The 144,179-nt window shown below is 39.0% G+C and overlaps 3 protein-coding genes across 3 annotated transcripts; 2 read left to right on the forward strand and 1 right to left on the reverse strand.

Annotated features, from left to right (window-relative positions):
• Positions 1-10,693: 10,693 nt before the first annotated feature.
• Positions 10,694-40,705, reverse strand: LOC125116385 (zinc finger protein 33B-like). The gene is given in 7 exon segments (XM_047761574.1): positions 10,694-13,494; positions 26,315-26,410; positions 26,671-26,797; positions 37,452-37,510; positions 37,613-37,723; positions 39,046-39,217; positions 40,614-40,705. Coding segments are annotated over 5 exon segments (2,577 nt in total). The 5' UTR covers positions 37,692-37,723; positions 39,046-39,217; positions 40,614-40,705; the 3' UTR covers positions 10,694-11,278.
• A 17,407-nt stretch (positions 40,706-58,112) lies between these two features.
• Positions 58,113-78,248, forward strand: ZNF248 (zinc finger protein 248). The gene is given in 8 exon segments (XM_047761576.1): positions 58,113-58,202; positions 59,048-59,111; positions 59,843-59,944; positions 60,041-60,082; positions 68,722-68,848; positions 69,124-69,219; positions 75,121-76,514; positions 76,516-78,248. Coding segments are annotated over 5 exon segments (1,860 nt in total). The 5' UTR covers positions 58,113-58,202; positions 59,048-59,111; positions 59,843-59,944; positions 60,041-60,067; the 3' UTR covers positions 76,744-78,248.
• Positions 78,249-97,930: 19,682 nt separating this feature from the next.
• On the forward strand, positions 97,931-136,292 carry BMS1 (BMS1 ribosome biogenesis factor). The gene is made up of 23 exons (XM_047760600.1): positions 97,931-98,079; positions 99,946-100,154; positions 100,890-101,080; positions 102,417-102,496; positions 105,063-105,251; positions 106,165-106,307; positions 107,037-107,158; positions 107,463-107,656; positions 108,687-108,826; positions 110,762-111,516; positions 111,723-111,824; positions 112,713-112,870; positions 118,213-118,294; positions 124,891-124,964; positions 125,829-126,005; positions 128,878-129,066; positions 129,155-129,335; positions 129,774-129,832; positions 130,584-130,706; positions 131,607-131,754; positions 132,363-132,538; positions 135,084-135,245; positions 135,767-136,292. Exons 2-23 carry the CDS (start codon positions 99,979-99,981, stop codon positions 135,995-135,997), a joined length of 3,852 nt encoding a protein of 1,283 aa, XP_047616556.1. The 5' UTR covers positions 97,931-98,079; positions 99,946-99,978; the 3' UTR covers positions 135,998-136,292.
• The last annotated feature ends 7,887 nt before the right edge of the window (positions 136,293-144,179 follow it).

Here is a 144,179-nt window from a genome sequence, read left to right on the forward strand (position 1 = left end):
GCAGACGCGGCTCGGATCCCGCGTTGCTGTGGTTCTGGCGTAGGCTGGCAGCTACAGCTCCGATTAGACCCCTAGCCTGGGAACCTCCATATGCCGCAGGAGCGGCCCAAGAAATAGCAAAAAGACAAAAAAATAAATAAATAAATAAATTTTTAAAAATAAAATAAAATAAAATAATGAGCTGAAAAGGAAAAAATATGCAACCTAGAATACTCTATCCAGCAAGAATATCATTTAAAATAGAAGGGGAAATAAAAATTTTTTCCAACAAACAAAAACTTAAAGAAGACAGCAACACAAAACCCAGGTTAAAGGAAATATTGAAAGGGCTTCTCTAAACCAAAAAGAAAGGAAGGAAAGGGAAGAAAAAAGAAAAGAAAAAAAAAAAGAAGAAGAAGAGGAAGAACTAGGACTGAGGAAACCGCAATCAGAGGGCAGTCACTCAAATAAGCCAGCACACAGATTTAATCATGAACATGCTGCAAACAAAATAAAATTAAAAAGAAAAAAAATAAAAAAGAGTCATCAAAACCATAAAATGTGGGCAAGGGATGTTAGGAAATAAATAACCCTTTTTGTTTGTTTCTCTGTATGTTTCTCTTCTTAATTTTAATATAGTAATGAAGTGTTTGAACTTACAGGACCATCACGCTAAAACACACAATTATGGGAAGGGGTTAGCATACTTAAAAAACAGGGCAACCACAAGCCAAAACCAAATATTGCATTTGCAAAAAATGAAAAAAAAAATACACTCAAGCAGATAATAACAGGAGACCATCCAACCAAAAAAAAAAAAAGAAAGGAAGAATGGAGAACCATAGAATCAACTGGAACACGAGGTTCAAAATGGCAATAAATAATCATTTATCAATTATCACCTTACATGTCAATGGACTGAATGCCCCAATCAAAAGACACAGACTGGCTGAGTGGATAAAAAGGCAAAAACCTTCAATATGCTGCCTACAAGAAACTCACCTTAGGACAAATGATACATATAGATTGAAAGTGAAAGGGTGGGGGAAAATATTTCACGCCAATAGACATGACAGAAAAGCAGGAGTCGCAACGCTCATATCAGACAAAATAGACTTTAAAATAAAAGACATAAAGAAAGACAAAGAAGGACACTACTTAATGATTAAGGGATCCATCCAAGGAGAGGATGTTACTATCGTCAACATATATGCCCCAAATACAGGAGCACCCAGATACATACATCAAATATTAACAGACATAAAGGGAGATATTGATGAGAATACAATCATAGTAGGAGACCTTAATACCCCCCTCACATCAATGGACAGATCCTCTAGACAGAAAACCAATAAAGCAACAGAGATCCTAAAGCAAACAATAGAAAAGTTAGACTTCACTGATATCTTCAGGACCCTACATCCAAAAAAAGCAGAATACACATTCTTCTCAAATGCTCATGGAACATTCTCAAGAATCGACCACATATTGGGACACAAAGCTAATCTCAATAAATTTAGGAGCATAGAAATTATCTCAAGTATCTTCTCTGACCACAATGCCATGAAATTAGAAACCAACCATGGGAAAAGGAAAGAGAAAAAACCTACTGCATGGAGACTAAACAACATGCTACTAAAAAACCAATGGGTCAATGAGGAAATCAAGAAGGAAATTAAAAACTACCTTGAAACAAATGATAATGAAGACACAACCGCTCAAAATCTATGGGATGCTGCGAAAGCAGTGCTCAGAGGGAAATTTATAGCAATACAGGCCTTTCTCAAAAAAGAAGAAAGATCCCAAATTGACAACTTAACCCTCCACCTAAATGAATTAGAAAAAGAGGAACAAAAAGTCCTAAAGTCAGCAGAAGGAAGGAAATTATAAAGATCAAAGAAGAAATCAATAAAATAGAGACACAAAAAACAATAGAGAAAATTAATAAAACCAAGAGCTGGTTCTTTGAAAAGGTAAACAAAATTGACAAACCCCTGGCCAGACTCACTAAAAAGAGGAGAGAAAGAACCCAAATAACCAAAATTATAAATGAAAGGAGAAATCACAACAGATACAGCAGAAATACAAAAAACCATAAGAGAATACTATGAACAACTATATGGCAACGAGTTTGACAATCTGGAAGAAATGGACAATTTTCTAGAATCGTACAGCCTGCCAAAACTGAATCAAGTAGAAACAGACCAACTGAACAGACCGATCACTAGAAATGAAATTGAAGAGGTCATAAAATCACTCCCTACAAATAAAAGTCCAGGACCAGATGGCTTCACAGGTGAATTCTATCAAACATATAAAGAGGAATTGGTGCCCATCCTCCTTAAACTCTTTCCAAAGGTTAAAGAAGAAGGAATACTCCCAAAGACATTCTATGATGCCACCATCACCCTCATTCCAAAACCAGACAGAGATACCACCAAAAAAGAAAACTATCGCCCAATATCATTGATGAATATAGATGCAAAAATTCTCAACAAAATCTTAGCCAACCGAATCCAACAACATATCAAAAAAATTACACACCATGACCAGGTTGGGTTCATCCCAGGTTCACAAGGATGGTTCAACATACGCAAATCAATCAGCATCATACACCACATTAACAAAAAAAAAGTCAAAAATCATATGATCATCTCAATAGACGCAGAAAAAGCATTTGACAAAGTCCAACATCCATTCTTGATCAAGACCCTCGCCAAAGTGGGTATAGAGGGAACATTCCTGAATATAATCAAAGCCATTTATGATAAACCCACAGCAAATATAATCCTCAATGGGGAAAAACTGAAAGCCTTCTCACTCCAATCTGGAACAAGACAGGGATGCCCACTCTCACCACTGCTCTTCAACATAGTTTTGGAAGTCCTAGCCACAGCAGTTAGACAAACAAAAGAAATAAAAGGCATCCATATAGGAAGAGAAGAGATAAAACTGTCACTGTATGCAGATGACATGATACTATACATAGAAAACCCTAAGGACTCAACCCAAAAACTCCTTGAACTGATTAATCAATTCAGCAAAGTAGCAGGATATAAGATTAACATTCAGAAGTCAGTTGCATTTCTGTATACCAGCAATGAAATATTAGAAAAGGAATACAAAAATACAATACCTTTTAAAATTGCACCTCACAAAATCAAATACCTCGGAATACACCTGACCAAGGAGGTAAAGGACCTATATGCCGAGAACTATAAAACTTTAATCAAAGAAATCAAAGAAGATGTAAAGAAATGGAAAGATATTCCATGTTCCTGGATTGGGAAAATCAATATTGTAAAAATGGCCATACTACCCAAAGCAATCTACAGAGTCAATGCAATCCCTATCAAATGACCCATGACATTTTTCACAGAACTAGAACAAACAATCCAAACATTTATATGGAACATCAAAAGACCCAGAATCGCCAAAGCAATCCTGAGAAACAAAAACCAAGCAGGAGGCATCACTCTCCCAGACTTCAAGAAATACTACAAAGCCACAGTCATCAAAACAGTGTGGTACTGGTATCAAAACAGACAGACAGACCGATGGAACAGAATAGAGAACCCGGAAATAAACCCTGACACCTATGGTCAATTAATCTTTGACAAGGGAGGCAAGAACATCAAATGGGAACAAGAAAGTCTATTCAGCAAGCATTGCTGGGAAACCTGGACAGCTGCATGCAAAGCAATGAAACTAGAACACACCCTCACACCATGCACAAAAATAAACTCAAAATGGCTGAAAGACTTAAATATACGACAGGACACCATCAAACTCCTAGAAGAAAACATAGGCAAAACACTCTCTGACATCAACATCATGAATATTTTCTCAGGTCAGTCTCCCAAAGCAGTAGAAATTAGAGCAAAAATAAACCCATGGGACCTAATCAAACTGAAAAGCTTTTGCACAGCAAAGGAAACCCAAAAGAAAACAAAAAGACAACTTACAGAATGGGAGAAAATAGTTTCAAACGATGAAACGGACAAGGGCTTAATCTCTAGAATATATAAACAACTTATACAACCCAACAGCAAAAAAAGCCAATCAATCAATGGAAAAATGGGCAAAAGACCTGAATAGACATTTCTCCAAAGAAGATATACAGATGGCCAAAAAACACATGAACAAATGCTCAACATCGCTGATTATAAGAGAAATGCAAATCAAAACTACCATGAGATACCACCTCACACCAGTCAGAATGGCCATCATTAATAAATCCACAAATAACAAGTGCTGGAGGGGCTGTGGAGAAAAGGGAACCCTCCTGCACTGTTGGTGGGAATGTAAACTGGTACAGCCACTATGGAGAACAGTTTGGAGATACCTTAGAAATCTATACATAGAACTTCCATATGACCCCGCAATCCCACTCTTGGGCATCTATCCGGACAAAACTCTACTTAAAAGAGACACGTGCACCCGCATGTTCATTACAGCACTATTCACAATAGCCAGGACATGGAAACAACCCAAATGTCCATCAACAGATGATTGGATTCGGAAGATGTGGTATATATATACAATGGAATACTACTCAGCTGTAAAAAAGAATGACATAATGCCATTTGCAGCAATATGGATGGAACTAGAGAATCTCATCCTGAGTGAAATGAGCCAGAAAGACAAAGACAAATACCATATGATATCACTTATAACTGGAATCTAATATCCAGCACAAATGAACATCTCCTCAGAAAAGAAAATCATGGACTTGGAGAAGAGACTTGTGGCTGCCTGATGGGAGGGGGAGGGAGGGGGAGGGAGGGGGAGGGATCGGGAGCTTGGGCTTATCAGACACAACTTAGAATAGGTTTACAAGGAGATCCTGCTGAATAGCATTGAGAACTTTGTCTAGATACTCATGTTGCAACAGAAGAAAGGGTGGGGGAAAAAAATGTAATTCTAATGTATACATGTAAGGATAACCTGATCCCCTTGCTGTACAGTGGGAAAATTAAAAAATTTTTAAAAAAATCAGCTGGAGTTCTCCGTCCAGACCCCTAGCCTGGGAACTAACAAAGGACAAATACAAAAAAATAAAAATAAAATAAATTAAAATAAAATAAAATAATCAGCCAGTGGGTTCCAATATTGACAAAATGTACATTCAAAAAAGTTTAAAGACCCCCCCAAGCATGATGAATGCAAAGAAAAGACACACCAAGGCACATCATAATCAATTTCCTGAAAAAGTTATGAACAAAAAAATGTTTAAAGGAGTCTGAGGAAAAGAACATAACGTGCAGAGGACTAAAGATAAAAATTTCCTCAGACTTCTCATCACAAACTATCCAATACAAAAGGCAATAGAATGACATCTTTACATTCTTAGAAGAAAACGAACAACATATAATTCCCATCCAGATAAAATAACCTTCACAAAGAGGACAAATAACTCCTCCCCAAAAGAACAAACAAAAATCTGTGAAAAATTCATCAACAGAGGTACAACATTTCAAGAATTTCTAAGTGACATTCTCTTAGACTAGAGGAAAATGATACCAGATGAAAATCTGAATACACACAAAGTAATAAAGAATATCAAAAACAGTAAAATGAGGAGACAAAATACTTTTTATTTTTAAATTTCTTTACAAAGTTTAAAGTAAACACGACAGATTGATAATGAAGAAAGAAATGGAGGAGTTCCCGGCATGGCTCAGCGGAAATGAATCTGACTAGCATCCATAAGGATGCAGGTTCCATCCCTGGCCTCGCTCAGTGAGTTAAGTCTCCAGCGTTGTTGTGAGCTGTGGTGTATGTCGTAGACAAGGCTTGGATCATAAGTTGCTGTGGCTGTGGTGTAGGCTGGCGGGTACAGCTCTGATTCAACCCCTTGCCAGGGAACTTCCATATGCCGTGATGCGGCCATAAAAAAAAAAACAAAAAAAAGAAAAAAGAAAAAAAAGAAATGGAAAGTGTGACAAAACAGTTTGTAATAGGAAAAATTTGAGTAAACATTTGTGTACTTTAAATGCTAAATGGTCTATTACTTAAAAGTAGATGACAAATTAAAGCATATTACAAATTTAAAAGAAAATTTATATAGTTTAAAAAGAGGTACAGTTAATTAATAATGCTGATAAAATGGAAAATAAACACTTCAAATTCAAAAAGGTGGCAGGTAGAGGACAAAATAAATGAGATAAAAAACAAAAGCAAACCACTGGTGTAGAGCCATTTCTCCCTGCTCTTCCCTGCAAAACTCTTCCTCTGAAATAACATGAAACAATCAGGAGAGAACTGTGAAAAGTGTTAAGAAAAAGGCAAACTAGTTTATGACCCCAAGAGTGGGGAACAACACTTTAGCATGTCATATGTCCCCAAAACAAGAAGGCTGTCCATCTCCCCAATACTCAACCTAGCAACCGAAAGCAGCCCTGGTAGGCTTATTCCTGTCTCCAGATTAAAAGGGAGTCCTTCAGAAAACTTCAGGTAAGCCTGAAACCACTGGCAAAGGGGACTGATCTAGAGGATACCATCCAAAAATAGGCAGCCTGGAGAGGCAGTCCCCTCCCTGACCAAGAAACAGAGGTAGGTGGGGCCAAACCCAGACAGCACAAGCACCCCACACAGGAAGCCTCTTTGCCCCTGCAGGGTAGGACTTCCGCCTTCACCAAGAGACACCAATTGAAAAGAGAGATACATCATATTCATGGGTCAGGAGAGTCAATATTATTAAGATGCGAACTTTCACTAACCTGACTTACAGAGTCAATGAAATCCAAAAACATTAAAGCAGTGTCTGTTTTTTTTGTTTTGTTTTGTTTTTAGACATTGACAAGTTCATTCTAAAATGTATGTGGAAATACGAAGGACTTAGAATAGCCAAAACAAGTTTGAAAAAGAACAAAGTTGGAGAACTTATAATATCTCATAAAAGATTTACTATAAAGATAAGGGAATACAGATAGCATAAAGAAGATATAAAGGTCAGAGGAACAAAATAAAGAGTATACATGTAGCACCCCCCCCAAACACACACTCACAAACACAAGTAATCACTTTTTTAAAACATGCCAGGGTAATTCAATGGGGAATTGCAGTCTTTTCAACAAACAGAGCTGAAAACAACTGAATATTCAAATTAGATAATGTAAATCTTGACCTTTAACATATAAATACACAAAATGTACTCAAAATAGATCATACACCCAAAAGCATATAGAAAACATAGGAAATAAATCTTTGATACTACTGGATCTGCAAAAATGTCTTAGAAAAGGAAAAAATGATGAGCTGAACTTCACCAAAATGAAAAACTTTTTTTGAAAAGCCAGACTGAGGAAAATATTCACAATAAAGAATTCTTGTAATTCAATAAGAAGACAAACAACCTAAACTAAAAAGTGGCATATACTTGAACATATGCTTCACAAAGTAAGATACACAAATGGCCAAAAGTGAAAGATGACTAATAACATTATTCATCCAGGATATGCAAATAAAAACCACAATGAAATACCTATACACTCATTAGAATGGCTATATCAAAAAGTGACAATACCAAGTACTGAAATTTTTGCATACTGCTGACAGAAATGTAAAATGAAAACAACCACTTCAGAAAAGTTCAACACTGCAGATAACCCTACAAACCCAGAAATTTTATTCTTTAGAACTTGACCAGGAGATATAAAAACATGCAGTTCCCTTCTAATGCAGCAGGCTGGGGATCCATTGTCACTGCAGCAGCTCAGGTCACTGCTATAAAGCAGGTTCTATCCCTGGTCTGGGAACTTCCACATGCCACAGGCATGGCCAAAAAAAAAAAAAAAGAGAGAGAGAGAGATAAAAACACATGACTACACAAAAATACACATTAAGTTCATAATAGCTATGTCCTTAACAATCAAAAACTCTAAACAACAGGTGACTGAATAAACAAATTGTAATATATGCATAGAACGGAATAACCACTCAGCAATTAAAAATGAAGGTGTTTACTGATACATGCTAAAATATGGATGAATCCCAAAATCACGTTGAATGAAAGAAGACAAACAAGAGGACACCTTGTATAACTCCATTTATATGAAATGCAATAAAAACATTCAATCTAACTTACTGCTAGAAAGCAGATCATTGGTTTGTAGGTGCCAGGAGACGGAAGGACGTTTCAGGAGGGACTGGGAAAGGGAATAAGAAATCCTTCTGTGTAATGAATATGTTGTCTTTGTTTTTTTGTTTTGTTTTGTCTTTTTATCTTTTTAGGGCTGCACCCTCGGCATATGGAGGTTCCCAGGCTAGGGGTCTAATCAGAGATATAGCCACCGGCCTACACCAGAGCCACAGCAATGCCAGCTCTGAGCCACATTTGCGACCTACACCACAGGTCATGGCAACTCCAGTTCCTTAACCCACTGAGCGAGGATAGGAATCAAACCCGCAACCTCATGGTTTCTAGTAGGATTCATTTCCACTGCGCCACAACAGGAACTCCAGTTGTGTTAATTGCAGGAGTGATTACAAGTGGTTGTACTTACTAAAATTCATTATGCTTGCTACTTAAATAGGGTATATATATTACCATGTTCAAATAATACCTAAAAGCTAAGTTTTAAAAAATATTCAAACCTTATTGTTTTAATATTGAAACTGAAATTTTTAAAAATAATAAACAGAAAAATAAACAATATTATTACAGGTAAACAGTCATACATTATGCTTTATTAAAATGAATAGGCGGAGTTCCCGTCGTGGCACAGTGGTCAACGAATCCAACTAGGAACCATGAAATTGCGGGTTTGATCCCTGGCCTTGCTCAGTGGGTTAAGGATCCGGCGTTGCCGTGAGCTGTGGTATAGGTTACAGACATGGCTCGGATCCCACGTTGCTGTGGCTCTGGTGTAGGCCAGGGGTTATGGCTCTGATTCAACCCCTAGCTCCTCCATATGCTGTGGGAGCGGCCCAAGAAATGGCAAAAAGACAAAAAATAAATAAATAAATAAAAAATAAAAATAAAAAAAATGAATCAGCTAAAGCGAAATATATTAACATGTATAAATATCAAAACCATACATCTGAAGACCAAATCAAGTTGCAGAAATCATGTTCCCAATGATGTACTTGTAAAACAATGTTCTTAGAAATACATAAACACAATACTGTATGTGCATTACTGTAAAAGTAATGAAACATGTGGGATCAATATTAACCAAAAAAAATTTTTTTCGATCTTTTTAGAGCCGCACCCAAGGCATGTGGAGATTCCAAGGCTAGGGGTGGAATCGGAGCTACAGCTGCCAGCCAGCACCACAGCCACAGCAATGCAGGACTCTTAACCCACTGAGCAAGGCCAGGGATCAAACCCACAACCTCATGGTTCCTAGTCAGATTCGTTTTCACTGCACCACAATTGGAACTCCAACATTAACCAAATTTAGAATACTACTGAAGATGGTAAAAGTTATAGGACATGAAATGGGCTTGAAGTTAAGAGTAGGCAGATACTTCTACAAATCTTGTAATACTTTACTACCAATTTGCAATACGTATGCTGAAAGTTGTTTTCCTCAAAATTTGACACATATATACTATTTTATTAAAACTAGATCAAGTTGCTATATTGGGGTCAATAGCCTTAGCTTCAAGACAGAAAGCTATGAGAAATTTCCTGTAAATTTTAACTGGAGTACTGAGGTCATATGTCTTAAGAGTATTCTAACAACAACAACAACAAAAAAGACAAAAAAAAAAAAGGGAGTTCCCGTCGTGGCGCAGTGGTTAACGAATCCGACTAGGAACCATGAGGTTGCGGAATCTGACTGGGAACCATGAGGTTGCAGGTTCGGTCCCTGCCCTTGCTCAGTGGGTTAACTATCCGGCGTTGCCGTGAGCTGTGGTGTAGGTTGCAGACGCAGCTCGGATCCCGCGTTGCTGTGGCTCTGGCGTAGGCCGGTGGCTACAGCTCCGATTCAACCCCTAGCCTGGGAACCTCCATATGCCACGGGAGCGGCCCAAGAAATAGCAACAACAACAACAAAAAAGACAAAAAAAAATAAAAGAGTATTCTAGCCAGTGCTCTAGCTTCATTCACATACTCAATGTTTCTGGTTATGGAACCTAAGAAGAGGAGGCAGATGCAGCCTCAAAGCTGACCCTGGCTGACCCTGGCGGATTACGGCATTTGTTCTAATGTGGATCTAGTTCACCCTGAGATCCCCCAAAGTTAGGCCCCAGAATGAACCATACCATCAGGCACTACAGTCATCCCTCAGTATCCTAGAGATTGATGATACTCCCCCAACCCCACCCTGGCCAGCGACCAATATGATACTAAGTCCCTTCTAGTATGCCCTCGCTATTCTCAAGTTTTGCATCCACAGATTCAACCAACCACAGAACAGTAGACAGGAAAACACAGAAACGAAGACTGTATTTGTTTGCAAAAGCTGGAGTGCAGACTCATCAAAAATATGTGATGACACAGAATGGGGAAAGCCATGGGCTGGTACATGTTTCTCCAAAATTGGAATCAGAGACTGAGAAGATTATTCAATTTATTTGTGCTTTCAAAAAGCTTCATATTCCACAGTTAATATTTTTATAAATGTCTATTTTGTTTCATTTCTACTTAAAAATTTGAAATCAGTACAAAACATAACTTTTAGAATAACATCATATCTAAAGGAAAATTTCTGTCCATAATTCCTAAATTGACAGATTTCCTTCAATACAATCTTCAGTTATAATAGTCTGAATTCTGTTAAAACCTTCACATTCAAAACATCTTTAAGACTTCATCGCAATATCAATATCTTGTTCAGTAAAATGGCATTTCCTGATATAGGCTGAACTATATTTGCTGTATTGACTATCTTCCCTATTATTTCTCTGACATACAATGAGTACAACCTGTGTATGAAGGTCTCAAAAAACTCAAGATGTTGACAGTTTTTCCCAGCTTTGGTTCATCTGGTTGTCAGTAATGGCCAAATTCTGGAAGAACACTTTCCTACATCCATTTGATTCACAGGATTATCACCAATATAAGTCATTGTTTAATAAGCTCTAGTTTATCACATTTCCCCCACATTTCCAACTCTGTTGTTAGCAAGGTTTCTTCTGTATGTATTCATTCAAATAATAGATTTTTCAAACAGTCATCACATTCATAGTAATTTCTCCTATGTGTACTCTCTTATTTACCTTGGAATGTGAGCAGGGTAAAAAAAAAAAAAAATTGCCACTTTTCATTCACAGGGTTCATGTCCTGTATGAATTCTCCACAGTATTTCAAGGTATGAATCGCTAAAGATTTCTCTCATTGCTCTATTTATAAGATTTTTTCTCCTGTGTGTAATTTTGAATGTACTGTGAGAACTGATTTCTTAGAGGTTTTCCTACAATGACTACATTCATAGGGTTTCTCCCTTATGTGTCTTCTCTGATGTACTTTGAGACCTGAGTTGCAACTAAAGGTTTTCCCACAATGACTACATTCATAGGGTTTCTCCCCTGTGTGTGTTCTCTGATGTTTAGTGAGATCTGACTTAGGATAGTAGGGCTTCCCACACTCATTACACTTATAAGGTTTCTCCCCTGTGTGTGTTCTCTGATGTACAGTGAGGACGGACTTCTCAGAGAAAGACTTCCCACACTCATTACATTCATAGGGCTTCTCCCCTGTGTGAGTTCTCTGATGTGATCTGAGGACTGAACTGCAAGTGCAAGTTTTCCCACACTGATCACAGTGATAAGACTTCTCCCCTCTGTGTGTTCTCTTATGCATTGTATAGTCTGAATTATGGTAGAAGGTATTCTCACACTTTTTACACATGAAAGCTTTCTCCCCTGTGTGAGTTCTCTGGTGAATAGTAAGGTATGAATTTCTAGAAAAGAATTTCCCACATTCCTTACATTCATAGGGTTTCTCTCCTGTGTGAGTTCTCTGGTGTTTAGTGAGATCTGACTTATTATAGAAGGTTTTTCCACATTCATTACATTTATAAGGTTTTTCCCCCATGTGTATTCTCTGATGCACCATGAGGACTGATTTCTCAGAGAAGGATTTTCCACACTCATCACATTCATAGGGTTTCTCCTTTATGTGTGTTCTCTGATGTACTTTTAAGCCTGAGTTGCGACTGAAAGCTTTCCCACACTGATTACATTTATAGGGTTTCCCCCCTATGTGAGTTTTCTGATGTTTAGTGACATCTGACTTATGACAGAAGGTTTTCCCACATACCTTACAATCATAAGGTTTTTCACCTGTGTGAGTTCTCTGATGTATTTTAAGGTATGAATTTCTGGAGAAGAATTTCCCACATTGATTACACCCATAGGGTTTCTCACCTGGGTGTGTTTTCTGATGTACTGTGAGAACTGAGTTGCTTATGAAGGTTTTTCCACATTCATAGGGTTTCTCTCCTGTATGAATTCTCTGATGTACTGTGAGATATTACTTATGGTAGAAGTTTTTTCTACATTCTTTACATTCATAGGGTTTCTCTCCTGTGTGAGTTCTCTGATGAATTATGAGACGTGAATTCCTAGAGAAGGATTTCCCACATTCATTGCATTTATAAGGTTTCTCGCCTGTGTGGATTCTCTGATGTAAAGTGAGAAGGGATTTCCTAGAGAAACATTTCCCACATTCTTTACATTCATAGGGTTTCTCTCCTGTATGTACTCTCTGATGTTTGGTAAGTTTAGATTTTTCACAGAATACTCTTCCACATTCATTACATTCATAAGCTTCATCTTGTATGCATTCTCTCTTAGTTACATTCAGAACTGACCTCTCACGGAAAAGTTCCCCCAAATTTCTAGACTCAAATGATCTCTCTCCTATGTCAGGAAAGTTTGATCTGCTGAAATTATCCACTTTTTCAACATTTTTATAATATTTCACCTTCATATGAACTCTATGTTTCAAGAGAGATGATTTCCCAAAAGTTTTACCATATTTACTACATTCATTAAGATTTTCTCGTCTTTGTGCCATCTTATGGACCATGAGTGATGAATAATTACAGAATATTTTATCACATTCATTATGTTCACAAGGTCTCTGTCCTATGTGAGTTTGTTTGTATGCGATGAAAACTGTCTTCTCATGGAAATCTTCCCCACATTCTTTGTACTCAAAAGACTGCTCTATATTTTGAATCTTCTGATATGGAATAAAGTGTTCATTATATCTGAGGTATTTTCCATTTTGAATAAATTCATAAGGTTCCTCTCCCAAATGAGTTTTTTCATGGTTAATATGAAGGAACAATTTTCCGTATGCACTGAGATCATTAGACATCTTTCTTAAATAGTTTTTCTCATTAATTAATTCTGAAATATATTTCAAACTCATACCATTTGTGTCACAGGGTATTTTTATGGAAGGAACTGGACCTGTGCTGAAATTAAACATTTTTCCTAATACATTACCTCTCTCTATAGTCAATGCGTTGTTGTTGATAAATGGAGCTTGCCAGAATTGTCTGCTCTGGATTTCCTGACTCTGCTCTAGTTGGTTATCAACTCTGCAGATGCCTAGAAATGAGGAAAAAAAAAAAACTGTAAGTTATAAGAATTATTGCAATTATGATGAACTTACATAAAAATGTCCTTCTATATGACTGACTCAGGGTTTCCTGAAATAAGAGTAATACAAGATGCTTGTGTCCCCTATCTTTTTGGCTTAGAAAAAACAAACAAAACCTAAAAGAGTGGAAATGAAGGATAGAAACTTATAATGTGCACATCTTTATCTGGCAATTTATAAATATGTACTTCAAGACTTAACAAAGAGGTCAGAAATAAACACCAAGCACAGTGAATAAAGGAAATAGACTTTGGGAAAAATGACTGATCCAGGGAAATGCAGAGAACCAGAGAGGCAATGAAGATTAGTAGCTAAGAGTTCCCTGGAAACATATCAGAGGAATGACTTGATCTTTTGAAGATTAGGTATCCACCCTATCACTCCACAAGTCCATAATTAATGTCTTCTCTCTAGAAATGCCAGACTATTAATTTGCCAGGAATGTTCAAGTTCAACCAAGACGCTCACTAAGCTGGCTTATATTCTTTATTTTGATTTTGCTCAGAACTTAAAACATTAAACATCAGGGAAATGACACTGTCTCATATATTTCCAACTAGGTCTTTACAAGCATCTCTACAATTTCAAGTTCTAATTACATTGAAATTTAAAATTAATTACAGGAGTTCCCGTCGTGGCGCAGTGGTTAACGAATCCGACTAGGAACCATGAGGTTGCAGGTTCGGTCCCTGCCCTTGCTCAGTGGGTTAACGATCCGGCGTTGCCGTGAGCTGTGGTGTAGGTTGCAGACGTGGCTCGGATCCCGCGTTGCTGTGGCTCTGGCATAGGCCAGTGGCTACAGCTCTGATTCAACCCCTAGCCTGGGAACCTCCATATGCCGCGGGAGCGGCCCAAGAAATAGCAACAACAACAACAATAACAACAACAACAACAACAAAAATTAATTACAAAAAATAAAAATAAAAAACAAAATTAATTACATTCTCTACATCTCATTCTATTACTACACTGGACAATACAACTTCGTAACACAAACATCCTCTATTAACTGCTAAAATTTAAAATAAAATTTAAAATACTTAGTGAGGAGTTCCTGATGTGTCTCGGTGGTTGGTGAATCCAATTAGGAACCATGAGGTTGCAGGTTCAATCCCTAGCCTTGCTCAGTGGGTTAAGGATCCGGCGTTGCCATGAGCTGTGGTGTAGATTGCAGATGCGGCTCGGATCCCACATTGCTGTAGCTCTGGCGTAGGCCAGCGGCTACAGCTCTGTTTAGACCCCTAGCCTGGGAACCTCCATGTGCCATGGGAGTGGCCCTAGAAATGACAAATAAAATAAAATAGTGATTTTTTTTTTCATCTTTCTATGGTCTACAAGTGTTTACCTCTGATTGCATTTGAATACCCTGAGTGGAAGTTTAATTAATAGTCCTTAACAAGTGGTGTGCTTTTCAAAACACAAGTCTCAAGTTTTATTCAAACCTGTAATTTCTGAACAAGAATCTAGACGTCTATAACTAAATATGTTCATTTCGAAGTTAATTCTTTGTAGTGTTTTCTGAATAAATCAATATAAAGGCCATCTCACTCATCAAGAATCATAGTTAAGTAATGATCCAATATCCATTACGAGTTACATAAGGAATTAAGATGCACTCTCTTTGGAGAAAGCATAATACAAATAAGAAAATAGTGTCATTCAATATGTATACACTATAAAATAATCAGAATCTACAGCAGATAATGTAAATCAAAACAGGCAAGAAAATTTCATAAAATTTGTGCAACTTGAGCCTGAATTTTAAAATATATCTAAAATAGTTTTACTTCAAAAGATAAAAATTAAAAATAAAAATAAAATAAAATGGATACGTGTTGCAACATGTATATACATGTATAAGCTAATGGGCATACCAAGACTTGTTGAGACTATCTCTTTAATAATTGCTCATTAAATCTGTAATTTTTATTATAAAAATGATGAACGAATATTTCATTGATGGGTATCTTACCAATATCTAAACAAGTTATTTTAAGCCACTTTTTAAAAGCAAATACAGAGACTTTAAAGCTTTCTCTTTTATAAATTCTAAATTGATTTTTATTTTTCTTTTTGGCCACCTGCAGCATGTGGAGTTCCCAGGCCAGGGATTAGATCCAAGCCACAGTTGCAACCTACACTGCACTTGTGACCTACGCTGCAGCTGTGGCACTACCTAATCCTTAACCCACTGTGCCGGACATCAAACCTATGTCCCTGTGCTCCAGAGACACTGCTGATTCCATTGCAGAGGAATTTCTAAATTGATTTTTAATGACACAGCCTGACAAAGACTCTCTCTTGACAAGGCCTCGACCTTGGCCTTCCATGTTCAACCTTGCTGGACAGTTTTAGCAAGAATCCTTGTCAGTCAAGCAAGAATTTCCTCCCCTTTGATATCTGATCAAGTTCCTCATGCCCCAACCTTGATGCATAAACCTTTGGCCTGTATTTAGCAAGAATTTTGTTAAGCCAGTTTAGAAAGAATTTCTCTACCCTTGATGTTTTCTCTTAGTAATCTTCTATTCACCTACCCTTTCACTCTGTTTGTTGACAACAAATCTCCAGCTATCTTTGGAGATGAGCTCAGGCTTAACAAAATTTTATACACGAATCACAGTAGTTACTGGGTAAAATCAAGAGAGCAAGAGAGGCTACAACCCTATTGTCTGCAAAAAGGAGACCACACTAAAAATCTATACAAAATGAATAGGACGAGAACTATGATTCAGATAAAGGAAGAGGAAAAAAAAACCCAGAAAAACAGCCAAGTGATCTGAAGATTACCAACCTCCATGAGAAAGACTTTAGACTAATGAGAGTAAAGATAATTCAAGATCTTGGAAATAAACTGGAGGAAAAGAGTGATAAATTATAAGAGACCATGAACAAAAAAAAGAAGATTTAAAGATTAAGCAAGCAGAAATGTAAAATACAATAATTGAAATAAAAAATTCACTAGAAGGATCCAACAGTAGAATATCAGAGGTAGAAGAACAAATAAAGGAGGTGGAAGACAGACTGGTGGAAATCACTGACACAGAAAACAAAAGAGAAAAAGCTTGGAAAGAAATGAAGACAAGAACTCTGGGACAATGTTAAACCATTTACCATTGCATCAAAAATAATAAAATAATACAATACCTGGGAATAAACCTACCTATTATATTACCAATGGCATTTTTCACAGAACTAGAACAAAATATTTTAAAGTTTGTGTGGAAGCACAAAAGATCCAGAATATCCAAAGGCATCCTGAGAAAGAAAAACGGAACTGGAGGAATCAGGCTCCCTGACTTTAGACTATACTACAAAGCTACAGTCATCAAAACAGTATGGTACCAGCACAAAAACAGAAATATAGATCAATGGAACAGGAATGCTCAGAATTAAACCCATGCACCTACACACAACTAATCCTTTTTTTTTTTTTTTTGGTCTTTTGTCTTTTTGCCCTTTCTAGAGCTGCTCCCACAGCATATGGAGGTTCCCAGGCTAGGGGATGAATTAGAGCTGTAGCTGCTGGCCTATGCCAGAGTCACAGCAATGCCATATCGGAGCTGTGTCTGTGACCTACACCACAGCTCATGGTGATGCTGGATCCTTAACCCACTGAGCAAGGCCAGGGATCAAAACCACAACCTCATGGTTCCTAGTTGGATTCATTAACCACTGAGCCATGGCAGGAACTCCACCTATAATCGACTAATCTATGACAAAGGAGGCAAGAATATAAATGGAGAAAAGACGGACCCTTCAACAAGTGAGGCTGGGAACACTGGACAACTACATGTAAAAGAATGGAATTTGAACACTCTCTAACACTATACACAAAAATAAACTCAAAATGGATTAAAGACCTAAATATAAGACTGGATACCCTAAAACTCTTTGAGGAAAATACAGGCTAAAGACTCTCAATATAAACCACAGCACCATCTTCTCAGACTCACCTCCTACAGTAATGACAATAAAAACAAAAATAAACAAATGGGACCTAATTAAACTTAAGTTTTGGCACAGCAAAGGAAACCCTAAACAAAACAAAAAGACAACCCACAGAATGGGAGAAAATATCTGCAAATGAGGCAACTGACAAGGGATTAATCCCCAAAATATTAACACATCAACTACAGTTCAATAACAACAAAAAAAAAAAGAACAACACGATCAAAAAAATGGGCAGAAGATCTAAACAGACAATTCTCCAAAGACATACAGATGTTCAAAAAACACTTGAAAAGATGCTCAACATCACTAGTTATTAAAGAAATACAAATCAAAACTACTATGAGGTACCACCTTACCCCAGCCAGAAATGGCCATCATCAAAAATAATAAATGCTGGAGAGGGTGTTGAGAAAAGGGAACACTCTTACACTGTTGGTGGGAATGTAAATTAGTGCAATCCCTATGAAAAACAGTATGGAGATTCCTCAAAAAACTAAAAATAGAATTACCATATGATCCAGCAATCCCACTCCTGGGTGTCTATCCAGAGAAAACCATGACTAGAAAAGATATATGTACCCCAATGTTCATTGCGGCACTATATACAATAGCCAAGACATGGAAATAACCTAAATGTCCATTGATAGAGGAGTGGATAAAAATGTGGTACATATATATATATATATATATATATACACAATGGAATATTACTCAGCCATAAAAAGGAATGAAACAATAGCATTTGCAGCAACATGGATGGACCTAGAAATTATGCTAAGTTAGTCAGACAGAGAGACACGACTATCATACGCTACCACTTACATGTGGAATCCAAAAAAAGGATACAATGAACTTATTTGCAGAACAGAAACTGAACTCACAGACTTTGAAAAACTTATGGTTACCAAAGGAGAGAGGTAGGTAGGGTGAGGGATGGGCTGGGGGTTTGGGATGGAAATGTAAAATTAGATTGCAATGGTGGTTTTACAACTATAAATATAATAAAATTCATTGAATTTTTTAAAAAAACAAATAAAAAATAAAAACCTCTATCAGTATCTCATTCCTTAGGAGGTAACCTGTTTTTTTCTCTAGCTACTATTAAGATTCAACGTTATCCATTTATACTAATAGTATTTAAGAATATATTTATTTGTACTTACCCTGTTTGGTATGTGTTTTTTTTCCACATATGTGGTCTTACTGTATAACTTTTGGAAAATTCTAAGCTATTATTGCTTCAAATATAGATTATCTATTCTTCTTTCCCCTTCTTGTGTTCAATTATTCATGTTCTGTCTTCCCATTCCTATCTTATACATCTCTGAATTTTTACCTATTTCCCTCCTCTGATCACCTTGTACTTCAGCAGTATCATTTATTTAGCAACATTTTCTAGTAAAGTCTCTTCAGCTGCATTTAAGTTGCTACTTAATCCATTTTTTAGAGTTTTAATAACTTAGTTTTAAAATTTTTAAACCATTTAATTCTAAAAATTCTAATGGGTTTCAACAATCTGCTTAGCAATTTAGACATCTGTCTTCCTTACTGATTTTATTTCATCTTTTCTTTTCTTTGAATGATTGTTTAACACTTAGCTATCTAAAAGAGCCATTATTTTAACTAACAGGTGCTGGGAAATAGATTCGTGCTTAATCTCATGAATAATTTATTTCCTTTAGGTTTTTTTAAGCTTATATTTTGTTGAACTTAGTGAGAATCCCAATGTCCTGAATTGTGGGTACTTTTCCTTAAGGGAGGACTTGTTTTCTCTTGCTTAGAGAAAACTACCAATTAGAGATGAATTTAGCCAACAATCTGGATCCCCAAGTAAGGGAATATAGGGGAATAGGAGTAGAAGATAAACACTCTTCCTAGAGGAGGAGCAGAAAACCATCTTGGACCCCAAATCCTTAACTGATACAAATAGAAGTCTCTTACTATTGAATAAAAGAGGGGTACGCTAAGGAAGTCCCACTGCTGAGGCCCAGGCTCATACCTAAGATTGAAGCTGTATCAGAAGGACAAAGAATACCGCTGCTTCCACCACAAGTGTAGCATGGAGTAATAAGTAGCAGCAGCCTACTGCTGGAGGGGGGCAAGAGCAGGAAGATAAACCTTTGTAATAAAGTTTATGAGGACAGTTAAAAGCTGAAAATGGAGCACAAACACTAAGAAATTCTCCCAAAACAAAAGATCCAAGAACTGTGGAATAATATCAAACATGACCACATACAAGTAAATGGAGTTCCAGAAGATGAAAGGCATCAAGTCACATATTTGAGAAGCTGAGAAAACAACAAAAATACAAACAAAACAAAAAAAAAGCTAAGCCTAGAAACACGACAGCCAAGCAGCTGAAAAACAAAGATCAAAAAAAAATCTTGAAGGTAGCTAGAATAAATAGAACATTAAATATAGAGGAATAAAGAAGGAAGTGTGTAAGCCAGAAGATAATGGAATGACTCTTTAAAATAAGAACAGGAGTTCCTGTTGTGGTTCAGCAGGTTAAGAATCTGACTAGTATCCATGAGGATGGAGGTTCAATCTCTGGCCTCGCTCAGTGGGTTAAGGATCCAGCATTGCTGAAAGCTGTGGCACAAGTCACAGAAGTGGCTTGGATCTGGCATTGCTGTGGCTCTGGTGTAGACTGGCAGCTGCAGCTCTGATTCGACCTGTGGCCTGGGAACTTCCAAATACTGCAGGTGCAGCCATTAAAAATTTTTTTTAATTAAAAAAAAATAAGGACCGAAAACAGTGCCAATCCAGAATTCTATACTTGAGAGAAATTCTTAACTTCACAAATGAAGATGAAATAAAAGACTTTTTTAGACAAATAAAATCTGAAAAAATTAACTGCCAAGAGACCTGTGTTACAAGAAATATTAAAGGAAGTATTAGAGAGACTAAGCCATGAAAAAAAAAAGAGTGCTGAACATGGTTTTTAAAAAAGGTAAATAAAAGATTTTAATCACTTTAAAAGATGACTATCTAAAGCAAAAATATTAATTATTCATTGTGTGGTTTCTAAGCAGGAATGTATGCCTACATCACATAGTGTGGGAGGATATGATAGAACTATATTGTTATAAGACTGTAAGACTACATGTAAAATAGTACAATTAGACTATGATAAATTGAAGATGTAACTGTGTGCCATGGGGTACACACAATGTACTTGATACATAAATTAAGACAGAGGTATTACTAATAATAGTAGAGATAAAAAATCTCAAGGGGGGAGGGGAGAACAGATGAGACAAATATGAAACAAGCAGCAAAATAATAAATTTGAATCCAAACACATAAAAATTACATTAAATTTAGGTGGCCAAAATATTCCAATTAAAAGAGGTTTTGTAGTTCCCCCTGTGGCACAGTGGGTTAAAGATCTGGCTCATCCCTATGGTGTTGCCAGTTTGATCCCCAGCCTGGCACAGTAGGTTAAGGATCTGCACTATGGCAGGAACTTCCAGCTTTGGTGACGCTGTGGTGTAGGTCAGATTCAATCCCTGGCTGAGGAACTTCCATACGCCATGATTACAGCCAAAAGAAGGAAATAAATTGATTATTTTTAAAAAGTATAGGTTTTCACATTAGATAAAAAAAGACCCAACCTGGAGTTCCCGTCGTGGTGCAGTGGTTAACAAATCTGACTAAGAACCATGAGGTTGCAGGTTCAATCCCTGGCCTTGCTCAGTGGATTAAGGATCCTGCATTGCCGTGAGCTGTAGTATAGGTTGCAGACGCAGCTCAGATCCCGTGTTGCTGTGGCTCTGGCGTAGGCCGGTCGCTATAGCTCCGATTTGACCCCCAGCCTGGGAACCTCCATATGCCATGGGAGCGGCCCAAGAAATAGCAAAAAGACAAAAAAAAAAAAAAAAAGACCCAACCAGATGCCATCTGTAAGAAATCTGTAAACATAAAAGGATGGGAAAAGATATGCCATGGAAACATTCATTAAAAGAAAGCTGGAAGTTCCTGCCATAATACAGTCAGTTAAAAATCTGACTGCAGAGGCTCAGGTCACTGTGGAGGTGTGGATTTGATCCTAATCAAAACAGTAGGTTAAAGGATCCAGCACTGCTGTGCCTCAGATTCAATCTCTGGCCTGGGAACTTCTATATGCTGTGGGTGTGGCCATAAAAAATAAAATAAAATAAAAAAGCTGGAGTAGCTATTAATAATATGAAAGTAAACTTCAGAACAGAGAGTACTATCAGGGATAGAGGGACATTACAAAATCATAAAGGGATCAATCCATCAAGAGTACCAAAAGATCCTAATATGTATGCACTTAATAATTCTTCAAAATTCATAAAGCAGAACCCAACAGAACTGAAAGAAGAAATACCCAAATGCAAAACTATAGCTGGATCATTGAGTTGAAAAAGCAAAAAAAAAAAAAATATATATATATATATATATATATACATGCATTTATAGCTGGAGACTGCAATACTGCTCTCACAATGTGTCACTATCAGAATTTTTGAATGATATAACCCCAATCCCATTTTTTGCATTAGCCACGTGATTTTTAATATACTATTTTGTATAAAGCAGTGATTTTTTTTAAGGAATGCATATGTTCCGTCTTAACAGAATTCACTGTATTAGTATATTCCTTTCCACGTTTTTAGCTTCCACTTATTAAGAAACATGGCCTTACAAATGAACCTATCTACAGAAAAGAAACAGACTCATGGACTTGGAAAACAGAGTTGCGGTTGCTGAGGAGGAAGGGGAGGAGGAGGGAGTGGGATGCACTGGGAGTTTGGGGTTAGTAGATGCAAACTACTCCATTCAGAGTGGATAAGCAATTAGATCTTGCTGTATAGCACAGGAAACTATATCTACTCACTTGTGATAGAACATGATGGAGGATAATGTGAGAAAAAGAATGTCTGTGTGTGTGTGTGTGTGTGTGTGTGTATGAGACTGGGTTGCCTTGCTGTACAGCAGAAGTTGACACAACATTGTAAATCAACTGTAATAGAAAAACCAAAAATCTTAAAAAAAAAAAAAGAGAGAGAGAGAGAGATGGCCTTTCTGTGTTGCTCAGATTTGTAACTGTTACTCTCTTCTGTCATCTAATTCCTGTATTTCTTTAAAATTAGTTCTTCAATTACATTCAGAGAAAACCAACAATCTTTTTAATGACACTTACTGGTTACCTAAATTTCATCCTCCAATAGAGGTTTCTGGCATCAAAGGTCCCAGAATTCCTGCCTATTCAAAAAAGATTTGCTTTTTTTTGTTAAAGAGTATCTTTTTAACTGGGTAGAAAATTCTTAATTTGATTCCATAAGGATTTTGTAGAAATTGCTCCACTGACTTTTAGCAGCAAATTTTGCTATGGAAAATCCTGAAGCTAGCTGGCCTCTTCCTTGTATTGACTGGCTGTCAAACTGACAGTCTTTGAAATCTATTACCTTATTACGATACACCATAATGTTGACTATTTTAGGTCCATATCCCAGATAGAGGGTTTGCTCTTTTATGCAGATTCAACTGTATCTTTTTCCCCAAAAAATGTTGTTGGAATATTTTAAATACTTGTTCTATTTCTTTGATTTTCTATTTTGGGGAATGAATTATTTTTATGGAATGTATATGAAGTCTTATTTATTTCAAATTTTATTTATTTCAGTTTCTTCTTGCTCATTTTTCCCATTTCTTTCTGAATATAATTTCAGCAGTACCTATTCTTCCTTAAGATTGCCCCAATTTGTTTACTTTACTATGATTTTATTTTCTGTTCCAAACATTTTGAGTTTGACAACTGACTATTCATTTTCTACTTTATTAACATCTTCCTTGAACTCTTCTATCACAGAAGTAATTGATTCAATTAGTTCTCTTTTTTAAAATTCATGGTTTAATATTTGGTCCCATTACTTATGAACTTTATTCTGATCAGATAACAACTCAATCACCTACATTTTTTCTGATCTTTTTCATCCCTTTTTTTCTTGCGATTGTTTTGTATACATTTGTGCTGACTGCTTTTTGATTGGTCAGCTTCAAAGAACATGAGCCTTGGAGTTCCTGTTGTGGCGCAGTGGTTAAGGAATCCAACTAGGAATCATGAGGTTGAGGGTCCGATCCCTGGCCTTGCTCAGTGGGTTAAGGATCAGGCGTTGCTGTGAGTTGTGGTGTGGGTCGCAGACACGGCTCGGATCCCATGTTGCTGTGGCTCTGGCATAGGCTGGCAGCTGTAGCTCCAATTAGACCCCTAGCCTGGGAACCTCCATATGCTGGGGGAGCAGCTTAAGAAAAAAAAAGGCAAAAAGACAAAAACAAAAACCAACCAAACAAACAAAAACAAAGAACATGAGCCTTTAAAGAAACAGTTCACTGCATGAGGTTTACTTGGGAGAAGGAACAGAATCATGTCTTAGGCTAATAGGATAATTCCTTCTGACATGTGTTTTGCACAGGTACCAGACTCAGTTTATAGATAAAACCATTTCTGCCTTCCTTTCTTGACAGTGGCCTCAGCAATGGCCTGGAGTCAGGTAGCTGAGGTTGCACCACTGCAGCTACCAATTGAAGAACACGAAGTGTTGTGCTGATTTCACAAAGACTACAATGCCCAAGGAGCTGAGCCAGAGCCATGAAGGCTTTGCTTCCCCAGAGCTACCTATAGAGGCTATCTAATGCAATCCAGAAACGAGAAGGAATTAAAACTCTACAGACCAGTCTTATCTAGTGAGAGAGCAGAACAAGAAGACAGCAGATACATCAATTTCCCTCCCACCTTTCAGACAGGCTATTTGGGGACACAGTGGTTCACATGAAGACTACGAAAATATCTTGCTGACTGAGAAATCAGAGGTACAGAGCAGTAGCTAACCACGTAATGGCTCCTTTGAACTTTCCATTCCTCCCAACCAGCCTTGCTCCCCATTTTCTCGTTTTTGGAGGAGGTCTATATCTCCTAATGTTATCATGTAAGTTTCTGCTTTTAATTCTGTTCTAGGATTATTCACTAAAATAACATGTAAGTTTGTTTCCCCACATGTAGGGGTCTGTGAGGGTTTTTGTTTTTCACAATGGAAAGTCTCTCTTTTCTTACATTGTCAGAAAAACAGAGTGCTACTGAAAAATATGGCTTGTCTGTTTTCACACTTAACCTACTATGTCTACTTTACAGAACCAAATTTTTGCCAAAGAAGCTGCAGCTATTCTGTGCCCAGCATTCTGGTTAATCTAAAGATTTACGTTTCACAACTCAGCGTATATACTTTACTTTGTCCCTGAGATATACTTTGTCAATTCCTCTGAGCATCAGAAATGCTTTTATTTTCTATCCATCTGATGATACATACATTCCTGCTTGACTTTTTCAGTGATTTTGCAGCTTTTAAACTTGTACTGATTTGGAATTTTAGATATTCTCTAATTTTACAAACTAGTTTGTATTGCTCATTTACCTCAATGTTCTGGATGATCTGCAGGCTTGGATAAAGAAAATGATTTACTTCACATACCCTTCTTCAAAGAAATTCACGCTGTCCTTTAAACACTGTCTTCACTTAACACAGGATACTACATTCTGTTTCCCCCAATCTCCAAACTACTGCTTATCTTCTGCTGTTGTTGTTATCTCATTTTCATGGCTTCTGAAAGGTACAGACTTCAGACCTCTCGAATCTGTGCTTTCCTACTCCTAAGGAGAGATCTTATCTAATCCTTCAGCTTTAAATTACTACATTTATTTATTTATTTATTTTGTCTTTTTAGGGCTGCACCTGCGGCATATGGAGGTTCCCAGGCTAGGGGTCAAATCAGAGTTGCAGCTGCTGGTCCACACCACAGCCACAGAAACATGGGATCTGAGCCACGTCTGTGACCTACACCACTGCTCATGGCAACGCCGGATCCTTAACCCACTGAACAAGGCCGGGGATCGAACCCAAAACCTCATGGTTCCTGGTCAGATTCGTTAACAACTGTGCCACGACGGGAACTCCCAGAGAGGTCAATTTAAAAGACCTATCGGCATGGTTGTTTACTGGGTAAAATCACACCAATGGCTTCTCATCTCACTCAGAATAAAACTGAAGTCCTCATACAGTATTGTACATAAAATAACTAACAAGGGCCTACTGTACAGCACAGGGAAATCCCAAAAATTTGTAATAACCTATATGGGAAAAAAGAATAAATATATGTATAATTGAACCATTTTGCTGTACACTTTAAACTAATACAATTTTAAGTCAACTACACTCAAAATAAGATTAAAAAAATCAAAGTCCTTATCATGACCTAAATGGCCCTACATAACTGGAGTCCCCATTACCTCTACAATGCCAGCTCTTACTACTCTTTGCTCACTCATTTCCCTCAATCCACACTGATGTTTGTGTGTCCTCCAAAACACCAAGTACATCCCTGCCTGAACTGACATATGTTACCTCTGCGATCCAGACTTCTCATGGTTCTCACCCTCATTTTACTCTAGCTGATATCATCAGAAAGGCCTTCCAGACCTCCTTTCTAAGGTATAACACTTCATCACTCTTAACCTTCTTTAATTTCCTTGCTATTTATTGGCATATTACGTGTGTATATATGTGGTTTTGTTCACTTCTTACCTTTCTCTCCCTATTAGAATGTAAGCTCCATAAGGTCAGGGACATAATTGAGTTTGCTGATATATTTCCAGCACCTAAAACCTGAGTGATGCACATAGGTACTTGACATTTGTTGAATGAAAAAATGAATGTATGAGCAACAATTAAGAATAAGAAGTATTCATATCTGTCATCAAACAGAAGTCCCTCTGATTAATACACCCTAACTCACCTGGGTAGCTCTGGCTTGGGGACTCTTCCTCTAATATCCATGGTTGCTCTCCCTGTTCCAACCTGAAGATCAGTTCTGGTTTAGGGATGCAATACCCTGTGAAAGGGAAATGACATGGGAATTGGGCTAGGCTCATGAGATTTAGAGCTTCTGAATAAAACAGAAAATCAATCATCAGAGACCAATTTCAATCTTTTATTGGAAAAAAATCTATTCTTCCTGGTGTCTCAACAATCCTTCTGCTAATCACCCTGAATCTCAGGCCTAAATATCATTAAACTCAATAGAGCTTCCACAACTATGAGCACCAAGAAAGGACGTGCATACCATGAGTCTACATGGAAAACAATCCCTACCCACTGAGATGAGGTGACTATAGTTCTCCAGCATCACGTCCCTATACAGGGTCCTCTGAACAGGGTCCAGTTGCTGCCACTCCTCCTGGGTGAAGCCCACAGTCACATCCTCAAATGATAAGGATCCCTGAAATAGCATATTTGAGCTCAAATTTAAGTAATCAGAATTGGAAGACATGGAAAAGCTGCATTAGACTAGTTTTGTGTTCACTATTCAGAGTTCATCAAAATACGTTTGGGGGCATACACTTCTGTACTATACTGGGTTTGAGAGGGAGAAATCGTAATAGATATTCCCTACTACTGATAAATTATTGGAATCCTACCATGTGCCTGTATGCCATAAAGAACTCCCCTACTCTGGAGGAATATGAAGATAAAGTAATGTTACTGTTATCAAGGAGCACTTAATCTGTAAAACAAACAAGCATATAAGTACAATAAGATGTTATTATAGTGAAAAGATGTACAAAACTAATTTGCGTCACAAAGGGGACAAAAGTTCTATTCCTGCTTATTAGGGTAGGATTTATTGAGGTAAAATTCTGAGTTGTTAGAATAACATTGATGATCCTGGGGCAACAGCATAACCATGGATACATCTAAAATATGTAGTTAAAGGGAAAAAAATTAGCACATAAGAGAGTACCATTTAGGACTATGATAATATAAGGAACAATAGAGGTATTTGGGGAAATGAGTCTTGAATAATTTTGGACATAACTCCTGTAGAAAAGGGGTGTCCAAAATATTGGGTTACTCTTCCATCTGGGAAACATTTTTTTTAATTTACAAACTGTGAACTTACATTGCCAATGTACATGTAAAATTTCATTATTTTTTTAGATTAAAAAGAATGTAGGAAAGCATCTGAATATTTTCTTCCCATAACTGAACAGCCCGTTCAGTCTTCACCAAGAGTAGAATCCATTGCCAAGAAACCACTTGTTTCGTTCATCTATAAGAAGCAAGTCTTAATTCATTAAAGTTTTATCAAGAAATTGGAATAATTCCGTGACATCCTCAGGCTCCACTTTATTGTAGTTCTCTTGCTATTTCTACCACATCTGCAGTTACTTCCTCCACTGAAATCTTAAACTCCTGAAATTCATCCATGAGGACTGAAATAACTTCTTCCAAATTCCTGTTAATATTCACATGCCAACTTCTTCCCATGACACAAACACTCCTAATGGCTTCTAGAATGGTGAATCCTTTCCAGGTTTTAATTTACTTTGCCCAAATCTATCAGAGGAACCACTATCTACGGAAGCTATAGCCTTAGGTAATAAGACTTCAAATTACTCCTTGATCCATGTGATACAGAATGGATGTGTTAGCAGGCATGAAAACAACAGTAATCTTGATGTACATCTCCATCAGAACACTTGGGTGACCAGGTGCACTGTCAATGAGCAGTAATATTTTGAAAGGAACCTTTTTTCCTAAGCAGTAGGTCTCAACAGTGGGCTTAGCCGTGTTGCTAACAGATGTGTCATTAACCAGGCTTTGTTGGTCCATTTATAAAGCACAGGCAGAATAGATTTAGCATAATTTTTAAGGGTCCTGGGGCTTTAAGGATGATAAATGAGTTTCAGCTTCAATTTTTTAACAATGAGTTGACTAATTAATGCAGTCAACAGCTGCATCAGTCCCTAACAAGTGAGTCAGCCTGTCCTTTGAAGCTCTGAAACCAGGGGTTGACATCTCTTTAGCCGTGCAAGTCCTACTAGATAGCATCTTCCTCCAATTTAAGGCTCTTTGTCTACATTGAAAAATCTGTGGTTTAGTGTAGCCACCTTCATTAATTACGTTAGCTAGATCTTCTGCACAACTTGCTGCAGCTTCTACACCAGTACTTGCTGCTTCTCTGTGCACTGCGACATTATAGAGATAGCTTCTTTCCTTAAACCTCATGAATCATCCTCTGCTAACATCAAACATTTCTTCTGCAGCCTTCCTCATCTTGTTCAGTCTTCATAGAATTGAAGAAAAGATAATGAGGGCCTTGCTTTGGATCAGGCTTTGGTTTAAGGGAATGTTACATCTGCTTTCATCTTCTATCCAAACCACTAAACTTTCTCCAGATCTGTTGTTTGGAGACAAGGCTGTTTCAGTGTCCTATCACTTGTTCATTTACTGGAATAGCACTTTTAATTTCTTTCAAGAACTTTTTCTTTGCATTCACAACTTGACTGGTGAGAGAGGCCTAGCTTTTGGTCTGCCTAGGCTTTCAACATGCTTTCCTCACTAAGTTTAATAATTTCTAGTTTTTGATTAAAGTGACAGACATGAGACTCTCAGTTGAACACTTAGAGGCCACTCCAGGGTTATTAATTGGTCTAATTTCAATACTGTTGTGTCTCAAGGAATATGGAGGCCCAAGGAGAGAGAAAGAGACTGGGAACAGTTGGTCAGTGGAGCAGTCAGAACACACATGACATTTAAGTTCACTGTCTTATGTGGGTGTGGTTTGTGATGCCCCCAAAACAATTACAATAGTAACATCAAAGACCACTGGTCACATATCACCATAACAAATAGAAAAAAAGAGAGTTCCTGTTGTGGAGCAGCAGAAACAAATCTGACTAGTATCCATGAGGATGCAGGTTCGATCCTTGGCCTCGGCTCAGTGGGTTAAGGATCTGGCATTGCCATGAGCTGTGGTGTAGGTCACAGATGCAGCTTGGATCCCATACTGCTGTGGCTGCGATGTGGGCCGAAAGCTGAAGTTCTGATTCAACCGCTAGCCTAGGAACTTCCATATGCCATTGTATGGCCCTAAAAAACAAAAACAAAACACCCAAGTGGAATAATAATGAAAAGTCTGAAATATTGCTAAAATTACCAAAATATGACACAGAGACATGAAGGGAGCAAATGCTTTTGGAAAAATAGTGGCAATAGACTCAATGCAGGATTGCCACAAACCTTCAACATGTAAAAAATGCAGCATCTGTGAAGTGTAATAAAGCAAAGCACAATAAAACAAGGTATGCTTGTATTAATATACTATAATGAAAAATGGAAAATAACATGTCTTTCAGTAAAGAAACAGAAAACAAAAATGTGGTCTCATAATAAAATATACGGCATTAAAAAGAATAAACTATTAATCAACTTGGACCAATCTCAAGTGCAATATTGAATTTTTTAAAAGGTACTGCAGTAACCTATATATCAAATGAGATAACTGACATGATTTTAAGAAGTACACAAAATATAAACTCTTCCATGATACATACATATATTTCTGTCTACTTATACAAAGAGAATTAGAAGTCCAAACATATATATTGGATGTGTATATGAACAATGAGTCGAGAATGAAAACCGAGGTGTAACAGGCTAAATATATTCATGTCCTAATCGCTGGAACATGTGAATATTACTGTATATGGCAAAAGAGACTTTAAGCTAAGAATTCTAAAAAGAGGGTATCCTGGATTATCCAGGTAACCCTAACCACAATGACAAGCACCCTAATAAATAAGAAGCCAGAGTGAGAGAAAGAGATCTGACTACAGAAGAGGAGAAAGCAATGTAGAGACAGAGCAGAGACTGAAGCGATATGCCTTGAAAATATAGAAAGGTGCCACAAGAGCTGAAAAAAGCAAGGAAATGGATTCTCTCCTCAGAGCCCAGAAGGTACCAGTCCTGTCATCACCTTGATTTTAGCCTTGTAAGACTAAATTCATCTTCTGACTTCCAAAATTACAGAGGATAAATTTGTGTCAGTTTAAACCACTATCTGTGGTAATTTGTTACAGCTTTAATAGGAAACTAATATACAAGACATACTATTTGCCAAGAGTCAAAAAGAATCCATGAAGGCAACATCACTAGAAGGGTAGGAAGAGAGCTGTATGGAATCACAGGAGTCACTAGTAGAGGCTTTGCAGAAGAGCACAGGCAGTGGGGTAATATGCTGCAGAGAGATCAAGTAACTCAAAAACTGCAAAATATCATTGTTAAGACTTTAATTAGAAAAAACAGCAGAGCAGGGAACTGCTAGGGCTGCATCAACCCATAGGAACACCCAAAAACCTGGCAAAAACTGTAAGAATCAACTTTAGCAGAACTCTGGAAAATAGACAAAAGTTACAAGAAATGACTAATCAAGAAAAATGCAACCAAAACCTGGTAGGAGAGCTCTTATGTTGTTTTAACTTACCCTTGCTCCATTTCACCTTCTCAGGTTGCATTAATTTGCTATGGCTGCCATAACGAAGTATACAGACTGAGTGGCTTGAACAACATAAATTTATCATTTCACAGTTCTAGAGGCTAGAAGTCCAAGATTAAGGTATTAGCAGATTAGGTCCTTCTGAGGGCTGTGAGATAAGACTCTATTCAAGGCCTTCCTCTTTGGCTTTCAGATGGCTGTCTTCTCCCCATGTCTCAATAATGTCTTCCGGCTGTATGCAGCTCTGTGTCCAAATTTCCCTTTTTTTTTTTGGTCTTTTTGCCTTTTCTTGAGCCACTTCCCACAGCACATGGAGGGTCCCAGGCTAGGGGTCTAATGAGAGCTATAGCCACCGGCCAGACCCAGAGCCACAGCAACGCAGGATCAGAGCCACATCTACGACCCGCACCACAGCTCACGGCAATGCCGGATCCTTAACCCACTGAGCAAGGCCAGGGATCGGACCCTCAACCTCATGGTTCCTAGTTGGATTCGTTAACCACTGTGCCACGATAGGAACTCCAAAATTTCCCTTTGATAAGGACACCAGTACTGGATCACACTTTAACTTGATTAATTCTGTAAAGGCCTACAAAAACCTTTTCTCCAAATAAAGTCATATTCTGAGTTATGGGGGCGTGGTTTAGACTTCAATGTATAAATTTTCAGGAGATAGTACAACCCTTAATAATGGCTCAGTGGTGGTCTTGAAGATGTAATCCAACATTCTCGGTATAGATTCCTAGTGCCAGAGAGAACAAAACGGAGCTGTTTCTTAAACAATTGGGGTTGTTTTGACCTGTCTGGTAGAGACCTGAAAAGACTACAGCAAAATGCTCATAACTCTCACGGTAGAGAAATGACTTATGTGAAAGACATCTGCTGAAAACATTTACAGGCAAATGAACCAGCTGCTGCCACTAGGGCAAAAGAGGTCAGCTGGAGCAAACAACAGATAAGTCAAAAAAGCCTGTGAAGAAAAGCTGGCACATGAAATGCTTTGGGGCTTTGAAAAGTTTCCATATATTCCTGGAAATCTAGAAGACACATACATATCTAGGATGAAGCACATATTCAAAAAAATTCTGACAAGGTCCTAAGTTCTCACCTCTAGATGACCATCAAGCTCTGCACAAATAGAAAGTGAGGGTGAGGGAAGAATTGTGAACTTCCTTGTGTGGTGCTGAAAGTGTTCCCCAATACACACACATCCCATAGAAAGGATGGGGAGATTTTTGGTTTTGTTGGCTCCAGGCATTTAAGGAAACCACTCCTTTTTTTTTTTTGTCTTTTTCTAGGGCCACACCCATGGCATGCGGGGAGGTTCCCAGGCTAGGGGTCTAATTGGAGCTGTAGCCGCTGGCCTACACCATAGCCACAGCAACACCAGATCCGAGCCACATCTTCGACCTACACCACAGCTCACAGCAATGCCGGATCCTTAACCCACTGAGCAAGGCCAGGGATGGAACCCAAAACCTCATGGCTCCTAGTCAGATTTGTTAACCACTGAGCCACAACGGGAACTCCCGGAAGTCACTCTTAAATCACTAGTTGAGCACTACACAAATGGGATAGAGGAGTTCCCATCGTGGCGCAGTGGTTAACGAATCCAACTAGGAACCATGAGGTTGTAGGTTCAAGCCCTGGCCTTGCCAGTGGGTTAAGGATCTGGCGTTGCCATGAGCTGTGGTCTAGGCTGCAGACGTGGCTTGGATCCTGTGTTACAGTGGCTCTGGCTCTGGCCTGTGGTTACAGCTCCAATTAGACCCCTAGCCTGGGAACCTCCATATGCGGCGGGAGTGGCCCAAGAAAAGGCAAAAAGACAAAAAAAAATGGGATAGAGATTTCAGTAATGACATGCAACAAAGAATACAGTCTTTATTAAAATTCACTAAACAAGCAAAAAACGACTCCTCACACAACAGTATCAATTGTGGGGGTTGGAGAGGAGGTCTGATTTCTGGACTTACGTATTATAATAGTCAAAATGGCCAGTTTTCACAAAAAATTATAAGGCATTTTAATGAGAAAGTAGAGCCCATTCACAAGAGAAAAAAAATTCAGACACTTTCCCTGTGGAGGCCTAGTCTTTGGAAATATTAGACAAAGATTATAAATCGATTGCCTCAAATAAGTTTAAAGAGGTAAAGAAACCACAGAGGAAAAATAAAAGGCATTTATGAAAAACCCACAGCTAACATATTTAATGGTAAAAGACTGAAAGCTTTCCCCCTAAGAGGAGGAACAAGACAAATATCCACCTTGGTCATTTCTATTCAACACTGTAAAAGAAGTTCCAGCCAGAGCAATTAGGCATCCAAAGTAGAGTGAAATAAAATTCTATCTATAGATGAAAGGATCTTACAAACCGAAAATTCTAAAGAATCTGCCAGACAATCCAAAGAATGGGAGAAAATATTTGCAAATGAAGCAATTGACAAGACATTAATCTCCAAAATTTATAAATACCTGCTACTGCTCAATACCAAAAAAATGAACAACCCCATCAAAAAATGGGCAGAAGATCTAAACAGACAGTTCTCCAAAGAAGACATACAGATGGCTGAGAAACACAGGAAAAGATGTTCAACATCACTCATTATTAGAGAAATGCAAATCAAAAACACCTTACACCAGCCAGAATGGCCATCATCCAAAAGTCTACAAACAATAAGGGCTGGAGAGGATGTGGAGAAAAAGGAACCCTATTACACTGTTGGTGGGAATGTAAACTGGTACAACCATTGTGGAAAACAGTATGGAGATTCCTCAAAGAACTAAAAATAGAACTACCATTTGATCCAGCAATCCCACTCCTGGGTGTCTATCCAGAGAAAACCATGACTCAAAAGACACATGTACTCCAATGTTCACTGCAGCACTATATACAATAGCAAGACATGGAAACAACCTAAATGTCCATTGACAGAGGAGTGGATAAAGAAAATGTGGTACATATATACAACGGAATATTGCTTAGCCATTAAAAGGAAATAACAGCATTTTTAGCAATATGGATGGACCTAGAAATTATCATGCTAAGTGAAGTCAGTCAATGAGACACCAACATCAAATGCTATCACTTACATGTGCAATCTAAAAAAAGGATACAATGGGAACTTCTTTGCAAAACAGATACTGACTCACAGCCTTTGAAAAACTTACAGTTTCCAAACGAGACATGTTGGGGGGTGAGGGAGGCACTGAGGGTTTGGGATGGAAATGCTATAAAATTTGGTTGTGATGATTGTTGTACATCTATAAATGTAATAAAATTCATTAAGTAATTAAAAAAATAAAGAATCTGCCAAAAAACTATTAGAGCTAATAAACAAATTCAATAAAATTGTAGCATACAAGATTAACACGCAAAAACTCAGTTGTTTTACCATACATTAACAATGAACAATCCAAAAGTAAATTAAGAAAACAGCTTTATTTAAAATAGCATCAAAAAGAATAAAGTAGTCAGGAAGAGAATTAACCAAGGAGGTCTAAGACTTGTACACTAAAAACTATAAAACTTTCCTGAAAGAGATTAACATCTAAATAAATGGAAGGACATTCCTTGTTCATGGAATAGAATATTTAATGTAGTTAAGATAGGAATACCTCCCCCTACCCGTTTCACAGATTTGATGAAAAATCCAAAAGCCTTTTTTACAGACATGGACATGATTTTTAAATTAATACGGAATTGCAAGGAACCTCAAATAGTCAAAACAATCTTGACAAAAAATAACAAATTGGAGGACTCACATGTCCTGACTTTAAAATTTGCCACAAAACTGGAGAACCAAAATGGTATGGAACTGGTGTAAGGATACACATATACATCGACTGAACAGAACTGAGAGTCTAGAAATAAACCTATACATCTCTGGTCAACTAATTCTCAACAAGGGTACAAAGCATATTCAATAGGAGAAAAAAAAAGTCCCTTCAACAAATAGTGTTGGGATAACTGGATAGCCACATACTAATAAATGAAACTGGATCTTATCCTCCTGTTATATGTGCAAAAAATTAACTCAAAATAGATCAAACACCTAAATGTAAGAGCTAAAACTGAAGCATTTTAGAGGAAAACATGGTAAATCTTCATGATCTTGATCTGGCAATGAGTTCTTAGATAAGACATCGAAAGCATACACAATAAAAGAAAAACAGGTAAGCCAAAATTTTATCAAATTTTATTAGAATTAAAATCGTTTTTGATTCAAAGAATATACTATTAAGAGAATGAAAATACAACTCAAAGATGGGAGGAAATATTTGAAAATCACCTATCTAATAAAAGCCTAGTACCCAAAATACTCTTAAAATAAACAACCCAATTTAAAAATGGACAAAGGAGATGAATAGACATGTCTGCAAAGTAGATATAGAAATGTTCAACAAGCACACAAAAAGGTGCTCATTTGTCATTAGAGAAAAGCAAATCAAAACCACAATGAAATACAACTTCACACCCACCAGGATGGCTATAATAAAAAAAAATAGACAAAAACACTGCTGAAGAATGAGAAAAAATGGAACTCTGATACACTGCTGGTTAATGTGCAGTCATTGTGAAAAAGTTTGGTGGGTCCTCGTTAAGTTAAATATAATTAATATAGGGCCCAGCATTTCAACCTCTAGGTAAATACCCAGCATTGAAAACAAATATTTAAACAAAAATGTCCACAAATGTTGACAGCAGCACAGTAGTGTTAGCGTGGAAACAACACAAACATCAATCAATTGATAAACGTATAAATAAAATGCGGTACACATCCATACAATGGGATATGATTCAGCCGTAAAAAAGAAATGAAATCTTGGTAAAAGGGTACAAACTTTCACTATAAAATGAATAAGGTCTGAGGATCTAATGTATAACATGATAACTAACATTGATAACACCATAATGTATAACTGAAATTTGCTAAGATAATGTAAATGTTCTTGCCACCCCCCAAAAAAGATAAATAACTGAGGTGATTGACATGTTAATTTACTACATGGGAAGAATCCTTTTACAATGTACATGTATATCAAATTGTCATGATAAATACTTTAAATATCTTACAATTTTGTTAATTATACATTAATAAAGGTGGAGTGGGGGAAGAAATGAAGTCTGATACATGCGACAATATGGGCAGACCTTGAAAACAGTATTAACTGAAAAATGCAAAAAAAACATATCTTATGATGACATTTATATAAAATATCCAGAAGAGGCATAAAAGTCAGAAAGTAGATGAGGGACTGGGGTAAAAGGGGAATGGAGAATGATTTTTAAAGGGTATTAGGTTTTGGGACGATGGAAATGTTCTTGAACTAGATAGTGATGATGGCCGCACAACACTGTGAATGTACTAAATGCCACTGAATTGTACACTTTAAAATGTCTAATGTTTCTGTGTATTTAACCACAATGAACAAATATATATTATTGATGACTTTTATTGACCAAATTCCAGCAAATGATGAGAAAGAAACCATTCTGCATAAAGCAGATTGCAATTTAAGTACAGGAGTTCCCATTGTGGTTCAGTGCTTAACGAATCTGACTAGGAACCATGGGGTTGCGGGTTTGATCTCTGGCCTGGCTCAATGGGTTGGGGATCTGGCATTGCCGCAGGCTGTGGTGTGTGGGCGCAGATGCGGCTTGGAAGCCACGTTGCTGTGGCTCTGGCGTAGGCTAGCGGCTACAGTTCTGATTAGACCCCTAGCGGGAAAACCTCCATGTGCCACAGATTCGGCCCTAGAATTAAAACTAAAAAAAAAAAAAAAAAAAAAAGAAAGAAAGAAAGAAAGAAATTTAAGTACAGAAACATCTGCCATAAAATCATCTCTTAACTGACCATTCTACATATTGAGCAAGAATAAGAATTTTGGAAATTTAAGGACACGAGGTCAATTTACTCTGTAGATATGCTAGTTTTATCTGGGGGAAAAATACAAGAAGACCATCGGAAAGCTGTCTACATGAGCATCAGTAATATGGTCTCCTGAAAACCTCATTAACTGGATTCTGTTTGGTACTGTCCTTTGCTTCCACTGAAGAATAACTGCAGTCATTTATTTCATCACTGCCACCAGAAAGCTGTTCATCATTTACATGAAAAGAAACAAAAGGGTTTTTTTCAGCTTTCAATGCCAGAAAGTCCTTAGGTTCCAAAAGGTAGCTTTAGTCACATATCACATGATCAATGAAAGCTATGTAACACAGAGTCCTTTTTTTGGCCATGACTACAATGATAGAAATATTTTCAGCTCAAATCTGATAATCACATAACTTCTTATGATCTGTGTGTCTCTTTGCCAACTCTACCCTAGAGATCTACTATTCCTGTAGTACCTATAAACCTCAATATCAGCAACATCTGCAATCTTGTTTGAGTTTGAAATTCTCAAGCCCCACTCCAAGTTGAACAAGCTTTCCAGGTGATTTTAATGCACATTAAAGTTTGAGAACCACTATGTTATGCTGTTTCCCTCAGGTTCATTTTATCTATTTCTACTTCCCATCTGAAATACAGGAGTCATTAACCTCAATAAAAGACATTGTAAAACAAAGTATAGAATGACTTCAACAACTCACATAGAATTTCTTCATATTTTGCTGGTCTTGGAAAAATGCTGAAATCTCTGAAGGTATAGCTGAGATAGAAACAGAGGAGTAAGGTCATTAGAGATACAGATTACCTGCAACTCTTGGAATTGCCTATTTAAAAAACTACCAAATTCATCTGAGTAACACACCTCTCTGTGGAAGAATATCTTTTTCCTCCAGGAGAAGGGGCAGGAAAGATACACGATAAAAATACCCACATGTCTTCATGCAACTGTGATATAGTCATGGAGAGTTTGGATCTGCAATTTTTCATTGGGTGAATGTAATTACTTTCTTTTTTTAACAATATACGCACCTCTATTTCAAAGAAATTAAAAAATTACAAAAAAAATGGTCAATTATGATACACTAAATGAAAACAGTCAGCCTTCATCAAAAGTTATACCACAAATGTTGTACATGTATATTTTCTTGTTTACTATTTGAGGTAGAGAATTCACCTAAAACTATGAAAAAAAGGGAAGGAAGCACTTTAAGGTGAAGTTACTTTTTAAGTGTTTTCTAAGTATATGCATAGACAAACAACAAAGACCTACTGTATAGCACAAGGAACTCTATTCAATATCTTGTAGCAACCTATAATGGAAAAGAAGCTGAAAAAGATATATCTATATATCCATCACTCTGCAGTACACCTGCAACATTGAAAATCAACTATACTTCAACTTTAAAATTTTTTAAATATGGATAAAATTTTTTTAAAAATAGTATATGTAGATTCTCAAAAGACTGCCCTTTAAGAAATGTGTTTTATCAATGATGATGCAGTCAGCCACTGGCCTGGGTAATGGGAAACTCAACACATACTCTTGGCTCTGCGAAGAACACAAAACCACAGAAATTCACTTATACCCTCTGGACCAATTTTTCCCAACTTTTTTTTTTTTTTTTTTTTTTTTTGCTGAGCCCTTGGCATGCTCAAGTTCCAGGGCCAGGGATGGAACCTGAGGTATAGCCACAGAAGTAATGACAGATCCTTAACCATTAGGCCACCAGGGAATGCCAACTGTTCCCAACTTTTACCAAATAGAAAACACCTCTTGTCCTATTGTCTATATAAGAAAATCATCAGTAGTTCCCCAGTGGTCAGAGGGTTAAGAAAGTGGCGGTGTCACTGCTGTGGCTTGGGTTTGGTCCCTGCCTAGGGAACCTCCATAAGCCTCAGGTGTGGCAGAAAAGAAAGAAAGAAAAGGAGGAAGGGAAGGAGGGAGAAAGGAGGGAGAGAGGGGAAGGAAGGAGGGAGGGAGGGAGAAAAAATCATCAGCACTATATTTAGATGCCAGATTCACTGTGTGAGAAGCTCAGAATCTGAGAGTGAAAAACAGAGAGAGGATTAAACTAGGATTGGTAAAACAGAATTTATTCCAACCTAGTTATAAAGTTCCTTCTCTACACCATGTCCTCAAAACCATTCCAATGAAATTATATCTCCTGGCTAGCCTAAGCTTCCTTCATTCCTCTCAGCCCAGTTCCCCAATCCTGAAATCTGGTCCAGACTTTCCTCCACTAGGTAGCCTGTGATGGCTTCTGAATGTGACAACATCATCCAAATCTCACTCACGCTGGGCAGGTGTCAATAACCTGGGATCGGCTCCTCTCTGGAACTACTGTTTCTGCTGAAAAACTCATTCAAGTGGTGGAGTGGTTCTCTTACACGTGGGATTCTGTTCCTAGAAAATCCTCCTTCTTACTTCACAAGAGGTGTTTTATTCCAAGGTAGGTGAGAAATGAGCCTACGGGACAAATTCATTTTAATTGGAACCTGCACCCAGGCCCACAGTTCAATTCTGAGTATCCATTATTTCACAAAATCTCAGGTCAGACCTTCAACAAACTCAAACCAAGGATGCTAAGAACACAGACAAAGCTAGACTGTTACAGAACTAACTCAGAAACAATTATGCTGTCTGCCTAAGGATTCCGAAGACATCTAGAAATCCCAGAAACAGAGCTGCTACATGGTAACATACAATCGTTCACGTTATTCCTTCACAGGTCAAATTATTTCTGCTAAGTGCCCCAGAGGATGCAACGCTGACTTTTATAACCAAGATAGTAAATGAGAAGGACCATGACATCTGGAGAAAATCTGAATTTGTCTTCCAGTTTGTCATCCAATAGTTTTGTGACTCTAGACATATAACTGTCCTCTCAGTCTATTTTCTTATTTGTTAAGGGAGCGGGGGGTGGGGGGTGGGGGGTTATAATGACCTAAGTGAGAGTTCATGAGCACAAACCAACGAGTAAGAAGAATGAGTATTTCAGAGTTCCCGTCCTGGCGCAGTGGTTAACGAATCCGACTAGGAACCATGAGGTTGCGGGTTCGGTCCCTGCCCTTGCTCAGTGGGTTAAGGATCCGACGTTGCCGTGAGCTGTGGTGTGGGTTGCAGATGCGGCTCGGATCCCGAGTTGTTGTGGCTCTGGTGTAGACAGGGGGCTACAGCTCCGATTCGACCCATAGCCTGGGAACCTCCATATGCCGCGGGAGCGGCCCCCCAAAATAGCAAAAAGACAAAAAAAAAAAAAAGAATGAGTATTTCTATGAACAACAGTTGCTAATATTTACTGCCAGGCGCTGTGCTACAGTATTTAATTCTTTGAACAACCTCACAGGGTATATGTTGTTAAAAACCTGAGTTTTACAGATGAGGAGATAAGGTTTCAAGCAGGTAACCTTTATCAGATAATTCTTATACCCAGTTCTGCCCTGTATCAAAGACCACAGGAACCCTACCCCCTCTCCTGGGCAGGGCGCATCCATCACGGGTGTGCACGTGCCCCACTCCCGCTGGCCGCGAGGACGACGCCGCCTGCGTGGTGGAGGGGGCGAACACACGAGGAAAATGCATGCTCCCCGAGGTCCGGAGGTCCGGAGTCCCCACGCCCAAAGCCGGGGACCTTCCCAGACAAGAGACTTCTCCGAGGCCACCCCCGCCCGCCCGCCCTCTTAGGTTCCCGGGTGCTGCCTCCCCACCTTCGGGTACCGCCTTTACCCCTGCCGCTGCCACCCCCCACCCCCGCCACCCGCTCCTTGAAGCCACACAGGGCCCCCTTAGCCCTCGTTCAACCGTTCTGCCTCGTCCACCACTCGCCCTCTGGCCGCACCAGCTCCCTGAGCGGCGTACAGACCTGGTAGCTCTGGAACAATTTCCCACAACAGGTCCAAGACTTTCTAGAGGGAGAGCCTGAGCGATATCTCCCAGGCGCAGGAGTAGCGGAAGATCTTTTCCCATAACCACACGCGGCGACTCCCAAACATCCAGACTTCATTTCCCAGAAGCCTGCTCTCCAGGACCTTGAGGAAATTTGGGAAACGTTAGCGTTTTTTAGCAATTCAGAGATTGTGGCCTAAGGGTATCGCTTCTACTGTACGCTGTCCGGAGTTTTTTTTTTTTTTTTTTTTTAGTACCTCAGACAAATAGTCTCAGAGGCAGGGTGCCTTTTTTTTTTTTTTTTTTTTGTCTTTTTAGCGGCGCATGGAGGGTCCCAGTCTAGGGGTCTAATCGGAGCTGTAGCCGCCGGCCTATGCCAGAGCCGCAGCAAAGTAGGATCCAAGCCACGTCTGCGACCTACACCACAGCTCACTGCAACGCCGGATCCTTAACTACTGAGCAAGGCCAGGGATTGAACCGGCAACATCATGGTTCCCAGTCGCATTCATTTCCGCTGTGCCGCAAAGGGAACTCCCCCAGGGTGCCTTTTAAAACTCAAGGAAGCAAAGTTGAAAATCAATATGAGTTATTAATATAAGTAGGAAAGTTACTTTAAATACTAAGTAATTAAGTGAATTAAATAGTAGGAAACACCAACAATAAAATACTATTGAAACATAAGTGATAAATAATAACATTAATTTCAGAAGTGAAAAATACAAGCAAGTTGGCGCTTCAGGTAACAAGTAAAAATAAATCCAGCCTCAGATAATGAGAAATACTTTAAAAAGACTATTGCAATAGAAAGAATGCCTTGATTTCAGAATCTAAAAGCATCTTAAGGAGTTCCTGTTGTGGCTCAGGGGTAATGAACACAAGGCTAGTATCCATGAGGACGCAGGTTCAACCCCTAGCCTTGCTCAGGGCGTTAAGGATCTGGCATTGCCCTGAGCTGTGGTGCAGGTGACAGACACAGCTTGGATCCCAAGCTACTGTGGCTGCTGAGCAGACTGGCTGCTGCAGCTCTAATTGGACCCCTAGCCTGGGTACTTCCATAGGCTAGGGTGTGGCCCTAAAAAGATTTTAAAATTTTAAAAAATAAAATCATCTCAAAATTAAATAGAAGAAGGCTTTTTTTGTCTAAGGAGGAATAAGAAGGGTTAGCAGGAACTCTTGAGAGGAAATTGGCCAGGTGAGTGCAGGAGGTAAACAAACACTGTGATTGGGTAGTCTGACAGGAAACTTGTATGGCTGTGATTCACACTTTTTGGAATGAGCTGTTAAGGGGAGGTGGATATTTAGTATTTGTGTGTTTGGTCAGACATGGGACAGCCAAAGTTCAGGGATTTGTGAGGGGTAGAGAAACCTAATTAAAGTTGGGTCAAGCTAAGTCAGTGTAGACCTGACCTACAAGAAATTCTAAACTGAGTCCATTAGCCTGAAAAGGAAAGATACTAGACAGTAACAGATAAAAAATATCAGTAAAGATAACTATGTAGGTAAATATAAAAACTAGTATTATTGGTTTTTGTTAGTAACTCCTCTTTTTGTTTCTCATGTCATTTAGAAAACAGATGCACCAATGGTAATTGTAAAACAAGGTTAATTCCAAGAATCACACAAATTACCAAAACTGACTCAAGAAGAAATAGAAAATCTGAACATATCTGTAATGAGATTGAATCAGTAATCAAACCCCTATCCCCAACAAAGAAAGGTCTAGAATTGGTAAATTCTAAAAATATTCAAAGAATTTCCCAAACTCTTCCCTACAATAGTAGAGGAAAGATCACTTCTTATATCATTCTACGATAATTGCATTACCCTTGTTAAAAGAAAAAAAAAAAGAATCACAAAGAAAAACTACAGGTGAAAATTCCTTATCACTACAGATATAAAAATCCTCAATAAAATACCAGCAAACTCAAGGCAATAGCATATTAAACAAATAATAATAATAGGATCATTCACCCTGACCTGGTGGGATTTATTCCAGGAGGGCAATGTTGATTTAGAGGGAGGGAAAGAGCTGCCAACACAAATACTTAGCAAATTAGTTCATGATAACAAATAATTGAAAGTAACTTAACAATAAACTATGATAATGCATAAGATGGAACAGTAGATAGTGATTAAAAGTAGTAATGTGGATATACTAACACAATTTCTAACTAGTCAATCCTTCAATAAGTAACCTAATTTCTTACTAGTCAATCCTTCAATACCACAATCAGCTGTTATAATTAATAATTCTTTATATTAAAATTTCCAAGCTCAAATTGCTAACTACTATTATTTGGCTGTGGTCAATGCAGAATTGGTACCAGAAATGATCTCTGTAGATACCCAGGTAAAGATGTAATTTTAGGATTGATTTGGCTGTGCCTTTCAGTTTGAGTGCAATACTGATCTCCTTGCCAGTGGTAAATGAGATGTTTATAATCTATGACATGCAGAGATATCACAACTGAACAAGTTATCATTTATGAAGCACCAACTGAAACGTGCCTTGCAGGCCCAGGAGGCTATTGCACTTGACTATTATGGTAGTCAGGATGACTATAAGGATTAGAGTGGGGAGAAATTCTTCTGAGTGCCCGTGAGCATTTAGAGAGAGAAAATGGCAAGCTCAAGCCTGTCATTTCTCAGCAAAAATTATGGTATAAAAACCAGACAACTTTCATGGCAGCCCAAAAAAAGTTCTTATCTTTGTTGCTGTTAAGGCTGACATTGCTGAAATTCAATATAAAATTTAATCATGCAGGACTTCTGGCCAAGGTGGAGTAATCCCAGTCCTAATAACTATTCTCTCTGGTGACAAAAATATCCTGGACATATCACAAAAAGCAACCACAGATAAATTCTGGAAGGTGGAGAGAAGGCAGACTGCCTATGGGCCTACCAAGGCATCTAGTACCACTAGAACGATAGTGGTGATTTTTGTTGGTTTTCTTATTACCTCCTATATATCTCAGACAGGGTACTGCAGAAAACAAAACAAACAACAAACAAGCCTTTTCCCTCTCCAAAAGAAAAAGGAAAGAGTGGCCCAACAGAACCCATTTTCCACCCCCTGCTGTGTTGTAGCAGATGGTGGTGCTCTGATTCCACCAGTAACCCCCCATTCCCTTCCTGGTGGAAGAAGGCGGTGTTTCAAATTCCCCTGCTGGGTGATGTTGACAACACAAGAAGGGAGTTGATCTTCCATTGCCAATCAACAAGAAGCAGAAGGTGCTTTGATTAACCTATAACCTACCACATTAGTGTCAGTGGGGCTGAGCCAAGAGCTTCTTTTTCATCTCTCACCTGGTGTTTTGATTCCTCTACCAAAGTAATGATGGAAGAAGAGTCCAGTGGTGAGCTAAGCCTCCACGCCCACCTGCCATCAATGAGAGTACAACTCAGCACTCTACTTGCCATCTTTGGTGCAGATGAGGCCCAGTGGGTAGCTGAACCTACTTAGCTACCCGGCAGCAATGAGATTAAATAAGGCAATATATGGTTGAGCTGGTCAACATTTTGGTGACTTTAACCACCTAATGTCAGGGGAGCCCAGCGAGCAGCTAAGCTTCTACCCTCACTGGCAATGATGAGGCAGAGAGCAAGGTTGTGCAAGGGAGAGCTAGTCAACACTCAGCTCCCCCTCTTTAGTGTCAGGTGGCACAGTAGAAGCTGAGCCTCTACAACTCAACATGAGAGAAGCAGAATTACAAGTAGAAGGCAAGTACCAAGATTCCTTGCTCCCCTGGTGTCAGCAAGGTCCTCCAGAGAGCCACACTTACATACCCAACTGGAGACAATGAGATGGTGTGAAACAATGTCTCACTTTTACAAGGGAGATGTCATTGAGACTGAGGCAGGGGCTGACCATGTATCCCACCCATCTACAGCAAGGCAACTCCACTTTTTCCAGGGTAGTATCAGTAAGGCCTAGCAAGAAGCCCAACATATACTCTCAACCACCTTTCATGCTACAACTAAACAAGGGGACTGCCCTTTAAAAAAGAAAATTAGGGGTTCCCGTTGTAGCTCAGTGCATTAAAAACCTGATACAGTGTCTGTGAGGATGAGTGTTTGATCCCTGGCCGCGCTCAGTGAGTTAAGGATTGGGCATTGTCATAAGCTGTGGCTTAGGTTGTAGATGCAGCTTGAATGTGGCATTGCTGTGGCTTGTCTCTCTGGAGGCAACAGTTCATTCCAGGGCTGCCTTAAGGATCTGGCATTGCTGCAGCAATAGATTGCAGCTCTGGCCTGGATTTGATCTCTGGCCCAGAAACTTCCATATGCCACGAGGGCAGCTGAAAAATAGAAAATAGATGAATAAATAAGAAAATTAAGCAAGGTTCTAGAGTCCTAAAATACAATATACAAATTTTCCAAGATATAATGGTAAATCACTAACCATACCAAAATCTAGGACAATAACAACTTGAGTAAAAAAGACAGATACCAACACTGAAATGAATTAGAGTTGGAATAGTCTGGCTGAGATTTTAAAACAACTACCATCAAATTTACAAATATGCCTGAAACAAATGAAAAAATAGAAAAATCTAAGCAAGCAGAAGTTAGCGAGGAAGGAAGGAAAACAAAACAGAAATTAGAGAACTGAAAAAAACCCAATAACTGAATTTCTTTTGTTTGTTTGTTTGTTTTTGTCTTTTTAGACATATGGAAGCTTGCGGCATATGGAAGTTCCCAGGCTAGGGCCCACAGCAATGCCAGATCCGAGCTGAGTCTGCGAACTACACCACAGCTCATGGCAACACTGGAACCTTCACCCACTGAGTGAGGCCGGGGATCAAACCTGCATTCTCATGGATACTAGTCAGATTTGTTTCAGATGAGCCAGGACAGGAACTCCCACAATAACTGATTTTTTTTTTTTTTTTTTTTTTGATGGCTAGATGGGATCAATAGTAGAGTAGAAATGAAAGAGGACAGGATCAATGAATTTGAGGGCAGATCAATAGAATTCACTCAATGCAAAGAACAGAGAGAAAATTGACTTTAAAAAAATGAATAGAAACTTGGGGACCTGTGAGATAACAATAAAAGGGCTAATATCGGAGTTCCCATTATAGTATCCATGAGGATGTGGGTTCAATCCCTGGCTTCACTCAGTGGGTTAAAGGATCTGGCATTGCAGTGAGCTGTGAACAGTGGTGTAGGTCACAGACATGGCTTGGCTCTGGCATGCCTGTGGCTGTGATGCAGGCCTGCAGCTGCAGCTCCGATTGGACCCCTAGCCTGAGAACATCCATATGCTGCAGGGGCGGCCCTAAAAAGCAAAAAAGCAAAAAGCAAAAGAAAAAAAAAAGGAGCTAATATCCCTGAAGGAGAGGAGAAAATGGAACTGAAAAAGTATTTGAAGGAATAATGGGAGTTCCCATCGTAGCACAGCAGAAACCAATCTGACTAGTATCCATGAAGACACAGGTTCCATCCCTGGCCTCGATCAGTGGGTTAAGGATCCAGCATTGCCTCGAGCTGTGGTGTAGGTTGCAAATGCGGCTCAGCTCTGACATTGCTGTGGCTGTGGTGTAGGTCGGATGCTACAGATCCTATTCGACCCCTAGCCTGGGAATCTCTATTTGCCTCAGGTGTGGCAAAGAAAGAATTAAAGAAAGAAGGAAAGAAAGGAAAAGAAAAGAAAAGAAAAATAATGGCTGCAACTTTCACAAATTCAATTTGGCCAAAAAAAAAAAGTTTAAACCATAAACACACAAGAAGCTGAGCAAATCCCAAACAAAATAAGCCCAAATAAATCCACACAAGATACAGCATAATAAAACTTCTAAAAACTGAAGAAAAAGGAAAAAAATCTTGAAGGCAGACAGGGAGAAGACATTATTTGAAGGAAATAGCAATTTAAATGACAGGAAATGTTCCATCTGAAACTATGCAGGCCAGAAGGAAATATGTACATTTCATAAAGTAAGGGGAAATAATTGAAACATTGTTAGATGAAGTGTAATTAGTAGAATGTGTCAATAGCAAACCTACTCCAAAACAATGACTAAAGGAAGATACATAAGCAGAAAAGAATTATAGCAAAAGGCCTGAAACTGCAGAGAGGACCGAAAAACATCAGAATTAGGTAAAAAGACACGTAAATATAATTATCCTGTACTAATGTATTTCTTAAATTTTAAAATCAAAGCAAAAATTATAAAAATACTTAAGCCCTAACATATTATTGATTAAGTTAAATGTAAATAGTCTAAACACAACAGATCAGCAGAGTGTATTTTAAAATGTCCAACAATGAATTCCCGTCGTGGTGCAGCAGAAACGAATCCGACTAGGACCCATGAGGTGGCAGGTTTGATCCCTGGCCTTCCTCAGTGGGTTAAGGATCCAGCGTTGCCGTGAGCTGTGGTGTAGGTTGCAGATGTGGCTTGGATCTGGGGTTCCTGTGGGTGTGGCGTAGGCTGGCAGCTACAGCTCCGATTAGACCCCTAGCCTGGGAGCCTCCATATGCCGCGTGTGCGGCCCTGAAAAAATAAATAAATAAATACATAAAATAAAATGTCCAACTAGAAGTTCCTGATGTGGCCCAATGGGATCGGCAGTGCCAGGACGTGGGTTTGATCCCAGCCTGGCACAGTGGGTTAAAGGATCTGGCCTTGCCACAGCTTCAGTGTAGGCCACAGGTGTGGCTCAGATTTGATCCCTGGCTGGGAGCTCCACATGCTGCGGAGCAGCCAAAAAAGAAAAAAAAATGTTAAAAAATGAAAATATATATCATGCAAATGTTAATCAAATAAAGCAGGAGTGCCTTTATTAATTATCATATAAAGTAAACTTCAGAGCAAAGAAAATTATTAAAGACAAAGACATAACGATACAATAACATAATGATAAAGGGATCATTCCACCAGGAAGACATCCTAAATATGTTCACAACAAACCTCAGAGCCTCAAAACACATGAAGTACAAACTGATAGAGGTGAAAGAAAAAATAGACAAATCTGCAATTATAGGTCAAGACTCTAACACCGTACTCTTAGGACTATTAAACAGTATATCAGTAAGAATATAGAAGAGCTGAACAACACAATCAACAGAACCAAAGTGACATATACAGAGCACTTCACCCCAGATCAACAGAATATAATTTTTTTTCAAGTACCAAAGAAACATTGAACTATGGGAGACCATAATGAGTCATAAAACAAGCCTCATCAACTTTTAAGTGACTGAAATTGTACAGTGTCTTCTTTGATCACAAAGGAATAAACTTGAAAGCAGTAACAGAAATTCCCTGTCTTGTAAATACTAGAGGGTGTTATCTCACAACTGAAGAGCAGCAGGTAGAGAAGACTGTTAGTGGGATTGGGTCACCTAACATTACCCACCAGTGTTTGGATCATGGCTTAGCATGAGTTCACCTTCCCTTGTTGCATTCTTTGGAAATTGGAGAAAGAACAAGTCTCTGAGACAAATGAATTTGCCCACTAGAGCCTCTGATAAAGGTATTAATATTCTTTATGGTCTTGGACTTGGGGTATTGGCATGGCTACCACAGTTACTGAGCTGTTGTCAAAACTGAATGCCTAACCCTTAGGGGCCTGGTGATTCTCCAGCCTCATATGTCCATTTTGTGGATGAGACAACTTGAAGCCCATGACTGATATGGTACAAAGCAACCAAAAAAAAAAAAAAACCCTCACTTGTCAAATATATACGTATATTAGAAAATGCAGCAGCAGCATTTATGTGAGAAATTGGTAGCTATCCATGTGCAGGAAATTTTATCATCTACTGTGCTGCCTAAAATAAAACCAGAGTCACTAGCCCTTTGGGGGTCTCATCTCACAGATGGTTCTTTGACTGCTTGGGCCTCGTTTACTAATGCTCTGGCTAGACTAAAACTCAACAGTGTCCACTGGAAGCCTCAAAACAAACTTAACCAGCAATACAGATTGAAAGTGCTTACAGTGGCTCAAAATGTGGGCAAGATGTCGACTTTTTTTTTTTTTTGCTATTATAAAGAAATGCTCTTGAGGGTCATGAAGAGAATGGAAACAAATTATGAGTAATGATGAAACTGTTTGACTCATTAATGAATATGCCCACAAGAATAGTTTGTTCTCTGATGAGATCAGCCAGAATCAGCCTGCACCAGCCAGGTTGCCACAATCGTTGAGTATGATGACATGTCCACCTCCACAGCCTGGGCATAAAGGAAAAGACTATTACTAATGAAGAAGCTACTGCTTCATGCCACACTTGTGATTTCTGCCAAAAGATGATTTATTTGTTCTCGGTGGCAAGCCCACATCACAAGGAGAATGGCCTCCCTGCCCACTCCTGGCACATTGCCCTGGCCTTGCTCAGTGGGTTAAGGGTCCTAAAAAGACAAAGGACCAAAAAAAAAGAGGTGAGGGAGATAAGAGATTATGGGTCTGTGTTGAGTACCTTTTGCCATGAAAAAGTGCATATTGTTAAACTGGAAATAGCCCAGAAAGCCAAATTCATAAAATGGATTTGTGTGGCTGGAGTCAGTTGATCAGCAACCTGAAAAAATGTCATCAGATTGAGGAGTTCCTGTCATGGCTCAGAGGAAACAAAGTTGACTAGTATCCATGAGGACGCAGTTTCGATCCCTGGCCTCGATCAGTGGGTTAAGGATCCAGCATTTCCATGACCTCTGGTATAGGTCACAGACTCGACTCTGATCCCATGTTGCTGTGGTTTCGGTGTAGGCCAGCAACTACAACTCCGATTCAGTCCCTAGCCTTGGAACCTCCATATGCCGCAAGTGCGGCAGCTAAAAGAAAAGATAGATGGATTGAAACGACTTCTCTTAGGTGATCCTTCTAAAAACAAGGCCTGAGCTCAATTACTCTGACCTTAAGGCCACACTGGAGGCACTGTCAATCAATGCAATCTGACTGATGTGGGTCCCACCTGGGGAGGTCCCAACAGTTGTAAACAACAGTTGCTTCCAAGGCACCATGTAAGCCCTCTGGGTTTTACTTCTGTGGAAATACCTCCCTCCCCAAACATGGTAATTTGAGACTTGGAGGTAGTTATAACATCAAGTGTTTAAGAAAACACCTTCAGTAGATCATGTAGGTCTCAGATGACTATGGAGAACCAAGCTACCTTTGGTTATTTGGGTGAGATCAGAGGGTTAACTGATATGGGTAGTATTATCTAATGGGAATAATTCCACTAGAAAATGTGAAATAATGATACCACTTCAGACTTGGAAGGCCTGCCAGTCAGCCTCATCACTGATCAGGATTATTATGAATGGCAGAATTGTTGTTGACCTTCTCCTTGCATACCAAGGTGGTATCTGTGTGATTGCTAATATATCCTGGATTACTGCCTTGAGCCAGTATAAAGTTCAATACAGAATTTTCCTTCAAACTTGGTTTGAAAGTAGACTCCAGGGATTCATGAGATTTGTGAAGCTGGCTAGAATCATGACCCTTAGGATCATGGCTGGGGTCAGTACTTTAGGTCGTCCTCATCCTGCTGCTTAGAGTCCTGTTGACAATAATCTTAATTATGTTGTGCATGAGAAACACTGAACAGATTTGGTCCCAGCTAGTACTGGCCAGATTAATAAGAGTGAAATTTGGGGAGTTCCCATCATGGCTCAGTGGTTAACAAATCCGACTAGGAACCATGAGGTTGCAGGTTCGGTCCCTGGCCTTGCTCAGTGGGTTAAGGATCCAGCATTGCCATGAGCTGTGGTGTAGGTCTCAGACGCAGCTTGGATCTGACGTTGCTGTGGCTCTGGCATAGGCCGGTGGCTATAGCTCTGATTAGACCCCTAGCCTGGGAATCTCCATATGCTGCAGGTGTGGCCCTAAAACACAAAAGACAAAAAATAATAAAAAATAAATAAAAATAAAGACTGAAATTCACATGGGAAAATTCATCAGAGTCCAAAAGTCTGGGTAGATTTGGGAGGGAGGCAGTTCTCCACAAATATCACATTTTTCATAGTCTGCACCCTCTGAGCAAAGGCATTTACAACCAATTTTAAATGTCTGTATAAGGAGAAATTTCAAGATGATAAATCTTAGCAGCATCTCCTTCCCTGGGGACAATCCATGGTAATAAAGAAAAAGACTTCTCCTTGCCCTCCCAGAGAAGATTTCCTTACATTCCCGGGAAAAGACACTTCCCTGCACCCCAGAAAGACACTGGTCATCCTATATAAAATCAGTTTCTAATTTCAGGATTTCTCCTTTATAATGCACTGTACTGCATGTATAGGCACCAGCTGGCCTTTACTGTGTTGCCCCGTGGGAATTGGAGTTCAGGGAATCAATGCTATGAAGCTACTCTGGCTTCCAGGAAAAGCAGGGGGTAATAAAATGTCTTTATCTCTGCCCAGAGACCTTGAGTTTTCTGTGTGTGTGTGTGTGTGTGTGTGTGTGTGTGTGTGAGAGAGAGAGAGAGAGAGAGAGAGAGAGAGAGAGAGAGAGGAGAGAGAGAGAATGTAAATCTATGATTTTACTCTTCTTTCATCTGAGTTATCCTGTCACAGTGTTATATTTATATAGCAGACTAACTTCTTAGCTTGAAAGTAAGATGAAAACCTCAGATCTTTCACAATTCGTGGATTAATAGTGACCACCAAAGGCCATCTGCTATAAAAGGCACTCTTTATCAGGTGGAAAAAATTGTATGCTCTGGGATGTTGGCAAGTCTGTTTCTCCATCTACCATAGTAATCATGGCCTCAATAAGCCCATGAATAAAGTGGCTATGGTAGCAGGGAGAGACACTATACATGGGCTCAGCAATATGGACCTTCCTTACCAAGCCTGACTTGCTAATTAGGTAATGCTAATCAGTCAGCAACAACAGACATCAACACTAAGTCTTGATATGGCACCATCATTCCCAAAGACCAGCAAGCCTCCTCCCAGCGCATTGATTATATCTGACCTTTTTCATCATGCAAGGGGCAGAGATTCATTCTTACTGGAATGGACACATATTCTGGATACGGATTTTCCTTCCCTATTTGTAATGCTTCTGTCAGCACCACCCCTTGTGGTCTCAAAGAATGCCTTATCATCCCATAGCATTGCATCCAGTCAAGAAACTCATTTCACAGCAAAGTCTCAGGGCCACGGAATTAACTGGTCTGACAACATACTTTGTTACCCAGAAACAGCTGTCCTAATTTGAAAGGTGGAATGGCTTACTAGAGACTCAATTATGTTGCCAATTAGAAGACAATATCCTACATTATTATTACATCAGGTTCTTAACTCATAGAGCCACAGCAAGAACTCCTTATTGTTGTTTTAATACAAAATGTTTTGGTTATTTGTTACGTAGTAATAGATAACTAAGAGACTCATTTACTTCAGTTCAGAGAAGAGCTTCTATCCTTGTTGAGAGGAGAATGCCTTGTTATCCCGTACTAATCTTGGCCACCAGGCAAGGAGAAAGGCATATATCTTTGAGCCTGTACCATAGGATAGCAGGTTACTTTGGCCCTAAGAATTCATCCTAGATGTCATCAGGTTGAACTTCTTGGGCACAAAACAACAACCTGGGTTTCAAGAACAATCTAGGACTTTATCCTTTCTCTCTTTACCCCTATTCTAGACTCAATATATTTGAAAAATTCAAAAATATATACATACGAAATTATTATATAACAACTCCTCCACACAGAAGAAATGCTCATAAATCTAGGAGTAACTAAATAAAGTGCTAGTTAAAGGCAAGAAGAAAGTCAATTAGACTAATTTATCAAGATCGCTTGGGCTGTATCATGAGACCAGTTTATTTGGGCCTGTAAAATAATGGAAAATAAATATTGGTCTCTGCCCAGTTGCTAGTACAGGGATCCTAAAATAATTAGACATTCTTAAGTAATAAGAACACTAGAAACATTTTTGTTCTATTTGGTCTTTGACCCTGGTTTCTGACACGGTGCTTCTGAAACCCTGGGAATTTCCTTGGTGATATTTTCTTTTGTTCTGATGAGGCAACTCTGGGTGGGCTCCTCAATGGATATAAAATCAATAACTCAACCTTTCAAATTAAGACATTTAAGAAGCAAGAGCAAAATAAATTTGAAGCATACAGAAAGAATTGATAATAAAACATGAGTACAAATTAATAAAGACAGAAAAAATATTAGAGAAGATCAATGAAACAAAAATCTGGTTCTTTGAAAAGATCAACAAAACTGACAAACCTTTAGCTAGATAGACTGGCAGGGGGGAAGGAGGGAGAGAGGGGAGACTCAAATTACTGGAATGAGACATAAAAGAGTATATTTGGATCCCAGACCCTGGAACTTCCACATGCCACAAGAAATAAAGAAAAGAGTATAAAATTTACTATCTATCTTAGAGAAACAAATTTTAAAAAGATGATAAGTGCTATAAAATGGTATAAACAATAGTACACCAATAAATTAGATATCTTCATATAAATGGGAAAATTCCTGGAAAAACACAATGGACCCAGATTGACAGAGGAATAAATGGACACTCTGAATAGACTTGCAATATGTAAAGAGTTCAAGCCACTAATCAATAACTGTCAGGAAGAAAAGCCTAGGCCCAGATGTTTCACTATGAATTCTACCAAACATTTATAGAAGAATTAATAACAATTCTTCACAAACACTTCCAAAAAAAAAGAGAAGAGGATTGGTACATCTCCCAACTCATTTCATGTGGTCTGTATTATGCTAACAAAACCAAAGGCATGACAAAAAAAACTAAGACAAAAGACAAGTATCTCTTATGAATATATGCACAATAATACCCAACAAAATGATAGCAAACTAAATCTTACACAACATACAAAAAATATATATCATGATAAAATTTTCCTCAGGAATTCAAGGTTGGTTTAACATTTAATAATCAAATGATATCATATCATATCAAAAATATAAATATCAAAAACCACACAATCATCTCAACAGATGATGCAAGTCATCTCAGAAAAAGCAATGACAAAATTCAACACCCTTTCACAAAGTTCTCAATAAGCTAGGAATAAAAGGAAACATCCTCAACCTGATAAAGGGCACCTATGAAAACATAGAGCTAATACCATACTTAATGGCACAATATGCAGCTTTGGGTTTGGCCTCTTTTCTTTTTTTTTGGCCACCCCACAGCATAAGGAGTTCCTGGGCCAGGGATCAAATGGGAGGCACAGTCTAAAGCCAGATCCTTCTAGATGTTCCATAGTTTTGTCCATTTCCCTGTTGAAGGTTATCTGAGTTGTTTCCAGTTGGGGTGTTTATGATTGAAGATAGTAGAAACATTTGTGTTGAGCCTTTAATGTTGACATAAATTTCCAATTCACATAGGAGTTGGATTGCTGATTGCGTGGTAAATGTATGTTCAATTTATAAGAAATTTTAAAACTGATATCTAAAGTGCCTGCATTATTTTGTATTCCCACCAGCAATGAATGAAAACTCCTGTTTCTCAACATTCATAGCAGTACTTTGTATTTTCAGTGTTTTTCTTCTTGTTCTTCTTGTTTTTCTTCTTCTTCTTTGCACCTGCAACAGATGGAAGCTTCCAGACTAGGGCTCAAATCAGAGCTGCAGCTGCCGACTTACATCACAGCCACAGCCGGAACCTTTATACCATTCCATGTATTTGACATTGTGAAAAAGACTAAATTATAGGTCAGAGAATAGATCAGTGGGTGCCATGGGCTGTAACTAACAGTTGTGCATGGTAGAGTGATGATGCATTTATCAAAACCACCAGAGCTGTATACCACCAGGAGAGAAACTAACTCTATTCAAAAAAGTAAAATCAAACAGGGTATGGATGGAATGCAGACTGTGACAAGCCACTCTGTTTTTACAAATGTATGTACCATGTAATCTGAATGAAAAAAGGGGGAGAGGGAAGGAGCTGCCCTAAATAACTTTGTGAATCAACTTTTTGACTGGCTGCTATGCTACTATAACATTGAAAATGAAAAGAATTCTATGTAAACACTATAGTCTAATTCTCACAGGGGTTAGCAATCCTGAAACTGCATGTATATTAGGGCTAAAAGAATAAGTAAATATATTGTAGCTAGGTATCTCAAAGTCTAAGTATGAAGTTAAAAATAAGGAAAGGTTAGGTGGGAAGGCTAGAATGAACACTGGATGGAGGAGGAGATACCCATGTGAACTCATATTCTTTCTTTTTTTTTGGCCACTCTGAGGGCATGTAAAAATTGCTGAGCCAGGGATGGACCCTGAGTCAGAGCAGCAGCCTGAGCTGCTCCAGTGAAAATGCTGGTTTCCCAACCTACTGAGCCACAAGGAAACTCCCATGAACTCATATTCATTTAAATATATATTAATGTATATGTACATATATGTGTGTATATATATACACACACATATATAAATGTAGATATTATGATATAGATGACTAACATGGATTAGTAAGCATACATATATTTCTTAGCTCTAGAAACAGTTACAGCCAGTATCTAGTAAGCACACCTAGAGCTCACATCTTGATTTTCCCAATAAAAGGAACGAGGCTTCTTAGAAAAATGGCTGATTCTAGGTCTGGGGCCAAGAATATGTAAGATGAGCTAGGAGCATCTTACAGTGTCCAAGAGGAAGTGTTTTTTTGTTTTTTTTTTTAATGATTAGGATATGTTAAGAAGATCCAAAAGCTAACCTATTACAGCTCTCAATGCCCAAAGTTAGAATAATTTGAGCAACATAATTACATAATAGTATTGAATGAAAAGCTGACAAAAAAAAGGAAAAAGTAAGAAAATGAACAAATTCTTAAGTGAATTTTGCTCAGTGAAAAAAGCCAAACCCAGGAGATACATATAAGTCCATTAGACATTCTAAAAAGGATAAAATTATAGAACAGACAAAAGATCAGAGGCAGCTGGGTGAGAAAGATGAGTTGAATAACCATGGTTTTGAATAAAATAAATATCCATGAATGCACACTTATATAAATAAATGATGTAATAAACATGGGAAATGAAAACTTTTCCTTATAGGAAAATACAACATTTTAAAATTATATTTTTATTAGAGTATAGTTGATTTATGTGTTGTGTTTCTGCTGTACAGTGTAGCGATCCAGTCATATATATAAACATATTCTTTTTCTCATGGTATCTTCCATCATGTTCTACCCCAAGAGATTGGATATAGTTCCCTATGCTGTACAGTAGGACCTCATTAATTATCCATTCTAAGTGTAATAGCTTGCATCTACCAACCCCAAACTCCCAGTCATACTACTTCCTCTTCCCTTTGCCTTGGCAACTACAAGTCTGTTCTCTATGTCCATGAGTCTATCTCTGTTTTGTAGATAGGTTCATCTGTGCCATATTTTAGATTCCATGTGTAAGTGATATCACACAGTGTTTGTCTTTCTCTTTCTGACATTTCATTTAGTATAAGAATCTCTTGTTGCATCCACATTGCTGCAAATGGCATAATTTTTTTTTTTTTTTTTACAGCTGAGTTATATTCCATTGTATGTATGTACCACATCTTCCTAATCCATTCATCTGTCAATGAGCATTTAGGTTATTTCCATGTCTTGGGTATTTTGAATAGTGTTGCAGTGAACATATGTGTGGATGTTTCTTTTTCAAGGAAAGTTTTGTCTGGATACATGCCCAGGAGTGGGATTGCTGGGTCATATGGTAGTTCTATATTTAGTTTTCTGCAGTATTTCCATACTGATTTCATAGTGGTTGTACCAATTTACATTCCCACCAACAGTGTAGGAGGGTTCCCTTTTCTCCACACCCTCTCCAGCATTTGTTATTTGTTGACTTGTTAATGATGGCTACACTAACTGGTGTAAGGTGGTACCTCATTGTAGTTTTGATTTGCATTTCTCTAATAATTAGCGATGTTGTGCACTTTTTAATGTGCCTGCTGGCTATCTGTATATCCTCTTAGGTGAAATGCCTATTTAGGTCTCCTGCCTTAGGAACCCACTTTTAAGTGTAGACTGGAAAAGGAAAATCCTAACTATAGCGGAGAAACCTGTCAGACACCATCTTAACCAAGTAACCAAGATTAATGTAAGTTGATAACGTGTCCCTCATATACAGGTAGGACTCATACTATCTGTAGTAATCTTCCTCCAAATGAAAACCTCAGTCCAATCAGGAGAAAACATCAAACTCAAACTCAAGGACATTCTTCAAAATATCCGACCACTATTCTTCAAACATGTGAAGGTAATGAAAGACAAGGGAAGACCGAGATTGGAGAACAAACACATGATTACTAAATGTACTGTGGTATCCTGTGGACTAGTAAAAGGGCATTAGTGAAGTACTGATGAACTCTGAATAAACTCTGTAGTTAACAAAATTGTACTCGTCACTTTCTTATCTTTGGCAAATGTACTATGGTTATGTAAAATGTTAACATTTGCGAAAGCTGGGTGTATAATATATGGGAACTATTTTTTTGCAACTCTTTGGAAAATTTGAATTTATTAAAACAATTTAAATGACATTGACTAGAAGAGTTAATTACATATTCTTTTATAAAAAGTTCACCATAGGAATTTCTGTTGTGACATCAGGGGATTGGTGGAGTCTCTGCAGAGCCAGAACGCAGGCTGGATCCCTTGCCGCGCACAGTGGATTAAAGGATCTGTCGTTTCCACAGCTGTAGTGTAGGTTGCACCTGTGGCTGGGATCTGATCCCTGGCCCTGGACTTCCATATGCCCCCAAAAAGAAAAAAGAATTCATTATAAAATAATGTCCATATGATTATACTGCGCTAAACGTGTCATGAGGATGCCCACATTAAAAAATGTTTATTTGGTTCAAGAAAAAGCATGGTTGGTTTAGAGAGATGAGAATGCGCTTTCTTCAAGTTTGGTGTATTAACAGTTTCTGACATATGGACAGTTTTTACTATTAATACCGAATTGCCAGCTTGTTTTCGTCATCCCAGAGAATAACTACGCTGGTCACAGACATATAGTTTACATAAATTTATTGCCTAAACTGCTAGGCGATAAATTTATCAAAACTAAAGTAACATCTGTCTACGTTCATAAGTGAAGTTCAAGCACAACTTTACCTTCATTGATTTGTCGTCTATACTAAAACACACAGTATATTTGATGTACATCTCTGAATCTAGGGTCCAGAATCCAGGGTCCAGACAGCAGGAGTGAGTATATCTGTGTCTCAATTCAGTCAACAAGGCAGTACTTAGACTCTTGCAGCTGATTTCTAAAGGAGGGGGCATGGTGTATACTGGGAAAAGATAATCTTTTAGGCGCTTTTACAATGTAAACGCCTTTAATCCTCATAAAAACCGTTAGCTAGGTACTGTACTACTATCAGCTTACTTTTGCAATTTATGAGTGAGGCATCGACTTCTAAAGGTAAATCCACTTTTCCAACCCAAGCTGCCAGGAGCCAAGCTCCCGCTCGCAGCTAGCGCTCCCTCGAGCCGCACCGCTCCCTCCCTCTGCGCATGTGCATCCCCGCCTCCTTCTCCCGGCTCGTCCTTCCCCGGCCTCCATCCCCTCGTGGGAAACAATCCCTGGCCTCCACGTTCACGCGGCGAGGGAGCTGCGGGTGAGCCCCAGAGGGTGGGGACGAGGGCCAAGAGAACCCCGCGCGGCTCAACGAGCCGGCGGAGGCGGCGGTGCCGGGTGAGGGGTTGGAGCACCGCGAACACAGGCGGGACCCAAGGAGTCTGCGGCGCCCCCAGAACTGAATGGACAGAGGGTGGGGGCTCTCTGCCTTAGAAGGGCCGGAGTCGTGCGCCACAAGCAGGCGCTCGGTCTCGTTCGGTCTGCAGGTGCCCAGCCCCTAAGCAGAGCAGGCGGCGCCGTGGTGTGGCCGCGGGATGGGGAGTGCGCGTGCGTGACGTGTGCGCTGTACCCGCGGGGAGGGAGCGGGGTTGCCTAGGGGAGAGCGCCTGCGTGACGTGTGCACTGGGCCCACGGGGAAGGGTGAGGGGTGCGCGTAAGAGCGAGTGCGCGTGCGCGACGTGGATGCGTGCGCGTCACGTAGTGACGTGAGCATGTGCGTTTCTTGTGCGCTGGGCTTACGGGGGTAGAACGCAAGTTGGGGGAGAAGGAGTGCGCCAGGCAGGGGGGTAAATGAGTTCCTCAGCACTAGTAGCTGATGGGAGACTTGGTTTGCTTACCCTTAAAAGGTGGCAATCACGAATGTTTGCCGCATTGTGTAGCTTTGAGCGCTCGTTGTATTTATTTGTGGTGTATTTAACATATACGGCTGGAGCTTGGACCAGTCTCTAAGGGCCTCCATTCTTTAGTTAACACGTTTGTGAAATGGAATTGGAAAGAGCTGGACCAGCTAGCCACTAAGGCCTTTTCATGGCTCTAACATCACCCAAATCCCAAGTTATTTATTATGTATTCATTTGTTATTTGTTATGTATAATCATGACACAGTATCCTGAAGCCATCGAAGGCTGTGTGGCGGTGGAAGGTCTGGGAAAGATTTAAGAAGAGAGAGGTGAGCTGGAGCTGAGAGGGGTGGGCACGCAGGCTACGGAGGAAATGTCACCTCTTTGGAGAATTTGTGAAGGCATGGTCAGGTTGAAAGGCTCACCAGCCATAGCTGAGGAAATTCTGTCATTATCTGTCCCTACCTCCTTCTGCTCTCCTCCTTCTCCATTCGCTCATTTCCTGAAGTGAGCTGCCCTCAAACAGTGTCCTATTGTTGATGGTGTCTAGAGACATGCTGAGATTCCTCCTCTCCTTGTAGACCTGGCAGACGCACAGGATGGTAGTGCAGGAAGGATCTTTTTGGGTTATCTGCTTCTTATTTGAAAAATGAAAAAAGTAATTGAGGCCGAAAAGGTGACTGGCTAAGATCATGCATTCGTTAGTGGCAAAACCAAGGTTGAAAATCGGGTCTGCAGATTCCTGGGCTACTGCCCATTTTGTCACAGTTAGGTCAAAGTTTTTTTTTAAAAAGACCGTCTTGAAACTTGTAAGAGCAAAGTTTTTTTAAAAAAATTTATCTTGCCTTAAACACCCCCATCCCCTTTTTCAGAGATTTCTTGAATTATCTGACCTCATAGGATTAATGGTGTTAGTAGGTAAAAAAGATAAGCAATGTGGTTTGACGTATTTACCCCCCCCAACAGTACCAGTTTTGACAAATCCATAGTGTTCCCTTCTTTAGATTACTGTTATATGTTAAACTCATCTTTTCATGTTTTTAATTTTTCTGTGCCACAGAACCTAAATTGGTAATAAATCAATAAGAAACAAATGTATACATTCACTCAGTGAAAAGTATCATGTATAAGTTCAACATATATCGGAGCTACACATGGACACGTAAGTATCTTGTATGTGAAGCTGTGTAGGCAGGTAAATCCAGGAACTACAAAGCAAGCCAAGTTCTTACTTTCTTCTTCCTTCCTTCTCCCTCAGCTCTCCCTCCTCCATTAAGAGTGAAAAATGAGCAAATCCCAGGTGAGTTTTTATTTCCACTCTGTCTTAAAATTGGTTTTCTCAAGTTTCTAAAGGTTTATAAAACCTTGTATCAGCTCATTTGTATTTCTAGCTTGAGTAGCAGATAGTCTTGCTTTTTGTTCTGCATTTCCATTTAAATTTCAACCTAATACATGCATTCTTGCTCCTTTACCACCACTCACCTCAATCTATTCTGGAAAAGGCCACCAAATTGTAGTCACATCCAGTTTTTGTCTTTGTCTTGACCCTTTTGCAGCATTTGATGCTATTATCCATAGTCTCTTTTTTTGAAAGTTTTCCCTGTTGTCTGTGACACTACCCTCCTAGGTCTCCTTTTCCTAACATCTATCCCTTGTGAAGTCTTTGCCTTTTGCCCCAACAGTGCTTATCCCTGGGTTTATTGCTCATCCATTGCTTAGCCCACTGCCCTTCTCAGCATACCTATTTTTCCAGACTAATTTTGTCTTTTTAAAATATGTGTATTTTTTAAAATTGTTAATATATTAATATAATTTTTAGAAAGTGATACAAAAAAATGTAAGTAAAAATTCATACCCCATCCTCTCCATACTTGGTGCTTCCTCCAGGTAGACTGACATTTGTTTCATGTCTAAACTGCGCCACTCTCTCTGACAGTGGAAGAGTTTTATTAACAGTTATGCTGGGACAGCTGGCATGTAATGGAACAATTCCAGACGAACTGAAGTGTATTGTCACCCTACTATAGGTATCCACTTCTTGTTTGTCCTAGTGTTTCTTTATTCACTTAAAATATATGTGCCCCTAGCCTTTATTTAAAAGAGAATGTATATTCTTAAGGCTTCTTAAACATAAATGCATTTGTACATCCCTGGCAACGTGTTAAAATTTAGATTTTGATATAGTAGAGCTGGGTGGAGCCCTGGAGTCTGCATTTCTAATCAGCTTCCAGGTGAAGGTAATTCTGCTGCTCAGGGAACCATACTAAATCAGTGTATACACAATTTTCCATTTTTTTCTTTTTCTTTTCCATTCTGTCCCAGGGATCTTTTTGTAATAGAACATGGATTGCTTCTTTCTTTGTTATAATCACGTTATCATTCAATTGTGAATGTTCCATAGTTTATTAAACTGTTATTAACTATTTCCATTGTTTTGCTACTCCAAACCATGTTTTAATGAATAACCTAACCTTGTCCACATTATTTTATCAGATGAATTCCCACAAGTGAGATTGCCATGTCAAGGGGTTGAATGCAGTTGATAAACTTGATCTGTTTGATGGGATTGTCGTATCATTTCATATTTCTCTTGGCTCTGTGTGAGAGTACTTTATTTCTCTACAGCTTCTTCCATAGAAGTATGTGGTTTGCTTTTGGATTTTGGCAACAAATAGGTTAAAAGTGGTATTTCATATAGTTTACATCTGTAATTTTCTTAACTATGAGTGAGGCTGAATATTTTTCCATGTATCTAAAAAGTCTCTTGTATTTATATTTCTTTGAACTATTTGTTCATATCTTCTGTCCATTATACTCTTAGGTTTCTGGCCTTTTTTTTTTCTCTTTAGGGCCACACCGTCAGCATAGGGAGGTTCCTAGGGGTCGAATCGGAGCTGCAGCTGCCAGCCTGTGCCACAGCCACAGCAATGTGGGATGCAGGCTTTGTCTGCAACCTACACCACAGCTGACAGCAACGCCAGATCCTTGACGCACTGAGTAAGGCTAGGGATCGAACACGCATCCTCATGGATCCTAGTCGGGTTTATTAACCGCTGAGCCATGAAGGGAACTCACGACTTTTTTCCCCCCCAATGTCTATTTAGCTTTTTATCTGTTAGGGATACTAATGCTTATCTTTTTTATGAGTTACAAAATAGTTATTTTCTGGTATATTATTTGTCTTTGATAATTGCTCATGGTTTGTTTTTTCCCCAGGCAGGTATTCTGCTTCAGGATACCACATTTCACTTAGTCATCATGTTTCCTCAGGCTCCCCTTGGCTGTGACAGTTTCTCAGAGTTTTCCTTGTTTTTGATGATCTTGTCAGCTTTGAGGGGTATAAGATGGATGTTTTGTAAAATGTCCCTCACTTGGAAATTGTCTGCTGTTGTTCTCATGATTAGAATAACCCCTAGTCTGGATTATTGTTTTGGAGAAAACCCACAGAGGTAAAGTGTCATTTGGTAACATCGTATCGGGGGTAAATGCTTTCAACATGACTTCACAGTTGACGTATCACTTTTGATTATTTGGCTGAGGTTGTGTGGTCAACTTTCTGCACTGTAAAGTTGTTCTTTTCCCTCTTTATACTACTCTGGAAGAAAGTGGGGAATTATGTTGTGGTGAAGTATCTATACAAATTAAGAATTCTGCACAGTAGATTTTTCTATTAATTGAATCAATTTTTAATTTCACTATAAACACCTGGCTAGTTATTTTATACTTTTTTTTTTTTTTTTTGTCTTCTAGGGCCACACCCAAGGCATATGGAGATTCCCAGGCTAGGGGTCCAATCAGAGCTATAGCTGCTGGCCTGCTCCACAAGCCATAGCAATGTGGGATCTGAGCCACATTTGCAGCCTACACCACAGCCCATGGCAATGCCAGATCCATAACCCGCTGAGCGAGGCCAGGAATTGACCCCGAGTCCTCATGGATGCTTCAGGTTCGTTAACTGCTGAGCCACTACAGGAATGCCTAGTATGTTATACTTTCTTTATAGTCCAGTACTGCCTTGTTCATTTTGTTGCTCACATCATCTAGCTTGGTTATTAAATAGAGAGCACTTGCAACTGGTTTCTATGTCCTTTGGTGTACCCCATTATTGTCTTTTGTTTGAGTACTTCCATACTTTCTGGTACTACAAGATATTATAGGCTCATCTTATGTTCCCTGCTGTGGAATTAGCCATTTTTTCCTGAAGAGCTCTTGTTCCTTTTATAGGAGCATAGTATTAGAAACCAAAATTGGGGGCTGGTTGTACCTATTGCTGATTGGTAATTCCTTATAGACTCTCTCAACTGACTGAACAAGGAAATGTGTATGTATAGTAACACATATACACATACTATAAATATTTCAGTATGCAACCATCTGTATATATGTTAAGTATAAGTGCACCTTTGTTGTCTCTGGCTATAATCATTATTGCATGGAACATTCTAGCCTTCTCTCCTTGTTTGTAACTCCCAATCTAGCAATCTGGCTACCACCATCTGCATTTCATTTACTTAATTATTCAATTCCAGCATAGATATATAAGTGATTTCAGAGTTATTAACCCATGGACTTTGGGTCCTTCTAGTTTTTGGTTTTTATGATCTAAGCTACTAGAAACATATGTAGGGGAGTTCCTGTTGTGGCTCAGTAGTTAACGATTCCGACTAGAAGCAATGAGGTTGCAGGTTCTATCCCTGGCCTTGCTCAGTGGGTTAAGGATCCAATGTTACCATGAGCTATGTTGTAGGTTGCAGACGTGGCTCGTATCCCACATGGCTGTGGCGTAGGCTGGTGGCTACACAGCTCCAATTAGACCCCTAGCCTGGGAATCTCCATATGCCATGGGTTCGGCCCTGGAAAAGACAAAAGAAAGAAAGAAACATACGTAGGTTTTTGCATAAACAAATTTTTAAATAGCTTGAGAGTTAAGACTACGTTTAAGAAACATAGTTAAGAAACATAGATAGTTAACACTTTAAAAAGCTTTGTAAGAAATTGCCAAACTGTTTTACAAAAGTGCTTTATCATTTTGCATTCCTACCAACTATGAAACAGAATTCTTGTTGTTCTGCATCTGGACCTGAAATTGATATTGTCATTGTTTTGGATTTAACTGTTCTAATAAATGTGTTCTGGTATCTTATTTTTGTTTTAATTTACATTTCCCTAATAACAGAAGATATTAAGCATCTCTTCATAAATTTATTTGCTACCCATATGTCTTTTGCTCAGCATGTTTATACATATCTTTTGTCTATTTTTCAGTCAGGTCATTTGTTTTCTTATTGTTGAGTTTTTGGAGTTCTTTTGTATTTTTATTTTTATTTATTTATTTATTTTTTTGGCTTTAACCTGCGGTACATGGAAGTTCCTGGGCCAGGGATCAAATCTGAGCTGGATCCTTAACCCATTGCATCAGGCCAGAGATTGAACTGGTGCCTCCATAGAAACAAACCAGATCATAGAAACAAGCCAGATCATAGAAACAAACATTAACCCACTGTGTCATAGCACGAACTCCCATACAACTCCTTTATTAGCTATATGTGTTGTAAATATTTTCTCCCATTTTGTGTCTTGTCCTTTCATTTTCTTAAAAGTGCCTTTTGCAGGACAAAAGATTTTATTTTATTTTATTATTTTATTTTATATTTTATTTTATTTTATTTTAGTGACTTTGTTTTTGGCCATGCCTGCAACATGTGGAACTTCCTGGGTCAGGGATTGAATCTACACCACAGCAATGACCCAAGCCACAGCAGTGTCAATGCCAGGTCTTTAACCTGCTGAGCCACAGAAAACTCTAAAAGATTTTATTTTTGATGAAACCCAACCCATATATTTTTTAAATGGAATATGTTTTTTCTGTTGTATCTAAAAACTCATCACCAAATCCAAGATCACATACATTCCTACATGCTATATTTTGTCTTAGATTTTTATAGTTTTGCATTTTACACTTAGGTCTATGGTTCATTTTTAGTTAATATTTTATAAAGTATAAGATCTGTATCTAGGTTCCTTTTTTTTTTTTTTTGCATAGATGCACAGGCGTTCAAGCATCATTTGTTAAAAGACTATTTCTTTCCATTTAAATGCCATTGTACCTTTGTCAAAAATCAGTTGACTAAATGAAACAGTGAATACAAATTCACAGATACAGAGAACAAACTAGTAATTACCATGGAGAGAGGGGAGGGAGAGGGGCAAGGTAGGGGAAGGGGATTAAGAGGCACAAACTGCTATGTGTAAAATAAATAAGCTACAAAGATACATTGTACAAAACAGGAATATAGCCAATATTATACAACTATAAATGGAATCTTTAACAAGTATATATCACTGTGTTGTACACCTGAAACTTAAATATTATGGTACATCAACTATACCTCAATTACCAAAAAAATTAGTTGACTGTATTTCAGTTGTTCTGCTCTTGGACCCTCTGTTCTTCCATTGTTCTGTGTGTCTCTTTCACCAGTAATGTATTGTCTTGGTTATTTGTAGCTTTGTATAAGTCTTGAAATCAGGTAATATGAATCCTGTTTTTCCTTCTTCCATGCTACATTGGTCGTTCACCTTTGTATATAACCTTTAGAATCATTTTGTCAATATCTACAAAACAGTTTGGATTTTTACTTGAATTGCATTGAATTTATAGGTTAAGTTGGAAGGAATTGACGTGTTAACAATACTGAGTCTTCTGATTGAACTATGGAATATCTCTCCATTTACTTAGATATTTGGTTTATTCCATCGTTTTTGCTTTACCGCATATCCTTATAATAGGGTGTGTTGGATTTATACTTGAGTCTTTTTTTTTTTTTTTTTGGTGGTGGCGGCGTAGTAAATAGTTTTTTTTTTTTAATTCAAAAAAATGAAATCCCAGTTGTTTATTCTGATATGGGAAAAGAGCTGATTTTTTTTTTCTTCCAATTTTTAGGGCTGCACCTGTGGCATATGCGTTCCCAGGCTAGGGGTCTAAATTGGAGCTGTAGCCGCTGGCCTACACCACAGCCACAGCAATGCAGGATCCAAGCTTTGTCTGCTACCTACACCACAGCTCACGGCAACGCCGGATCCTTAACCCACTGAGCCAGGCCAGGGATCAAACCCACGTCTTCATGGGTACTAGTTGTGTTCATTAACCACTGAGCCATGATGGGAACTCCCAACAGTTGACTTTTTGATATTGACTTTGTATCCTTTGATGTTGCTGTATTTTGCTTATTACTTCAGGAGTGTTTTTTTCTTTTTGAAGATTTTTTTTTTTTCCTTCTTAGGGCCACACATGCGGCATATGGAATTTCCCAGGCTAGAGGTCAAATCGGAGCTGCAGCTGCTGGCCTATGCCACGGCCACAGCAACATCAGGTCCGAGCTGCATCTGTGACCTATATACTGCTACAGCAACTTGCAGCAGTTCTGGATCCTTAACCCACTGAGTGAGGTCAGGGATTGAACCCACAGTATCCTCACAGACACTATGTTGAGGTCTTAAACCACTGAGCCAAAATGGGAATTCCTGGTATTTTCTACATAGACAGTCATGTTGATTTCAAATAAAGACAGTTTTATTTTTTTTCCTAATCATATACCTTTTCTTTCAGTTTTGTTTGTTTACTTTCATTGTCTTGTTTTAGGTTTTTTTTACACTAGCTAAGACTTGAATAGGAGTATTGAGATAGCATATCTTTGCCCTGTTCTTGCACTTAGGGGAAAAGTGTCCAATCTCTTAGCATTAAGTATGATGTCAGCTTCTTCATCAAGTTGAGAAAGTTCCCCACTATGTCTAGTGTGCTGAGAGTTTGTATCATGAATGACAGTTGGATTTTGTTCATTGCTTTTTCCTCATTAGTTGATATGATCATATGGCTTTTCTTCTTTGGCTTATTGATGTGTTGGAGTATATTGATGCTTTTTTTTTTTTAATTGTTGACCCAGCCTTCCACAGCTGCAATAAATTCCACTTGGTTGTGGTTTATATTTCTTTTTATGCATTGTCAGATATGATTTGCCAGTATTTGAGGATTTTTGTATCTATGTATGTTATTGAGAGATATTGGACTTTATTTTTCTCATAATGTCTTTATCTAGCTTTGGTATTAATGTTGGCCTCATATAATGAGTTTGGAAGTGTTATTTCTCAGAGAAGAATATGGAGAATTGTTATTATTTTTTCTTTAAATGTTTGAAATAATAACCAGTGACACAGTCTGGGCTTGGTGCTTTCTATTTTGGAAGTGTTTTAACTATTTTTTTTTTTCGGTCTTTTGTCCTTTTTAGGGCCTCACCTGCGGCATATGCAGGTTCCCAGGCTAGGGGGTCTAATAACAGCTGTAGCTGCTGGCCTGTGCCAGGGCTACAGCAATGCCAGATCTAAGCTGTCTGCAACCTACACCACAGCTCACAGCAATGCCAGATTCTTAACCCACTAAGCGAGGCCACGGATCGAACCCACAACCTCATGGTTCCTAGTTGGATTTGTTTCTGCTGCGCCATGACTGGAACTCCTGTTTTAACTATGGCTGTGGTTTTTTTGTTATCTCTTTATGTGAATTTGGTAGCTATGTTTTTTAAGTAATATGTCTATTTCATCTATGTTATCAATTTTTCAGGAATAGAATTGTTTGTATTATTTTTAAAATGTCATTAGGATTAGTAGTATCAACCTATATTTCATTTCTGAGATTTGCAATTTGCTTCTTTTTTCTTTTTCTCTTTATTAATTTTATTGATCTTTTCAAAGAAGCAAATTTCTGTTTCATTGACTTTCTCTGTTTCACATTTTCAGCTTATTTTTATTATTTCCCCTATCTTCCTTGCTTTAGGCTTAATTTGCCTTTTTTATTTAGTTTACTAAGATGGAAGCTTAGGTTATTGATTTTAAATCTTACCTGATATGTACATTTGATGCTATAAATTTCCCTCTATGCACTGCTTTCATTGCTTTCTACAAATTTTGATACATGGTATTTTCATTTTATTCCATTTCATTTAAAATATTTTCAGATTTCTTTTGAGATGACTTCTTTGACCTATAGGGTATTTGTAAGTTAGGTTGTTTAATTTTCAAGTATTTGGGGGATTTTTCAGCTGTCTCTTGCTTATTGATTTCTATTTATCCCATTGTGGTCTGAGAATATATTTTGTATGATAGCTGTTGTTTTAAGTTTGTTAAGGTGTGTTTTGTGGCCTGGGCTATGGTCTATCCAGGCCAATGTTTCACGTGAGCTAGAATAGAACATATTAACCATAATTCATTTTGAAGTGCTCATTTATTCCAAGATCTGAGTCTCCTTTTATTGTCTTTTTTCCCCCTTGGTTTGTGTCTATTCATATAACATGAACTTTTTTTTTATTGGGTGCTGAACATTCTATTAAACAACACAAAAATTGGTGGGGGCTCCAAAAAAATTATCTCTTTTAGCAGAGAGGATTCATCCTTTTCTCTTTGGTCGGAGAGAATGCAGTACTGGTCACTTCAGTCATGTGTTGAGCTTCATTAGGACCTGTACCATATTAATTTCAGTCCCTCTATCCATTTTAATAACTGAAAGTTTTACTTCCTTAGTGAGAGTTAACTTTATAATAAAAGAGATAATATGAAAGAAATAACTTTCTTTCATATAAAAGATAATATGAAAGAATAACCCCAATCTGCTTTGTACATACTGCTAGCTCATACAGTATCTAATAAGTATCAATGTATGTCTCTTTATTAAGATTAATATTTGTAGCAACTAGGACAGTTCCAGGCCCTTAGTAGAAACGCACTTTGCCCAAGTGTTAGTACTTTTATCCTACGTAGTATAGCATAAGAGAAGATAATTCTATATATCAGTTTTTACTAGTAAACTCTAAAGAGATTAATTCTTTTAAATATTTTCTACTCATATAGCTCTGACAACCTCATATAGAAAGGAATATACTCTTACAGGAACAGGTGTCATTCAAAGATGTGTGTGTGGACTTCACCCAGGAAGAGTGGTACCTGCTGGATCCTGCTCAGAAGATACTATACAGAGATGTGATCCTGGAAAATTACAGCCACCTCGTCTCAGTAGGTAAGAATGTTTTTCCATTTGATTATTAGTAGCATGCATTAGTTGATGAAACCTAAGAACTCCCTGTGGAATTTCTGATAGAGGTTCAAGACACTAAGATGACCTTTCCCTTTTGGCCATTATAAAGAATGCTGTGTTCTTACCTCCTCAGAGGTTGGTTCATTCAGACACCTCCTTTAGGTAGCTCCTGAAGTTATACCTTTCTTCCCCAACATTTTTTCAGAATCCCTGAAGCCAGGCTGTAAAGCCATAATCCTGTGTTATTTTCTCTGCAGGGAATTGCATTACTAAGCCAGAAGTGATCTTTAAGATCGAGCAAGGAGAAGAGCCCTGGATATTAGCGGAGAAATTCCCAAAACAATGCCGCTCAGGTGAGTTAGTGAGTTCACAGGCAGATGGAAGCCAGAAAAATGAGATGTTAGGCTATCAATTTACAGTTTATCAACTTTGACATTTTTTTTCCTGAGATTTCCTTTATTAATCCAAGACCTTTGGAGGATTAAGTTGGCCCACATCCATTTATTACCTTAATCACATTACTCCATATGTCACTTTCACTCATAAATGCTTTTCTTTGTTCTTTGATATTTTAGAGTGATTTATCTACAACCATAATCCAAACTCATTTGGCTTCATCTTAGATCGTTTTTCTTTGTTTATCCTTTAAAAATTTTTCACTTTCCCTTTGTTATTTTGGACATCTTTTGTTAAATGATATGTATTCATGCAATACTTGTATATATTCATTTAGCAAAATGTGCTGAACACCCACTATGATCCAGTTATGTTTGTAGGTAGCTAAAAGAATGTCCTGTTATCACAGAGTGTGTATCATAGTGAGGGACAAAAAGCATACGTGTGTGTATATGTAGATACAGGTGCATGTATGTATACACGTGGTGTTGCATGGTGGTAAGTACTGTGAAGAGATAAAGCAGTGGAAAGGGGGCTGATGAATGATGGCATGTGCTGTTTGGTACAGAGGTCAAGAGAAAACCTTTTTGAGGAATTCCACAGTAGAGATGAGTCTCTAATGAATTAAAGTGTGAGCTCTCTGGATTCTGAGTATTCCATGCAGAGGGAACATCAGGTACTGAACTCAGGAAGGTGTACTTCAGAATGTTTGAAGAGTGGCAAAGATGTCAGTGTGGCTGGAGGTGAGTGGGCATGGGGGAGATTTATAGGACATGATGGTCATTGGAAGTGGCATGGACCATGGTAAATACATTACTTTTATTTTGAGTGGTGTGGGAAATCCTCAGGCTTTTTTGAGTAAATATAAATCAGGTTGGGCAGTCAGATCTGATTTACAGTTTAAAATGATGTCTCTGACTTCTGTGTAGTGAACATGTGGTAGGTAGATGGTGCTTAGGCATGAGCAAGGAAGGAATACTGGTTAGGACACTATCATGTACTCGAGGAGAAGGTGGTGGCTAAAGCTATGTTGGAAGTACTGAGATGGTAGATTTGTACATATATCTTGAGGATGAGGCCACGAGGATTTGCTCTTGGGTTGACTATAGAATGTGAGAGAAAGAGAAGAGTCAAATATCATTCCAGTGATTTGTCTCAAGCGCCTGATAACTTAGGGTACCATTTACAGAGATAGGGAAAGTTTGGAAGAGAGAGTCTAGGGAAGTTACTGTAAGTTTTACGTTTGGACACGAGATTGAGATTACTGAGATTGAATCTCAGAAAAGAAGAATCTGGGATTGAATAGCAAGTTTGATATACATTGTATGAAGTACATGGTTGAGGCAAGAGGAAGTATTCATTTGAAAGGCATCGGCTTTAGGTTGGGTTAACGGTTGGGATAGATGAAGTCTCCTAGATTAGAGATTGGCAGACTTTTTATAAAAGACCAGATAATAAATATTTTAGGCTTAGTGGGCTACATGGGCTCTCCATTGCTGCTGCTACTCTTCTCCTCTTCTCACCTGTTCCTCCTGTTTCTTCTCCCTCACTCCTCTCTACTGCCTCTTCCATCTTTTTCCCTCTAAAAACATAAAAAAAATTCTTAGTTCTAGGACCACTGCCTTGCAGCTATAGTTTGCTGAGGTCTTTTCTAGAGAGTGGTTTTGTGTAACTGAGAGAGGTAGTCCTGGGACAACACCACTTTTACAGGGCATGTAAATCCATTAAATCTCATCATTAGAGGAAGTTGGGAGGAACAGTCTGAGCCACGTGAAAATTAGAGAGCCTGATTTCCCAGGGGTCAAATAAGATATTTTAATAACTTTTAACCATCCATTAATACTTTAAATGGCAACCTTGGGGTCAGTGTACTGAACCTGTTATCACCTGTTACGAGTCTCTTCATATGTGTCTTGTTTTCCTTTCTTTTTTTTTTTTTTTTGTCTTTTTGCCATTTCTTGGGCCGCTGCCTCGGCACATGGGATCCAGTTGGAGCTGTAGCCACCGGCCTATGCCACAGCCACTGCAACTTGGGGACCTGAGCCTAGTGTGCAGCCTACACCACAGCTCATGGCAACACTGGATTCCCCAACCCACTGAGCAAGGCCAGGGGTTGAAGCCGCAACCTCATGGTTCCTAGTCGGATTCGTTAACCACTGAGCCACGACAGGAACTCCTTGTTTTCCTTTCTTAAACCACTTTCCACATCTTTTCATTATCTCATTTTTCATTGATATCTTTCAAAACAGTAACTGGGTCTGTGTTCTGTGATTTCTGACTTTGTCTAATTCCTAATTGGTTTTTATTTATTTTTTAACCATTTTATCTTACACTAGCCTGACAAAGTTTTTCCTTATTTATTGATTTAATTGAAGCTTAGTTAATTTACAGTGTGTTAATTTCTGCTGTATACCAAAGTGATTTAGTTACACATATATGTACATTCTTTTTCATTTTCTTTTCCATTATAGTTTATTACAGAATATTGAATATTGTTCCATGTGCTATGCAGTAGGACCTTGTTGTTTAGTTGTTCTTTATTCATAAATGAAACTAAAGTCTCTTTTCATTGACTTTCACAATGGTGGTCCTATTTTGCATATCTCAGTGTCTTTCTTTCTGCTCTTCAGAGTTTATACTAAACCTCATACACCCTATATCTTATATTTCACTTATAAATGTTTCCTCTTTTTTTTATAACTTACTTTTTTTACATGTAATTAAAATTGTACATGTGAAGTGTTTAAACATTTTATAGTGTATAATAATGGCTTATTGTTATTTTTTCACTTATTTTAAGTTAGAGCTCAGGTTTTTTTTTTGCTGTAACTTAAATAGTCCATGTTTTGTAACCCTAACCCACTAGAGGCTGTGTCCTCAAAACTTAAACCTGATCATATGACTGTTGCTTAGGGTTTCTCTCCTTACTGAGATTTTGTTTTCCCAAGGAGAAGGCCCTTTCATACTTCTCCTAATTCTGATATTTTAATAATTACTCTGTTGAGAAACCACGGAGCCAAGTTTAGAAGAGAGCACTCTTTTTTTTTTTTTTTTGTCTTTTTGCCTTTTCTAGGGCCGCTTCCTGTGGCATATGGAGGTTCCCAGGCTAGGGGTCCAGTTGGAGCTGTAGCCACCGGCTGATGCCAGAGCCACAGCAGTGCGGGATCCGAGCTGCGTCTGCAACCTATACCACAGCTCACGGCAACGCCGGATCCTTAACCCACTGAGCAAGGCCAGGGATCGAACCTGCAACCTCATGGTTCCTAGTCGGATTTGTTAACCACTGAGCCACGATGGGAACTCCAAGAGAGCACTCTTTTTTTATCCATTCAGAAAGCATTCTATAGTACTTTTCCTGAATGTACATTTCTATATTTTGTCCTTATCATGTCATGTTGGAAATAATTCATATGCACATCACTTTTTTCTTATTTTTTCTTTTCTGTTAGGGTGGCACCCTCTGCATATGGAAGTTCCCAGGATAGGAGTCGAATTGTAGCTGTAGCTGCTGCCTATACCACAGCCACAGCAGTGCCAGATCCGAGCCACCTCTGCTACCTACACCACAGCTCATGGCAATGCCAGATCCTTAACCCACTGAGCGAGGCCAGGGATTGAACCTGTAACCCACTGAACGAGGCCAGTCAGAGCCACAACAGGAACTTCCGCATTGCTTTTTAAGAATCATTAATGTACTGTCTTCTCAACAAGGTCAGTGGAAATGGGATTTTGGCAGCATCTGCCGAGAGTTAGACTGTGGTCATGACAAAGGATGGAGCATTGAGCAGTGAATTTGTTTCATATTGCAGGCAGTTATACAGATAGTAACTTCTAAAGGCAGCAAGTGAAGGCTGAAAATGGTAGGGATGTTGTAGTTTGTTGGCTTTTGTTCTTTTACTATCATTTTTGTAGTTTGTTGTTTTAAATTAAGGTAAGTAGCATTTCGTGAAGGATGTCCATGTCCCAGGAGAGCCAAGGCTGAAGTGTAGCTAATTTAGTGAAAAATATGTTATTGGAAGTAAGCCATTTATGAGAAATCCAGCTAGAGTTGCACAGATATTTTTTAGTAGACTTGTGGTATTATGATTTGAACTCTTCATGTGAATCCAGTTTTTGTTTTGATTTGTGTTTGCAAAAATAATAACTATTATCATTTAGTCTTTGGAGCAGTGGGCTCAGGACTGTTTTAGATTTTTTTGTTTTATATTTCTTTTTAGTGTCACACTAGCAACATATGGAAGTTCCCAGGCTAGGGGTCAAATCAGAGCTGTAGCCACCGGCCTGCACCACAGCCACAGCAACATGGGATCTGAGCCATGTCTGTGACCTACACCACAGCTCATGGCGATGTCAGATCCTCAACCCACTGTGCAAGGACAGGGATCAAACCTGCATTCTCATGGACACTAGTCAGGTACTTTAGCCACTGAGCCATGATGGGAACTCCCAAATTTTTTTACAATGAAGTTTGTTGAAGGTCTCAGAGTAATGTAGAGAAATGTGATTGTATGTGTCTCACAAGTAAGTAAAATCCACAGACAAGGCTAATACGAAAGCAGAAAACTTGGAGTAAAAGATAAACCTAGGTATAAAAGCAGATTTAAAGGTCTATTGCTTCATAAATGAAATTGTTTTGGGAGAAGCAAGCCAGCAGATTGAAGTAAAGAAATGTGTGACTTGATGGTTGAGACAACTTTATTAACAGCTGTGAGAAAATAAAATGAACCTGGTCGTTTTGTAGAGATGGTCTATCCCTCATCTGTTTTGTATTTCCTGTTGGGCATTTATGTTGTTGTGAATCATAGCTAGATAGAGGGTTATGGTGTGGGGTAAAGCATTGTCCCTTAAAATATGAGGAAATCATTGCTTTCAGAAATTTGTTTTAATGTCGATATATCAAATGGGAAAAAGAGGAATGGCGGTATGCATATTAGTGAGGATCTTACCACTGTAATCAAGCTGTGGGAAGATAAGGACAAGAAAGCATGGTCTGCTTCTGTCAAACTGAATTCTTCCTCTAATATTTTTCTCAGTCTGTTTTCCTTAAAAAACAAACAACCTCCCCCCCGCCAAAAAAAAAAAAAACCCTTGTTGAACTCATCTAGTTCTTGGAGTTTCTTGCTCCATAAATGAACAACTTTCAGAAAATAACCATCCCTTGCTCACCATGTCTTGAGTTCATTTCACTTGCTCTAGCCTGCTTCTTTTACAGCATTTTTTAAAAAATAATTATTCCTTGTGAATTAAAGGAAAAACTAGATCCTGGGATATTAGACTGTTCTTCTGAATCTGAGGAAGTTGGTATTTTCAAAACTTTGGTTTGGTGTTGATGCATAGAGTGGAAGCAAGTAATCTAGTAGGATAGATTCCTAATAGAGTAGGATTACTTCCTACTCTGGTAATCAGTGTGTGAAGGGATTAGGACTACACTCTGTTCTGTCTCCACCAAACAGTTCATCCTCTGAAAGCCCTTTTCTACTAATCCTCAGTGTCAGTTTATTCAGTGTTTAATGTCTCTGTTGGGCCCACCCCATTCTTTCCATTTCCCAATTTCTGAATCAGCCACGCTCCAGTTCCTCGTGCTTTGAATTTTATTTCACCTTTTTCTGTCCAGTTTTGAAGGTTATGTTTATAAGATATTAAATGTCATTGCCAGTTTCCTTTCCCTGTTTCCACTGCAGCATGGGTTTATTTTCCACTCAAACCAGAGGATCAGGAAAATGTATACTTGGGTGTAGTTTAATACCAGAAAACTGGGCTTGCACAAGAACTGCCTATGTAATAGGGTGTTTGTGTAAAAGTCCAATGATTAAAAATGTACTTGGCTTATAAGATGTGGTTATTCTTCTCATTTCTAGAAGACTGGAAAGTTGATGACCTGATAGAGAGCAGCCAGGAAAATCAAGATGAACATTTTTGGCAACTTGCTTTCACCACCAACAAAACATTAAGTACAGAGAGTGGTGATAGAGTAAGGAAAACTTTCAATCTAGGTACAGACTTTGTTCCTTCAAGAAATGTTCTATACAAAATATGTGACTCATGTGAAATGAGTTTGAAAAATATTTCAGGCTTAATTAGTAGTAAAAAGAACTATTCTGGAAAGAAGCCTGATGAGTTTAATGTATATGAGAAATTGCTCCTTGATATTAGGCATGAGAAAACTCCTACTGGAGGGAAATCTTATAAATATAATCAAAAAAGAAATGTCCTCAATCACAGCCAGGATCTCACTCAGCCAATTTTTGACCAGCCTTTTGAGTATAATGAAAATGGACAAGGCTTCCATGGGGAGGCAGAGGCAGCATTTTTCACAAATAAGAAAGCTCAGATAGGAGAGACACTCTGTAAATATAATGAATGTGGAAGAACCTTCATCCAAAGTTTAAAGCTCAATTTATCTCAGAGAACACATTTGGAAATGGAGCCATATGAATGCAGTATTTGTGGGAAGTCCTTCTATATGGATTTAAGAATGGGACATCAGAGAGCTCTTACCAGGGACTGTCCTTATGAATATAATGAATATGGGCAAATTTTCTGTGAGAATTCAACTTTCGTTATCCATCAGGGAACTTACCCAAGAAAGATTCCCCATGAATATAAAGTAAGTCACAAACCTTGGGAAAAGTCAGCCCTGTTTAAACATCAGATAGTACACATGGGGGTAAAACCTTATGAGCACAATGAAAATGGAAATACTTTCAACAAGAAGTCACATCTCACCCAACTTCGAAGAACTCACTCAGGAGAAAAAACCTTCGAATGTGGTGAATGTGGGAAAACATTCTGGGAGAAGTCAAACCTTACTCAACATCAGAGAACACACACAGGAGAGAAACCCTATGAATGTACTGAATGTGGGAAATCCTTTTGTCAGAAACCACATCTTACCAACCATCAGCGAACACATACAGGAGAAAAACCCTATGAATGTAAGCAGTGTGGAAAAACATTCTGTGTGAAGTCAAACCTCACTGAACATCAGAGAACACACACAGGGGAGAAACCCTATGAATGTAATGCATGTGGAAAATCCTTCTGCCACAGGTCAGCCCTAACTGTACATCAGAGAACACACACAGGAGAGAAACCCTTTATATGTAATGAATGTGGGAAATCCTTCTGTGTGAAGTCAAATCTCATTGTACATCAAAGAACTCACACTGGAGAGAAACCTTATAAATGTAATGAGTGTGGGAAAACCTTCTGTGAGAAATCAGCTCTCACCAAACATCAGAGAACTCACACAGGGGAGAAACCCTATGAGTGTAATGGATGTGGGAAAACCTTTAGTCAGAGGTCAGTACTCACTAAACATCAGAGAATTCACACAAGGGTTAAAGCTCTTTCAGCATCCTGAATGTTCAGAAGCCTTCATCTACTCTTCCAAATTCATTATACAGATTTTTAAAATGAGATTAATGAAACCCAAGGAATGCCACAAATTACTAAAAAGTGAGGGTTTGTACTTTAGATAACTAGTACTAGAATAAAACCTTATTAATGCTTTGAATATGTGAAAGCTTTTAAGGAAAATTAAATGTTTTCATCAGAAAAATTTATATTGAGGGGAAATTCACTTAAGTAATGTGGTAAAAGTCTTTGTCTAGAATTTATGTTGTGTCCTGTCATATTCTGGATTGTCATACCAAAATTTTATTGTAAATATAATGAATGAGAGTCACTTATATTCACAGTGGAATCTGAAGTTTAAAAAAGTTAAATGACAACAGCATTAAACATTTATGTGAAGAGTCCTTGATGTTTGCCAGCCTTATGTGAGTATGCTAATATAACAGAAATTTGAGTTATGCTTAATTTGTGTATTAGAGCCCAACATGCTTGTGAAGAAAAAAATCTGAACCCTTAGGTAACTTTTATGGTTTATGTTATTATTTCTTACTCTAGATACCACCACTGTCTTTATAGGTTGCTGTAATTATATATGTATATATATGTATATATATTTATATACACATATCAACACACAGTAGTATGCTACAGTAAGCTCATAGTGACTTGCAAGTACTGCTGATTGTTAAACTTTCAGGAATTTTGTGAGCCAGTTGTTAGAACAGTCACCAGTTAAAAATGAAACTTACCGTTATATTATATTAAAAACAAAGGTAATAAGTACTCAACCCTCATCACTACCTAGTTGTTTTACAGTATTTTGCTATTATCTTTGGTTTTTTAGGTTTTTTGTATTGTTGAATGTGCATGGTGAATACTGTATAATAATATGTTACTTCCCAACTCTACATTAACTGCTATCACTGCCAGTACCTTGGCTTTAGTAGGAATATTTGCACCATGGAAATTGTCAGTTTCTGTAAATTAGTGTTTTTTTCTTCTCAGAGAACCTGTTGTCAAATATTTACAGTAGCACACCACTGTGTATATATGACAATACATTTGGAAAATTTAAAGTAGAAGCTACATACCCTTTCTCTCATTTCCTGACATAAATGACTCTGGCCATTATTACTGAATGGTCTGTTCATTAAAGAAGCCAAACAATGTTTTTGTGAGGTTTCACTACCTCTATATAACTCCTATTCTAAACACTACTGGAGTCTCTATTGTGGCCAGTATGTGCTATTTTATGAGCATATCACATCACACATTTTCTCTGACTTTGTTGGCATACATGAGTTAGTATGGCCATCATTACTGAGCTGCTTCTTCCATAAAAAAGCCAAACAATATTTTTATGAGGTTATTCAGCTGCCTTGGGTCAGTCAGTAATATAAATAACAATGATATTTATATCAATTTTGCAAAGGTTAACGTCAGTTATGAGCATCAATACTCACTGCATTCTACAAATAAAAAGTAGTGGTATGTAATGAAATGCTTCTGTCATACTTTTGATGCTTCATTGCTGTATCTGTTTAGTCGTGTGTGAAACCCAAGTTGTATATAACCCGGGAATTGTGTATTTGTATTTAATTTGATAGACCATAATATACTGTCTCTCCTTTGTCCTGCTGTTTCCTTTACCTCCCTGGAACACGTTGATAGGCAGTTCCAAGAGACGGTGCCCACTAAATAGCCATTCCCTACTTCTTACTTGCTGGATCCTGTTTTGTCTCTTTGTGCATCCTTCCTCCAGATGACTTAGGAATAAATCCAGGTTAGTCCAAGTTAATTATGAAGGTACTATTTTAGGGAGTTCCAGTTGTGGCTCCATGGGTTATGAACCTGATTAGTATCAATGAGGATGCAGGTTTGATCCCTAGCCTCACTCAAGTGGGTTAAGGCTCCAGTGTTGCCATGAGCTATGGTGTAGGTCACAGATGCAGCCCGGATCCCACATTGCTGTGGCTGTGGTGTAGACTGGCAGCTGCAGCTCTGATTCAGCCCCTAGCCTGAGAACTTCCATATGCTGTAGGTGCAGCCCTTAAAAAAAAAAAAAAGAAAATTCTATTTGAATGATTTTGTTGGGATGTACATGTGAGCAATGACATATTTGGAAAATATTCTGGAGTGCTTTGGGGAAAGATCTCAGTGGTAAAATACTGTTATGACATAAGAGATTATCTTCTGCTGGCCTTTTCCATGTTTGTATGTTATACTAGATTATAGTATATGGCCCTAAAGGGCAGTAGCCTAAAGATAACAGTACACAAGATGGGGAAAAATCTGGCTCAGAGGTGACGTCACTGAGCTGTACAACTGTATCTGGACCTAGTGTCTATTAGGACTTTGTAATACTGTGGCACTAGTGGCTTTTTATTTATTCTTAGAGATGTCTGTTATTTAGAGCTGAAGGCATTCCCCCATAATAGAGACTAATTCTTTCCTATACAGAAATTTTAGGGAAGGATTATTTCTTCTGACACGTTAATATAGGGATGGCTGAACCATAGCCATGATTCTGGTAAAAACAGGATTCTACTCCAACTAAAAAGATTTTTTTTTTTGTCTTTTTGCCATTTCTTGGGCTACTCCTGCAGCATATGGAGATTCCCAGGCTAGGGGTCTAATCGGAGCTATAGCCACCGGCCTACACCAGAGCCACAGCAACGTAGGATCCGAGCCGCATCTGTAACCTACACCACAGCTCACGGCAATGCCAGATCCTTAACCCACTGAGCAAGGCCAGGGATCGAACCCGCAACCTCATGGTTCCTAGTCGGATTCGTTAACCACTGAGCCATGACGGGAACTCCTAAAAAGATTTTAATGGCAAACTTATTTTAGTGGTTTGGGCCAGAAACTACTGGTCCGAGGGATATTGAAGCATCTGGAGACTAATCACCAGGAAGCCATTACCATTCTAACTCCTTAAGGGGCAAAGGATGGAAGCAAGTGTTACTAGAGCCCAGTGAGAACTGCTCTAATGGGGGAGCAGTTGTTTTTACTGAATCTTCATAGCCCCTCAGTGACTAAAAACTGCATGATCTCACATCCCTTCCTTTTATCTGAGGAACTAAGCTGCCCTTTTCCCAGCCTGCCCCTCCTCTCATACTCAGGCTTCTCTTTCAGACAATGAGGAGCTGATATCTGTTCTTTGACACCACTGTTTGAGAGCTCATTCCCCTCAGATTCTTGGGGAGGTAGAGAAGGGATGCTTAATATCTTGCATGCTCCTTCCTAGCATGTCTGGAGTTCATAGTATGGAATGGTTGATACTTTCTGGGCTCAATATCCTCATCTACAAAATAGGGGTGGTTATCCCCACCTGAAAGAGTAGACACAGAGAAGTTCTCTGTTGTCTAATGCCCCAAATGAAGATCAAGTTCATAAAGGATAAGAAGAGTGGTTCAGAACTCCTCGAAGTCCCAAATGAAAACATGCTTTGCTCTTGATAGTCTTTGATTATGTTCCTTAAAATAGAAAAGGAACTTGGAGAAGTGTGGCAGCCATGACTGCTGCCCAGTGGGGTAATTTAACTTCCAAGCTTTCCTAGGACTGGATTGATTATATCAGAGTCCATATTGGGAAAAGAGAGCATACTCTTTGGAGTATAAAAGATGACTGTTCTTAAGTCTCTCCCCCAAGTAGTTACCTCCCCTGAAATAGCTTTTTATTTAGCATGTATCCTGGGCTTTTGCCATGAATTTTATTTCTTTTCTCTCTCTCTCTCTCTTTTTTTTTTTTTTTTTTTTTGTGTGTGTGTGTGTGTGTGTCTTTTTAGGACCATACCTGCAGCATATGGAGGATCCCAGGCTAGGGGTGGAATCAGAGCTGTGGCCGCTGGCCTATGCCACAGCCACAGCAATGCCAGATCCAAGCTATATCTTTGATCTATACCACAGCTCATGGCAGTGCTGAATTCTTAACCCACTGAGCAAGGCCAGGGATTGAACCTGCGTCCTCATGGATACCAGTCAGATTCATTTCCACTCAGCCACAAGAACTCCAATTTTGCCATGTATTTTAATCCTTATATACTTACTTACATAGAGAATTTATAATATGCTGGAAGCTTAGTTTGGGTGCATTTGAATTTACCAATCCAGAATATTCTCAGGGAGTTCCCTGGTGGCTCAGCAAGTTAAATATCTGGCATTGTCACTGCTGTGGTGTGGGTTTGATCTATGGCCCAGGAACTTCCTCATGCCATGTATATAGCCCCCCCCAAAAAAAGGGAATACTATCAAAATATCAATAAAGTCCTGTATTACATGCAAAATCATACATGCCATTTCCAGATAGTTATTTTTTTGGCCACACCTGCAGCATGTGGAAGTTTCCAGGCCAGGGATCAAACTCGTACCACAGCTATGACTTGCACCACAACCACAGCAATGCCAGATCCTTAATCCACTGCACCACATGGAGCTTTCCATATTCTTTGGCCTGGAAGTAGATAATTTTAAAGCAGGCATGCCCAGTGATTGGCAGGCTGTATTTATAATTGCTACTGCAGAGAAATAAACCTTATTTTTAATAGGCTATGGATAAACAACTATACTATTTATAGTTTTGCAATTTTTTTCACTTGATTTGGTGGTTCGCATAGTCTATGTTACTATATTAAAAGCGTTACAAAAATTCCTATAAAAGTATATCCAAGAGTTTTAAAATTGATAATGTTAGTGATAGTGATGAAAAACATTTCATCAGTAGCTTTTGAAGAGCAGTCAAACACTGTGGAAAACTGAAGAACTTTAGCCATGAAACATTGTGCAGTTAGTATATTAGGTAATGATGAAAAATAATGCTCAGAAAATACAAATAAAGTATGTTTATATATATACCACATGAATTATAGATTTACTCTCAGATGTATTCTTCAGTTTTACATATACGAGAAAATTAGTGGAAAAAAAATACTGTTGTGGGTTATAGTTTTATCTGTGGTGTTTAGGTTGGTTTGGTTTGGCTTCTTATATTTCAACATTCTTTTTGGATACACACAGTATTAGGATAATATATGTATTGTAAACTCTATATTTCACTTTATAATGTGTGGTTAAGATTTTTCCACTTTTTCTGCTGTTGCATGATCATTTTTAATGACTACATAGAAATCCATCTTATGGATCAATACTATTTTACCTATACCCCATCAATGCTCACTTAGGTGGCTTCCATTATTTTTACTATCATAAGTAACATTTTAGAGGAATGCTTTTGAACATATGTCTTTCTCCACTGATCTGAGTTATCTTCTTAGAATCTTTCTAAAAGTGTATTTTCTGAATTATAAGGTGAGTTCATTTTTAGTTCTGGTGAAATTGACTCCAGAAAGTCTGTACGAATGTTACTCCCATCCAAAGGTTAGAGTTGTGAGTTCTACCCATTCCCACATTGGATCCTAATCTACAGTTTTTTCCAGCCTTATTTATATGCCATAATGAAATATTTCTTAGGTTGATTTTCTAGACATGTTGAGCAATTTAATGCTATTTATTGATTGTTCTTCAGTTTCTTAATATTGGTTCATGCCTCATTTTAATTGATGTGCTTATCATTTTATAATACTGGTCATAAAATATTATTACAGTACTTTCTTGGCTTATGTGCTCTTTGTAATATGAGTCTAAATATACATATTTTACCTCTTTTTACAGCAACAATGAAAGATATACATAATTGCTTTTTTCCACTTTATATTAGCATATCAACATAATATACTTTCTCATTCTTTTGGAGTGTACTCTAAAATGTGCCTATGGAAGGATTTTTTTTGAAGTTCAGATTTCATAAATTCAGACAATCATATTTTGTCTGTACATGCATTCTCAACATTAAAATTATGAAGTTCTCATAATTTTTGAATACTTTGATAGTTTAAATTTTTATTTCAATTAAGAATCCACACAGGAGTTTCTGTTGTGTCAGCGGGTTGAGAACCTGACTAGTATCCATGAAGACATGGGTTTGATCCCTGGCCTTGTTCAGTGGGTTAAGAATCCGGCATTGCTGTGAGCTGTGGTGTAGGTTGCAAATGTGGCTTGGATCCCACATTGCTGTGGTATAGGCTGGCAGCTGAAGCTCTGATTGGACCCCAGCCTGAGAACTTCCATATGCTGTGAGTGCAGCCCTAAAAAGACAAAAAAAGAAAAAAGAATCCACACAAAAATGTACTCATTGTAGTATGGGAGGTAAACCTCTATTCTTAGAATGCTGTCTAGAGAGATAGCCAGTTATCCCAGCACCATTTATTAAATAGGCCCATTTCTCTCCACTTTGAAACACTACCGTTATCACATACTAAATTCTAACACAATCTTAGGACTTTACATGTTTTCTTCCTGACTCAGAACTAAAATATTTAGATTATTACAGCTGTTAAAAGACATATCTTCAGGTAAGCATTAGTCTGCATTTTCACAAAATATTTGGCTCTTCCCATTATTCCACATAAAATTTAATTTGTTCTAGCAACAGAACAAAAAAATGTGAAAATTTGTAACTTTGTTGAAATTTTATTTGGAATGTTGTGCCATAAATAATCCATCTTCTTATTCAGGAAAATGATTTGTACCTCTTATTACTCAAATCTTTTAAACTATTGTTCAGTAAAGTTGAATATTTTCCTTTGAATGGACTCCATATATTTCTTATTTATGTCTAGATGTTTTTGAATTTGGAACCTCTTGACTATATTATCATCATGGGCATAAGGGAGACACTTTATATTATTAAAATATATTTACCAAATAAAGATCTTCACTATATACTCATTGAAAATGATAGTCACACAGCCTCATACCCTTTGTAAAAAAGTAAGTTGGCACTTAATGTTAACTCTGAGAGGAGAGGTCTTCTTTGGATTGTATTTCTTTTTTGGATTTTTTCTATTTTTGTTCAATATTTGTGTAATTTTTCCAGTTTAACATATTTTGCAACCCAGGAGAAACCCTGGTAATCATAGATATGACACTCTTTAATTGTTGGCCTCTGTTTTCAGCTTTAACTATTTTACCTATATTCGTAAAGGAAATTTATATTTGTGATATATATTTGTTTATGGTAGTATAGACTCAGAGTGTAATTACAGCCCATTTCTAAACCATGTCCTTAGAAGAGATTATTGGGGGGAGCCCTAAAGGAGGGATCATAGAGGCTAATGGGTACTGAATCCAGAAGTGTGATGAACTGGGCTTCTGATGACACTGGGAAGGGAAGGTGCAGCCCTCTTCTTGGCTCTTGTACAGTTCAATGTTGTCTCCAGCCTCCTGAAGCTCTAGCCTTTGTCTTTTGGAGACCTGGTTTGGGACAGAGAACTGGAAAGGAAGTTTGCACTTTTGGATTCTGTAGAATTTGGCAGTCAGAGAGAAAGAGTTGAAATAGGCTTACAGTAGGTAGGACCCAAAATTTCTCCAAATGCCTCTCAATTGGGTCCATTAATGTTTTAATTCATGTCCATAATAGTGCCTGCCCTAGACCTACCTTCAAATAAAGGCCTTTGAGGATAGGCTGTCTGCTAGGGTCTGTGTTTCAGGGTGAAGTGGAGGGTACAGAGGAGAGGGGATAAGGACTGGAATGGAGCAAGGGATAAGCTGTGGTTGCATCTGTCACTTTCTTTGAGGAAAGCTCCCTGTGTAAATACCCAGACATGTGCAGTAAAATATATAGGCCTCAATTCCAGATCTTTCTGCACCTATATATGGCAGGAAGTAACATCCTTGAATGTGATTGAGAAGGGTTAAAGGCTGTCTGGTAAGAGCTGGGTCTATGGGGTGTTGGTAGTCTGTAGTAAAGCACACTGTTCAAGCGTGGACTTTGGAGTTATGTCTTCAGTACATGTCCAGATTCTACTTCTTAATATTTTTGTGAGTGTAGATAGGGCAATTTAACCACTGAAAACCTTAGTTTAGCAGTATCTACTTTATAGAGTTGTAGGGCTTAGATAAGATAAGCAAGTAAATTCTATTTATTTATTTATTTATTTGCCTTTTCTAGGGCCACTCCCGCGGCATATGGAGGTTCCCAGGCTAGGGGTCTAATCGGAGCTGTAGCTGCCAGCCTACACCACAGCCACAGCAACTCGGGATCCAAGCTGCATCTGCAACCTACACCACAGCTCACGGCAACGCTGGATCCTTAACCCACTGAGCAAGGCCAGGGATCGAACCTGCAACCTCATGGTTCCTAGTCAGATTCGTTAACCACTGTGCCACGATGGGAACTCCAAGCGAGTAAATTCTAAATATATTCATTCAATCAATAGATATAAGTCAGTCTTACAGTTGATTAGGAGTTATTTGAAAATGAAACAGACAAAACTCTAGAGTTACAGCACCAAGATGACAAAGGTCCCCAAAACACTTGTGGACCTGGATGCAGCCATAGCTCATGTCACTGGCCTGGATCACTGGGCTCAGCAGCAGCTAGCCCCGCTATCAGCTTTGCACCTGCACTCCGCTGGCCTGAACTCTGTCACCAACATCCACTGCTGTGTGCCTGTGGCAATAACCTGCAGCCACGGGTGTGCACAGCAACAGGGCTTCCTTAACTGCTGCTAAGCCCAGATTTAGCCCTCTCTCATCACTGGTCTGCACCACTGGGCTCACCTACATCTACCCCTCCAGCTGTGCACCTACATGTTCCTGGCTTGACTCCCTTCATTGGCCTCACTGCCATGCATGTGCCTGCAGGAGGATCCTATAGCCAGAGGAGTACACACCTCTAGCCAGAGCCTGTGCATCAGCCAATGCGCCTACAGTTGGCCCAGGCCCTTGTTGGCCCTGGTCCTCACTACTGTGTGTGTATCTGCAGCCAACTCCTGCCACTTCACAAGCAACTACAGCTGTCTCCCGGAGCTGAGTGTATGCATAACACTGCCTCTGGTCACCCCTGCTGCCTGCCTTGGTGCCCTGCTGCCTGCCTTGGTGCCCAGCTGCTAATCCTGGAGGTGCTGCTGAGAATCATATCAGTCCTTACAGCCACTGTAGACCCCCACAGCACTCATCAAGGACTACATAGTTGTCAAGGCCCTGGACTGCAAGGCCTGAGCCAGTGAGACATCCCCCCCCTACACACACACAACAGAGCTGCCACACACTCCAGCACTTGGCACCTTGCACTGCTAGACCTGCATCACAGAACATTCTGGCAAGGGCCTGGGCCAACTGTAGGTGCATTGGCTGATGCACAGGCTCTGGCTAGAGGTGTGATGGTCTTTCCTTCCTAAATTCAGTCCATAATGTCTGGAAGAGGTGACTTCATGTTCATATGCACAGACACCTATGCATGGATATAGGAACCATGAAAAATTAGGAAAATGTGACAACACCAAAGGAACACAATAAACTTACAGTAACTGATCCCAAAGAAATAGATTCATCAATTGCCTGATGCCTGTTAAAGGATTCAACATAACTGTTCAAAGTATGCAAGAGAACATATATTAAGAATTTAATGAAATCAGAAAAATGGTACAGAATCAAAATAAGAAGCTCAACAAAGAGAAAACATTAAAAACCCCACAAAATTTTAGCTAAGTAACATTGTGTCTGAAGAATAATAGCTTCACCAGTAGATGGGGCCATAAAGAAAGAACGGGTGAGTTCAAAAAATTGTCACTTGAAATTTATCAGAGAAGCAAAATGAAAAATGAGTGAAAAGGAATGAAAGACTGTGGGACTAATGAGACACCATTAAGTAAAACAATGTATGCATCACTGGAGTCCCAAGAGAAGGAAGAGAAAGGGACTGAAAGCTTATTTAAAGAAATAATGGCTAACTTCCCAAACCAATAAAGAGATTTGGACGTCCAAATACATGAAGCCATTAGGTCCACCCCATAATTTCTATCTAAAATAGTCTTTTCCAAGACACAGTGTAATAAAACTGGCAAAAATTAAAGACAAAGAATTTAAAAAGCAAGAGAAAAAGTTTTCTCTCATACAAGGGAACCCTAATAAAGTTATCAGTGGATTTTTCAACAGAAAACTTGCAGGCCGAGAGTGAGTAGGATGATATATTCAAAGTGCTGAAAGAAAAACTGCCGGTTGGGTAGGGAGTGGGAGGGATCGGGAGCTTGGGCTTATCAGACACAACTTAGAATAGATTTACAAGGAGATCCTGCTGAATAGCATTGAGAACTTTGTCTAGATACTCATGTTGCAACAGAAGAAAGGCTGGGGGAAAAATGTAATTGTAATGTATACATGTAAGGATAACCTGACCCCCTTGCTGTACAGTGGGAAAAAAAAAAGAAAAAAAAGAAAAACTTCCGGTCAAGAATACTTTAGCCATGGGAGTTTTCTTGTGGTGCAGTGGGATCCAGCATTGTCACTGTAGCAGCTTGTGTTGCTGATGTAGCAAGGATTTGCTCCCTGGCTTGGGAACTTACACATGCCACAGCCAAAAGAAAAAAAAAGAATAATTTACCCAGCAAAATTGTCCTTCAGAAATGAAGGCAGGGGAGTTCCTGTTGTGGCTCAGTGATAATGAACCCAACTAGTATTCATGAGAATGCGGGTTCAATCCCTGGCCTTGCTCACTGGGTTAAGTATCCGGCATTGCCATGAGCTGTGGTTGCAGATGCAGCTAGGATCCTACATTGCTGTGGTGTAGGATAATTTTCCAAACAAAAGCTGAGGGTATTCATCACCATTTGACCTCTTCTACAAGAAATGCTGAAAGGAGTTATCAAGCAGAATCAAAAGGTTGCTAACTAGTAATGTGGAAATATACAACACAGTGGTAAATATAAGCATTGTAAGTCAGACTTAGAATATTCTAACACTATAACCACTTAACTCCAGTAAAAAGCTTAAAGGACAAAAGCATTGAAAATAGCTATAGCTAAAATAATAAAGTGGATATACAATATTAAAATATGTAAATTGACATCAACATCATAAAATGGGGGGCTTAAAAAGTATAGCATCTGTATGTAATGGAAGTAAGTTGTTTTTAGCTTAAATTTATGTCAGTCAGATGTTTCAAGTAAGCCTCCTGGTAATCACAAAACAAAAACTATAATAGACACAAAGAGAAAGGAATCAAAGTATACTTTATACAAAAGAACGAAATTGGACCACTATCTTACACCACTTACAAAAATTAAAATGGATTAAAGTCTAAATGTAAGACATGAAACTATAAAACTCCCAGGATATATAGAGAAAGAGCTCCTTAACATTGGCAATGATTTTTTTTTTGATATAACACCTGAAGTACAAGCAACAAAAGCAAAAATCAACAAATAGGACTACATCAAGCTAAAAAGCTTCTGCACGACAAAAGAAAATGAAATGACAACCTGTGAAAAGGGGGAAAATATTTGCAAATCATATATCTGGTAAAGGGTTGATATCCAAAGTATGTCAGGAACTCATTTAACACAATAGCAAAAAAAAAAAAAAAAAAAAAATCCCCAAACAAACCAATTTTAAAATGGGCAGAGGAACTGAATAGACATTTCTCCAACAAATACATACAAATGGCCAAGTACATAAAAAGGTGTTCAACATTACTAATCATCAAGGAAAATCAAATCAAAACCACAATGGTGTATCACCTCACACCTGTTAGAATGACTTTTATCAAAAAGTTAACGGGAGGAGTTCCTGTCATGGCTTAGTGGTTAACGAATCCGACTAGGAACCATGAGATTGCAGGTTCGATCCCTGGCCTCTCTCAGTGGGTTAAGGATCTGGCATTGCTGTGAGCTGTGGTGTAGGTCTCAGACGCAGCTCAGATCCCACATTGCTGTGGCTCTGGCATAGGCCAGTGGCTACAGTTCCTATTAGATCCCTAGCCTGGGAACCACCATATGCAGAGTCTGAAGCCCTAGAAAAAGACAAAAAGATGAAAAAAAAAAAGTTAACAGGAGTTCCCATCATGGCTCAGCAGTAAGGAACCCAACTAGCATCTATAAGGATGCAGTTTCAATCCCTGGCCTTGCTCAGTGGCTTAAGGATCTGGTGTTGCCGTGAGCTGTGGTTTAGGTCAAAAGTAATCTGCATTATATTGATATTCATTTTTAGTTCCTTCAGTTTTTTATTAACCTCCTTTTTGTCCGTTAGACTGCAAAGGTCAGTTTCATTGCTCCTTCAGGGGAATTCTATTATTTTAACTGCAAATGGTTCCTATACTTCCTCATCTATGCTTATATATTTTTTAAAACAATTATCTACTGTAGTCTTGGACTGCTGTTTATGTGCTATATGCTGGAGCATCCCTGGGTAGCTTGTGAAGGCTCACTATTTTTTATTTTTATTTTTTATTTTTTGGTGTGAAGCCTGATTTTTTTTGGATGCAAGCTGTTATCGCCTTGATGGGGGTATGCTGGTGTACTGCCTGCACGTGCTTCCAAGGAGATGGAGGCAATGGCAGGGCCTGTAGCCTCTGCCTGGTTGCCAGGCCCTTGACAATGGCAAGGATCCACAGGGAGGTGGGGGCACAGGCTGCTCCTGGTTGCAGTGTCAGTGACCCTCATGGAAGTGGAGGTGGTGCCCAGAGCCTTTGGCAGCAGCCGTGGAGGGGCATTTGCATTCCCAGGGGAGTGACGGCAACAGGTGGCTCTTGATTGCAGGGCCCTCCTCGTTGGCGACCCCTGAGGTGACTGGAGCCAAAGGTGGTGCCTGTTTGTGGGATGCCTTCTGGTGGCCGGCCATGCCCACCTCAGGAGTTCAAGATGGTTGTGATGGTTTACATCCACCCCCATAGCCCATGCAAGAGGCACCCTGCCACCCAAGAGCCCTTGTGTCTACAGAGAAAGATGTTCCTACCGTGGGCCTGCCATTCCATCTCTTGAGTGCCCCAACAATGGCACCTTGTTTCTTCTGTGGCCCGGGACTCCTCATGCACTCTCTCAGCTGTGGTGCTTAGCTCCCCAACCTGTGGCGCACTGCTCCCTAGCCCTCTCAGGCTGTCTCCACACAGCCAACCCCAGTCCTCTCCCTAGAACTGACTTCCAAAGCCTGAGTCTCAGTGCCCAGCCCTCTCCTGAGTGTCTCAGGTATGGTGTCCCAGGCAGTGGTACCGATGGTCTGTGCAGCTCTCTTTCTGCTTTGTCTTCCTCAGTTCAGCTGTTGTGCTTTTTCTTGGAGGCTTTGAGGTTCCCTCTCTGTCCCAGCTAGTCTCTGGGTCAGTTAGGTGGCCTCCCAGAATGCAGAATCCTTTCTCTTTCACGGCTCCCTCTCAGGAGTGCTGGTCCCATCCTGATTTCCTTTTTTTTTTTTTTTTTTTTTTAATCTTCTCTTTCTTGCCCTCTTTTTTTTTTTTTCCTGCCCAACTATGTGGAGGATTTCTTTCCCTTTTTGGAGGTCTGAGGTCTTCTGCCAGTGTTCAGTATATGTTCTGTGTGAATCATTCTACATGTAGATGAGCTTTTTTGATGTTTTTGTTGTAGAAGGTGAGCACCACATCTTACTCCTCCACCATCTTGTCCCTGCCTCCATGCCCATTTTTAAAATAACATATTAAAAGCACCTGCAAATGCCTGTTAAATTGTAGGTGCTTAATAAACATTCATTTTTTTTCTCTGACTTCTTTCTATCAATATTGTTTGTTTCATCTTTTCTTTTTCTACATTAGTTGTTTATTGCTATGTAACAAATCACCCCCAAACTTAGTGGCTCACAACACTCATAGTTTCTGTAGGTCAGGATCTGGGCACAGCTTATTTGGGTGCCTCTGGCCCAGGGTCTCTCACAGAGTGCCATCCTGGCTACAACCATCTCAAAGCTCTCCTAGGGAAAGATCAGCTTCCAGGCTCAATCACTGTGGTTGTTGGCAGGATTCACGTCTGTGCAGGCTGTGAGCCTGAGGGCCTCAGTCCCTCACTGAGAGGAACCCCTAGAAGCTGCCTTCAGTTCCTTGTCATTTGAGCCAACCCACATGTAGCTTGCTTCTTGAAAGTGTGCAAGCTGAGATGGCAGTAGAAGGTATACCCAAAGGAAAGAAGTTACAGTCATTTATAACTTAACCATGGAAGTGACATCTCATCACTTTTGCTAGATTCCATTCATTAGAAGCAAGTCGGTAGGTCTGGCTCCACATTCAAGGACAAATTCAAAGGTGTAAATATCAGTGGGTGGGGATCACTGCAACAATGTCAGAAGATGCCTACCACATTTTCTTTTCAAATCCATTCATTATTTGACAAATAGGTATTATATATTCCAGACACTGTTCTAGCCACTTGGGATGTGTTAGTGAATAAAACAGACAAAATTCCTTGCTTTCAGAAGAGAGAGATAGTTAAGTAAGTACATGAATGTATGTTTAAAAAGTGATAAATGCCATGAAAAATAGATCAGGTGAATAGCACTGGGAGAGCTGGGGAGTGAAGGTGGGGAGTCACAAAAGCCTTCACAGAGGGGACAGTTGAGCAAAAACTTAAAAGAGTTGAAGGAATTAGCTACATGAATATCTGGAGGAAGAGGGACAAAGTAATGCAAAGATTCAAAGGCAGGAACATGCCCGCATCTCAGTGAGGTCTGAGAAGGGGGCACCAAACCAAAGTGCAAAACTGGGAGGTTACTGCAAAGATTTGGGTTTTTTTCCCTGCAATGAAATGGATGTCATTAAAAAGTTTTGAGCAGAGGAATGACATGATATTACACGTTGTTTTATAAACTTAAAAATTAAATATACATTCAGAAAGCGCTCAAAGTACATGTGTATTGCCCAATAAATATTTATAAACACACACATCAATTAGCACCAGATGGGGAAATAGAACATCACTTGCATTCCAGAGGCTGTCCCCATGGCCCCTACCAATTATACATCTCCTCTAAAAATTATTTTGGCTTCTATTGCCATATGTTAATTTTGCCTAGTTTCAAACTTTATATAAATGTAATCATACAACATGTTCTTTTTATCTGGCTGCTTTGGCTAATAATCAACTATGTTGCTCATGGTAGCTTATTTACATTGTTATATATTATTCCATTGTCTGAATATACTACAGTTCATTCATGCTTTTATTGATGGACTTTAGGACAATGCTATGAACATTCTTGTATATGTCTTTCAGTATATATTTCTGTCACTGGCTTATAGAGTAGGTGTATACTCAAGAGTAATATATATGTCAAACCATTTTCCAAAGTGTTTATACCAATTTAAATCACCAACAGTGTCTTATGTTTTAACAGGATCACTCTGGCTGCTGCCTTGTGAAGTGATTGTGCAAGCATAAGGGTGGGTGCAGGAAGACTAAGAGGTTATGCAGTAACCCATATGTGATAGATTGGGCTCATCCCAGAGTGGGAGTATTGGAGATGGTGATAAGTGATTGGATTCTGGTTATATTTAAAAGGTAGGATAAACAGGAATTTCCTGATAGGTTGGGTATGGAGGATAGAAAAAGAGAGGAGATAACAATCCAATAAAAAAAATATACAGAACACCTATTGACGTTTCTCCAAAGAAGACATACAGATGGCCAATAGACACATGAAAAGATGCTCAATATTACTAATTATTAGAGAAATGAAAATCAAAACTACAAATGAGGTACCACCTCACACCAGTAAGAATGGCCATCATCAAAAAGTCTACAAGTAGTAAATGCTGGAGAGGGTGTGGAGAAAAAGGAACCCTCCTCTGCTGTTGGTGGGAATGTAAATTGATGCAGCCACCATGAAGAGCAGTATGGAGGTTCCTTGAAAAAATAAAAATAGAGTTACCATATGATTCTGCAATCCCACTCCTGGACAAAACTATAATTGAAAAGATATGTGCACCCCAGTGTTCACTGCAGCACCGTTTATAATAGCCAAGACATGGAAGCAACCTAAATGTCCATTGATAGATAAGTGGATAAAGATGTGGCAATATCATGTAATATTACTCAGCTACAAAAAGAATGAAATAATGCCATTTGCCACAACATGCATGGATTTAGAGATGATCACTTAAGTAAGTCAGAGAAAGACAGATATTATATGATATCATTTATATATGGAATCTAAAATATGATACAAATGAACTTATTTACAAAACAGAAACAGACTCACAGACATCGAAGAAAACTTATGGTTACCAAAGGAGAAAGCAGGGAGAGGGATAAATTAGGAGTTTTGGATTAACATATACACACTCCTGAATAAAAAATAGAGAAACAATGAGGAGTCTACTGTATAGTACTGTATGTATTATATGCAGTAATATGTTATATGTAATATATTTATATATTACAATCACTTTTCTGTACACTTGAAACTAATCAACATTGTAAATTAACTATACTTCAATAAGAAAAAGAGAGGAGACAAGATTGTGTCCAAGACATTTGGCCTAATCAGTGTTATGGACAAAATGTCATCAATTGAGATAAAATCTGGGTAGCAGGTTTGAGAGAGACCATTAGGGCATGTTACATAAGAGATGTTTATTAGATGTCCAAATGTCAGGGAGGTGGCTGGAGTTCAGGAGAGAAGGTCTGAGTCATTGATACAAATTTGGTTGTTGTTGGCAAATGATACTGTATTGACCAGGGCCCCATAGGGAAAGAGAAACCACACAGTGATTTGAACAGAAAAGGTTTATATTAAGAATTATTGGAGTTCCCTGTGGCTCAGTTGGTTAAGGATATGGTATTGTCAGTGCTGCGGTTCAGGCCACTGCTGTCGTTGGGGTTTGCTTCAGTCCCTGGCTTGCTGGCTTGAGAACTTCTGCCTGCCACAGATGTGGCCAAACAAGCCAGAAGTCCCCCCCCCCAAAAAAAAAAAAACAAACAAAACTAAGAATTACGACAGTATGTTTTTTTGTTTGTTTGTTTTTGCTGTTGTTGTTTTTTGCTTTTTTAGGGCTGCTTGTGTGGGATATGGAAGTTTCCAGGCTAGGGGTCTAATCGGAGCTACAGCTGCCAGCCCACACTGCAGACACAGCCCACACTTGGGATCTAAGCCTCATCTGCGACCTATACCACAGATCATGGCAATGCCAGACCCCCAACCCACTGAGCAAGGTCTGGGATCACACTTGCATCCTCATGGATACTAGTTGGATTCATTTCTGCTGTGCCACAATAGGAACTCCAACCACAGGATGGTTTTTTACAACAATTCAACAGTTACATGCTAGGACTTATGTGGAAGTATCTCTTTCCCCTCTTCTCTCTCCTGCCATCTTCTCTTTCTTTCCCTTTCCTCTTTGGAATTTTACCTTGTAAAATGTTGCTGAGAGCCATCCTGATACCAAATGAAGCCTAAATACAGAATCCATGATAAAGAAAAACATAACTGCAAATAGAGAGAGGTGCCATTATGTTTGCCCTTAAATCAAGCTAAAATTTTAAATTTTTTAAATTGAAGTATAGTTGATTTACAATGTTGTGTTGGTTTCATGTGTACCTGAAAAAAATATGGATATATATTATATATATTATATATAATATATAAAATATGAATATATTTTTCCAGATTCTTTTCCCTTATAGGTTGTTACAAAATATTGAGTATAGTTTGCTGTGCTATATATTAAGTCCTTGTTGCTTATTTATTTTATATATAGTAGTGTGTAATATGTTAATCCTGAACTCCTAATTTATCTCCCACTCCAATCAAGCTATTCTTGAAGTTATTTATATTCTTGGGCCTATCAGATCTGTTAACTAATCCATTTTCCTTTTGCCTAATCCAGTTTGGATTCTATTTTCTGATACTTACTACAGAAATAGTTGTAACACAGATGCTTAGTTTTCAGTGTACTTGCAATATTTTCTTGAGAAATCTTAGTTTCTCATTTCTCCTGTGTTAGCCTTAGTGTCACACTGTCTGGTTTAAATCTTGATTCTGACATTGTTACGTAATCACCAGCTACTAAAGCTCTCTTTGCCTTATTTTCCTTAGTAATAAACTGGTAAATAAAAATACAGCTTACTGGTAGTGGTTTGTGAGAAATAAATGAGATGAAATGTAAAGTGTCTTTCATATGCAAAATGTGAAAGCTATTTTTTACTGCTTAGCAAATACTGTTATTATTTTGTTTCGAATGGTGAGAAATATTTGGTTTATTCTGCAGTGTTTTGTTACAAATCGGCATATTTTTGGCCTTTAATTCCCCATTAGTGAATTTGTAGTAGTGGGTTCCAAAATAAATCATCCATATCACTATTGCTAGTGTGTAAACAATCTCTTTCTATAATGTATTTTGTACAATGTCATTGGTGACATATCATGGCCTATGAAATTCTCCTGTTTTAAGAAAGTTACAACAAATGATAAAAGGGGAGTATAAGATTATTGACTTACATGTGCGAGAAAAAAAAAAACCAACCAAGAATTATTAACTCAAAGGGAAGTGGAGCAATGGGCCATGGACTTAGTGAGAAGTAGACAGAACTCTAAAGAGTCTAAGAATAGCAGATGTGAGAAGCAGCCACTATCCAGGGTGCAGAGGGAGAGCCCAGGAAGAAATTCTCCCCTCACCCTCCACCCTCCCATCCCCACCAGCTGAGACCCCAACCTCACTGAAGGGGTATGGCCATGGCCCACCAGTGTCAGGGAGGTGTCTCACTTGTGCTGCACCACTGGAATTTGTGGGAAATCCCTCTCTAGTTGCTGGGGAAAGGTGTGGTGTCTCAGGAGAGTCACTCCATGACAAAAGTGCTGGGAGTGGGCACTACTGGCCACTGGACTCTGCTGGCCACCACATACCAGAGGAGCTGGTCCTGGAGAAAGTTACTCATGTGCAGATGCCTGTCCAGGAAGCCAAACAGAACCAGGAAGAAAGACTGCTTCCTCCGGCAAAGTCTCTCCATCACCCACTATTGACAAAACCTAACATCACACCAGTGTCAATGGAAAAATATTTAAAGGGCCTAACTCCATTTTTGCACAGTAGGCAATGCTAGATGGCTTTGCAGCAGTTACAATGAATTGATAACTGATACAGATGACATATGAAATTAAAAGGCAGAATGAAATCACCAAAGTAATAAGTATGGACACAGAAGAGAAAAAGATCAAAGGGTGAGCCCTGTGGGCTTTCACTTTATGGGGTCAGGCAGGAGTGGAAGAACCAGCAAAGGCCACAGAGAAGGAGCAGCCAGGGTGGTAGGTGGTATTCTGGGAGTAAAGTGGATCAAAGGGGGAATAGGAGGGGAGCAGAGGAAAGGTATAGGAAATGGGATCAAGAGGTCTTTTTTTTTAAACTTTTTTACCGCTGAGGTATATGGAAGTTACCAGGCTAGGTATTGAATTGGAGCTGCAGCTGCTGGCCTACACCACAGCCACAGCAATGTGGGATCTGAACCTCATCTGTGACCTAAACCACAGCTTGCGCACCACTGGATCCTGAACCCACTAAGTGAAGCCAGGAATTGAACCTGGATCCTCACGGAGACTAGTCAGGTTCTTAACTCACTGAGCCACAATGGGAACTCCCAAGAGTAGTTTGTTTTGAAGATGGGGAAATAACTGCATGCTGTATGATGGGACTAGTCCAGTAAAAAGTGGTGATGATGGGGAGAGAATAGACTGGCTGGAGTAGTAAGGTATGATGGGATCAAGCACTGAATTACAGAATTCCTTTAGGTAGGCACAGTGGTAGTTCATCCCCAGTAAGAGGCAGGCAGCATAGAGGGACTAGGATGGATGTGGTGGGTGGAAATCTTTGGGGGTAAGTGTCTCTATTTCCATTAGTGAGGTAGGAAGCAAGGAAAGGAGAGGTGATGGGCAGGATTGAAGAGAGAAGAGGAGGTATGAATACTCATTTGGAAGAATGGCACACACGAGGCAAAGTCAGAACTATTTCAGAAATGAGGGTGATCAGCATGGTTCTGGGTTTTCCTCCAGCCATGTTTAGCTGCATTGCTGTAGCATGGAGTAGATAGGCAACTGGGTTTATTCAGGGTTCTCATTTTACCAAGCATGTATGATGACGTGACAGGGAGATGAGGGAGTTGAGGACGCATGCAAGACACTGTGATGATGATTGACTGTGAAGTTTAGCTAGTTTACTATGGAGGGAGAAGTTATCAAAGGAAGAAGGTGGTATGATTCAGATTGGAGGGGTGGGTAGGGTTAAAAAGTCTTTTTTTTTTTTTTTTTAATGGCACACCTGCAACATATGGAAGTTCCCAGGCTAGGGAGCCAATCAGAGCTGTAGCTGCAAGCTACACCACAGCCAGGGCAATGCCAGATCTGAGCAACATCTGCAACCTTAATCCACTGAGCCACAAGGGGAACTCCAGGGTTATGAAGTCTTAATTTCAGCCATTAAGAGGGAGTAACCTGTAAAGAAAGCCGGTGGTGGTTAGAGTGAGATGTTTCTGGCGTTCTAGTCCATGGACTGGACAAAGTCAAGGATATGATCACAGAGAATGTGAGCGTCTGAAATGAGGCAGAGGATAAGAGTGGAATTCATGGAGCCAAGAGGTTTGGATTATGTACCTGAATAGTGAAATCTCCAAGAAGTGAGAGGAATAGTGCTGGAGGGTGGCACAAAATTACAAGCTCTTCACAGATGAGGGAAGTGTGTGTCCTGTACAGCAGCCTCCCAAGCACGGCCCAGAGTGTAGAGTGTACACAAAGGGAATACCTGTGGGATGCTGAGAAAAATACAAGTCTGCTGTGAAAAGGCATGAAGTACAGGTGACCCTAGTTTCGTGAGGTAGAAGAACTGATCCTCGGGTATGATCATGGTGGGATACTGAAAAGAAAACCTCCAAGAGGGAGATTCAATTTCTTAAAATGTACCTAGCTGTCTAGGTACTAGGGCACCCCATCTCCCCTGAGAGGTAGGAATGGGCAGAGCCCTGGGAAGGCAAAGTTGTGCTCCAAGAAAACTGCGAGAAGTGCATCCCCCAGCGAAATCTCTTTTTCCAGTAACAGAGAAAGGTCAAAGCATTTCATGCTGGGTCGGGGTCTATCCCTGCCCTCAGAGTCTGTTTGTCCCAGCAAGAGAGTCCTGGCACTAAAGACGTCCGAGAAATCTCCAGCTTTGTCATCTCTAAGGATGAGCAGGCTGACCAACCTGTGCGACCCACAACCGAGTGCTATTCTATTAGGCCAGTCGGACGCGGCGCCTGGGGCTTTCAGTAGACAGGCGCAGTGACCTCAGGGTGACCAGAGTATTATTTCTGGCTTTTGTACCAAACCAAAGAACTACAGCCGGACCGCACCATCAGCACCGCCTCCAAGTGAACTCGGGCTTGTGAGGAGCTAGGGACTCCGAGACCCAGCGCCGCAGCACCCCGCAGCGGCGAGGAGAGAGAGGCGGGGCTCCACGGGGGAGAGCTGCGTGGAGGCGTTTCCTGCGTTGCCCTCAGCCAATCACGAGCCTCCTTTTCGGCTTTCCTCTGAAAAATCGTCCCTCCGCTGTTCTCTTTCTTTTTGCCTCCTTGTTTCCCGCCGGCGTGTAGAGTCGCCTGGTAGGGTGCATTTCCGTTTCCGGTGCTGTCCATGCGGGCGTGAGGAGCGGGAGCAGTTGTGAGCCAGGTAACGGCCGCGGGCTCGGGTGGGGCGGCGAAGGGGTCCTGGGGGCTGGGGTTCCGGGAGCGTTGCGAGTGCCCCGCGTGGTAAGGTCCTCTCTCGGCTCTCCTAGAAAGTCTCTGCTCCCGAGGAGCGCCTCATGCCCCAGACACACACATTTCATACCTGTCAGAGAAGTAGTGGATGAATTCCGGGACCGGGAGGGGAGGTGGCAGGGAGAGGTGAGAGGTTGTTTCCTGGCGGGGTAGTCCTAGCAGGTGTCACACTGAGCAGATGGGCTGACTCCAAGTTAGTTGTACTTTCCTCACCAACTCCTCCGAAAAATAGGAGAAAAATATCAGTACAATTTCAGGACCAAAATAGAGTAGAGAAGAAAAAATAATGTCTCATACTGCTATTAATCATACAACTCTTTAGTCAAAGCGTTCCTAGAACCCAGCTCTCCTAACTTCAGGCTAGTGTTTTTTGACATTATGCTGGTATATGTGAACTTTCTACTTCCGCTAGTGTGTGTCCCTGGGAAATCTGTGACTGACCTCCAATAGTTGTGAGCCTTTTGATTTGGCCCTTTACAGCATGGCACAGAAGACATTAGTTTGGATTTGCTCCACTAGTTCAGATCATAGCGGTAGCCTTCTCCAGTGCACAGTGTCTGCATTATAGGCAGATACAAATATTTATTTTTTTGTTTAATGACCGCACCCTCGACGTATAAGTTTCCGGGACAGGGGTTGAATCTGAGCTGCAGTTGCGGCAGTGCTAGATCCTACTGTGCCACAGCCGGAACTCCAGATACAAATATTTATTGAATTGAAATTAATTCATTACCTTAAACGAATGAAGTGGCCCCACCCCCCTTTTTAAAGCAAGTGCTTAGATTGTATGCTACCTGATATACTAAAAAACTCTCTAATCTGCTTGTTCCCAGTTTACGGGTCATGAGTTCTGGGACTCAGAAATCATTGTACAGGTTTCTGCAAATCCTTGTAGTATCCAGGCATCACCCAGAGTCAGTCATGTCTCACACATGTACCTATCATTGTTTTTTAAATGTATATAGTTAATTACTATAACTTACAATTTTTACATATTCAGCAATTCAGTATTTATACATATTATAAATAGCGTAAATTTGGAAGCCACTTCATTAGTCCAACTGATATTTAGGGTGGAGTTAGTAACCACTAGTCATGGCAATTTATGTTTAGAATTGAAATAATTAAAATTAAGTAAAATTAGAAATTAAAATTTTCAGTTTCACTAGGTACATTTTAAGTTCTCAGTACCTACATGTGGCTGGTGGCTACTATGTTGAAAGATACAGAATATTTCCATCATTGTAGAAATGGACAGTGCTGATGTAGACATTTAAGACAAAGAAAAAGTAACCCAAGCAGAGGTAACTAGTTTACAACGTAATGGAGAGAAGTGAAATTGGAGATAATATTAAGCAGTTTCCACTCCTGTGGGGTAAACAAATACATAACTCCTCTTAAAGAAGTAAGTGGGAGTTCCCGTCGTGGCGCAGTGGTTAACGAATCCGACTAGGAACCATGAGGTTGCGGGGGGGGGGGGGGGGGGGTGTCGGTCTCTGCCCTTGCTCAGTGGGTTAATGATCCGGCATTGCCGTGAGCTGTGGTGTAGGTTGCAGACGCGGCTCGGATCCCGCGTTGCTGTGGCTCTGGCGTAGGCCGGTGGCTACAGCTCCGACTCAACCCCTAGCCTGGGAACGTCCATATGCCGCGGGAGCGGCCCAAGAAATAGCAACAACAACAACAACAACAACAAAAAGAAGTAAGTGAAATTTACTGTTTTTCTCAGTATTTTCTGGATTGTAAAGTGCTTCCCGGGCCCTCACTCCATTCAATGTAGGTTAGAGTTACTTGTGAATTGGTAAAAGCCACTATGGAGACTAAGGACCAGAAGAAACACAGAAAGAAAAACAGTGGGCCCAAAGCTGAAAAGAAGAAGAAACGGCATCTGCAGGATCTTCAACTTGGAGATGAGGAAGATGCCCGGAAACGAAACCCCAAAGCTTTTGCTGTCCAGTCTGCTGTGCGGATGGCAAGATCCTTTCACAGGTATATTTAGCTGGAGTCTAGTGGCTCTTCCATTTATCCCTTTTTAATAGTATGGGCCTCTCCAAATATTTGGCTTCATCAGTCTGTTCCATTTCTGAAGGATGTGGAGATGCATGCCGTATTTCTTTTTCTAAAACATGAGCAGTCTTTCCTAGGGAAGCTACTCTGCCTCCAGCATATACACATTGATTCACTGTTTTTGCCCAAGAGTAAAGCTTATGAATGTTTCTTTATAGAATTTGTTTGTTTGTAAACACTTAAGGGAACAGGTGTGCTTATGTTATTTTCTGGAAATGTTTCATATAATTGTAATATGTAGTATTAAATAGCTCTATTTGATGAGTTCTTATTATATATACTTTAAAGGCAGTGTACTTTAAACATTATTGAATTAAATTATCTTAGTAGGAGAGCCAAATTTAACTCCAAAGCCTCTGTTCTTATTTATTATGATACACTGCCTCCATGTTTGCCTTTTGTGTTCTTTTAAATTACTAATGTCAACTAATAAAGCAATCAGATTTAAGATGTGTATAGTTTTCAGCACTGTACTGTTAAAGTCAGTTATGTGTATTTACTGAAGTGATTATTTGGATTGGGGCCAGAAGTTAACAAGTTAATTATATTAACATATTGTCAGTTCTACTCTCTTTAAAGTCTTGGCTTCTAGGGGTGATACCTTTTAAATATTTTGAAAGTGAATTTACTTTTTTTTTTTTTTTTTTTAACGAATAGGACTCAGGATTTGAAAACAAAAAAGCATCACATTCCAGTGGTTGATCGAACTCCACTAGAGCCACCACCAATAGTGGTAGTGGTGATGGGGCCTCCAAAAGTTGGAAAGAGCACTTTGATCCAGTGCCTCATTCGGAACTTTACCAGGCAGAAGCTGACAGAGATCAGAGGCCCTGTAACAATTGTGTCAGGTAGGAGGAGGTGCTCTTATAGACTGACATAGGTGTTGTCGTCTGAGGCACATGCATGACTTGGTGGAACATTTTCTTGACTGGTAAATGTTGAAGTTGTATTGTCACTTCATGTTACCAATCTTGTACTTTTACTAAGGTGGCTGTAGCTTCAGAAAAGGACAGATTCCTAGAGATAATAATGGTGTAGATGTATACCTTATTCTGACTGCTACATGTATTTGCCGGCTGTGCTCCCTTGAAAGGCTTGGCAGGCCTGGGCAGGCCGGCTTGGTCATGGTGAGCGACTTCATTTAACAGAGAGTGAGTACCTGCTGTGCAGCAGGCGCACCTGCTTTCCTCATGAAGCTACCTTCTTGTGGAAGTGAGGGGGTTTTTCCTCTCTTTTTCCTGTGAGAACTTGACTGCTCTGGAAATGGTGACCTTTCTAAAGTCTCAGGGAAGATGAAACAGATTCCCAAATGACAATGGTAGAATCTCTTATTACCAATAATATAGGTGGAGTGAGGCTTTTTCTTTAAGGTATTCTCACCATTTTGACTGATTTCTTTTACCTTAATTTAGAATAATGTTTGTTCTGTGAACATTCTGTTCCACTAGGTTTGAGGGTTTCTTAGCTGTAGTGAGAATAAGGAAAATTTTGATAGAGATAAAAGTGTTGGTCCACTGAATAGCAGGATCACAGCTATCATGAAGCTTACTTGTCTGCCTATTCCACTTGAATTTTACCTGGCTGCACCCCTGACATGTGGAAGTTCCCAGGCCAGGGATTGAACCTTTGCCACAACAGTGACCTAAGCTGATTGAGTGAAATGCCGGATCCTTAACCCACTGTACCACAAGAGAACTCCCACATGGGTAGACTTTTGGTATTATCTTTAAATTAGAGAACATGGCAAGAAAACTAAAGTGGAATTTATTTATTTGATCAGTTTTCTTCTATAAAAATGAACTTCTGGTATATTCTTGTGTTTAAGGTGCTTTACTAGATGCAATTAAAAATAATAGTTGGAGTTAATGGATTTTTCCAAGGTTTAAATTTTTTTTATTTTAATTTTTTTGCTTCTTAGTGCTGCACCTGCAGTGTGTGGGAATTTCCAGGCTAGGGGTTGAATCGGAGCTGCAGCTGCTGGCCTGTGCCACAGCAATATGGGATCGGCACAGCCTCTGTGACCTATACCACCGCTCATGGCAACACCAGCTCCTTAACCCACTGAGCGAGGCCAGGGATCACACCTGTATCCTCATGGATACTAGTTGGATTTGTTACTACTGAGGCATGACAGGAACTCCCAAAGTTTTTTTTTAAATAAGATTTTCATCTTTTCACTTCTAGGTAAAAAACGTAGACTCACCATTATTGAATGTGGGTGTGACATTAACATGATGATTGATCTTGCTAAAGTAGCAGATTTGGTAAGTCATTGGGGCAGCATGTGTTTCTTATGGGGAATTACAGCAGTGTGGTAGGTTATTTTTATCCCATGTTGGAGGGAAGAAAGGTTTAAGATTATTAAAAAGAATGGTCTCATCAGGATTTTTGAATTGATGATGGTATAATAATTGTTATAATAAAAATAGAATGTGCATAATGAAATGTATTCTGAAATCTAAAAGCAAACTATTGGACAGAGAATACTTGTAATAAATGTAGTTAACAAAAGCTCCTAAGATAATGCATACATACATACAAATATATAATAGTACTATTTCTTGGACTCTCACTAGACACTTTGCTAACAGGTTTTCTACAATTTATCTCCAGTTTATATGTGATGAAATTGAGGCTCCCAGAAGTTAAGCAGTTTGTCTGAATGTGGGAACTATGCTCTCTTTTTTATTTTTTAAGATTTTTATTTTTTCTATTATAGTTGATTGACAATGTTCAGTCAATTTCTGCTGTATAGCAAGGGAATTATGCTCTTGATAATGCCAGAAACTCTGTTCTTTTTTTTTCCTTTTTTTTTAAATAAAAAATTTATTAAAGCATAGTTGATTTACAGTGTTGTGCCAGTTTCTGCTAGTTAAGTGACTAGGTCATATATACATTTTTTTTTAAATATTTTTCATCATGGTCTGTCTCAGGTGATTGTGTATAGTTCCCTGTGCTATCTAGTAGGACATTATTGTCTATCCATTCCAAGTGTGGTAGTTTGCATCTTTTAACCTCCAAATTGCACTCCCTCCCCTCTCCCCCTTGACAGCCACAAGTCTGTTTTTCATGTCTGTGAGTCTGTTTCTGTCTTATAGATAGGTTCATTTGTGCCATATTTTAGATTCCATGTATAAGCGGTATTTGTCCTTCTCTTTCTGATTTATTTCACTTAGTATGAGAATCTCTAGTTGCATCCATGTTGCTGTGAATGACATGATTTCATTCTTTTTTATGGCTGCATAGTTTCCATATATTACCACGTCATCTTACTCCATTTATCTGTGTATGGGCATTTAGGTTGTTTCCATATCTTGTCTATTATAAATAGTGCTGCAATGAAAGAAACTCTGTTCTTAATGATTATGATAAAATAAGTACATGGATTACCCTTGAGAAGTTGTCAGAGTTTATAATAGAAAATCTGGATAGTACTCAGCATATGGAAATTGTGCATCTGTTAATCACTTTTTTTTTTTTGGTCTTTTTAGGGCCACACCATATGGAGGTTCCCAGGCTAGGGGTCCAGTCAGAGCTATAGCTAGCCGCCTACACCATAGCTCATGGCAACGCTGGATCCTTAAACCATTGAGCGAGGCCAGGGGTCGAACCCGCAACCTCATGGTTCCTAGCCAGTTGTTTCTGCTGTACCACAATGGAAACTCCTAACTTTTTTTTTTTTAATTAAAAATATTTTTTTTTAGTTAGCTGCAAAAAGATGAAGACAGAGATATCTTATGTCTCCAGGAGTCAAGTATGAAATTGTTGCAAGTATGAAATTGTTTTATATGTTTGGAGAGTATAAATTAAAAAAAACTTGTATTTTCTTATAGATTGCTGTCCATAACTATCCTTTGACTCAATTCTAAACTGGTAGCCATTTTTTAGTTTTTGAATAATTGCATGTAACAAATTGACTTGTAAGGTTGAGCTTGCCTTCTTCATACTTCCCAATGGAAAATGTTTTTTTTTTTTCTGAGGAGAGTGAAACAAAAATGTTTTGTTTTCTTTATGTTTTTGATGTTTTTCATGGAATACCATATCCTGTTTTTTGGATGTCAGAGATCTGTTATTTTGTTTCCTTGTTAGAGATCTTTGACTTGGCTTAAAAATACCTTACAAAAAGCTTTATTTCCTGAAGGGAGGAACTTTTCAGGTAAGGGCTAAATTAGGTAACTCATCCTTTCCTGTCTTACTTTTTACATATTCACATTCTTTTTTCTTTTTTTCTTTTTGTCTTTTTAAGGCAGCACTTGCGGCTGCATATGGAGGTTCCCAGTCTAGAGGTTGAATTGGAGCTGTAGCCGCTTTCCTACACTACAGCCACAGCAACGTGGAATCCGAGCCACATCTGCAACCCACACCACAGCTCACGGTAATGCCGGATCCTTAACCCACTGAGCAAGGCCAAGGATCAAACCTGTGTCCTCATGGATGCTAGTCACATTCGTTTCTGCTGAGACACAATGGGAACTCCTATATTCACATTCTTGAATTATGGTTGATATTGTCTCAAGGTTGCCTTTTGGAGCAAGTCAAAGGGTAGCATTTTCTTTAGTCTAGAGCAGGAGTTAGAAAACTTTTTCTGTAAAGGGCCAGATAGTAGATATTTTTAGGCTTTGTGGGTCCCAGATTCTGTTACAGTTGTGTAATTTTTCCGTGGAAGTATAAGAGCAGCTGTAGGCAATGTTTAAACAGGTCAATGTGGCTGCATTCCAGCAGAACTTGAGTTATAAAACAAGTGATAGGCCAGATTTGGCTAATGAGCCAGAGTTTGATAATGGTCTATTTTGAGTAGCTTCCTTGAGAAATTGTGTCTTCTGTTTTTAGGTTCTGATGCTTATAGATGCCAGCTTTGGGTTTGAAATGGAAACATTTGAGTTTCTAAACATCTGTCAAGTACATGGCTTTCCTAAAATTATGGGCGTTCTCACTCACCTAGATTCCTTCAAGTATAATAAGCAACTGAAGAAGACAAAGAAGCGACTGAAACACAGGTTCTGGACAGAAGTCTACCCGGTAGGAAGAGAATTAATTATTGAGTACTAACACTATAATCCTTTAAAAATAAAATGAGTAGGAGAGATTAACAAATATCTCTACAGGATCACCTCCTTCGTTTTCTTAATATGTCTGTTCATAGTCCCTGGAATATCTCCTTGAAATGGTGTTTATTCTGGGCTTCTTAGTGTGTCTCATTGGTCTCTGCATCCCCTAGCACTAGACAGTGTCTGGTTCTAAGTATTTTGGATTTATGGTTTAACAGAATTTGTCCAAAGTTGTTCCTTGTTACAGGACCAGTGCACTCATACTGCCACTTCTTCCTCTTCCCCATGCTGCCATGTCCCATCGGGCATAGAATTTTTTCTATGCCCAGGAGCTTCACTGTTCCTTCTGTGCCATACTCCAGACAGATATCACTGCTTGACCTGAAACTGAATATATTTGCAATTCTGTCCCTCCAAAGCCCTAATAAGATGAGTCCTGAAAGAAGCCTGAGAAGTTTTGCAAACATTGGTGCAGTGGGTTGCTAGAAGTCGCCCTTTCCTAGGATTACTTTTTATTTTTATTTATTTGTTTGCTTGTTTGTTTATTTATTTTCCTTGTCTTTTTAGGGCCTCACCCATGGCATATGGAGTTCCAGGGTAGGGGGCCAATCGGAGCTGTAGCTGCCACCTACACCACAGCCACAGCAACGTCAGATCTAAGCTGCACCTGCAGCCTACACTGCAGCTCTTGGCAACGCCAGATCTTTAACCCACTGAGCAAGGCCATGTATCGAACCCACATTCTCATGGATGCTAGTCGGGTTCGTTAACCACTGAGCCATGAGGGGAACTCCAGGATTACTTTTTATTTAGAGGCTTTTATTTTGATGCAGTATCGATAAAGATTTAATTGAAAATTTAATTTTTTTATTCTTAATATTTAGGGTGCCAAGCTGTTTTACCTTTCAGGAATGGTACACGGAGAATATCAAAACCAAGAAATTCACAATCTGGGCCGTTTTATTACAGTTATGAAGTTTAGGCCTCTTACATGGCAAACTTCTCACCCTTATATCCTGGCAGACAGGTAAAAAGTGAATGTAAACTTTTTCTTCCTGACCCATATGTTTCAAAGCTAAAAAAATTAGAAAAAGAACAGTAATAAAGCTTATTTTGTCTTGTTTTTGAATGTTGGGGAGACAGATGTAGTTGATGGAAAATATCTCCTTTTTTTGTATCATTACTTACAGATGCTTCAGGAGTAAATTAAGTATGAAATGTGTAGAAAAATGTGAGGATTTTGAAATATTTAAGGCTGCAGAATGTGCCTCCATCCTGCTTTTTTATCCTTAATTTTCAATGATGCTGTCTTTGGCGCATGGTGCTTTAGTCACTCAGATGTGTCCTGTGCTTTCCTTACTTTATGCTTTTTTCATATTTTTTTCTCAGCCTGGAAAACCCTTTCTCCACCTGCCAGAATCTAAGCCACACTGAAAAACTCAGATCAAAGCTTAATCTTCTTCCATACAGGGTTTTTCTGGATATGTTCTCTATTTTTTCTCAGCCCCAGGTGCATGCCATTTCTCATTTCTGGTGTCTCGCTTATTATGCAATGTATGTCTTGTAGAGCCTAAGGGAGGGTCATATGTTTGCTCCTTTACCTGTGGTAGATAGTGGACTGTGCTTCTGTATTTCTATATTTTCTCAAGAATATGTTTAGTGAACTACTGAATGTGAAGAATCATTGAAATGTGAAGAGAAATAATAAGAACTTTGACATTCATTTCTGTGATATAATTCAGTTTTATTTTTCTAGGATGGAAGATTTGACAAACCCAGAAGATATTCGAACAAATATCAAGTGTGACCGAAAGGTGTCTCTGTATGGTTATTTAAGAGGAGCACACTTGAAAAATAAAAGCCAAATCCATATACCAGGTATATTTTGGTTGTAAAATTTACTATATTTGTAGAACTCTTGGGATGACTTGATTTCTCAGGAAAATTGGGGCGAGTGAGATAGAGCAACTTTGCTGGAGGTTTTAAGACTTAACTCAGCTCTGTGTTGGCTGGCAAAAGTATTGAGTTGATCAACCTCTGCTTTGATGGTGGCATTTAGCCAGAGAGGCACAGTGCTAGTGTCACACAGTGCCCTTGTAGTGGTCGAAGTCTTCCAACTGTGGACCATTTCTGCTAACAGTCACTTGTTAGCTAAAGCCCTCTCCCTATGTCTGTTTTCCAGGTGTAGGAGATTTTGCTGTAAGTGATGTCAGTTTCCTCCCCGACCCCTGTGCACTTCCTGAACAACAAAAGAAGCGCTGTTTAAATGAGAAGGAGAAGTTGGTGTATGCACCTCTCTCTGGAGTTGGTGGTGTGCTGTATGACAAAGACGCTGTTTATGTCGACCTTGGGGGCAGCCATGGCTTCCAGGAATCGGTGAGAGAGAGGTCATGGGAAGTGGTGTAGTCAGTTTTATTTACTGAAGCTTTTTATTCATTTGTATGATAAAGGCCACAATGCATATCATAAATGTACAGGAATACTTAATTGCACCAAACAGAAAGAAAAGTCATGTCCTGCATACCTCCCTGCTGCCAAGACACACGGGGAATCCCTTATCTTCCTGCGTGAGCTTTGGAAGCAGTTTGGTGCCTCTTTTCCCATTTCTCGTTGTATAAAATTGATATGTTTTCAAGCTTTCTGGGTCACTGCCTTTTTTTCTGCTTCTCTCTAAAGATATGTACTTATTTGTCTAGATTATATTATATATTTAGATTATATATTATATGTAAATACCATGTATATGGTATTTGTGTGTGAGAGAAAGTGATAGAAGTAGTATTTGTTACATAGAATCCAACTATAAATGCTTTTGCACTTTTGGGGAGACACTAAAGAGTATGTGATTCCATTTTTCCCCGTTAGTATTTGTAGAGCTGTTTCAGTTTTTATGGCTGTATGATAATTTCATTGTATAGATAAACTTTCCTTACTGAACCAGTCCTTGGAGGGCTATAGGGCTCACTCCCAGTTTCCTCTGATTTTGAGCAGTGCTAGAGCCAGCCCTTACATGTGCAGTTTCACTCACTGGGATGGGAGGGATCTTTTTATGCAATACACTCCTTGAAGTACAATTTTTTTATCAAAAGTTAACATTAAAAAAAAAAATTCTAGATTTTTATTTCTTTATTCTAAAATGAGACTTTTCTGTAAATGCTTTCTGTAGCGTTGGCAACTCAGTATTTAGGTTATCAGATTATATATTTTTGTGAACTTAGGAAAAGTTTAATGAAAACAGGTCAATTTTAGGCTTTGTTTTAAGAATTCTTTTTAGTTTTTTTTGAGGTAGTAAGAAATGTTCATAGTAACTGTGTTTAGGGTAATTTTGAGAAACTGACTGAAATTAGTGTTATTCTTCAGAACCCTTGTGTGTTCCTCACTTCCCCTTTTTTGGTGGCCTTGACAGGAGGAGGTGAGGCCCACTCATGAACTGGTCCAGAGTCTCATTTCCACCCATTCCACTATTGATGCCAAGATGGCTTCCAGTAGAGTGACACTTTTTTCTGATTCCAAACCACTGGGGTCAGAGGATATAGATAATCAAGGGTAAGTTTGGTACTTTTCTATTTTTTATTAAAAAACACTATATTATGTAAGATTATATCGTAAATCATTCTGCTGTCATAAAACATTTTGGTGGGATTCAGTCCAGGTTTTGAGTTTTTTGCTTTGCTTTGTACTTGCATGTGTGTCTGAGGGCTCTTCACTTATGTGACATTACATGGAAGTATTTTCTTGAAATAATATACAGGATTCAGTTTTTAACAGACTTAGAATATCCCATAAATATCACAAAACCTTCTATAGGTTTCTTTTGTTTCTTAGGAGTCCTGAGGCCGCTTGGCTTTATTTTAACAGCCAAAATAACAAGCAGAGTCAGGGAACTTGTTTAGGTGGCTGTCTGGAAGCCACATATTTTGTCTCTACAGTTTTTACTTAGAGTGTGTTGTAATATTTCCTATGATGTCTACTAATCTCTGGCTTGCGTGAATTATTTTCAGTCTGAGTTTGGAGGTTGTATACCTATACATAGTGGGTGTTTTGGTTTTATTGTAGTTATTTACAACTTCCAGTAAAAATTATTTTGAAAATGATTGTGTTATCTAGTTTGTAATTTATTATAAGTCTATACAAACACAGGGAAAAATTTTTGGAAAAATTTATCTGCTGCCCTTTAACTAGCAGATGGTATAGCATGGTAATTAAGTGTAATAGACCTAATAGCTCAGGGAAAACACTCTCTCTAGGCCTTAATTTCCTAAGACAGGAGTTCTGATGATTAAATACAATACTGCATATAAAGTATTTATCATGATGCCTGGCAGATAAGAAATGTCACTAAAAGTTCCCTGTTATTATGATCAGTGTTAATAACTTTTCATTTTTGAATATTCCTCTAATCATCCTTGTACATGGATACTCTAACCTAGTTACAGTCATAATACATGTAAAATTTTTATATCTATATTGTGAGCATTTTCTTTTTCTTGCATTTCCTTTTTCTACACAGAAAAAGGAAATGCTCACAATTTCCATTCTCTTTTAGTACTCTTTTCAGTATTTTTCTAATTGTATTTTTTTCAGTTTTATTATAATACTACTGCATTAAATACCTTGATAGTTTTTTTTTTTTCCCTTAGTTTTGGCATATTGGTGATTCTTCTTTATCAAGTTTTGCCTTTAAAAAATTTTTTTTTCTTTTTTTTCTTTTTAGGGCCACACCTGTGGCATATGGAAGTTTCTAGGCTAGGGATCGAATCGGAGTTACAGCTGCTGGCCTTCAGCCACAGCAACTCAGAATTCAAGCTGTGTCTGTGACCTATACCACAGCTCATGGCAGTGCCAGATCCTTAACCCACTGAGCAAGGCTAGGGATCGAACCCGCATCCTCATGGATACTGGTCAGGTTTGTTACTGCTGAGCCACAACAGGAACTCAAGTATTGCCTTTGTGATTTCAAAATGGCAATATTCTTAATCTGATATTCCTTCACCATTTGTTAGCTGGCATTCTTTAACAAAGAGCTTTCACTTCCACCCCTCTATTTTAGTGTCACTGTTGACTAATGGACTTTTTAAAAAAATTTCATTTGTTATTATCCCATTCTTGTCATTATTCTTTTCAATGCCTACTTTCACTGTCTTGGACCTGGAGTCAACCATTTTTCTGAGGGTTATCTGTTTCAAGCTTGGAAATGATGGGTCTTCTAAAATATCTATTAAACCTTCACTTCCATTTAAGCAGTTTCTTTCTAAAATTAGATTTTTTTAAAAGATTATTTCTTTATTCTCTTTGTAACTTTTTTCTGAAGAGTGGTATTAGGGAATCAGTATTTATTAAATTGTTCCTTTCAATGCTATGTTACTTAAAATCGTTCCTTGACATTATTTTCTATTACTTTTCACGTTTATTGACTTGCCATTTCTGGATTAGCCAATTATTGTACAAATCAAATTACTTTGCATTTTCTTGGTAATATAGGGTGTGGATGCCAAAAGAGGAAAAGCAAATGGATTTGAAAACTGGTCGAGTGCGTCGGAAAGCCATTTTTGGGGATGAAGAGGATGAATCTGGAGATAGTGATGATGAAGATGATGAAGAAATGTCTGAAGGTGGCAAATTGGAAAGTAGCTCTAGTGATGATGAAGAAGAGGAAGATGCTGAAATGACTGATAAACAGTATGTGCCTGGTAAAGGTATCAAACGGCAAAAACTTGAGATGGAGGAAGATATTGAGGTGGATTTGCCAGCATTTGCCGATAGTGATGATGACCTTGAGAGGAGCTCAGTGGAAGAAGAAGCAGAGGAAGCTGATGAAAGCAGTGAAGAAGAGGATTCCACTGCAGAAGAAGAGGAGGATATTTTAGAATCTAAGGCTGTTAGAAAAGGTAGTAAGCCAGGACTCTTAGAAACTAATGATTTGAGCAATAGGTTGAATTTGGAGAAGTCTTTGACAGTGAAAAAGGCAACCCTTACTACATCAGATTCGGGTCATTGCACAGCTGAAGAGGCATTTGCATCTGAAGACGAATCTGAAGAAAACTCCTCTCTCAGTAGAGAGGAGGATTCAGAAAATGAAGAGGTTATTAGGAAAAAGTTTCCAAAGCCTTCTCAAGTGGTCAGTGGTCAGAAATTAGGGTCAGAGAACTTAGTTGATGAGACCAGTGATATAGAAGACTTACTCAAAGAGGAAGAAGATTACAAGGAAGAAAATAATTATTCCACAGAAACTTCAGGTACGCTTAAATTTAATTTAACTGCCATTATAAATGTGGCATTGAAAATGTTCTACAAGTAGAATGTTTACATTTGGGATCTGCTGTTTTGGTGATTTTATAAACTGTTCAAATATTACACCTCATAAAAGGATTTTAGGATGAATGAGCCTGAAGCAGAGAGGACAGATGAACAGACTTAACTGGTGTTGTTGTTGGTCCTTCAGGTGCCCTCAAGTGGAAGGAAGACCTTTCCAGGAAGGCAGCTGAGGCCTTTCTGAGGCAGCAACAGGCAACTCCAAACCTTCGAAAGCTCATTTATGGGACAGGTAAAAGAGCTCTGGTTTAGATCTAGAAACACTTAGACTATTTTCTGAAAAGGGGATGAGGAAATTGGTTGGAGGATTTGGGTGGTACTTCCTACATCCATAAGACAGTCCCAGATGTCACAGTTTATATTTGGCAGATGTTTTTAATCATCAGCTCATGAGGACTTAAATCAGTCATATGAAATAGATTTATGGCTTTGTCATAAAACTTTTGATGTGAATACTCTCCATTATGTCATTTTGTACCCCCTATAGAAAGTCCTTCATGAGAATTTTTTTTGTAGAATTTTGTACCAGAAAAATAATTCTGCTTGTATGAGTGTTTTTTCCTTTCTGAGAATGAGTGCTCTTTATAACTCATTCTCTTTTTTCCTTTTGTCTGTCTCTGATTTTATATTTTGTTAAGTGTGTCTATGTGTTCTTTTTGGAGAGAGCTTGACTGATTAATGCAAAAAATAAAGCGCTGAACCTAATATACTGGCCCGTATTTACTATATGATTAGAACAAGGCCAAGGAGTATATATGAGCTAGGAGTATTCAGTCAGGCATTGGTGTTTACTGATTTCCATTCAGGTTTTGTCTAAGTACTCTTAGTGATTAGACTCAGCACTCTTCAAGAGAAGCTCTTTATGATCATTGGAAGATCTGTTTCAATGTCTGTGCTCTGCCCCAGCCCGAGTATTCTCCCTTCTCAGTGGACACTTGGCTGCTGCCTTGCAGGAGGGCACAAGTCCACCAGTCATGTTGAGTAGTAGTTCCCTGACCTGTTTGTGTCTGTGGCTGTTGTGCTCATGGGACTCATGGGCACAACCGTTCCTACTGCAAACAGTTCCTCAGTCCTAGAGTGGGTAGATTTGATCTCACTTTTCCATCATGGTGGTCTCTAGTGACAGAGGATAATGAAGAAGAAGATGGTGATACCGGAGAAGAGCTTGGAGGGTTGTTTCATGTCAGCCAGCCTGCCAGAGAGTGTAAGCACAAGGCTGACTCTTTGGACTGCTCCAGATTTCATGTGGAGGCACCCCATGATTGGGATTTAGAGGAGGTAAGGCTGAATATGAATAGTGTATTTGACTTATGAGAGAGGTAATTGTTCTAAAAGGAGATTATGTGATTTCAATATTGCCTACTGGTTATTAGCTTCTTATTTTTATAACATAGCAGAACAATTCTCCACATATTGGAGTGAATGTTTAATGCATCCTAAGCAGTGATATGTTCTGAGCTTAGTCAGACCATGTACATATGATGTGGAGAAAAGGAGAATGTTCAACTCTTAGTGTAAATGGTATTGTTAATCTTTATTTTGAAGCATTGCACATAAGTTTTCATACATTTGAGATATTCGATGTTTTATATATAATTGGGAGATACCTAGTGTCCCTGAGTTAACATATAATTTCTACTATTGTTAAGCAAACAGAAATCCATGACACTGGTAAATTTTCTTCCTCTGCTCATCATTTTCTAGTCACACTGGAGGATTCATTCAGTTTTCAAATTTGCCAGGTTTAATCTCTTACCTTATGTTTTTTCTTCTGGAATGTTCTTCTGATCTTCCCAAGGCTGGCTTCTTTTGATCATTCAGTTTACCTGAAATGTCATCCTCAGGGAGGCCCAATCACTGTCATATTATCTATTTTAATTCACTGGGTAGCACATAGTGAGATTTTATGTAACCATTTTTGGGGTCAAATTTAATACAGGTTAGAGAAACCCACATAGAAATATTTTGTTTAACTTAATAGATTAATGGTGAGTGTCTCTGTGACCACCATGTGTCCACCCCGGTGAGAGTCTTTTCCCTGCAGAAGGAACCACCGTCATTTCCTTCTTTTCCTTATAATTTCATCTTCCAAGTATGCGTCAATAAACACCAAAGTTTAGCTTTACCAGGCTGTTGTTGTTTTTCTCTATGCCTTTCAAATCTCTTAATCTATAGTATTCACCTCCACCCATCTCTTTTTTTTTTCCCCCCTTATCTTTTCACTTGTTGAAGAAACCAAGTATTTGATGTATTGAGCTTCTCACATTCTGGATTTCCTGGATTGTGTTGCATCCCCATGTGCAGTTTGTCAGGCTCCACTCCTCTCTATATTTCCTATAAATTGGTACAGAGCAATACCAAGAGTTGCCTGTGATGATGGAGATGATTCATAATAAACAGTCTTTTATGGCTATCGAGCACTTTAAATGTTGCGAGACAGAACTAAAATTTTGATTTTGTTTTATTTAACTTTAATTAATTAGAATTTAAATAGCCATGTGCTTGTAGCTCCCCTTTGGACAGCACATATATAGAAGTTTGATTAGATTTAGGTTTTTTGGGGGGGGTTGTTTTTTTAATTTTTGGCAAGACTGTTTGCTAGGTAGCAGTGGTTTTTTCATTAGGAGGCACATAAAATCACCTGTGATGTTAGCTATTGATGCTCAATGCCTCAATTAATTAATTTAGTAAGGATGTAAAATTGTGGTATTTCAAATTTCTCTGTACTTATTAGCTGGAATAGTTCATTCTATCAAGAGAAACAACTTCTCACCTACTGTTTAGTTACTCAGTTCCATATAAGCAGTATAAATGCTTGATTCTTTTTATCAGTTTTGTGAATGATTCTCAAAGGTGACTTTTTTTTTTTTTAACTGATGGATTTAAATATAGTTGATGTGTTTCCTTCCACTGTACTTGTTATCCTTACTGATGATCATATGTATCTCATCTGTGGCTAGTGGGAGTCTCTTCAGATTGGCTATTGAGTTCTTTTGACATGATTCAGGTGGTCCTTGATTGCTCTGTTGCTATCTGATATGATAGGATGTTCCAGCGTCATCTTGTACATTTCTGATGCCAGATGTGGAAGGAGCCGTAGTCCTGATTTTTCTTAGTACAAAATGGTATTTCAGCATCACAGTCTAGGCCTAGGAATACTCATCGCTATGGGTTGGTCATTTTTTTAAAGTCTTTTCATTGACCAGAGCTGGGAGAATTCATATATACATTTTCAATTTAGATTCAGGACTGTAGAGTTTTTCTTTAACCTCTTTGTCTTACAGTTTATATATCTGTTTTTCCACTGAAGAGTTAATCCTTATTTGAACCAGAAGATGATTAAATTAGAAGTGTCTAAGTACTCATTTATTTTATACTAGTTATACACAGAGGTGTCAGAATAGCATTACATGCTTCTGTTAGTATGATTGCTGAAAACAGTTGTTTTTTTCTTTTTTTCTTTTTGTCTTTTTGCTATTTCTTGGGCCGCTCCCATGGCATATGGGAGGTTCCCAGGCTAGGAGTCGAGTCGGAGCTGTAGCCACTAGCCTACACCAGAGGCACAGCAACACGGGATCGGAGCCGCGTCTGCAACCTACACCACAGCTCACGGCAACGCTGGATCGTTAACCCACTGAGCAAGGGCAGGGACCGAACCCGCAACCTCATGGTTCCTAGTCAGATTCGTTAACCACTGCGCCACAACGGGAACTCCTGTTTTTTTCTTTATATGTTCTCCTTTTTCACTTTCAAAAGTGAATACACCATTTTGCATTCCAACCAGCAGTATATATAGTGTCTGATTTCTCTACATTGGAGTAACATCACCAAAACTTGTTATTGCCTATTTTTGTTGTTGTTGTTTTTTATTGTTATAACTGTTCTAGGAGGTGTGAAATAATAATCTCATTGTAATTTTGACTTGCCTTTTTCCTTGATGGCTAATGATGTTAGCCGTCTTTTCATATGCCTTTTGGCCATTTGTATACATTATTTGAAGAAATCCCTATTCATATTGTTTGCTTATTTAAAAAATTGGGTTATTTGTCTTTTTGTCATTGAGCGTAAGTTGTTTTTATATTTGAATCCAAATCCGTTATCAGACATATGGTTTGCAGGCATTTTTTTTCCCATTCTTTAGGCTATCTTTTCTGTGCCCTTTGAAGCACAAAGTTTTAAATTTTGATTAGGTCCTTGGAGTTCCCATCATGGTATAGTGGAAACAAATCTGACTAGGAACCATGAGGTTGCGTGTTCAAACCCTGGCCTTGCTCAGTGGGTTAAGGATCTGGCGTTGCCGTGAGCTGTGGTGTAGGCCAGCAGCTACAGCTCCAATTAGACTCCTAGCCTGGGAACCTCCATATGCCATGGGTGTGGCCCTAAAAGGCAAAATAAGTAAATAAATGAATAAATAAATTAATTTTGATTAAGTCCAATTTCTATATTTTTGTTGTCATTTGTGTATTTGGTATCAAATCCAAGAAACCATTGCCAAATCTAAAATCATGAAGATTTATGGTTTTGTGTGAGAGTTTTATAGTTTAGCTCTTATATTTAGATTTTTGAAACATTTTGAGTTAAATTTTTGTATTTAATGTGAGATGAGATAAACTTCATTCTTTTGCATGTGGATATCCAGTTCTAGCACCATTTGTTGAAAAGTCTGTTCTTTCCCCCAGTGTCTTGTCTTGGCACCCTGGGTGAAAATCACTTGACCAGGGCCGCTCCCTCGGCATATGGAGGTTCCCAGGCTAGGGGTCGAATCGGAGCTGCAGCCACCGGCCCACGCCAGAGCCACAGCAACGCGGGATCCGAGCCGCGTCTGCAACCTACACCACAGCTCACGGCAACACCGGGTCGTTAACCCACTGAGCAAGGGCAGGGACCGAACCCGCAACCTCATGGTTCCTAGTCGGATTCGTTAACCACTGCGCCACGACGGGAACTCCTATTTATGGACTCTTAAATTATATTCCGTTGATTCCATTTATCTTTATGCTAGTACCATAGTATTTTGATTACGACTGCTTTGTAGTAAGTTTTGAAATCAAGAAGTGTGTATCCCCTAACTTTGTTCTTTTTAAAGATTTGTCTTTTCTGGATCCCTTGGATTTTCTTTATTTTAAAATCTACTTTTCCATTTCTACAAAGAAACCAACTGGGATTCTGATAGAAATTGCATTGTATCTGAATTTTGGGTAATGTTGATTGATATCTTAATGATACTAAGTCTTCTAATCTGTTTGCATTTACTTAGGTCCTCTCTTTCCAGAATGTTTTGTAGTTATAAGAGCATAAGCTTTGCACTTCTTTTGTTGGATTTATTCCTAGTATTGTATCCTTTTTGATGCTATTAAAAGGAGTTGTTTTCTGAACTTAATTTTTGGATTGTTCATTGCTAGTGTATAGAAATAAATTTATTGTTGTCTATTGATCTAGTATCTTGCAACCTTGCTGAACTCATTTATCCTGATACTTTTTCAGTAGATTTCTTAGGATTTTCTATGTACAAGATCATATCACCTGTGAATAGAAATGGTTTTTCTTACTAAATTGGGTGCCTTTTATTTCAGTTTCTTACCTAATAACTGACTAGAGTGTTCATTACAATGTTGAATAGAAATGGTGAGAGAAGACATCCTTGTCTTATTCCTGATCTTAGGGGGAAAGCTCTCAGTCTTTCACCATGAGGTATGATGTTAGCTTTGGGTTTTTAATGGATGCCCTTTATTAGTTCCCTTCTAAATTTGAGTGTTTCTGTCACAGAGGGTCTATTTTTAAAAACTTATCTGGTCCCTAGTTCCCTTAAGTCAATTGTTAAGCTTCATGAAAACAAGGATCTTCTTGAAACAATTTGCCATTCAGTGCTGTGAAACTTCTTGGCGTAGAGTAGATGTACAGTAAATAGTGAAGGATTATAGGCATGAAGGAGTGAGTAAATGAGCAAATTTACTTTTGTATCCAGTGTAATCATGCTAGCTTCAAGGCTACTCTTTGAGAGTGAAATCATGTATGAAAAATATGAATCATGATCAAAATGTAATTGAAAGCCAGGACCTATGTGAAGATTTTTATATGTGTTTTTGATGCTTTAGCAGTGAGTGATGTGTGCTGTTTTAGGTCAGGTTCCCTGGAAAACATTCTGAAACAAAGTCTTGTACAAGTTTTAGTGTGTATTTGAGAACACCCACTGCATGTATACACTGGATGATCTGACAGATCTAGGACTGGGAGCCTCATCAGGCCTCTGCACTATTGTGCTTATACAAGACATTTTATCTTTGTCAGAGTATTATCATTGACTAGAGAAATTAAGTTTTCAGACAGCCAAGATACATCTGGTTTAACAAATTAGTAAATACCTGTTTATAAGTAAAAATCAGTGGGCTAACAGTATTTTCCCTATCCATGGTTAATGTTGTGATACTTATGTTTTTATCTCTGTTGTTATATTGTCTACATCAAAGATAAAGTTATTTCATAGGCTCACTTGGAATGAAAATATCCACAGAAGTGTTTTGAAAAGTATTCGAAGACCAGTTGTTACCTACTACTTCTAAAAGCAGTTATTTGTTGAATGATGGGAGCCTGTCAACTAAGCACTGACTTTTCTGTATAAGGTTATGAACAGTATCAGAGATTGCTTTGTGACTGGGAAGTGGGAAGAGGATAAAGATGCAGCCAAGATCTTAGCAGAAGATGGTAAGTAAAGAGCTGTATTTTTCAGACTGTTTTATTTCTATCTTATTTTCTTCCATATCTTTAATGGTCAAGCCAAAAATATTAGTCAGTTGTGAAATGCTTTCGGGAACTCTCTTAGGAATTAAATTCTAGTTCCTCCTTTCATGACGATCTTGTTTTCTCAGGTTAATTGACTTATTAGATATGGGTGTTGAAGAAGATTGGGAAGCTTTCCATAAAATGTATGCATTTATTAAAAATAGAAAGTCATTCTTGTTTAGGTGCCATGATTAGATTTAGTTAAGCCTTTTTGGCAGATATGCATGTATATGTAAAGGCTTCCTAAGAAACTTTTTCAGTCTCTACTATGATCATTGGTCAGAACTTTGGTTTTCTTACAGTGGTGGTTATAGTTTTTGTGTTTATGTTTTAACATTTTCATGGCCATTCTTCATAATATTTTTTGACTTTTTCACTGAAATTTTGAATTTATAATAGAATAAAGCTCTCATCTGTTATTTGCACTTTCTCATTTCTAGCATTGTCCCTTTTTTTCTTTTTCTTTTTTAGATAGATTTGCAAGTTACCTATTTTGTTAGATCCATAACTTTTGAATTTATTTACTTATTTATTTATTTTTCATTTTTAATTTTTGGGGTTTTTTTGGGCCGTACCTGTGGCATATGGAGTTTCCCAGGCTAGGGGTCAAATTGGAGCTGCAGCCTCTGGCCTACGCCACAGCCACTGCAACGCCAGATCCAAGCTGCATCTGTGATCTACACCACAGCTCATGGTAATGCTGGTTCCTTAACTCACTGAGCGAGGCCAGAGTTCAAACCTGCCTCCTCATGGATACTAGTCAGATTCGTTTCCACTGAGCCATGACGGGAACTCCTGAATTTATTTTTCATTCTACTGGTTAAAAAAATTAATGAAGTTTTGGGAGTTCTCTCTCTGGTACAGTGGGTTAAGGATCTGATGTCTCTAGAGCAGCTTGGGTTGCTGCTGAGGCCCAGATTCCAATCTCAGGCCTGATGTAGTGGGTTAAGGGTCTGTCATTGCTGCGGCTGTGGCATAGGTCGCATCTGTGGTTTGGATTCAATCCCTGGCATAGGAACTTCCATGTGCCTCAGGTGCCAACAACAACAAAAAAAATTAATGAGGTTTGATTTTTCCTTTTACTTCTGTTTGTCGGTTGTAGGATTAGAAAAGGAAATTTTGGGGGTTTGTTTTTAAGGAAAGCATTTAAAGAAATTAAAGTATAGTTTAATGTTCAACTTTATGCACACACATACACATATATTTTTCTTTAATTTTATGGCTGGGCCAGTGAATATTTAATTTAAATATTTATTTATTAAAAAGTGAATATTTTTATTCACTTTTTATTTATTTATTTATTTATTTATTTATTTTTATTCACTTTTTATTTATTAAAAAGTGAATATTTTCACTTTTTAATAAACCTTGTTGAGATATATTTTACATACAATTAAATATACTTGTTTTGAGAATATAGTTTGGCTAGTTTGGACAATTATATATGCTCATGTACTGCCATTACAATCAGGACATAAAGTATCTCTGTCACCATAGAATGCACCCTCATGGTCCTTTGCAGTAAGTTCCTACTCCTACCATCACAGCAGCCCCAGCACGTCCAATGATCTGCTTTCTCTCAATGTAGATTAGTTTTGCCTTTCTAGAATTACATGATAAAACACACTGTCTTCTATCTGTAGATTCTTTTACTTAACATACTGTTTTTGAGATTAATTTGTATAATAGTTTGTTTCTTCTTATTGCTGAGTAAATATTCTGTTGCACGGATATGCCACAGTTGTTTATCCATTTTTCTCTTGATGGCCATTTAGGTCGTTTCCAGTTTTTGACTATTACAATTAAGGCTGCTCTGAACATTCATGTATAGGTCTTTTTTGTGGAATTTAGTTTCCATTTCTCCTTGGTAACACCTTGGAGTAGAATGATAAGAGCTATGGGGTGGGTAGATGGACACCCAACTTTGTATTTGACTGATGACAGCTCTTAAGCCCCACTCCTGTCCACCTTTATATCCTACATCTGAGCAAGCTGATAAAAAAAAACCAAGTGCTCCTCTTTTGGCACCAGGAGAAAGTTCAAATCACATATCCTCATGCCTTCATCGAAGCCCCACCTCCTAACCAGCCTTAACAACCCATGCTATTCTCCCTTCCCTCCCTTCTCTCCCAAACTGTGTTTCAATTAGCTTGGGAAGTCTGCCCTACTCTCCCTTAAAAATCTCACAGTGTGAATTATGAATCATTCCATATACTTTTGATTCATGTGTGTGTTGTCTGGCTCAATATCTAAACCCAGTTTTGGGTGGGAGGATCATCCTGTCTCTCCAGCAGGGGATGACAATTTCAGCTCATGCCCTAGTGGGTATGAAATAGTATCATTATGGCTTTAATTTGTATTCCCTGTTGATGATGACATTGTTATCTTTTCATGTGCATATTGGCCAATTTAGTATCTTCTTTTGTGAGGTATACATTTAAGTCTTTTGCCTAATTTTTTAAAAGAAGGTTATAATCATTTAGATTTACAGGGAAGTTGCAAATATAGTGCAGAGTTCCCATAAACTTCACACTCAGTTTGCCCTGTTATGATCATGTTACATACAGACAGTACATTTGTCACAATTAATGAACAAATTGCTAACAAAATCTTGGATCTCTTGTCAATTTGAGCACCTTTCTGTGTGTTAAGGGGCCATTTGTATTTCCTTCCAGCCTGTCTTTGCATATGCTTTACCTGTTTTTCTATTCGGTTATTATTGATATTTTTTTCATTTTTTGATATATTAGAGAAATTAGCCATTTGTGATGTGAGGTGCCAGCCACATTTACTCACTTATTTTAATACTTGTATTTTAACTTTATGATTCTTTTATGTGAATTTTTTTTTTGACGTCTTTTTTTTCCCCTGTTGTACAGCATGGGGATCAAGTTACTCTTACATGTATACATTTTTTCCCCACCCTTTGTTCTGTTGCAGTATGAGTATCTAGACATAGTTCTCAATGCTATTCAGCAGGATCTCCTTGTAAATCTATTCCAAGTTGTATCCGATAACCCCAAGCTCCCGATCCCTCCTACTCCCTCCCCCTCCCATCAGGCAGCCACAAGTCTTTTCTCCAAGTCCATGATTTTCTTTTCTCTGGAGATGTTCATTTGTGCTGTATTTTAGATTCCAGTTATAAGTGATATCATATGGTATTTGTCTTTGTCTTTCTGACTCATTTCAGTCAGTATGAGAGTCTCTAGTTCCATCCATGTTGCTGCAAATGGCATTATGTCATTCCTTTTTTATGGCTGAGTAGTATTCCATTGTGTATATATACCACATCTTCCGAATCCAATCATCTGTCGATGGACATTTGGGTTGTTTCCATGTCCTGGCTATTGTGAATAGTGCTGTAATGAACATGCGGGTGCACGTGTCTCTTTTAAGTAGAGTTTTGTCCGGATAGATGCCCAAGAGTGGGATTGCGGGGTCATATGGAAGTTCTATGTATAGATTTCTCAGGTATCTCCAAACTGTTCTCCATAGTGGCTGTACCAGTTTACATTCCCACCAACAGTGCAGGAGGGTTCCCTTTTCTCCACAGCCCCTCCAGCACTTGTTATTTGTGGATTTATTAATGATGGCCATTCTGACTGGTGTGAGGTGGTATCTCATGGTAGTTTTGATTTGCATTTCTCTTATAATCAGCAATGCTGAGCATTTTCTCATGTGTTTTTTGGCCATCTGTATATCTTCTTTGGAGAAATGTCTATTCAGGTCTTTTGCCCATTTTTCCATTGGTTGATTGGCTTTTTTGCTGTTGAGTTGTATAAGTTGTCTATATATTCTGGAGATTAAGCCCTTGTCCGTTTCATCGTTTGAAACTATTTTCTCCCATTCTGTAAGTTGTCTTTTTGTTTTATGTGAATTTTTTAATGAGGTTAGATTTATCAGTTTTGCCTTAAATGGCTTTTGGGATTTGTCTTAAAAAGGTCTTTTGTGAAAAAAAAAAAGAGAGAAAAAAAACTTTTGTTTTTTTTTGTACTGCCTGATTCCCATTTTTCTTTTACATGCTAATCACTGATATATCTACTACTTATTTTATTTCTTTTTTCTTTTTTCTTTTTAGGGCTGCACCTATGGCATATGGAATTTCCCAGGCTAGTGGTCGAACCGGAGCTGCAGCTGCTGGCCTACAGCACAGCCACAGCAATGCCAGATTTGAGCCACGTCTGTGACCTACACCACAGCTCACAGCAGCACTGGATTCTTCACCCACTGAGTGAGGCCAGGGATCAAACCTGCATCCTCATGGATACTGGTCGTTAACCACTGAGCCGCAACGGGAACTCCCTTCTACTACTTATTTTAGTGGGAGTGGGAGGCATAGATATTTTTTCTACTTGGCTGCCAGGTTCTTTCCAATACTATTTGTTCTTTTCACAACTGATTAAAATGCCTTTTTTTTGTTTTTTTTTTGTCTTTTTTTTTTTAAGGGCCGCGCATATGGCATATGGAGGTTCTCAGGCTAGGGGTTGAATCATAGCTACAGCTGCTGGCCTGTGCCACAGCCACAGCAACACAGGATCCGAGCTGTGTCTGCAGCTCCACCTTGGATCCTGTGTTGCTGTGGCTGTGGTGTAGAGCAGTGGCTGCAGCTTTAGTTCAACCCCTGGCCTGGGAATTTCCATATGCTACAGATGTGGCCCTATTTTTTTGTCTTTTTAGGGCCACAGTTGTGGCATATGGAAATTCCCAGGCCAGGGGTTGAATCGAAGCTGCAGCCACTGGCCTATACCACAGCCACAGCAACACATGGTCCAAGCTGGATCTGCAACCTACACCACAGTTCACAGCAGTGCCAGATCCTTAACTCACTGAGCAAGGTCAGGGATCAAACCCACATCTTCATGGATACTAGTCGAGTTGTTAACCACTGAGCCATGACGGGAACTCCCAAAAAAAATTTAAAATGAAAAATATGCCATTTCCTGCTGGCGTCTGTGATTTCATAGACTGTCATTGTAATTTGTGTGCCTCTATAGGTATTCTGCCATTTCTTTATGGCTACTTTCAAGATATTTTTTGTTTGTAGTTTTCAGAAGTTTAATTGGTGTGAATTTTGGGGGGTTTATTCTGAGATTTTCTCAGCTTCTTGAACCTGCAAATTAATGTTTTTCACCAAATTTGAGAATCTTTAGTCATTATTTCTTTTAACCATAAACTTGTGAGACTCTGATGACACAGATATTTGTTTTTTTGTGTCTATCCTATGGGTCCTTGAGGCTCTGTTCATTTCTTTTTAGGCTGTTTTGTTTTGTTTTTTCATTCAGTTCAGACTGAATGAATTCTTTATGTGGCCTCAAGTTTCCTGAGGTTTTCAATTTTTTGGTTGTTGCTGTAAGATTTATAGTTGCTTGTCGAAGCATTTTTTTTTTCCTTTTATAATTTTATTTATAATGGCTACTTTAAGGTACTAGTCAGGTAGTTCCAACATCTGATGGATTTCAGTGTTGTTTTCAGTCTTTTCACATTCAAACAGTGATTTTCCTGGTTCTAGGCATGACAGGTGCTTTTCTGTTGTATCCACATATTTTGTTTGGAGACCCTGGGTCCTATGTAATTTTAAAATTTTAACATGCACTCTTCCTATTTAGGTTTAGTGTACAGGTACTGGTCCACTTCAAGGGCTGTGGTTCCAATGACAATTTCAGAGCCTTTGTGGCACTGTTCTGGTCTGCTTGGTTTATCTGGTGCTGTTGGCCCCTGCTGGTACTGTGTCAGGAAACAGAGGAGCTTCTCTCGGCTGTGCCACCTGGTGTGCCTAGGTCAGGGAAAGTTATCTTGGCTTATGGGGTAGTTTGCTTATTCTGGGGGCATCTCTTTTGCTTGGATTCTTAATCCACAGCACCACAGCAGAAACTGCACCACAGCATACCTTTTGATACCCTTCTAAATGTTGCTTCCCAAAGGAGTTTTATCTTGTCTGTCTTTTAAGGATAGGATGCAAAACTTAGAGCTCTAAAAACAAATAAATGATCCCTTCTTATGGGCTTGGCATTGTTTTGGACACCAGTATTACTTTAAATGCTGTATTTTTGGTAATCTAAGATTTTACTCAGGTATGTCACATGGTTGTGCTGTGTTAATCTTACTATTGAGATTCTTTTTCAGATGTGCTGTTATCATGCCACGGCTTCTCAAGTCATTCTTTGAACCGTTAGTTTGATGACTCATCTAAAGCGCTATGCATGCCACCTCTGTGGGCATCTCTGCTACAGAATGTGCATCACCTATATATATAGCTCTTGGCTAAGTGGAATTTTGAAGTGTAGAAAAGTGGATTGGCTTCATTTACTTAAAACCTAATAAACAGGTGATGAAATACTGACAGTTTAACAAGAAAAAGAAGCCTGTGTATTGGAAGATTCTTCAGGGGTGCATTGCATTAAGAACAGTAAAAATGAGTTTGAGATGCAGAGCACACAGTCTACCTGGTGCTGGGTGGTACTGGAGTGTCACAGGCAGGCCCTACTTACAGAGGAGTCGTTTGGATATTCTTTTCCCAGAGGAGCTCTATGGTGACTTTGAAGACCTGGAAACAGGGGACGTGCACAAGGGAAAATCAGACCCGGATGCTGAGGTATGACGTGACCGTGGCTGGCTGTCAGCCACTTGTCTTTGATCTGTGGTCAGTATGTTTTGCAAAAGGCCCCATATTGAGAAATGCAAATCTTACTGGTTATCTATGGAGATTACAGACCAGATGAATTCCTTCCTAAAAATAAAGAGGGTGAGGACAGATCAAAAGCTATTGGTGTATTTGTTGTTCTTGATTTTGGGGGCAATACCTTCTACCTCTACTTGTTATGATTCTTTAGACACTGGGAATTTTGGTCATTTAGTTTAATTTTTTTAATTTTTATTTTTTTATGGCCACGCCCATGGCATATGGAAGTTTTTGGGCCAGGCATTGAATCTGAGCCACAGCTATGACCTATGGCACAGCTGCAGGAATGCTGGATCCTTTAACCCACTGAGCCTGGGCCAAGGATCAAACACGTGCCTCCACAGTAACCCAAGCTGCTACAGTCGATTCTTAACCCATTGTGCCACAGTGGTTTCTAGTCATTTAGTTTTGCTGTCATTCTCCTCTTCTTAAATTTAAGTGCCATTTGAAAAAAAAAAAAGAATTCTCTGTTCACCCTAATATTTCTTTAGAACATTACCTGGGAGCATCTGGATTGGGGACACTTGCTGTTATCTTTATTCATGTTTGGTATCCCCTGCCATATTAAGGAATGGCAGTTAATTGTAATGCAGATGTCTAAATAAATGTCTCTTGTTGCAATACATATAATTTAGAGCTAAGGGCTGTTTTGCTTTCATGATGATCGTAACTAAGATTATTGCAGCTGAATCCAAATAGAACTTTTAAAATCTGCCTTAATGTTTAAAAAAAGGTATCCACAAATTTTTACAAAATTTTCTCTTCGGAAAATCTAAGGTTGAAGATGTAGAAGAAGAAGTTAAAGAAGAAGTTGACCCTAGCGCAGAGGAAAGTGCCAAAAAAAAGCATTTGGATAAAAAGAGAAAATTGAAGGAGATGTTTGATGCAGAGTATGATGAAGGAGAAAGCACATATTTTGATGATCTTAAAGGAGAAATGCAGAAACAAGCACAGGTGAGGAAACTCAGTTCTTGTCGTCAGCCTCATCTCCAAGCTGTAATGTGGTGTGAATACATAACTTTGTTTATATCTCTGCTCCCTGATCTGCTTCTGGGCCTCTTGTTTGGTTTCCTAGAGCGAGATGCAGATGGGTGTGTTTATTCATGCACTCATCCAGTTGTTTCTTCAGTCAGAAACTACTAGTGTCTATTTTGTACCAAGCATTAAATATTAAGGAAGCAGAAATGGCTGAGACGCAGCCACCATTTTTGAGGATCTAACAGTGTAGTGATTTGAGAAAGTGTGTTTTCCATGCATGCATGCATTGCCTTAGTATTCTTATTATTGCTCCCTGAAACCCTCACTGAATAATTTGGATGGACATGTGATTCTTGGCCTATGTGGCTTATGTACATACCAGTGCTCTGGAGAAGGTTTTCTGAAAACTCACTTTGGTCAGAGTTCAGAGGATACTTTGAAGGTGAGGTCAGATGCAGAGGTAGAGGGAGCCTGTTGAATGCTGAAAGGGAGATGTCTGGCCCGGCTGTCTGGGGATGCTGAGCATCTGTATGTGTTGATGAACTCACTCTGAAGGAAACACAAAGTTGTGTACACAGTTTTTTTGTTGTTTTTTTTTTTTTTTGTCTTTTGTTGTTGTTGTTATTGTTGTTGTTGTTGCTATTTCTTGGGCCGCTCCCGCAGCATATGGAGGTTCCCAGGCTAGGGGTTGAATCGGAGCTGTAGCCACCGGCCTACGCCAGAGCCACAGCAACGCGGGATCCGAGCCGCGTCTGCAACCTACACCATAGCTCACGGCAATGCCGGATCATTAACCCACTGAGCAAGGGCAGGGACCGAACCCGCAACCTCATGGTTCCTAGTTGGATTCGTTAACCACTCTGCCACGACGGGAACTCCGTGTACACAGTTTGATGGCGAGTGTTTGAGTTGTGCTTTGACAAATGGGTCCACCAAGAAGCCCTGTAAGCTGGAGCATATCTTAATATGTCTTATGCAAATTAAGTGTATGATTTGTGGAAATGCAGTTGACAGGGTTTGCTCACCCTAGGCCTTCATCTAGTCAAGTATCAATCATTAACATAGTGACTGCAGGTGTGTACTGACCTTTGATAGAAGCAACTAGGAAATGTAAGTTTGGTTCTGAAGTCTTTGCTTTGGGTCATTTACAGTTTAAACTCACCTAGAACCTTGTGGGCATTGTACAGAACTTTGAATTTTTTACTCTGAATGGAGTGGGGAGGAGGAGGGGGGCCATGTTGAGTGGAGGAGAGACATGCATGATCTGCTTACCTTTGAAAGGGTTACCCTGGTAGGAGTTCAGTAAGATAAAGGTGACTTACACTGGGGAGGGGGTGGGGGTGTTGTAGTGGTGAGAAGAAAGAGTCAAATTCTGGATATACTGTATTTAAAAAGGAGATAAATAGGATTACTTGGTGAATTGAATGTGAGATTGTGAGAGGGGAACTAAGGATGGCTTACTGGAAGGATTGGGTTGTTATAAATGAGATGGGAAAGCCTTTCATTGATGTCAGTCTATCTGGAAAGATGAAGTTTGGATCTGTTAGGGGTTTTTTGGTGGGGTTTTTTTTGCTTTTTTTGGTGGGTTGTTTTTTTTTGTTTTTTTTTTTTTTTAGGGCCGAACACACAGCATACAAAAGTTCCTAGGCTAGGGATCTGATCAGAGCTGCAGCTGCCAGAGCTGCAGGGCACAGCCACAGCAATGCTGGATCTGAGCCGTGTTTGCAACCTATACCACCGCTCATGGCAACACTGGATCCTTAACCCAATGAGCGGGGCCATGTCCTCATGGATACTAGTCTGGTTCATTACCACTGAGCCACAACTGGAACTCCTGGATCTTTTAGGTTTGAGGTATCTTTCAGACAAGAGACGTGTCAAGTGGTCAGTGAGGAGTTCTGGAGAGCTGTTGGGGCCAGGGACCTAAATATGGAGTCCTCAACATCTGGATGCTATTTACAGCTATGAGGTGAATGGAATGACCTGGAGAGTGAGTGTAGAGACAGGAGAGGAGAGGACCAGGACTGACACTGGATGCTCCAACAGGCTGGGCAGAGAGGAGGAAGCAGGAGTGGGGACTGAACAGTGCTCATGAGATAGAGGAAATCCAAGAGAACACTAGTTCTGCTGGAAACCACTGTAGAAGGAAGTGATAGTTTCAAATCCTGCTGATAATTGCAGTGAAGACAGAATGGACCACTGGATTAGGAATGTGGAGGCCTGTAGTGACTTTGGCAAGCATCTCAGTGGAGCGTTGGTTAAGGTCCAATTTTAGGGTATTTAAGAGAATAGGAGCAGAGTAACTGGAGCCAGATGATAGAAGACTTCTCTGGCATTTTGCTTCAAAGATAAGCAGAGGAATGAGGCAATAGTGAGAGGAAGTAGAATCAAAAGATTTTAAGATGAGAGAAATAACAGGCAAGATTTGTTGGTATAAAGGCCAACAAGAGTGGATGATCTAGTATGCAAGTAAAGTTTGGCATTAAATAGAGGCATGGATAATCTATAACAGCTGCCCAGTTGAACTTCCTGTGATAGTGGAAGTATATATCTGTGCTGTCCTATACCTTGTCCACTAGCCAGCATGTTGATACTGACCACTTGAAGTGTGGCTGATGTGACTGAGAGGCTGAATTGTTACAATTACATTTAATTTTAATTAATTTCAATTTAAATAGCCATGTTGGCCTACGATATTAAACAGTGCAGAGCTGTGATAAAAGACTGAATATGGGTTCTATACATGGTTCTTCTGTTTAGAAATTGCTCTTTTTTGAAAATGGTAATCTTATATTTATTGATGATAACAGCATTATGGGTTTTTTATTTTTCCCCCTTTTATATATAGATTAATCGGGCGGAATTTGAAGATCAAGATGATGAAGCCAGAGTTCAGTATGAGGGTTTTCGACCTGGGATGTATGTTCGAATTGAGATAGAAAATGTACCCTGTGAATTCGTGCTTAACTTTGACCCCCATTACCCAGTTATTTTGGGTGGTTTGGGCAATAGTGAAGGCAATATTGGATATGTACAGGTAGGTGCCCTTTGCTGCATGCTTAATAATTGAGGTTCTTTGGACGTACTTGGCACCAGTAATCTTACTGAGATCCCTTTCCCCTCAGATGCGTCTGAAGAAACATCGTTGGTATAAAAAAATCCTCAAGTCCCGAGATCCAATCATTTTTTCTGTTGGGTGGAGGCGGTTCCAGACTATCCCACTTTATTATATTGAAGACCACAATGGAAGACAGAGGCTTCTGAAATACACCCCACAGCACATGCATTGTGGAGCAACCTTTTGGGGTAAAAAGGAATTAGAATAAACTTGCTTGTAGGTTAATTTAAAGCTCTTCTTTTCTTTCTTTCTTTCTTTCTTTTTTTTTTTTTTTGTCTTTTCAGAGCTATACCCGTGGCATATGGAAGTTCCCAGGCTAGGGGTCAAATCAGAGCTGTAACAGTCAACCTACACTGCAGCTCACGGCAACCAGATCCCTAACCCACTGAGCAGGGCCAGGGGTCAAAACTGCATCTTCATGGATACTAGTCGGGTTCCTTACCGCTGAGCCACGACAGGAACTCCTAAACCTTTTAAGCTTTTATCATTATAGTTTTGCTTTTTTCCTTTTATGAAATCCCAGTTCATAAGATTTTTCTTTTTTGGATTGGAGTCTGTATGTAAAATGGAATCCAGAATGTATGGTTCAATGTATTTCTTTCTTTTTTTTTTTTTTTTTCTTTAAGGTCCTATCACTCCACAGGGTACTGGGTTCTTGGCAATACAGTCTGTCAGTGGCATAATGGTAACTATCTTGGATGTTTTATTTTATAGACTGTGTTTCAGAAATATGTCTTGAATATGGAATATGTACCTGAAACTTTAAGTTGAAAATTACTCATTTTTAGTATTTGTAGTAAACTTCTCTTTGCTTTCAATATTCATACGTCTTTTTAAGTAAAGTATGGGAGTGGAGAAGAAGGAAGTAAAAGAATTTTAATGGTACTGATGACATTTCTGTATTTTTATGTTTTTATGGACATGCTAAAAATATTTTAGCAGTGCTCACTATGAGCTTAGCACTCTGCTAAGTTGTGGTATATACATCAGGTACTACTAGACATAAGACTACCCCCAGTAATGCTGGTTTAGCAAAGTATGTTCACACAGTCTTCATTTGACCAATCAGAGCAGGTTTTATTGGCTCCATTTAACAGAAAACTGAATAATGAGAAATTGGAATCCACCCTGAATGTCTAAAATTCAATTTCTCAAACATTGTAACCAGATTTTCATATTCTTTTTCATTCATGCATCATTGTGAAACTGTGTTACTATGAAATCACCCTCAGACAGTAGTATAGTATAATAGTATTATAGCATTATACTATCAGATAGATTTTGTTAAAATACTGTTTTGCATGTTCAGATATTCTCATTTTTTTCTTATGTGATTGTAAGTGAAATGCACTTTGGTAATTTATTGCATTAGAGAGAAATAAGTTTTTCTCTTGCTGATAGTATTCCTGTATCAGATTTTGGGGATTCCTTTTTAGCCCGATTTCCGGATAGCTGCCACAGGAGTTGTCCTTGATCTGGATAAATCTATAAAAATTGTGAAGAAATTAAAGCTAACTGGCTTTCCATATAAAATTTTCAAGAACACTTCATTCATTAAGGTCTGTATATCTGTGTATTCACGTATTTAATATGTTGTTAAAGGAGTAATGAATTCTAATATAGGTCTAAGAGATAAGTCTGAAAAGTGTTTGAAATCTTTCATAAACTTAGTCTTTGATATTTTTAGTTTACTTCTATATATTAGTCTCTGTGTTACTTAATATGTTCAGAAATCTTTAGGTGAAGTAAAATAGAGATATTTGGTGATTGAGGCTATTACTTTTTACTCCCATATGAGGCTGCTGCAGAGCTAATATTGAAAATATGTAATCCTATTCACTGGGTTTTGTTTCCTACCTTTTCGGTTTGTATTAAGAGAGGGGAAAATCATAGCATTTTCAAACAGATCATTAGAAAAACAGACAAAGCAATTTGCAGAAGTACTTGTTGGCAAGGGTACAGAGAAATGGACACTCTGTTATGCAGTATATCATGGGACGGTAGTTTGGGCAACACCTACTGAAAATTTCTTTAGCAGGGGATGTTTCCATTAAAAACACAGAGTTAAGATGATCACGAAATGTTCTTATAAGGGAATACTACCATCAGCATTTATCCAGCTCTCTTTATTTTCTGAATGTGTACACCTAAGTAATAGGATATGAGCTGTGGTCCAGCTTTGTGAGATGACGGCAAAGGCCATCGGGGCCACTTCAGTCCAATAAATATCTTTTTGATCTTCTTTTCTACAAAGGTAGTAGTGATGAGCATGTTAGTGCCCACAGTAGAATCTTGATTAATATTTTATTTGAGGGAAAATAGAGTTGTATTCCTTTTGACGTAGTAATTCCAATGAATTATTTTTTTTTGTTTTTTAACCAAGGATATATTTATGAACTGAGAGGTAAAATATCTAACTTTATGTGTATATTTGTTTTCTTTTATATATATACTTATAGGGAATGTTTAATTCTGCCTTGGAAGTGGCCAAATTTGAAGGTGCTGTGATTCGAACTGTCAGTGGAATAAGGGGACAGATCAAGAAGGCACTCAGGGCTCCAGAAGGAGCTTTCCGGGCCACCTTTGAGGATAAATTGCTGATGAGTGGTAAATATCCTTTGTGGTGTGTTTTTAACATTGTGTTACCATTCACTATTGGCTTCTAGCCAGTATGAAGTACAGGTGGCAGTTTTAAGTCTTTAGAAACAGGAGTCAGCTGTAGCTCTCCCCAGTTGGAGCATCTTGGGTATTATGCCAAGTCATACTGTGTCTAGAGCCATGTGATTCACCCAGTGAAAGTTTTGTGGGTGTGGATATGATTGACACACCCAATGAAAGAGTAGTTCACTGGGCAAAGTCTCTCTTCAAATACTTCGCATCTAGCTGGAGAAGTTTGGGGTCAGTATTTTGTTCTCTTATTTACTGAGATGAATATGAAGCTTTTGAAAATGTTAATATGGAGCTCCCATTGTGGCTGAGTGGGTTAAGAACCCAATTAGTATCCATAGGGATGTGGCTTTGACCCCTGGCCTCGCTCAGTGGGTTAAGGATACGGCGTTGCCGAAAACTGCACCCGAGTTGCTAGGGCTGTGGCGTAGGCTGGCAGCTACAGCTCCAATTCAACCCCTAGCCTGAGAACTTCCATATGCTGCAGATGTGGTCTTAAAAGGGGTGGGAGGGAAGAAAGTGTTAATGTAAATTTCTTCTCTTTCCAGATATTGTCTTCATGAGAACTTGGTATCCTGTCTCCGTTCCAGCCTTCTATAACCCTGTAACATCTTTGTTGAAACCAGTTGGTGAGAAAGACACCTGGTCAGGAATGCGGACAACTGGTCAACTCCGGCTTGTCCATGGCATCAAACTAAAACCCAACAAAGATTCTCTGTATAAGGTATAGTCACACATGTGCTCTATAAATAGTGTCATCCAGAAGATTTGCTGTAATATTCTCATGGTTTGAATTTTCAAGTAGAAAGTCTAACATTAAATTTGAATAAACATGTCGTATATTCATAGACTATTTTGGAAGGAACACAGGACAAGTGGTGGTCTTCACCTCGGACTATTTTTTTGTACCATATACACGTATTACTTTTAAAAACATTAATGTGCTAATTCTTATTGAAACAATGTGGAAGTATGTGTTTTCTTGAAAGTTTTAATAAGCTTTTTATTGAAATGTTAACATACAGAAATTCACACACAAATCAAAAGTATATACAACTCAATGAATTTTAGTACATAAAAGTTGCCATCACCTGGATCAAGCAAGAGAATTACTAGCACAAAAGAAGCCCTCTTGTGATCTCTCCCAGTCAGTCACTCACTATCCCACCTCCATTTCAAACCAGCCATCATCTTAGTTCCTGATGTGTAAATTCCTTCCACCTTTTTTTGAGTTTTATAAAATATATAGTATTTTGCCTGATTTCTTTCCTTCAGTATTATGAGATTCATTCATGTTCTAGTATATAGCAGACATTTATTTTTTGTTATTGTTGAGTAGAATTTCATTGTATGACAGTGTCAGTTTATCCATCAAGGGACAGTATTTCCAGGTTTAGGCTATCATGAGAGCTGCCCTGAACAGTTATATGCAACTTATTTGGCATACATGTGCACACACTTCTGTTATGTAGATCCTCGGGGGTGGGATTGCCAGGGTACATGTGTTCAACAGCAGTGTGTGATGGTTGTAGTATTCAGAGCTCATACCAGGTTAGGCTCCAACAGCTTATTAGTTTTCTAGCTGTTCCACATCGTTTCCAGTAGTTGGCCTCATCGGTGGGGGGTTTTTTTTTGGCTGCATCTGCAGCATGTACAAGTTCCTGGGCCAGGGATTGTATCCGCCCCATTGCAGTAACCAGAACCACAGCAGTGACACCACTGCTGTGGTCCTTAACCTGCTGAACCGCCAGGCACTCCTAGTATTTTTTTCTCCTTTTTTTCGGGCCCATCTGTGACATGTGGAGATTTCCTGGACCAGAGACCAACTCTGAGTGACCGAGTGACAGAGTTCCTCACCGCAGCTGCAGCAACACCAGATCCTTAACTCACTGTGCCACAGCAGGAACTCCTAGTATTTTTTAATTTTAAGTTCTCTGTTCCTGTCTTGAATATCATTTTCATTCAGATTTTGGCCTCTGAGAACTTCCATTATTTCATTCACAGCTTAACAATGCATTTGAAAAGATTTGTTAATGCAGAAGATTTAATTGTTTTGTAATAAGAGGGTAGTTCAGGGTTTCAGTCTGCCATTCTGCTAGAAATGGAAGTTTTCCATGAATTAGTTTTTCTGTAAAGTAGGTAATAAAATTTGGATCATATTGCCATGAATTTCTCTTAAAATATACTTTGGAGTACCCGTCATGGCTCAACTGTTAGTGAACCCAACTAGCATCCATGATGACATGGGTTCGATTCCTGGCCTCGCTCTGTGGGTTAAGGATCTGGCATTGCGTGAGCTGTGGTGTAGGCCAGTGGCTATAGCTCTGAGTTGACCTCTAGCCTGGGAACCTGCACATGCCGTAGGTACAGCCCTAAAAAGACAAAAACACCAAAATACACACACACACACACACACACACACACACACAGTGTATACTTCAGGACATAGTACCTATTGTCTAGTATGTGGTGCTTACTCTTTTTTCGAAAAAGAGATTTCTCTGAGTTCTTTCAAAAGTTTCTTAAACAGAGAATATTGAGTGGGTGATGTCTTTAACAATAAATTTAAGGGTATAGAAGAAATATTTATATAGTTGTCAACCTTGGAAAAGGTTTAGGGCAAAACTTTGAACTACTTCTGAGACAGTTAAAAATTTTGGTCATCTCAATTAAGCATAGAATTTGGTTAGCTTGAAAACTGAATGTAGAGGAGTTTTGCATTCATTTGTCATTTAAATCTTTTTCTCAGCTAGCCTTCTACTAAAAATAGAATGAAGTTAAACTTCTTAATGAGAATCAGGGATGGGGACACTTTGGTTGCTGCCTGGAGGAAGAACCATGTCCTTAAATCCAGAGAGGTTGATAGTCAAGATGAAAAGCTAGATTAGGCTAGAAAAAAAACATTTCAGTCCCCCAGCATAAGGCCTTCATTTTCCATTAGTAGAAATTTTGGATCTTTTCATCTGCTCTGTTGAGACCCCATTGTCCATACTACAGAAATGGGCACAGTTGATTTCTTGGAAGAATTGTAAATATGTATATTCTTTATATTCCTTTGTTTTGGCTGTGGCTATGCACGCCCATCAAGGCAATTTATATTTGATGAATGATTGAGTCCTCATTTCTGATGATGATCTATTGGAAACTCTGATGTTACTAATCTTGTGGAAAAATCAATCCATTGAGAAGATTTTATGTGAGTTTTAATGCACTAGATGATAATTTAGATATTTCACAGTCTTTGTTTTCTTTTTCTTTTTCTTTTCCAGCCAATTATAAGGCAAAAGAAACATTTTAATTCACTGCATATTCCAAAAGCTTTGCAGAAGGCCCTGCCATTTAAGAGCAAGCCCAAGACCCAAGCAAAGGCAGGCAAGACTCCAAAGGACAGACTGAGACCAGCCGTCATACGGGAGCCTCATGAAAGGAAGGTACTGTCAAAGGATGGCTTCCGGCACATTGCTTTTAGAAGTGAAAATAATGTTTTCAGTAATACACTTGGCATTTCTACTGCATTCTCATTTTTCATCAGGAAAAGATAAAGGCCAGACTTATTCAAGGCACTAGATCTGAAGTTAGAAGAAAGGCCAGAGTCCATTTCCCTTTTGTTTAGTCATGTTCTGCCTTATACGTTTTAATGGGGAATAATAGGCACACAGCTGGCAAATCACTCTTAGCTGTACATAGTACCCAGAGTAACAAAGATGGTTTTGTGGTCAAGGCCATTATTTAAGTATTTTGCCAAGTAAATATGCTCCTATTTATATTTCCATGCAAATTATAACTTCCTAGTTTGGGATAAATTTTCACTAGGTTGATATTCATTTGGATCATGAATTGGTCCTAGTTTTGATGCAGTCAGCTGTGGTGTTTAGGCCTCCTGAAATTTAGACGGAAAGCATGCTATAACTGTGAGAACATTCTGATGCTCACTGGGTTTTACCCTTGTCAGATCCTTGCTCTGCTGGATGCTCTGAGTACAGTGCATAGTCAGAAGATGAAGAAGGCCAAGGAGCAACGGCATCTACACAACAAAGAACACTTCAAAGTGAAGCAGAAGGAGGAAGAAGAGAAACTGAAGCGACAGAAGGATCTCAGGAAGAAACTCTTCCGAATTCAGGGTCAGAAGGAAAAAAGAAATCAGAAGTCCAGTCTGAAGGGGTCTGGGGAGCAGTCGATGTGAGCTCCAGACAGATAGAATGTCATTTGAGTCTGCAGTGATGAATGGTTTCATATATTGTAGTACTTGTAAATAACAGGACGGAACTGGAGCCCAAACATGACCTCTTTGTTGGCTGTAGAGCCCAGACTGTGCCTTTGAGGAGAGAAATGGAGACTGTTGATAGGACACCTGTTCCTCCTCAGCATCTAGGTTATGTCAAATAAAGCAATATAATTTATGGTTTTCTAGATTCCCTCACATTCCTCTCTGTTTAATTTTGTGCTACAAAAATATCATTAAAATATTTTCTTGTTAATTTTGGCATAGTAGTTTTCATTAGTGTTGATTGTTTGATAATTACTTACTCTACCACCTTCATGATGAGCCTTCCAGAAGGGGGAAAAATATTAACTTGAATCCTTGGCTTTAAGGTAAAATTTTAGAGAAATGTATATAGTTATTTTTGGGGTTTTGTCTATTATATGTTATGTTCTTTGATCATTGACCCTAATGGACATTTTATATCTTATTTCACATGTTTTGCCTGTTAGTATAATAGCTAGTTAACACTAGATACTGTTTTTATGCTTTAGACCAGGGAGGTGGTTAGGAATACTCTCTGAAGCTTGAATTGATAAAACTTCTGGGCCTTAAATACACTCCTGAAAGACATCAACACCTCCCTCGCAGTGGGTAGAATCATCTAGGAGAAGGGATCAAGATGAAACACAGCCAGGTCCAGCATTCTTTCCATTAGTTCAGTATCTTCATACACCTCACACAACATCACCTCATCCAACCCACATGCACAGACCAGCACCCAAGATAACCCGAATGATCCTGCTGACATGGTCACTTGACTGAAAGCTGAGCAGGTCCAGTGCACAGAAGCCAGTCACGTGACTGATGTGAACAAAGAGGGTAGCCTGTCTTTCCCTGTGTCTTAGAGCACATTAACAACTTTTGGAGGTCTCGATTCAGAACTCCTTCCACTCCATAGTTTCCTGGTACTTTTCAGTCCCCTGGGCTCTCCTTTTTTAGACAAGATGCTGCATTTTCCTTACCATTACGGGGTAGAAGAGTCAAGAGTAAGAAAACAATTGTTTAAAAAAACCCCAAATCCACCCGACTCGGATCATGCTCCATCTAGCAGAAAAGGGTATGCTTGTGGGCTGCAGGGGGCTGAGGCAGGAGAAAACGAACTAGAGAAGAGGGGAATTTCTTGCACCCTCTCTGGGTGTTAGGAGACACTTTACTTCTCAGTCAGAACCAAAGGTTTTCCTGGGTGCTCTCTGAACTTCCACCCGCCTCCAAGTTCAGGCTGCCTAGAGTAAGGATAACTGTGAGATACTGGGAAATGAAAATGGTGAAACTCATCACCAGCTCAGTGTTACTTTGAATCATGGTCTCCTGTTCCAAATCTCCTGCTGTTATTTGATTTTAAAGGCCTCAAGTAGGGAGTTCCCATTGTGGCTCAACAGATTAGGGACAACATTGTGTCTCTGAGGATACGGTTTTGATCCCTGACCTCACTCAGTGAGTTAAGGATCTAGCATTGCCACGTAGGTCACATATGTGGCTCAGATCCCAAGTTGCTGCGGCTGTGGTGTAGGCTGGCAGCTGCATGTCAAGTTATGGGGTTTTTGTTTTGTTTTGTTTTCAATGGAATAGGCTGCCCATGACTATTTGTAAAGAGTCAATGGAGAAGGCAAGATTGAAGAAACAGGCTGGGATGAGTTTAGGAATGAATAATTGATGTGGCAACCAGTAGCATTGGGGTTACAAGGGGTAGGATTTAGAAAAAAGGCAGGTGGTTACAGCAGAAGTGAATTAGAATTAGAAGTTAGGAGGGAGTTCCCGTTGTGGCTTAGCAGGTTATGAACGCAAGTAGTATCCATGAGGATGTGGGTTTGATACCTGGCCTTGCTCAGTGGGTTAAGGATTTGGCATTGCTGTAAGCTGTGGTGTAGGTTGCAGACGCAGCTTGGATCGTGCATTGCTATGGCTGTGGTGTAGGCTGGCAGCTGTAGCTCCAATTTGACCCCTAGCCTGGGAACTTCCATATGCCACAGGTGAGGCCCTACAGGGGGAAAAAAAAAAAAAAAAGTTTCATTTTGAAATAATTATAGATTCACAGGAAATTGCCAAAACATGTACAGGGAGGTTTCTTGTGCCATTTACCCAGCTTCCGCCAATGTGAACATCTGGCAGAACTGTAATAGAAAACCAAAATCAGGAAATTGACCTTAGTAAAACCCACATAACCCTATTCAGATTTCATGAGTTAGTCATGTATTCATTTGTGTGTGTGTTTGTGTGTGTTACTCTGTGCAATATTATCATGTGTAGTTTATTGTACCTTCCAACACAATTAGGATACATCACAGCACCACCTCTACACAGCTTCCTCACGCTACCGCTTCAGAGCCTCGTTCCCCTCACCTTGCCCCATCCCCTCCCAATTATTTGTTTTCCATCTCTATGATTGTGTTATTTCACAACTTTATGGAATCATATAGTACGTGTCCTTTTAAAATCAGCTTATTTCATTCAGCATAGTTTCCTTGAGTTCATCCAAACTGTTGCAAGTGACAATAGTCTCTTCCTTTTTAATGCTAGGTAGTATTCCATAATATCTACAGTTTGTTGAGCATTCACCATTGAAGGACATTTAAGTAGTTTCAAGTTTGGGGCTAAAACAAAGCTGCTATGAACATACATGTGTAAGATTCTGTGTAAAAATAACTTTCATTTCTCCAGTGTAAATGCCCAAGATTGCATTTTCTGGGTCAAATTGTAAGCCTATTTTTAGTTCTAAAAGGAACTGCCAAACTTTTCCAGAGTGGCTGTATCATTTTACATTCTCTCCAGCAATGTATGAACATGAACATTTGGTAACACTTTTTTTTTTTTTTAAGCCATTCTAGTAGGTGTGTAGTTAAAATTCATTGTGTTTCTGATTCTCACTTCCCTAATGATTAATGATATTGCCCATCCTTTCAGGTGCTTATTTGCCATCTATATATTCTCTTTGGTCAAATATCTATTCAAATCTCTTGCACATTTTCAATTTTGTTTACTTAATGTTGACTTCAGAGAGCTCTTCATAAATTCTTTGTTAGGTATGTGATTTGCCAGTATTTTATCCTATCCGTAATTTGTCTTTTTTTTTTTTTTTTGTCTTTTCATTATCTTAACAGGATCTTTTGCAAAATGAAAAAAATTTAATTTTGATGGAATGTGGTGCAATTTATCCTTTTTTCCTTTTACGTACTATACTTTTGGTGTCAAGTCTAAGACCTCTTTGCCTAGTCTCTCCTCTTCTCTCCCCTTACCTTCTGCCAGTGCCTTGAACTTGGACTTAGCCTCCAGAACAGTACGAAAGAAATTTCTGTTGTCTAAGCCACTCAGTGTATGGTATTTTTGTTACAGCAGCCCAAAGGAATTAAGACAATGGGAGATGAAATAAAACTCAGTGCAGTGTCATTCCTCAAGTCCCCTTCTTCCCAGCCACTCTGCCTCCCTCTTTCCACCTTACATATTCCTTTGACAATTGTCTGTCAGATTATTTCCAGCACATTTAGTCACATGTAGGGGGAAGGAACAGAAACAGGTGAGTCTACACTGTCTTGTCATGGGATGCCCTCATGACATTTCATGCTCAGTCTCTCAGGTGTTTAGAAGATGTTGCCACAACGCCTGTTCCCTGGGAAGGGTGTAATATTCATGCAGGCAATGTCTGCATGTATCTATTTTCTTCATCCATGGAAATATCTGGTGTGATTTTTGTTTTGAAATTTCGCTTTTTGTTCTTTATAAGGTGCTTAATTAATATGGGCTCCTGGCTCTAGTCTATGAACCCAAACCTTGGAGGTGCCACAAAAGGAATAATTACAGATAGAGCTCAGTGAAGTTGAAAACCCACGAGAAATCCCCAGGGAGGCAGAGCCCAGCGGGGTTGGGTTGGGAGGGGAGGGGAGGCACATTCCAGAGTGGAAGTGGCTGCTTAGCCTACCCAGGGCCAGGCTGGAGCAGCTCCTCTCCTACACACACCGCCCTGGCACCCGCACTGCTCTCATGAGGAACAGATCCAGTAACAGACACAGGCATCCTGGCAATGCCACGGCAGCCTACCTGGAGTGAGAGCCACACCAGTGGTTTAGCACCTCCCTGTCCTAGGGGACAGTCAATTACAATGCAGGTTGACAGCCCCTGGAGAGAGCACCAGTGCTGAAAGGACAGGGAAGTTCCTTGAGGCCAGAGTAGCCCTATGAGGATGAGCCAAAAGGGACACCGAGCCAGGTAACCTCACCCTACACTTTGCCTGGAGAAGCGCCCTGCCCACTTTCCCTCAACTTACCAGGAAGGTGCTGCCTGGGGCTAAGGCTCCCTGCTCCTTCCCCCACCTACCCAGGGTACCTGACCAGCTAAGGTGGCTGACCTTCGTCAGGGAAAGTGAGTGGCCCAGATGAGACATGTGAGAAGGGTAAACTCCGAGAGGAGAAGACCACAAACTGAACACCAGAGGGAGCAGATAAATAGACAAGGCAGGAAAGGCATTTTACATGTGCATAATAAATATCCTCAGGAGGATATTGGAAAGATGAGGCTAGATGAGGCGGTTATGAAGAAGAACCAGCTGGGGATAATGGGTATGAACAATGTAAGTGCCAAAATGATGAACTCGATAAGGAAGATAAAGGGTAGAAGAACAAATGAGTGAATGAGGATCTGGTCGGGGGTACTTTTAGAAGATGAGGAGGGGTCTAAGGAGATGGGGAATTAAGGGGGGATGGAGGTGAGAAGGGAAAGCGCTCATATTTATCTGAGTGCCAGAAGGAGAGGAAAAGATCAACAGATAAGAGGAAATATCTGAAAAAAAAAACACCCCAGAATTTTCCCATTTCCGATTCTTGCCAGTGATGCATGTGTTCAATGCTTTTAATTTTGGCCAGTCTGGTGGGTACGAGGACTATGTCATTATTGTTTAAATTTGCATTTTTATTAAATAACTGAGGGCTTTACCATCTTTTCAAGTGTTTATTGGCCATTTTCATATCTTCTATAATTTGTGCATATTCTTTTTTCATATTTCTGTTAGGTTTTTCACCATACTGATTTTGTAAAACCTCCTTATATATTCTGGGTGTAATTCCTGTGGCTGTTTATAAATATTATAAATTTTTTCCCTAATATGACACTTTTTTTTTTTAAGGGCCACATCCCCTAAATCTGGAAGTTCCCAGGCTAGGGATCAAATCAGAGCTGTGGCTGCGGGCCTATGCCACAGCCACAGCAACACAGGATCCGAGCTGCATCTGTGACCTACACCACAGCTCATGGCAACACCGGATACTTAACCCACAGGGCCAGAGATCAAACCTGCATCCTCATGGATACTATTCAGGCTCATTTCCACTGAGGCACAACAGAAACTCCCCATGTCACTTTTTTTTAAATCTCACGTTTTTAACTTCGTACTTTTTCCCACTTTACTTTTCCTTGATTTTCCAAAGTTTTGTTATTTTAATGGTCTTTTCAAAGAACTCATTTGGGGTTATATTTATCAAGTCTACTTTTATTATTGTTTTAAAATTAAACAAGTTTATTCTTATTCCTTTTTTTCAAAAAAGCTCAGTTATATCTTTCTTATATTTAAGTATATGTACATATATCTTTTTTTTTTTTTCTAGGGCTGTACCTGCAGCATATGGAGGTTCCCAGGCTAGGGGTTGAATCTGAGCTGTAGCTGCCGGGCCTCCACCACAGCCACAGTAACTCGGAATCTGAGCCACGTTTGCGACCTACACCATAGCTCATGGCAACACCGGATCCTTAACCCACTGAGTGAGGCCAGGGATCAAACCCGAGTCCTCATGGATATTAGTCGGATTTGTTTCCACTGAGCCATGATGGGAACTCCCTAAGCATATGGGCATATATCTATTTAAGGCTATAAAAAAGCCCCTTCTTTGGCCATATGCACAGGTTTTGATAGGTCATGGTCTTATTGTACAGGTCTTACTCAACTTACAATGGTGTCACATCCTGAAAAACTCATTCTAAGTTGAAAATATCATAAGTCAACAGTGCATTTAATACATCTAACCTCCCAAACATCATAGCTTAGCCTAGCCTACCTTAAACATGCTCAGAACATTTAGTCTACAGTAGGGCAAAATCATCTAACACAAAGGCTATTTTATAATAAAGAGATGAATAAATTACTCATATAATGAGTTCTGTACTGAAAGTAAAAACAGAATGATTGTCTAGGTTGTAAGTTATCAATTGTTTACTCTTGTGCTCACATGGCTGACTGGGTGCTGTTGCCCAGCATGACAGAGAGTATCATACTGCGTTTCACCAGCCCAGGAAAAGAGCAAAATTCAAAATCTAAAGTACTGTTCTACAAAATGCATATCATTTTCACACTGTCATAAAGTTAAAAAATCATTCAGTTGAACGATTGTAAGTCAGAGACAGTCTGTAGTCTGTTTCTAAAGAGTTTTTCATTTTAGCTTTTATTTTCTCTTAAACTCAAGTTGCCTTTCTCTTTTTTCCTGTTTTGTCCTATTTATTACAAATTTGTTTGAGGATATAGATTTCCCCCTAAACCCCAATTTTGTTGAATTCCATAATTTTTATATGAATACCTTATTGCTATTCAGATCCTAACATTTTAGAGTTCCCACCTGGAAATTAATTTTGCTTCCAACATGCATTTTAACATTACCTTCTCACTGCTTCTAGTTGTCCTGGTGAAAGAATGTGATCTGTGAAAAGTGCTGAGGTCCCCTTGCTCACCCAGCACACCATCAACTTTTCCAAATGCTCTGCAGGAGCTTGACAAGAACATATGTTCTCTGTTGGGTGCAAATCTTTCTGGAAAAGTGAGTTAGATTCTGGTCTGTTCTTCTGTTTTGTAATAGCCTCATTTGCTTTGTCTGCTGAAAGCTCTGGAGTTAGTGCATTTTTTAATGTATCAAGATGTTTCTCTGCTTAGGCTGAAGGGGTGGAGTGGGGAGAGGACAGGTGCCTGTGGTCCAGGACTGGCACCTTTTCATTTGCTCTCGTTGTGTCTTGCCAGTTAAGCACTCCCTTATCTCAGAGCCCAGTGAGCATAGTCTGTGGGAGTTGCAGGGTGGGGTGCATTTCACCTGGGTTGGGGGTGGGGGGTTCTACCTCTGCTATTGCAACTGAAACACTGTCTATGTCCTTTCTTTGTGATGGATCTTATTGCTCTCCCACCTGGCCTGAGCTCCTCACAGTGTGGAGGTGGTCCTAGCAGGGAGGGAGAGGAACACAGGCTCCTGTGATAGTTCCAGGAGGCCTCCTGGGGGCGCTGCTGCTCTGACACCAAGGTGCCTAGAAAGCCCCATCTCTTCTCTGGTGGGGCTTTCTGCTCTGCTCTCCCAAACTGATTCACATCTCTCTGAGGCTTATGAGAGCCAACTCCAGCATGGTGGTTCTAGCAGGGATAATGTGGATTTTCTGAAAGCAGGGACTTGAGCAGATATCTGCAAACTCGTAGCCACAGAAGCTTTATTCCCAATAGCCCCAAATTAGAAGCAACCTAATTGTCCGACGGTGGATAAATGGATTAAACGAATGTGGTGTATCCATGTAACAGAATATTATTTAGCCTTAAAAAAGGAAGAAAATTCCAATATATGCTATAAAATGGATGAACCTTGAAGAGATTACATTTAGTAAAATAAGCCAGACACAAAAGGGCAAATACGGTGTGATTCCACTTATATGAGGCACCTAGAAAAAAAGCAAATTCAAAGGGACAGAAAATAGGACAGTGGTTGCCAGGGCCTTGGGGAATGAGAATGGGGAATTGTTTCATGCTTTTAGAGTTTCAGTCTGGGAAGGTGAAAAAGTTCTGGAGATGGAGGTGGTGATATTTGCACAACAATGTGACTGTACTTAATACCACTAAACAGGACACTTAAAAATGGTTCAAATGGTATGTTTTATGTTATGTATATTTTATTCCAATTAAAAAAAAGTCATGGATTTTGGAGCTACTCTGCCTGTTTCAAATCCTGCCTCGGCCATTAAGTCACATGGCCTTAAGCAGGTTACTAAACCTTCTTGTGCCTCAGTCCTTAACTGTAAAATGGGAATCCTAGTATTTAAAGCTTGGCTGAGGTGGGGGGCATAACAACTGACAGAGCTGTTAAGAGGGGCTTGG

This window comes from Phacochoerus africanus, chromosome 15 (assembly GCF_016906955.1).
Source record: "Phacochoerus africanus isolate WHEZ1 chromosome 15, ROS_Pafr_v1, whole genome shotgun sequence".
In the NCBI taxonomy this organism is placed as follows: domain Eukaryota; kingdom Metazoa; phylum Chordata; class Mammalia; order Artiodactyla; family Suidae; genus Phacochoerus; species Phacochoerus africanus.

What these genes read in the sequence shown, in the direction of transcription:
- BMS1 (XM_047760600.1), top strand. Translation starts at nt 99,979, where the DNA reads ATGGAGACTAAGGACCAGAAGAAACACAGAAAGAAAAACAGTGGGCCC. An exon ending in ATGGCAAGATCCTTTCACAG is followed by an intron (nt 100,155 to 100,889) that starts GTATATTTAGCT and finishes TTTAACGAATAG; the next exon opens with GACTCAGGATTTGAAAACAA. An exon ending in AATCAGACCCGGATGCTGAG is followed by an intron (nt 124,965 to 125,828) that starts GTATGACGTGAC and finishes GGAAAATCTAAG; the next exon opens with GTTGAAGATGTAGAAGAAGA.